Source organism: Aulonocara sp. 'chitande type north' Nkhata Bay, linkage group LG12, assembly GCF_057382095.1.
Source record: "Aulonocara sp. 'chitande type north' Nkhata Bay isolate Kocher_YH1m ecotype deep benthic linkage group LG12, A_spYH_male_GT1.1, whole genome shotgun sequence".
Taxonomy (NCBI): Eukaryota; Metazoa; Chordata; class Actinopteri; order Cichliformes; family Cichlidae; genus Aulonocara; species Aulonocara sp. 'chitande type north' Nkhata Bay.
Genome location: NC_141355.1, coordinates 16,625,720 through 16,769,898, shown reverse-complemented (window position 1 = coordinate 16,769,898; position 144,179 = coordinate 16,625,720). Strand labels below are relative to the sequence as shown.

At 41.3% G+C, this 144,179-nt stretch overlaps 5 protein-coding genes across 7 annotated transcripts; 3 read left to right on the top strand and 2 right to left on the bottom strand.

Annotated features, from left to right (window-relative positions):
• The first annotated feature begins 51,486 nt into the window (after positions 1-51,486).
• On the top strand, positions 51,487-62,881 carry adrb3a (adrenoceptor beta 3a). 2 transcript variants are annotated; one of them, XM_086313865.1, is made up of 2 exons: positions 51,487-53,359; positions 61,110-62,881. In XM_086313865.1, exons 1-2 carry the CDS (start codon positions 52,065-52,067, stop codon positions 61,135-61,137), a joined length of 1,323 nt encoding a protein of 440 aa, XP_086169991.1. In that variant the 5' UTR covers positions 51,487-52,064; the 3' UTR covers positions 61,138-62,881. The 2 variants fall into 2 exon arrangements, with proteins under 2 accessions (XP_086169991.1, XP_086169990.1); XM_086313864.1 differs by lacking the exon at positions 61,110-62,881 and adding an exon at positions 56,056-58,807.
• Positions 62,882-64,633: 1,752 nt separating this feature from the next.
• Positions 64,634-70,797, top strand: got1l1 (glutamic-oxaloacetic transaminase 1 like 1). 2 transcript variants are annotated; one of them, XM_086313867.1, is made up of 9 exons: positions 64,634-64,897; positions 66,283-66,464; positions 66,687-66,810; positions 67,929-67,973; positions 68,076-68,146; positions 68,262-68,412; positions 69,570-69,735; positions 69,917-70,059; positions 70,570-70,797. In XM_086313867.1, the coding sequence occupies exons 1-9, from the start codon at positions 64,723-64,725 to the stop codon at positions 70,707-70,709; spliced, it is 1,197 nt and encodes a 398-aa protein (XP_086169993.1). In that variant the 5' UTR covers positions 64,634-64,722; the 3' UTR covers positions 70,710-70,797. The 2 variants fall into 2 exon arrangements, with proteins under 2 accessions (XP_086169993.1, XP_086169992.1); XM_086313866.1 differs by having other exon boundaries at positions 64,640-64,897; positions 67,929-68,146.
• Positions 70,798-80,997: 10,200 nt separating this feature from the next.
• prlhr2a (prolactin releasing hormone receptor 2a) lies at positions 80,998-87,548 on the top strand. Its single transcript, XM_086313863.1, has 3 exons — positions 80,998-81,218; positions 82,768-83,248; positions 85,012-87,548. Exons 2-3 carry the CDS (start codon positions 82,788-82,790, stop codon positions 85,646-85,648), a joined length of 1,098 nt encoding a protein of 365 aa, XP_086169989.1. The 5' UTR covers positions 80,998-81,218; positions 82,768-82,787; the 3' UTR covers positions 85,649-87,548.
• Positions 87,549-87,690: 142 nt separating this feature from the next.
• On the bottom strand, positions 87,691-101,728 carry rab11fip1a (RAB11 family interacting protein 1 (class I) a). The gene is made up of 6 exons (XM_086313862.1): positions 100,991-101,728; positions 93,420-93,856; positions 92,409-93,309; positions 89,826-91,478; positions 89,347-89,443; positions 87,691-88,910 (listed from the first exon to the last, which is right to left on the bottom strand). The coding sequence occupies exons 1-6, from the start codon at positions 101,338-101,340 to the stop codon at positions 88,707-88,709; spliced, it is 3,642 nt and encodes a 1,213-aa protein (XP_086169988.1). The 5' UTR covers positions 101,341-101,728; the 3' UTR covers positions 87,691-88,706.
• A 618-nt stretch (positions 101,729-102,346) lies between these two features.
• Positions 102,347-142,815, bottom strand: adgra2 (adhesion G protein-coupled receptor A2). Its single transcript, XM_086313860.1, has 19 exons — positions 141,736-142,815; positions 123,781-123,852; positions 112,911-112,982; positions 111,896-111,967; positions 111,725-111,796; positions 110,914-111,077; positions 110,297-110,510; positions 109,960-110,124; positions 109,659-109,857; positions 109,405-109,554; positions 109,161-109,322; positions 108,705-108,905; positions 108,354-108,543; positions 107,490-107,698; positions 107,288-107,412; positions 107,081-107,204; positions 106,853-107,001; positions 105,491-105,580; positions 102,347-105,354 (listed from the first exon to the last, which is right to left on the bottom strand). The coding sequence occupies exons 1-19, from the start codon at positions 142,023-142,025 to the stop codon at positions 103,941-103,943; spliced, it is 4,134 nt and encodes a 1,377-aa protein (XP_086169986.1). The 5' UTR covers positions 142,026-142,815; the 3' UTR covers positions 102,347-103,940.
• Positions 142,816-144,179: the final 1,364 nt, after the last annotated feature.

Genomic DNA, 144,179 nt, shown 5'->3' with positions numbered 1-144,179 from the left:
TTAAGTCTAATATACCCTAGTAAGCTAGTACCTTTTCCTTTGGGAAGGTACGATCTGTGCAGTCTGCAATTTTGTTGAAGAAAGATGTTGAATCTATTTAATTATTCTTGAAAAATAATTGATTTCTGTGCATTTCTTTCACACTGCATCAAAGTTGATTATGTTAATTAAGCATCATGAGGTGGAGGGTGGGTGGTTCCCTATCTTTATTTTTATTTTTATTAATTTTTTTTGCTGGGAGTTTGCAACCCTATTAGTTAGGTTGCTTACTCTTTAAAATACCAGAATAGGGAGGATGGAGTAGGTTTAAGTTCATTAGATTGATCAGTATTGCTGAACTATGAAATATTTTAGGTGCAGTGTATTTTTTGCATACAGGGATAACAGAATAGCTTTAGTGTTTTTTGGTTTTTTTTTAACTTGAGTATGAACTTATACAAAAAGCAGCAAGATATTAAAAAAAACAGTTTTATTGATTAAAAAACACACTATATCGGATTCATATCGGTATCGGCAGATATCCAAATTTATGATATCGGTATTGGTATTGGACAAAAAAGTGGTATCGTGCCATCTCTAATAATAATAATGACATGGTTTGACCTTCAAGGTTCTTTATTTGTCACATGCATAGTTATACAAGTATAACACACAGTGAAATGTAGCCTGACACGCTCTTCGACATGTGCAAAAATTGGGGGGGGGGGGGGGGGGGGGGGGGGTGTAGAGGAAGAACATTATATATATATATATACAGACATATAGTATATACACTGGGTGAATGTGCAGTAGTAGCAGCAAGCAGGTGAATTCTGTACATTAATATGAATAGACATCTGACTATTTTACAGGATAGACAATATAAACATATTTAAAATTAAAGGAATTGAAATGTACATTGTGCCTTGGTTTAGAGTGTCTGGAAGAGAGTCCTGTCTCAGTCAATTATAGATGATGTGAGAGGGCGGGTGTGTGTGTTTAGGGCACGGATGGCTTGGGGATAGAAGCTCCTCTTGAGTCTCTCTGTCCTTGCCCGGAAGATGCGGAACCTTCTACCAGATTGCAGAAGTTGGAACAGTTTGTTGCCAGGATGGGACGGGTCCTTCAGTATCTGCGCTGCTCTAGTCCGGCATCTCCTGGTGTAGGTGTCCTGAAGCGGGGGGAGAGCAATCCTGCAGCAGCGTTCTGCTGTACGGATCACTCTCTGGAGAGCTTTTTGGTCCTTCACACAGCTGTTCCCAAACCACGATGTCATGTTCTGTGTGAGGATGCTCTCCACAGCGCCTGTATAGAAAATCCTGAGGATCTTTGGAGAGACCCTGAACTTCCTCAGTTGTCGTAGGTGATACAGGCGCTGCCTAGCCTTTTTGGTCTGGACCTGAATGTGGGCAGCCCATGTCAGGTCTGAGGAGATGTGGACACCAAGATACTTGAAGGACTGCACCCTCTCCACTGGCGCTCCATTGATGATGATGGGCTTGTAGTCTCTGTGCTGACCCCTTCTGAAGTCCACCACCAGCTCCTTGGTCTTGCTGACGTTCAGCTGGAGGTGGTTGTCCTGGCACCACGATGCCAGATTCTTCACTTCATCCATGTAGGCCGCCTCATCGTTGTTGGAGATGGCACCCAACACCACTGTGTCGTCAGCAAACTTCACAATGGTGTTGGAGCCATGGGTGGCCACACAGTCTGAAGTGTAGAGGGAGTAGAGCAGTGGCGAGAGGACACATCCCTGAGGGGCTCCTGTGTTGATGGTGATGCTGTTGGAGAAGCACCTGCCCACCCTCACCACATGAGTTCTGCCAGTGAGGAAGTCCAACACCCATGCACACAGACGGCTGTTAAGTCCCAGATCCCTCAGCTTTGTGAACAGTCTGCAGGGCACTATTGTGTTAAACGCTGAACTGTAATCAACAAACAGCATTCTCACATAGTTACCCTGTTTCTTGTCCACGTGGCTGAGAGTGGTGTGTAGGACGTGGGCGATGGCATCCTCTGTGGATCTGTTGGATCTGTAGGCGAACTGCAGCGGATCTGTGGTGTCTGGGATGGAGGAGGAGATGATGTTCTTCAGCAGCCTCTCAAACACCTTCATTACTACCGAGGTCAGTGCAACTGGCCGGTAATCGTTCAGGGATGAGGGTTTGCTGTTCTTGGGCACAGGGATGATGGTGGATCTTTTGAAGCATGTGGGGACCACAGACTTCGCCAGGGACTCGTTGAAGATGTAAGTGAACACACCTGCTAGCTGGTCAGCACAGCAGCGCAGCAGACGGCCGGTGATGCCGTCTGGCCCCGGCGCTTTCCTTGTGTTCACTCTCCTCAGTGCCGCTCGGACGTCATGCTCCGCGATGCTGGTCACCGGTCTCTCGCTGATGACGTCACTGTCCTCGGTAGTCAGGCGGTAGATAGCATTAGCCGCCTGGCTAACCTCGAAACGGGCGTAGAACCGATTCAGCTCGTTGGTGAATGCAGAGTCGGCGTTGATCGGCGCAGTGTCCCTGGCTTTGTAGTCCGTAATGGTGCGTAGTCCGTGCCACATACTCCGTGTGTCGCCCTGGTGGAAGCGGGACTCCACACGTTCCCGGTACCTGCGTTTGGCATCTCTCACCGCGCGCCGCACGCCGTATGAGGCCGCTTTGTAGGCGCTCATATCGCCAGTGGCGAGACCCGCGTTGTAGGAGGCGGTCCTGGCATTTACTGCAGTGCGGATCGATCTGTCCATCCACGGTTTCTGGTTTGGGAATGTGGTGACTCTCGCAGTGGGGATAATCTCCTCCGCTAGCATATTGACGAAGCATACTGCTACTTCCGTAAACTCGTTGATGTCGACTGCGCATGCTCTGAACATGTCCCAGTCTACGTCGTTGAGTGCGTCCTGCAGCGTAGCTTCTGATTGGGCAGTCCACCGTTTTACCTCCCTCTTGGTCACGTCTTCCCTCCGTATGCTTTGTTTATACTGGGGAATGAGGAAGATAGCGTTGTGGTCAGACTTCCCAAAAGCCGGGTGTGAGACAGCTTTGTAGCCCTGCTTGTATGGCGTGTAGCAGTGATCCAAAATCCGATCCCCTCTCGTTGGACACGAGACATGCTGGTAAAAGTTTGGCATGACTTGTCTGAGGTTCGCTTTGTTAAAGTCTCCTGCTACAATGAGGGCTGCTCCCGGGTCCTTGTTTTGAAGCGAGCTCAGCACATCATGTAATTCGGACAAAGCCATACCTGTGTCCGCTTGGGGTGGGATGTAGACCGCCGTGGCGATGACTGAGGTGAACTCACGGGGCAGATAGAAAGGGCGGCACTTAATGCTCAGGAACTCCAGATGTGGCGAGCAGCCGCTGGAGAGTAGAAATGCTCCTGGCATCACACCACTTTCTGTTTATCATGAAACACACTCCCCCACCTTTGGTTTTGTTCGACTCTGCCGTTCTGTCCGCGCGGAGCACAAAGAATGAATCCGACGGAGTTACGGCCTGGTCCGGCACGGTGGGGGTCAGCCATGTCTCCGTGAAGCACAGAATGTTGCAGTCCCTCATGTCACGTTGGAAGGTGACCCTTGCTCTTAGGTCATCGAGCTTGTTCTCCATGGATTGTACATTGGCCAGTAGGATACTGGGCAGTGGTGCACGATGCGCCTGCTGTCTCAGTCTGTTCCTAATACCAGCGCGTTTTCCCCGGCGCTTCTTTGTTCTGTGGATAGTCGGAGCGGAGCGGTCAGGAAGGCGTCTGGCGTCTGGACGTGGCCGCGCCATCTTGTTCACCTTTATCTTGCCTTCACTCCAGATGGCTGCTCTCAACAAGATGGCCTTTTTCAGTTCCAAATGACCTTTCAGTATCTTTGCATCGTTGTTATAGTAATATCATGAAGCATATAGTTCATTGTCGATTGTCTAACCATAACAACTACACACCACAGCTATCTGTTCAGTTTGTCAGTCAGTCTGAATCTTGAATGGTAACTTTAGTAGACACAAGCAACTAAGGCAATACATCTGCCGGCTTGTTTTGGCAATCAAGCCTGTTTTAAAAGTAGCCGATTATTAGACTTTTTGGAGCGAGTGAGTCGTACCTACATGTGAGAGGGAGCTGGAGTGCCCTCCTTCACTCAAGCAGCAGACACAATGAACATCTGGATCTCATCCCCCTGTAAGGGAAAGCTAATAATCACATACCTGAGCAATCACTCTTGACTTTTTTTTGGGTTCAGCAATGGCGAGCTCGGAGCTTTAATTATTGCCTCCATTTGTCAGCAGCGTAAAGCTTTCCATAGGTACGGTCCAAACTCTGACATTATATAATATATAATATCCTGGACTCTGGAAGCCAAGCAGGTACATTTCTGAAAGAAGTCTGGCTCTCTTTAAAAATTCTGACACTGTGCAGTTGAGTATCAAATGGAAATTTTTAGGGGAACATGTTGATCACTTCCTTTCTACTGTAGCTTGGTCCGGGTCATGGTTAATATCATAGCCCATTGCTTTTAAAAAAGCAAAACAAAAAACCCCACAGTCCCAACACTCTCTGCATTGCCCTCTAATCTTCACCAGAGCTGCACATTCACTTTAAATCCTTGCTGGTAGTGCAGGCACAGGAAGGAGAACTCTGTTTCCCTTTAAAATATTCCAGCCTCATGATTCATGGATCAGGCCTGTGTGCTTTTTTTTTCCTAACAGAATTTTCACAACTTCTCCTTCACTTGATTTGCCACCCATTTTCACCTGTACTGTTTAGGGAAAGGGAAACACACACAGTAAGTAATAGTGCAGAAAATTAAGGACAGACTTCCTTTTTGGATTTTAAGTTTGGCTGCTATGTGTAACGCCTCATCGCCAGCCAACACAAACTAATTTCATTTTCATTCCCGTTGAAGTGCTAATTCAATAGAAAGCATATTTTAAAGCCTCAAAGGATAGAGACATCTTTTCAGCTGTCAGTACCAAAATTTACAAAGTGCATGATCATAAAAAAAGGACCACTACGTTGGTTGTATTCAGAGTCTGAATGAGATGCTACCCTCAGAAATCCTGCAGCTGAATCTTTGCATTACAGATATACTGGGGCGAGGAGGCTATTATAAGTTGCCATAATGGTCTGATAAATTCACAATAATCACAGGCAAGTCTGCGGTATTAACTCCAGTATTTTTTTTAAATCCTGGCTACAGCCCTGCTTGAGCCACGGCAGTCAACAGGCAGAAAAACAGTATGTTAACACCAACACAGACAGATAATCACACTTTGTTTAACATCCACAACGACACGCGTGGATTTAGATTCAGAGGGCCAGGCGATGCACACACCTTGTCGTGAGGAAAACAGCACATACCCCTGAGCCACTGTGATGATGGCCGTGTTCTCCTGAATTACGGCACGTTTGTGTATCACCTGCTCTATCACAAACTGCTGAATGCACGTTTTATGTCTGTGGCACAGGGACGTGCGTCTCCTGACTGGACGCGATGACAGGCAGGTAATCTGTCACGCTCACACCGTGCAGCAGCAGCGGCTTTTGGATTAGTCTTCTGTTTGCAAAGGCGGCAGGTGCGCCGACGGAGAGTGGATGGTGCTGATGGCCGTGGTGACAAACAGCCAGTCTACCTGGAGCAGCCGTGCTATCTGATGGAACTCGTGGCAGCTGGTGCAACAGTGCAAGGGAAAGAGAGGCGAAAAAATCAAATCACATCTCTGACCCTTGGATAGAATTTGGATGTGTATTATGTGTGTGTGTGTTAGGTTTGAATTGGTCTGGTGACTTATTGTTCTGTTCTCAGTATAGTTGATAATGTAACTGTAGTGTTTTGAGTGATTATCTTGCAAGTTATGTGTGTGTGAAAAAAGTTTTGCACCATTAAATGGCTCAGGGACTCCTCTCTACTCATTAGCATCTCTTATCAGCCCACCCAGCCAACAGCAATCAGTACCGATCAGTTGAGGCAGGAAGAATCAGGGATGAAAGGAAGAGGCCACGGGTAAACTTCCTGTGGAATGCAGTCTTTTCTATAGCGAAGGGTGGAGTGCTTCTTACAGACAGGAGAGGGGAGCATTAACCCTTTTATTTAAAAAAAAAAATTGTGGTCACAGAACACTAAGCAAGAATACTTCCCTGTGTTAGTAAACAGAGACAGTCGTTTCAAAAGATAAGGCTTTTTTTCAGGGCTGAGGAAATGGTCGTGGTATGTCAAAGCCCTGAGTGAAACAGATAGCATTTAAGTCATTTGTAGCAGTCACGAGTTGGCTGTCAGGCCAGGTGATTTGTTTCAAATGACGTATTTCATCAAGTATTTAAAATAGTCTTCAGTCAGAGTGGGCTGAAGCAGCAGATCTGGGCATAGCTTAAGCTAAGCTTTAAATCCCAATTCTTCCACAAATGCTCACATTAAGATCCACGGCACTATACGTAGGAGTACGCTATTAATTTTGTGATACTTATAGAAGGGCTTCTTGTTTTCTTACTTCCTCTTCAAGATTTCCTGCTCTTTTGTGTGTGTTACTTTATCCAGTTATTACTGATACGTGACATGACCAGAGGCAGAAACACCCAAAAATCTATAAACTTCATATTATTGATTTAAGCAGGAAAAAAGATTGTGAATGTTTATTGTATGTCTTTAGCTGTTTCTCTGCTCAAAATACAATCAGGGACATTCTCTAGTCTTATATCAATTTTATATAATTGTTTTTTTTTATTATTTCCATTTATATTGTCTTATCATTGGGAATTACTGAAAACAGATACTCAGATTTAGAAGCTGCTGACCATCTCAGTGATAACAGATTCAGAGTATAAGGAGATGACCCTGAGATCAGCATCCCTGTGGGGGAAACAAAGTCTCTTCAATCTTAGCTGAGGCAACTTTCTCATATATTAATGTGTGCCTCTGTGTGTTTGTTAATGTTCATCCCAGAAGAATTCGTCTTTAAAAAAAGAAAAAGAGTCTGAAACTCATCACTGCTTAAAATCCAACAAGTCTTCTTTTTCTTTTTTTTATGATTGTAATTTAAAAAAAATATATTTTCAGGTCTAATATTATATATATTATATATATAGGTTTGAGGAAGTGTTTTTTTAACCCTTCTTATTCTTTCTCTTCATCACTTTATCCTTTATGTTGCCTTTGTCCCAGGCCCTGTTTTATGCACAGCACTGTAGTAGCATGGTATGTGATGTCATACGTCACCTTTCAGTCTTTCCTCACTACTCATAAGTTTGTCTTAATTCACCTTTATTGATATTATCATTGTTATTATTATAAGCTCAGCAACACTGAGTCATCAGTGGCTTTGGGGGAAAAAATGCATTTTTATTACCACTTTATCAATATTTGAAATGCTCCTGATTGAATTTCTTTGGCTTTATCATCAAAATATGCGAGCTATCTGCTTAAGTGAATTCCAGCTGCTGTTTAAATGCAAGCGTTGCTATTGTTTTTTATTCGATGACCAAAATAAGGAAAAACAAAAGCACCGAAACAAACCTTTAACGTCAGCAGTGCTGCTTATAACTGAAACCTTTGGCAGTGTGGAGCTCCGATGTAATTATTTTTTGTGTGGAAAGTTCACACTGGATTTAGACTCCACTTTCTGTAGTAGAAAATAAAGTTGCTCGTTCCCTAGAGGGAATGAATATGATATCCTCCCCACTTTTAAACTAACTCTGGCACAGCGGGCTGCATTCATCAGATGTACTACAAACCTCTGGTGGTTTGTAGTTTCACACTAATGAGGAGGTCAGCAGAGTCCTTGTGCCTGACCTCGGAGCCCCATGGGGGACACCGAGCGGGACTAACAACAGCGAAATGGATATGAAAGCACTGATACATGAGACAGCGGGGGTTTGGTTTGTGTCATTTCAAGCTGTGCATAAAAATACTGCTACATTTCTAAGTGCTGTTTAAGTTTTAGGTGATTTTTTTATATAGTTGCCTTACAACTGTACGCAATGCTTTCATGGTCCGATTTATCAACTGACAAAAAAGCTACTGCAAAATAGAGATCGTCAAGGCAATCAAAAAAGAATTCTGTTGAAAAAGTTACAAAATCTCCGCCTCTTTGGCTCTAATTTAATGTCCTATCTCGCCCAGTTTCCATACATGTATACGCTTGCACAAACTTGCTCATTTACTGAATCCCGTGGTAGGATCGTCTGATAAGCTAAATGGAAAAGTGTCCTAAAACAGCTCATGAGAACACGAGAGCCGCCTAAGTGGACTTCTAGTTGGGCTATGATGGCACTCGGTGATTAAAGTAATCTTAACACCAATCAGTTTGCTACTCAGGTTATCTATAACTGCAAGTTTCTAATACATGAAATTCACTGCAGGAGGAAGATTACATGTTTTTTTGGTTTTTAGGGATTTTTTTCTGTAGTTTCAAATCTCCTTTTGTGTAAACTTTTTTGCTGCTTGTAAAGAGTGGACAAAACCATTTGCAAAAGTAATGAAAAACAATCAAATGGAAATGAATAACCCGCAGGAGCAAGAGTAACAAAATGCGTCATCTCCAGGACTGAAACTGCCGTGAGGTCAGGAGGAACTGGCAAGTGTGTTGTTGTTTGTTGGTTTTGAGCTGAGAGGCAGCAATAGCCCACTTTCTTCTGACCAACTGACATGGACTTGCTATAATTACCTTATATTAATCTTTATATGCATCAATTATAACTGATGTGTACTACTCTATAAGCAATTATCACACTTCACTGCAAAACAAATAAATGTCTGACGGAGCCTATTTTTAATTTTTACTTTAACAATTGTTCATAAACCACCCGCACTAATGAAAAGCAATAATTATACCATCCAATTAGCAACCCGCTGCAATATCAGAGGAGTATATCATTAAATTAAGTAAAACACCTAAACCCATCAGAGAGCAGTATGTAACTGAATGTAACTGAATTGAGATTTACTCAGAGAAAATGTAAATCACTTCTACTTAACATTAAAGTTTCTCAAGCTGCCTGCTGATTGATTTACTAACCATCATTAGAGAGATAAATGCTATCATGAGGTAATCCGGGAGTTTATGCAGTAAATCTTTAAACAGCAAAGCTACAAGTACACAGTGTACAGATATGCTAATTTTACTTTGAGTCAGATTTCTTCTCTTCTGTTAAATGCTAGTAACTTCCCCAAAATCAAGTCATTTATTGTGTTGACTTGTACCTTCAGTCACAGGACCAACAAAATCCTGTTAAGACAGCAAACCAATTACCCTAACCTCTAACTAATTGCATAATAAATAACCAAATAAAGCATGATTGGGATTAATAAGTGCTTTCATAGCTTGTTAATGTTAAAAACTATATTAATGAAAGCCACCTGGTCCAACCATTTAATCCCATTAATTGCAAACACATTTTCCTCATTCAGTCTGTATTTGTTTAAGTGATCAAAATACACATGTGAAAGTTTCTCATCTTTGAAACGGCGCTGAGTCATGAACCGGGTTCAAGTCATCTCTCACCGGACACTCTTAGCGTACGTGCAGATCATAGTTCTCTCAAAAGGAGGCTCAGTCGAAGCCCACTTTATGCCTGGATGAAGGGAAAGGTTGACAAACATAAGACAAATGACCAGTCACTGTAAAATGAGATGGATGGTGTGAAATGAAGCAGGTATTGAGCGGGTTGTCATACGCATTAGCAATGTTTCCTGAGCCTGCCATCTCATCTCTGGCCTCCAAAATAACACACAGCTTTCTGGCAGGCGAAGCCGTCCAGACTGAAATAACAACTGAGAGCGAGTAGGAGGATAATGCTTTCTCCTGCTTAAAGTCTAGTTTTTTTTTTATCTGCGCTCCTGGACATTTTTCAAGGGAACCCAGAAATTGTAGATTAAAAAAAAGTAAAGATATATGATATATTTTTAGATTTTCCAAATCAAATAAAACCATACCAATACCACCATTAAAGTGAATACATTTATAATCAGACTTTTACTCACCAACGTCTTTGTGGGCAGTTTTAGAAATGCTCCTGTTGCTTACCCAGCTGGACTCCGTTCTACTTCTGCAATTCCAGACATCAAAAAATTAGTCAAAGTTGGAAGGTAAAGTATTTTCATAACCAACACGAGTGTTGGGCTTTAACTATTAAAATAGAACCGAGAGTTCTGCTGAATAAATTAATTATTACAGCTGTTACTTTGGGAAAACTGACAAAATAATATGAAAAAAACTGCTGCAATGATATATTACCTCATATGCCAATGAGATGATGATGATGTTTAATGTTATTCAAGACTGGCACTGTCAGTGCTGTTTAGATTACAGCATTAAGTCCTGAGTTTAGCCTGACGTTTCAGAGTTGCCTTGTTTTGTTACATTGCAGAAAGAAAATGAGAGCAGGAGAGCAATGCAAGGTTTCCTTTTGATTAGCCACGTCAGTAGTTCTGGGTCTTTACAATATACAGCAAAAGTTTTGAGCCACTTCTTGTTTCTTTATATTTTGTTAGGAAAATGACAAGTAGTTGTGCAAATACATACAAACATACATTCAAATACAGTATATAAGGCAAAAATGAGCTTGACAATCAATATTTGATATGGCCACCTTTCCATTTCAGCACAGCCTGCACTCTCATAGACAGCAGTAGTCTTCAGGAATAGTTCTCCAGGCTTCTTAATGACATTTAAAGCTCTTCTTCTTTGGATGTTGGCTGCCTTTTGTTTTGTTCTCTATAAAGATGATCTTGCACTGCTTCAGTAATGTTGAGGTCTGGGGAGGTCAGTTAAATGTGATGCTTTCCATATGGTATTGTAGGGTGGATTATAATTGGACAGTACTTTACTGTATTCGTTAAATGAATTCATTTTGACAAGATCTCCAAAACGATTGAATGAATGGCAGCATCAGCTGGTGAAGCTCGCTGTCGTACCTCTCTCCTGACCTCCTTTGTAAAAATTGATGCCAATTTGAACCAAAAATTTAAAATTCGTCACACCATTAAATCTATTTAAACTGATTTTCAATTCAGTTCGGTAATTTGGCATACTTCAATCCACCATCCACTCTCCGTTTAAGTCATTCAGCCCTGCAAACATACAGTTAGCCAAAACAGGACTTCCAAAGGAGCGATGCACACATAGCATGAGCACTCTTCAAAAGGAGATGACCTTATTGGGGAGATCTGTTGAATGTAAATTAGGCAGGTGTTCACTTTTTCTGGGTGGAATCAAGCAACTTTCTTACTGCACCTCATAGATTTTATTTGGACATCTTTTAGTAAGATTGATGACATTACTCTTAAACTGAACACATTAATAAAAGGAGGTCAGACAGAGCAGTCACAGGGTCACAGTAATATCATAAAACAACTTTAAGTGCGTGTCTACTGTCACTGGCATGGTAGTGCCAGCAAATGGAGGAAGTCCTAGGCAAGGAAGGATTATTTATAAACAATTTCCCCCCTGAATTGGTGACATTATGAGATCACCGAGGAGTACAATCATATCTGTCAGGTCACAAATCTAGCATATGTGCCTATAATACCGTCGGAACCATAATATCGTTATATGACATCATATTTTTGCCAAGCAATAGGGATGATGAGTGAACAGGGAGCAAGGCCCCAAAAAGGGACCAACTCTCATCCAAACAACCTTAAACTAAGTACTGCACTCAGTTTCCCATGAGTACAAGTGCCAAGTTTGACGTGAATAAGATTAACAGTTCCCAAGATAGGGAGGACAGACAGACAGACAGACAGACAGAGATTCCCTGATTTAACAGTGAAATCCATCCAGCTTGGACCTTCATTACTCAGCATAGAGATTGCGGCATTTTAAGAGAAATTTTTGTGCCTTCAGACAAAGTGGTTTAGATTATCTACCGAAACTGTCTAACAAACTGATTGTGTTTTTTTCTTCTAATTAAACCCCATTTTCAGATCTCCGCAACTGCTTTGCTGATGCGACCGATAGAAATGTTGGCCAACACAACCAAACAGGGCTAAAGTTTTAATAAACTGCTATTATACTTTGAGTTTCATCCACGAGGAACAAGTACCCATTAGTAAAGTTGTCATAATGTCTTGCAAGTGTCAAAGTTGATTAAATGCCGCCTTGTTCACTAAAGGCAGCACAGGGAGGTGGTGACCTGTGGTATTTACTGAGGTTGTATATCCAGTATAATCACTTACTAAACATAGGTAATCGACTATGTTTGAATAACAATAACTTGGCGTATGTTATTGTGGGTATTGTGGGAACCCGATTACCTCAACCCCTGGCACTGCTGTGTGAACCTGAGTCTCTGGAAGCCAGTGTTTGTCTCCATGTTTTAAACTCATTTTCATCAAGAGGACAGATAAGATTGATCCAGAGGAAATATGGAGGAATACTCTCTGGCTTTAAATAAAAGGATTCTGGAAACTTAAAGGATTTTGTTTCTCTCAGCTGACCCAGTTCAATAAATCATTGACTCCAGCTATTAACTACTGTATGAAAGAGGGATGTGTTTGTCTCCTTTAGAAGTCAACAGACGTTGTCAAAGTAAACCACATAGAAGCAATTTTCTCGTGTTTTTCCTGGGCTGTGGTGGATTATAAATCATAGTGCCAGAAGGCCGGGTAAAGTGGTGACAATTTGAAATAACCTCTGTTCCAATAGATCGCTGGTAGTAGCCAGCATCGGGCTGGGAAAGGATTAATGAAGTATGAGATTGGGCTCAGTGCCCTGCACGAAGTCGAGTCACCGCAAAAGTGGAAGCAAAAGAAAGTTCACTTCACCTCAAAGACATAATTTAGCCCACTGTATGTGCTGGCCTCTGACCTAAGGGAGAAAAGAACACCATCACTTCATTAATGTTATTTGCCAGCATAAAACCAAAAATGGTCAGCCTTTGGTTGCTGACAGCATTAAGTACACAGTCAGCATTACTTCTTCCAAAGCTTCTCTGCTATGACAATAGCTCCTATATAGGTCAATTAAATATCCTCAAAACACCATTTACAAATCTTTTTTTTTTTTTTTTTTTTTTTTTTTTAATAGCAAGTTTGCAAAGTAACCATACACTATATATATATATATATATATTTTTATATCTTCACTTCAATAGATAATAATAAAAATTTCATTATAAATATAGTCTATGTTGTGCTCCTAAGATGTAGGTTCAGAGAAAGGAAAAAATAAAGATAACACTGCACCTGTGATATACACTACCAGTGTAAGGTTTGGACACACCTTCTCATTTAATGGTTTTTCTTTAGTTTTATTACTTTCTACAATGTAGATACATACTAAAGATATCAAATGTTCAAGATGGCGCCGAGTATGGCAGCCTCGTCGCGAGCTCCCCCAAGCAACGGCTTTCTTCTGTGTTTAATTTTACTTTTCCTTTATTTTTTCACGAGCAGCACTTGTCTCCTTGTGTACGACCGACAAACCTTACTGGACATAAAAGACGGTCTTTCTTATAACTTTCCAGAGTTCAAGTTTTGCAACACGGACGCTCCGTTTGCAGACCCCCCATTCATCTCACCTGAGACGCCTTTGTTCTCTGGCCCTGGAGGCCGCAAACGCCGACGCAGAGGGAGAAGATCTGGCGTTCTGGTTCGACTGAGACGGCGCACTTACAGACCACCGTTACCCAGTTTATTACTGGGTAATATGCAGTCTCTGGAGAACAAGCTGTGCGAGCTTACCATTTACAAATCTAATCAGGAACATCTAATATGTCCTGTAATCCTTCCAATTATCATGACTGAGGAGACTCGGAGTGAGCTGCACTGTGGCTGTGTGCCACTATGTCACTGTCAATGTCATCACAGCCATTAGCGTGATGTAATCCCGAGGAGCTATCAGCTTCTCTCCAGAGATGTGATCATACTTAAATAAATAACCATAACAGACCCAAAGGTGCAAGGCACACTGTCTAAGGTATAATTTATTACTTTCGCACATGTTATACACACCTTTAACAGTAGATAGAAAGATAGAGAGATAGTTGAGACCCGTAACTGTCAGATGGAAGCGTTTGACTTAGCTGTAGTTTTAATCACAAACACAGCAGTCTTCAAATGTGTGTTATGGTTTGAGAGTCATAACCGATCTGGGGAAAGTGAAACACTGATTATCTGTGACAACACAGCTGCTTGCAGAGCTACACTTGTGCAAGAGTGTCATTAGTTCTCATAATATGACTCAGGCTGAAAGTACTTTTTTTAATGTTTGCTTTTCTTGAGCAAATTCTTTCAAATTAGGTAAGAGTATCATGATCTAAATGCATTTCTAGTAGGAATGGTTATATTTTTACATATTTACAAAACAAAATATACATATATACATTTGTTTTCAATTGCAATTTAAACATGCAGAAACCATACTACAATTACAGTCAGCTGAATGCATCAACTGACTGTAAAAGGTGAAGCTGGCAGGATAATTCCCTTGTTTAAAACAGTTGTCTGTTCAGTTCTTTCAAAGTTTGAGCTAAAATGTCAGCTGCAGACAGATCATTTGGCTTAAAGTCACTTCTGCTCAGTGCCGTTGTCCAATTCCAGCTTTCGTTTTGTGTGTAGACTCCCAAAAGAGGAGTCTACAAACAAAATGTGCATCTGATTAACTGTAATATTCGTTTTGCCTCATATACAATTCAGGCAAAATCACTGTCAGAGGTGGCGAAAGTTCAGACATTCTGTAATTAAGTAGAGGTAAAGATACTAGTGTTAAAAAAAATACTCCAGTAAAAGCTTAAGTACTGATTCAACTTCTTTACTCAAGTAAAAGTGAAAAGGTACAGGCTCTGAAATGTACTCAAAGTAAGAAAGTCGCTCTTTGGAGGTCTAAGAAGCTTGGAAAGAAAAGCCCCTGGATTTCTTTAAGTTCTTCTTTGGAGGTCGTTTCTACCAGCTAGTTTTATGCAAAGCTAACTGAAACTTGTTATGTTAATGTAATCATAAAATCATATTAGTTGATGGAAATAAAAACTTTATTTTAGTCTAAATTTGGGGAGAAAGTTAACAGAAGGAGAGAAAAATAGAAGAAAAGGGGGAGAGAGAGAGAGAGAAGGGGAGAGAGAGTACAAACAATGTGAATCTGCTTCAACACCTGCTGAGAGGAAAAAAACCAGCAGACAGACCACAGCAACAACTATCATATATATTAATAACAATGACAATACTACTGAACAGCGCACAGTACTAATAATACAAGATATTTTTAGAGGCAGCAGCTGCCCAAGATAGTGTGTGTCTGCGAGTACCTGTGTGCACACCTGTGTGTGCGTGAGCACGCTTGTGTAGGTTTCTCCATGTAAGTGTCTAATAGTGGGTGTGGGAGGCTACAGCCCCACAAGACCTGAAGCAGGCATGGAGGAGACCTGGGCCCCAGATTTTCCTAGGCCCCCCAGAGCATGAGAGCCCCAGGATTATCACTACAGGGACAACTGCAGCCTCCAGATAGAGAAGAGCAGAAGAGAGTCTTGGGGGAGGTCATCCAGCAGCCAGAGTGCAGAAGCCCCGGGGGGCTGTGGCGACCAGCCTGGAGGCTCTGCCAGCAGCTGGCTACACCAGAGCAGACTGAGGTCTGGGGCTAGAAACCCGAGACCCAGAAGCACCCCACCCCCAAGCAGGGGCCCGACAGAGGGTGGGGCATCAGTACCTGGGAGGGAGTGTGGCAATGGGAAATAGGCCCCCACACCTGGGGGAGCCTGAGATGTTCTAACAGAGAGGTGGAGTCTAAGACCTGACCTTACACACTAACATATACAAACACTCACACAAATACCCAAAAAGGAGACACACAGTAATGAATGTCGTCTAATAAATATTCTCAGCTTGAATCAGATAACCAGAACATGAGCAGAGAAAAAGAAGGAGAGTAAACAAAAAAGAGCTCAGTTTCCAGTTGCCTACATTGTAGAGGGTGACTTTGTCTCTAAACAGAAAACGAGTAGGGGTTCAGCACGTGGGGGATGCCTAAATGAAATGGCTCAGCATGGGGAGAAGAATCATAATGCACAATAATTTCCATTGAGAGCTTCAGTAGATTTTCTTAATGTACAGGCTGTGATCAGCTGATCTAAATCCATCATGGTACAGCATACTAACCCGTTTATTCTGCACTAACCTATAGAGTATTTTCATGCAATCTTTAAATAACTCAGTTACTCTACCTCAGTCTGTCTTTTGCAGAAGGTTTTGCAATATGAAAAAACATAATGTTACGTGGTAAATGGACTGATTCAGCGCTTTTCTACTCTCCCAGAGTACTCAAAGCACTGTATACAACATGTCACATTCACCCAATCACACCCATTCTCTCAAGCACTGACTCTAAACTGAAGGCTTTTCTAACAACATTCAAACACATTCATACTCCGATGGATGCATCGGAGAGCAACTTGGGGTTAGTATCTTGCCATGCAGACTGGAGGAGCCAGAGATCGAACCACCAACCTTCCGATCAGTATGCTCTACCTCCTGAGCTACAGCCACCCAGACATGTAGTCTGGGGGTGGCTATCTGAATTAAAAACACGAGGACTTACATGTAAACTTCAAATGTCCAGTTTATCAAATACCACTGAGAGTCCTTATATTTAAATCTGACTCCAGCTTGTTGGTCTGGTGAACAACTCGTCACCTGACTCAACTAGGCTCTCCTCCACACTGTTCTTATTTAGTGCTTTACAAACCTGAACATTACGACTAACAGGTGGATTTTCCCGTTTGAGTGCAGCTAGTGAAACAGTGAACAGAGACAGAGAAAGTGGACAGTATATCTTTGGTTCCTTAACATCAAACCCATTGTTGCCGCCAGGGACAGCCACAAGTGCTCCCCTTAAACGTATTTTTTGTTTTAGTGTCCTTATTTTCCTTTGAGTTCTCGATTCTGTCGCTAGTTAGCTAACTTCAACTAATCTAAGTCCATTACCCGCCACTCGCCAATCAAGCAGATGATGTCACCTTGTGTATTGACAGAAGATGGTACTTAATATGTTTTTAAAACTTTCCAAATCCAGCTTCACAAACAATGTTACAGCTATGTCAGTTTTTGAGAGCAGGGCTTCATGATTTAAATGAGCATTTATATATAACACATGTTCATGTTCCCTTTAAAGGCTTGCATTGATGTAAAATAATACCTCCCCTCTTAACCGTTAAGCCTAAAGTAGCGATCCTGTTTTGAAAATGTAAGGAGTAGAAATTACAGATATTTGTTTAAAAATCTAGGGAGCAAAATTTAAAAACTGTCAGAAAAAAAACTACTCAAGTAAATTACAGATACCTAAAAATGTATTCTTAAGTACAAAAACAAAGTATTTGTACTTTGTTTCTTCCCAGCTCTGGTCACTTTTACTATATGAATATCATAATAGCACTATTATTGAACTCACACAGATAATTTATACTTCTATGTTAAATCTAAACCACAGTACGGTATATCATAACTACAAATCCCTCTGAAACCCCATGAGATAATCTGCACTGTAACCCGCCATGCACCTGCCTGGAAATGTAGCTAAATTTTGATGTAGCCCACAGCTATTGTGATTAGCTTTTTCAGTGCCAGTTTCAGTAACATTTCTGGCTACATTTTCACAGTGTTTTTGTGAGTTATAAGTGTGAGAGTAATAATAGTTACCTCAATATAAGTAAGGAGTCATATATGTCAGCAAATTTCTGGCAGGAGATGGTTGAAACTACTGGAATGGATGTATGAATGAATGTGCAAAGAATTGGAAAAGTTAAAAAATATGCTTTCCTCAACAAAACCAAGGACCAATATTTTTGGATCAGCTGTTTTAGAATTGCAGAGTGCTAATCCTTGCACTGAAAATTGCAGTAAGTACACCCTTTTTCTTTTTTTCTTGACTAAAGTTGAACGCGAACTGTCGTTTAGCATTGCTAACATGGCAGCTAGCTTATTAAAATACCCCCTATACTCTGTTGTGTCTGTGTGAAAAATAAACACATGCAGCCAGCTATTGTCATGGTATTTGCCAAAAAATGTGGACTAACATGGTCAGGCCAAAGATAAAAGAACCTAATGACAGTCTGGCCAATAAACAAACCCAGAGTGGAAACCGAATGTGGCAGGATGAATGTTATCCCTCGGTCCAACCCACTTTCAGCCTGGCCCATTAGGGGGCGCTGGTATAAATAGTGGCCATTTGAGTGTCTCTGCATCACTTGCCTGTGATCTCCTTTTTGGTCACCTGACTTCCTCGGTGTGGTAGAGATCGTTTGTGGGTTACTCCTCTAAAGTCTCCATCGCGGCTGGTCGTAGCTATAGAAGCCTCCTCTGAGCTATTCTGCTTACATTCTATGACCCGGCTTACTTGGTATGTAATCAACTTTTGTTACGCTCTCTGCCTTCTATTGTTCTTTTATAGTAATTATTTATTATGTTTCGCAGGAAGTGTGGACCTTAGTTTTGCGCCAAGCTACGCGAACTGAAGTGCTGCTGTTTTGCCTTGCTGTGCTTTTACCGTCTGTTCCCGTTGTGAGAATTCTTTCCCTGCTGCTGTCAGCTTTTACAGTGGACGTCGGCGTGGACAACGGCCATATGCATGCCGGTTATCGGAGTCAGCTGGCGTGCATATTGATTGACTGTTAACTTGTCGTTGTGTGACGGCAAGTTGGAGCAGTATGGCGATTCCGTTTGCTCCAGATTTTAGAGTTTTATCCAGATTGTATGTTGTTTTATTGCTTTTGATTTGTAGTTTGGATTTTTGTTACACCACTGGTGGGAGGCCCTTTTTCTAGCTGTAGATCACCAGTGTGGTCCTGCAGTTGGGTTATCCCCCGGTGCTACACATTAGTTTGTTGTAATATATTAAAATTTTCTTTGTTTCTTTTTATTCAGATGCGGAGTGCCGGCGTGGAGGAGACTAGGGTGCCTTGGTGGTGGGATCCCTTGAGTGTACACACCTGCCTTGTTTAGTTTATTAGTGTGAGTGTGTGTGATAGTCTGTTGCACTTGTGTTTTGGGTGTGTTTTCTTTCTTTAGTTTGTGTGTGGCATCCCTGCCCCTCCACTGGTAAGCCTCAGCTCTGAATACCTTTTTAAGCATATTTGTACTTGAATATTTATGATTGTGCTTTTATATGGTGTTTTAAATAATTATTAATAAATTGTGAATTTGTTGATCATTGAACCTCGTCTCTGGATTGAGTATAGCGAACCTAAGTGCCTTTTTGGTGATTTAGTGTCATTTCCAGTATTCTCTGGGTGAAATTCCCAGGGTGGCGTTGTCGTTCTTTAAAACTGCAGAGTATTTACTTTATATCCCAACCTCGTCTCGCCACAAACTTGGTGTTGTCGACAGGATATACTCTTTAAAACAGAGACGTGTGTTCTTTTTTTTTGTTTGGTGTAACGTAAATTGTTTTTTTATATTATTTTGTACAGAATAAAGGCAAAGCAGCAGCTACTTTGGTGTGGGATTTCACAGCTGTGTTACAGAGATGGAGGAAGAGTTACAGGAACTCAGGGACTTGATCGCGCAGCTGAAAGCAGACAATGAGAGGCTGCGTCAGGAGAGGGCTGTTGGGTCAGGTACTAGTGCTACACCTTCTACTTCAACTGCATCATCTGTTAACCCCCCAACGGCTGGTGTCTCTGTAGCAGAGAGACTAGTTTTTGTGCCCCGTGACAGAAAGTGCCCTATGTTTAGAGGAAAATCAGGTATAGGGTTGAATGAATGGTTGGAGGAAATAGAAGGTTGTGCTAGAGCACGTCATTTGTCTTTGGCTGATAAAGCATTTTTCCTGTTTGACCACCTAGAAGGAGAAGCACGTGAGGAGATTAAATATCGCTCTAGTGCAGAGAGGACTGATCCTGCTAAGATAATTACTATATTGCAAGAACTTTATGGCTGTTCAGAATCCTATGTAGCATTGCAGGAAGCTTTCTTCTCTAGAAAACAGCAGGAAAGTGAGACACTGCAAGAGTTTTCCCTCGCTCTCTTGGGTCTTATGGAAAAAGTTAAATCGAGTGCCCCCAATGGCATGCCCAATGCTGACGTTTTATTAAGAGATCAATTTGTTGAACAGGTCTTAGATAGTACCTTGCGGCGGGAGTTAAAGCAGCTAGTAAGGAGGCAGCCAACACTGACCTTGCTGGAGATTAGAGGGGAAGCTATTAGGTGGGAACGTGAAGGGTTGCCTAGTGGCGTTAGGCATAGAAGCAGTTCTGTCCCTTCTGTTTATGGCATTCAGTATGGGGTCCATAGCGGTCCCTCAGGAATAGCTCAGTCTACCCATTTGTCTGAGATGAGCGAGATGAAGGAATTGTTAAAGCGCCAGCAGGAGCAACTTAATCAGCTCACTCAGAGCATTGCTCGATTGCAGGGCCCCCATCGAATGCCTCGCTCAGGACGGGGCGACTCCATTATATGCCGTCGTTGTCAGCAACCTGGACATTTTGCTCGGGAGTGTGATGGGGAACGCGTTCCTCGTTCCCGGCCTCCTTCGCAGGCCCCTCTGCATAATCGCAGGCACTCTCCTTTAAATACGGCTTCGGAAAACTAGCACCCTCCGTATTGCCGAGCCACAGTTCGGGTGGGGTGTCTATTGGCTCAAGGGTTGTTTCTAATGGTCCAGAGGCAGTCTCGAAATTAATTTCATCCTGTCCTCATATAGACGTGGACATGGGCGGTATAAAAGTACCTTGTTTGGTTGATACAGGGTCCATGGTCTCTACCATTACTGAAAGTTTTTTCCGCCAGCATTTTGAGTCCTGGGGTCAAGAGCGTCTCCAAGCTTGTCATTGGTTGCAGCTTAAAGCGGCTAATGGGTTGTCCATTCCTTACCTTGGCTATATCGAGCTAAGTGTAGAGCTCTGTGACAAGTTTCTTCCACAGTGTGGCGTGTTGGTCGTTAAAGATCCTCCAGGTGCAGGACCTTCCACGGTTCCGGGTGTATTGGGGATGAATGTCATTCGGAAGTGTTACCACGAGCTTTTTGGGCAACACGGTGAAGCATTGTTTAGTTTGGGCTTTGTCACAGAGGCCCCTAAACCCCTTGTGCAGGCGCTGCAAAAGTGCCATGACGTTAGTATAAGAGCCCCACTGGATTTGTCTGGCCATGTGAGAGTGAGGGGTAAGCGAGCATGTTGCATTCCGGGTGGTGTAATGAAAGTAGTGGCCGCCACCTGTTCTGAGCAATATTCAGGTGCCACTGTGTTATTTGAACCTACTGATGTTAACTTGCCTGCTGGACTTTTAGCGTCCCCTGCATTGGTTCGAGTGGTTAGAGGTACTGCATACATACCAGTTGTTAATGTAGGGACTACGGCGGTCTTGCTTTACCCTAGGACCGTTATAGGGACCCTGGAAGATGTTCATGTGGTCAGTTTGCCCGCTGGTGTGACAGAAGTACTCCCTAACGTAGCCACAATGGCATCTCACACCGCCACTCCTACTGTGCAGGATCAGATGGAAGGGATTGATTTGTCTAAACTGTCAGCAGAGGAACAGGGACAGGTGAGGTCTCTCCTTAAGAAATACAGCTCGGTCTTTTCTGCTCATGACACTGATTTGGGTTGCACTAACTTGATCTCCCATGACATTCCAGTCTTAGACGATATCCCCGTGCGGCAGCGTTATAGGCGCATCCCCCCTTCAGAGTACGAGGTTGTGAAAGAGCATATTAACCAGTTGTTAGGGGCCGAGGTGATTAGAGAGAGTAGCAGCCCCTATGCTTCTCCCATTGTGCTCGTTAAGAAGAAGGATGGCAGCCCGCGCATGTGTGTTGATTATCGGCAACTGAACAACAAGACAAGGAAAGATGCATTCCCCCTGCCGCGCATTGAAGAATCCTTAGATGCGCTGACTGGTGCCCGTTGGTTTGCCACCATGGATTTAGCAAGTGGCTATAATCAGGTCCCAGTTACGGAAGAGGATAGGCCCAAGACTGCCTTCTGTACTCCTTTCGGCCTATTTGAATGGAACCGAATGCCATTTGGGCTCTGTAATGCCCCTAGCACCTTCCAGAGACTAATGCAACGCCTTTTCGGTGATCAACAGTGCCAGTCTCTGCTTCTCTATCTTGATGACATTGTAATCTTTTCATCAACAGTATCGCAACATCTTGAGCGGCTGGATGTGGTGCTAGGTCGGCTTCAGCAGGAAGGTTTAAAAGCCAAGCTTGCCAAATGTGCCTTTTTCCAGCGGGAGGTTCGCTACCTAGGCCATGTCATCTCCGATCAAGGTGTCTCTACGGACCCTAGCAAGGTGGAAGTGGTGGCTAACTGGCAGCCTCCTAAGACTGTTTCGGAACTACGCTCCTTCCTTGGGTTTGCCAGCTATTATCGCCGTTTTGTGGAGGGTTTTGCCAAGTTGGCGGCACCTCTGCATAGACTGGTGGCAGAGTGGGGAGGCAGAAAATCAAAGAAGAGGTCAGAGCATGGTGTCGTGGAGAACTGGACTGCAGAGTGTGCTCAAAGTTTTGAGGCATTAAAGACTAAGCTGACGACAGCACCAGTGCTGGCTTATGCAGATTTCTCTTTGCCTTTTATTTTAGAAGTGGATGCCAGCCATGCCGGCCTAGGGGCAGTGCTTTCCCAGGAGCAGGGAGGTAAGGTGAGGCCAATAGCCTATGCCAGTCGGGGTTTGAGGCCCACTGAGCGCAATATGCTAAATTATAGCTCAATGAAGCTGGAGTTTTTGGCACTTAAGTGGGCCATGACTGAGAAATTTAGAGAGTACTTGTTGGGCCATAAGTGTATTGTTTACACCGACAACAATCCTCTTAGTCACTTGTCTTCTGCTAAACTTGGGGCTACTGAACAGCGCTGGGCAGCTCAGCTCGCTTCGTTCGACTTCGACTTAAAGTACAGGCCAGGAAGGAGTAATAAGAACGCAGACGCTTTATCTCGCCAGCATCCACCTGATCCTCAGGAGATTAAAGCCATGGTTCCTGGTACAGCCTTGCCTGGACCTCTTCAACAAGCCTTGCGGCTGGGACCAGCTGAGGTATCACAAGCTGCCATTACGGTTTTGCCCCATCTCACTACTCCTGATCTTCATGCCCTCCAACAGGTCGACCCAGTGATAAAGGAGATCTTGGTGTTCTGGAGACGGAAGCAGCGACCCAGCTTTGAGGAGCGGCAGCAGCTTGCTCCACTTGCTCTGGTGCTGCTACGACAATGGGATCGTCTGATTGAAAGGGAAGGAGTTCTGTATCGTCAGGTTCATCGCCCTGACGGTGCCGAGGTGGTACTTCAGCTTTTGCTGCCTAGTGCACTAATTGAGCAGGTGTTGACTCATGTTCATCAGGAGCACGGCCATCAAGGTGTGGAAAGGACCCTAGCGCTTCTCCGCTCACGGTGCTATTGGCCAGGTATGTCTGCTGAGGTAGCTCGTTGGTGTCAGAGATGCGAACGTTGCCAAGTTGCAAAAGACACCCAACCAGCAGCTCAAAGTTTCATGGGACATTTGTTGGCTTCTCGACCAAATGAAATCTTGGCCATTGATTACACCTTGCTCGAACCTTCCCGGAATGGGCTGGAGAACGTTTTGGTGATGACTGATGTTTTCAGCAAGTATACATTGGCTGTCCCCACTCGTGACCAATGTGCTGCTACAGTGGCCCAGGTTCTCGTGACTGAGTGGTTTTCGAAGTTTGGTGTACCAGCGCGTATCCATTCCGATCAGGGTCGTAACTTTGAAAGCTCCCTGATCCAGCAGCTCTGCAGGTTTTATGGTATCGAGAAGTCCCACACTACTCCTTATCATCCGGCTGGAAATGGTCAGTGTGAACGTTTTAATAGGACTTTGCACAATTTGTTGCGGACCCTGCCAGTGTCCAGAAAAAGAGACTGGAATGTATGTTTGCCCCAGTTACTCTACTGTTATAATACCACTCCCCATCAGGCTACTGGGGAAACTCCATTTTTATTGATGTTTGGGCAAGAACCCAGGTTGCCAGTGGACTTTCTGTTGGGCAGAGTACCGGACCCCATCAGTGGAGATGTGCACGAGTGGATTCAGGAGCATCAAGCCCGGCTACAGGTTGTACATGAAGGAGCCAAGGAACGATTGCAATTGGCTGCCGACCGCAGAAAGAGGCACCATGACAAAAAGGTGAAAGAGGCACCATTGAACGACGGCCAGTTGGTGTTCCTGCGCGATTTGAGTGGAAGAGGGAGATGTAAAATCCAAGATCGATGGAAACCAGCGGTATATAGAATCCTGAAGGCACCTAAAGGAGGTGGGGTAGTATATACCATCGCACCTGCAGATGATCCCAGCAGCGTGAAGCATGTTCATCGTACCTTGTTGAAGGCTGTGATAACGGCAGCCACACCATCAGAAGGGCCTGCTCCAAGCAGTAGCCCACGTGGCCCAGAAATATCCTCCCCAGAACCAGGACATGACTCATCAAGTGACAGTGACCTGTTATTCCTGAGCGTAGGAGCTCCTCAAGTAAATGTTTCACCATCTTACAGCCCAGTGGCAGTGATTCCAAGTAGCCCTGAGTTGTTGCTCCGGCCAGAAGACCGAACTTCCGATGTCCCAGCCACTTGTACAGTTACTCCGAGTGTAGCACCAGTTCCATCTAGCTTTCTGATACAAGAAATGTGGTGGTGCGAAAAACAACCCGGTCCACAGCTGGCCAGCATTCAAACATCCATCTCCCAAGACCAACAGGGGAGGTGGCACAAGGGGCTGCTAACTCTATTTCTGAGCCTAGGGTACATGCTGTCTCTGCATTTTTTAGGCCTTGGGACTAATCTGGGTGTCTTTGTAATTCATCGTCGGGGCGACGATGCAAGAAGGAGGGGTAGAATGTGGCAGGATGAATGTTATCCCTCGGTCCAACCCACTTTCAGCCTGGCCCATTAGGGGGCGCTGGTATAAATAGTGGCCATTTGAGTGTCTCTGCATCACTTGCCTGTGATCTCCTTTTTGGTCACCTGACTTCCTCGGTGTGGTAGAGATCGTTTGTGGGTTACTCCTCTAAAGTCTCCATCGCGGCTGGTCGTAGCTATAGAAGCCTCCTCTGAGCTATTCTGCTTACATTCTATGACCCGGCTTACTTGGTATGTAATCAACTTTTGTTACGCTCTCTGCCTTCTATTGTTCTTTTATAGTAATTATTTATTATGTTTCGCAGGAAGTGTGGACCTTAGTTTTGCGCCAAGCTACGCGAACTGAAGTGCTGCTGTTTTGCCTTGCTGTGCTTTTACCGTCTGTTCCCGTTGTGAGAATTCTTTCCCTGCTGCTGTCAGCTTTTACAGTGGACGTCGGCGTGGACAACGGCCATATGCATGCCGGTTATCGGAGTCAGCTGGCGTGCATATTGATTGACTGTTAACTTGTCGTTGTGTGACGGCAAGTTGGAGCAGTACGGCGATTCCGTTTGCTCCAGATTTTAGAGTTTTATCCAGATTGTATGTTGTTTTATTGCTTTTGATTTGTAGTTTGGATTTTTGTTACACCACTGGTGGGAGGCCCTTTTTCTAGCTGTAGATCACCAGTGTGGTCCTGCAGTTGGGTTATCCCCCGGTGCTACACATTAGTTTGTTGTAATATATTAAAATTTTCTTTGTTTCTTTTTATTCAGATGCGGAGTGCCGGCGTGGAGGAGACTAGGGTGCCTTGGTGGTGGGATCCCTTGAGTGTACACACCTGCCTTGTTTAGTTTATTAGTGTGAGTGTGTGTGATAGTCTGTTGCACTTGTGTTTTGGGTGTGTTTTCTTTCTTTAGTTTGTGTGTGGCATCCCTGCCCCTCCACTGGTAAGCCTCAGCTCTGAATACCTTTTTAAGCATATTTGTACTTGAATATTTATGATTGTGCTTTTATATGGTGTTTTAAATAATTATTAATAAATTGTGAATTTGTTGATCATTGAACCTCGTCTCTGGATTGAGTATAGCGAACCTAAGTGCCTTTTTGGTGATTTAGTGTCATTTCCAGTATTCTCTGGGTGAAATTCCCAGGGTGGCGTTGTCGTTCTTTAAAACTGCAGAGTATTTACTTTATATCCCAACCTCGTCTCGCCACACAAGCAATTAACTTGAATCTCTGTGACAAATGCTCAGACTTACTGGCAACTTTGGTATTTTCCACATTTATGCATGCTGTTGCTTGCAATAACAATGTAGGACAATGTTGAAATAAGACCACCCCAACTGGTCACCACTGACCATCCCCGAGCCTGCTTCTTCTTTCCTCTTAGAAGGGAGTTTTTCCTTCCCACAGACCCCAAGTGCTTTCTCACTTTGCAAGCTCCTTTGACTTTCTCACAGAGGGTTTCTCTGTATTATTGTAGGGTCTTTACCTTACAGTTTAAAGTACCTTGAAGTGGCTGTTGTTGGCGCTATATAAATACATTTTTAATTTAATTTAATGACTTGGTCCACAACAGCTAATTAGCCATAATGCTTTCTTCCATGAAGGGCTATTTCCACAGTTATTTAAAGATATATTTCCACTGCAGATGTTTTGACCAAGATGAAAATATGTTGGTGTTATTATAGTTTTCCTCAATTGCTTCGTCACACACCTCACAATATTTCCAAAAGATCTCAACTCAATTTTTCATGCGTCAAAATTAATTACATTTTAAAATAAATAATTGACACTAAAAGTACAAAGTCTTTTGGCATTGTCTAAACGCAGCTGTTCAAAATGTTTATCTATTTAGTCAGTATGACAGTGAAAATTATTGTGTTCCTCATCTTCCAATCACCTAAAAGTCTTGCTACACTTTTTCTTTCCACAGACACATATGATATGATTTTAAGAGCATGAGGTTTTCGATTCTAATTTGGATGATACGATAATATTTGTCCTCCGGTAAAGAAAATACAGCAAACTACACCAGCAGTAACAGAAAAACAGCCTTAAATTTCGCATCAGTACACCATGGAACAAAGAATGCATGCACAATATATTGTGTGCATCAATGCTGGAAATCACTGGACAACCTGTTGCTCCTGGTCCCTGTGACCATATATTCTCATCGATTTGAGCCTAATGCCTTGCCTTGCCTGTAACAGGAATAAACCGTTGCTACACTGCGTCCATCCTCTGCACTATCTTCTGTTGTCTTGCTGCACTGCCACGCATCCTTCCTTTCCTCCTCTTCCATTGGTAGCAGTAAAATGTCTATATCAGCAGGCTTGTCTGCATTCACAGACTACTGTAATTCTTTGGCTCTCTAGGTCTAAAATATATTTTTTAATACTCACACTCATGACTCACATACGGGCTCCAGAGATTTTGATAATTAGATAGGCAGTTCTATCATATTTTGGACAGTAAAACAATTCAGCTGGTACAGACATAATCTATTTTGATCACAAAGACATTGTTGTTCAACTGCAGATGGCTGTTCTGAGTCATTTGCCATAATGCCCTAAAACAGTTGCAAATGATAAGAAAGAATGAGAGATGTTCTGTCTGATATACAAAGTGAAACAAAAGATTTATATGTTAAATGTTCTTCTGAAAACTTTGAGAGACCATTCAAGAAATAAGCAAAGGCAGCTGAGAAAAACGATAAAAGAAACCAAACAAATATTATTTATAAATGTAATTTAGTGTAAAACAAAAAAATAACCCAGTGACTCTCTCTGTTTTGGTAACTGCATTGTAATAATTTAACTTAAATCAGTGAAAGCAAACGCCCACCAGCCCCACCCCAAACCATTCTCACCAGATTTTGAACTCAAACCTAAAGTAATATTTTGTGATTTTATGTATAGATCTCCTCAGTTCCAAATAAGATTACAAGTTTAGGACGTTTCAGTCCTCTCTCAGCCCTCGAGTAAAAAAAACTTGAACTGGATTCAGTTTATGGCTGCGCTGTGGCAGGGGGCTGACCCAGGGGATGGCCATGTGGAGACCAGCGTGAGGGCCTGAGAACAAGAACTGGAATGTCAATGTACCAATTCACAAGCAACTGTAAACTGCATTACTGGGTCTGGAACAAACCCCGGGGGTATATTAAATAAAGATATAGGTTTATGCAGCTATCTCTTTTTTTGCTATTAAGAACATATACCTTGTGTCTCAAGGGAGCAAGCCTTTGAAGAATGTAATTGAACTGAAGGTTCCTATTGGTCTCAGAAATGTTCCCACACACTCCCATTGGCCATGTGTGTGTGTGCATGTGTGTGTGTGCATGTGTGTGTGCGAGATTAATCATACTGGTGTAAAGAAACCCAGACATTTCCAAGTTCAAAATGGTCTCATATAGGCACACCCTTCAGTCCTCGGTTCTCTATCCGAGCCCTCCTTTCCCATTGTCTCCTCCAGTAAAAACACCCCGCGTTATCTCCTGGATAGCTGATAATGCTAGTCTTGTAAATGCAACACTGTTTGTTCAGCCATTATGGACTAAATGCACTAGAAAAAAAAGTGTCTGTACTTTGCAGCCACAATCGGAGTTAAAAACAGACCTGTTCTCCAAGACATCCATCTGGGCCAGCTAGGGTGAGGCTGCTCCTTGCGTGCTCAAACTAGACCTTCTTAATCATTAACATCAAAGTTTCATCATGTATTCCGTGTTGCATAATTTATGTACTGATAAGCAGTCAACGTGGTATGCTGTGATGTCTAAATGAGTTCACAACATCACTAGTTCTAATGTTTTTTTCCTCTTTTAAACAAACACATTGCAGACAGACGTCAGGTTCAGGGCACCAGGTAAAAGGTGAAATGCAGGTTTATCTGATCTGGAGTGGAAACTACAAGAGATCTGATCATCAGATGTAATATGTCTGGACTTACAAGTGGCGCCTATCTGAAGTGACATGCCATTCTGTGGCTCGTGGTCAGACCATATACTTAAACTTAGCTGTTTTTTTTTAAAGCAGGTACTGTGTCGCCTGATCAAAGACATGCTATTACAGGTCATTCAGATCTGAAGTTAAACTTAGCATTAATATCCCATCAGTGAGTCTGTAACCATCTAAGAAGCATTATCTAATCATCTAATCTAAAATGGATGTAAGGCTTTGAGTCACTCTTGTAAAAGCAATCCTCGTATAATGATAGTTGGAGGGCAGCTGCTGAACAGCTCGCCAACCTAATCACTCATCTGCCTCCTTATCTGCATGGCCAAGAAAAGCGCAACACAAAACAAATCAGTCTCTGCCCATTAATTTGGCTTTCATAGACAATGAAATGCTTTCTTATTTCCTGGATTTATGATGCTATGTGTGTGTGTTTCTTTGTTTTATTTTTTTAATCTTCAGGGTCAAAACACGGTCAGATGCAATACTGCCATCTGCGCTCTACCTGTTTTAGGAACCACAGATGGAGGTCGAGTTTACACAGCACACACAGCAAAGCCATTCATTCAACACACCGACATGCAGCACTGGAAATTTCCTTTGTACTGTGATCACATCAAGTGTTAAAAAAAGCTCAGTGAGGAAACTTGATTCACCGTGGTTATGGAAATTGTCAATGACATGCCAAAGAGTACACACCTGTTGTGAATTAACACATAGGTTTTACCCACTGTGTTTTCATGTATTAGTGTTACATTGATGTACTATAGTTACAATTCTGAAACTAGTTAATGGTGGTCAGACGTTTACAATCATTCCAGTGCAGTTTACTAGTTTACAATGTTTACAATCATTTTTTTTTATTCCACATATGATCACCACAATATACACACAGGCTCAGATACATACAAACACTCTTAAACTTGGTAACAAGTGGTGCTGGAAGTTCTACAATGTCATTTAACTTGACAAGACCAAGGCCAATTAACTTCTTGTTAGTAATCATAATTGACTACAACTGTTTGTCTTTGCCAGCATAAAAAAGATTTGTTTGACAGCACTCATTGTATTGACCAATACTCAAGACAATGGGACAGCCCAAGCAGTTCAGTGAAGGTCTAAGAAGCAGAATTTACACAAGTTGGAACGGTTGCTTTGATCCATTTCTAAACAACAGTATGTACAGTTCTTTGAACTGCATATATATAGTCAGTTCAAAGAACTGAACTACATGCAAGTTGTATCATCACTTTGCTGGGGTCTGGAAGAAGAACCAAACTGTCACACTCAGATGAGAGGAAATTCTTTAAGATGTTTGAGAACAAACCAGGAACCCCCAAGACTCAAGTCTGCCATGAAGTGGAAACTGCTAGAACAAAGTGTCACTGTCCAGTGAAGTGAGTTTTACATCCACGTGGACTGAAAGGCTCCGACCAAGTAAGAAAGCCTCTCCAAAACCGACACTTTCAAACTCAATTGAAATTTGCAGCTGCTCACATGGACAAGCTAAGTTTTATGATCAGAAGAGACAAAGGGGAGGCTTTCAAACCTAGGAACACTACACAAGTGCATGCATGGTGGTGGTGGTAGCATTGTGCTCTGCTTTGCTGCCAGTGGTACCAGTACATTTGACAAAGTGGATGGAATAATGATCAAGAAGGACTATGTCCAGAGTTTTCATCCTCACCTCAAATCAACAGCTGGGCGGTTGAAACTCTGAAAACAACTGGGTGTTCCAGCAGAACAATGGTGGTTTTGAAATGGATAAAACAGGCTAAAAAGTTAAAAAGCTCAGTCCGTGCCAGGAAATTATCTAATTTAAACAAACTCTATTGATTGTCTTGAGAAAATCCCGTCATAATTGTGCCAGAAGCTTGTTGATGGCTACCAAAACGACATTTGCGCCAATGATGAGTGGATGTAAAGTTCTGACCACAACTCTAATGTCATTTGACTCCCTTACAGACAACATTTAGGAAAGTTCATTGACTCGGTTTTTGTGCATTACGATATGCGATTAAAGGTCGAGGGAGTGAGTCATTGAGAGAAAGATAAAATTTGTCCCAAACTTGCTGAAGAATGTGAAAAATGTAGGTGTCATTAAGTAGTGAACTCCCCCATCATCGTCATCAGCTTAGGAAAGTATGAGGTCACCTGATTCCTGACACTCAGTAAATATAAGAGCTCAGCCTCAACCTGCACTACAGATAGACATCATATTGTTGCACAACTGATACACAAGCAGTCAAAATTATTAATTTTTAGCAGTGATATTAAGAAAACTGGAACGTGCTGGCATTGTTGTACAAGGTGACAGTAGGGATGGGTACTGGTATCCGGTGCCATTATGGCACCGGTTCTGACATAAACGGTAGTAACCAGACCGAAAAGCAGCGCACATTTCAGTGCTTTATTTCCCTGAGATGTCATACACTTTGGATTCCAGCCAATCATTTTACCTTTGCAAGCGTAGCAGGCGGGCCCAGGTGCGTACGTTTTTTTAGAGCAGAGCTACAGATTAAAATGCCCAAGGCGAAGCGGTCAAAAGTCTGGCTGTACTTCACAGCAAAAGATGCAAACTCAGCAGCCTGCAACAAGTGCTTTAAGCTGATACTGTGATACTGTCAAAGGAGGTAACACCTCAAATCTGATGAAACACCTGGCGACGCATAGCGGAGAAATGCACCGTATTTGATAGCTTGCTGCAGGACCTCACACCGAGCACATCTACTGCGGGTGTGGTGCCTGTTATCGGTCCTGGAGTTAGCAACATCCCCCAAGAACCCGAAGAGTAGAGTCTTGGCCCCTAGCCCTGCCAGTGTAGCAGAAATGATGACGGATGATGATGGCAGCAGCAGCCGTTCTTCTCTGCGTGAGTAGCTTCATGTTGTTCGTGTGTAATTTACGCTGAGTAGGCTAACCACATTATTACATTAACGCATGTAAGGTGAACTAGCAAACACCGTCGTAGTTACATGTGGCTGTCTTCTTGTTTGATGGCAGATGCTCCCTTCACCTTGGCCAAAAAGGCTAAAATGACCAAAGAAAAAGTGGGAAACAGCTAAACATGAGAGGTTTTTGGACAAGGTTGGTGGGTTTTTTCCCCCTCATTGATTAAGCACTGCTTCCAGCCAAGAGTGATGCCATAAATCCCCTATAGCTGCAGAAAAGGCTAACATTGTTATCTTTTTACAAAAAAGCAGCTAAACATGAGAGGTTTTTGGACAAAGTTTGTGTTATTCATTCTTTAAGCACCGGTTCGAGCACCGTTTAAGCACCGGCACCGTTTCAAAAGTACCGGTTTGGTACTGGTATCGGATAAAACCTAAACGATACCCATCCCTAGGTGACAGTCAGCCTACCTCTCAAGGAGCAAATAGTCTTTGGCCTAAGCTTGGTCCTGTCCCCGTGGCATCAGGGATCCATCACAGTGGAGGAGGACAGGGGAATGCTGGAGTCAACCAACCAGGCAGCAACCCAGGAAACTCTAACTCAAGAAGGAAGCATGATTTTACTGTCAGATAAATGAGGAATTCAATTAGAAGACATCTGTGAGGCATCAGAAAATAGTAAGGAAGAAAAAGACAGTAGAGAGAGAGACAGATGAAGAAAGACATGAAATACTGGAGATTTGCTATGTCAGCTCTACCTTTATATACAGTATAAAACTGTCAACACACACAAACTACTCTGACTACAATATGGCTATAAACTAACAGTTAAACTGCTGATTCAACAGTCGAAAATAGACCAACACTAATCCAATCCACTCCAATCCAGACACTGTGCTGCATCAAAGACCAACTGTCTTGGTTTCCCATGGCTCGCTGTAGGTAACAGCATTAACTCTTTCCATGCTACAGGAAAAGTAGGCGTTCGAAAAAACGCATGAGAAATCACTGAAGCATATTTAATTGACTTTTTATTTGTGGCGTTAACTCCAACTGAACTCATCTTTTCCAGTGCAGTCCTGTGAAAACAGTGCGCACAGACTTCATCATTCCTTCTATTAAGGCTAAGTGGGTCATGACAATAGACAGGATAATCAGATCACTTTATTTGATTTTAACCACTACATACTCTTGGCAGTATAGCACATCTCTCTCTTGGTGGGAAGGGCCTCTGTTTAAAATCACACACAATCTCAAGATTAGTCAGTGAGCTTAACCTCCTGTGTGTCCACATTTCTGGTTCCTCACTTGGAAAACTGGCCATCATTTCAACATAGCATGGAAAAATAGTCTATGAACAAATATTTGTTTTCACTTTAGCGGCTTGCATCCTTCATTTTGCTGCCCCCGCAGACATGTCTCACTTGGCACACTGTTGGGGTGGTGGTGGTGCGTGTGCGTTGGGATGTGGGGAGAGGCCAATCATTACAAAATGGTTTATGCAGTTGGCTTTTTGAACATTAGACACGTACACACACTTAGAGTTTGAGGCACACACACACACACACACACACACACACACACACACACACACACACACACACACACACACAGAGCGCATGAAGTAATGGACAAAACTTCTGTGCATGGATGCGGATGGAATCATGGTCCGCTGTTCAGCTTAATATTTGACCAGAAAGTGCCTGCTCAAGACTTAGAGTGAGGAAAAAAAAGAGCAAGAACAACAGTAAAACTGCCCATGTTAATTCATTATTATCACACCGAGTGTAACGCGTTACTGTAATCACATTACATAAAGCAATAATGCATAGCATTAATGTACTAAATTCAGTAGCACAATCACAGTTACAATTTTGTCATTACTTGTAAGGTTTAGTTATTTGCACAATGGGCAGATAGACGAGTTTTTGAAGTGCAGAGACTTTCTGTGCACTTGAGCAACAATCAGCTGATTTAAGTTCATGTGCAAAGAGGAGGAAAATGATGGAGCAGTCTATAACTTGTGAGGACTGGCTGTACAGATATTATTTTTATTTTTATTACACAAAAGAACAACAGTGCAATGGTGAAGCTCCAATACATCTTTGAAAGATTCTTCAGAGATGATTCAAATATGATACCACTAACAGACATCATACATGGGGTGGCTGTAGCTTATGTGCTGGGTCACCTACTCACCAGAAGTTGGTGGTTTGATCCTTCTCTGCTTCAGGCTACAAGCCAAATATCCTTCGACAAGATACTAACCCCATGTTGCTTTCTTGTGATTCTCGTGAATCACAAGAAAGCAAGAACATCTTTATTTACAAAACTGACACTCGGTTTTCCTCTCTTGCTTGAAAGTGCTTCAGCAGTGTGGACCAGTGCTGCATCTCCTCCAAGCTTACAACAGTAGAGTGGGCCAGGCCACAGAAGGGGGAGTAATTGCATTCATAACACATTTATAGATCTGTGCATACTAACAAAGGAAAAGTCATAACTAAAATGTATGTCACGAACGCAAAAGCTTAGAAAATGTGATTTTGCTGAACAGAATTTAATTTTCAAGTTGAAGTAAAGTTTATAAGAACACAGTTCTTCTAGAAAATCATGCTTTAATCTACCAGCCTGCTTTAGAAAGCAGAGTTACAGTCAGAGAAACACAACCACGAAGCCACTGAAGGCTGTGTTCACTATCATGTGTGTATGTAAACCAACATAAACTGACTTGGTTCTATGTTTCTGTCTATGCTAATTTTATCTTTTTGGTCCAAAACTGCCCCGCCTATCATAAAAGCACAGCTCATGAGACGAGAAAGGGACATTTTGTAGTGGTATTTATTTTTATTTAAAGTGACTGTAGGATAAGTTATTTGGTGCCAACTGAATCAGGGATGCAATAAAGAGTGAATCTGTGATTTAAATCCATTAGGCAGGAGGAAAATATGCTCCAGTGAAAGCTGATGTTGATATCTGACAATTCAGAGGGATCATATTTCTCTCTCTGGCCCGCCCAGTCTCATCAATTAATATCTGATCGGTTCCTAATGACCTACGTAGAAACACTGTGGGCAGAGTGGTAGTCCTTCCCACCTGATTGCATTCTCATTTATCTGTGGCTGACAAGCTGTAATTATAGGAGCAATAAAAGTCTCAGTATCATGTAATTCCATTAGAAATCTGTCTTGCTGCCGTAAACTGTTATCAGCACCGTGTAATTTTGGTTTTCTTTCCCACTTCTCTACCCTTTGGCTGACCTCACTGACACTGCTTGAAACCCATCTTGACAAACTGGAAATAAGATAAGAAAATGAGCTCCACAAACACTTATAAATCTTTGCAAGAGATTTATAAGAGAAGGTGGACAACAATATAGCCTGCCTGACATTCAATTCATGGTTTTATTGTGGTGTCTAATGCATCGTCTGCTGGTCCGTGTAGTTTAGAAAGCAAAGGTTGAGCATTTTATGCCTGTTTGTCTGTAAAAGGCAGCATTTGCTGCCTATTATTCTGGTTCGGCAGTAAGGAACTACCTCTAATGACTTCGGGATAACAAGGAATGTTTCTCAAACTATGTTGGTTTTTTTCCCCCCACATAATGAGGATAAGTTTCCCCTGAGCAATGAGATGTCCTGTTTGCATTTTTGGGCTGGTACTAAGCTGCCCTTGCCGCAAAGGAAGAACCAAACACAGGGGCTGGCTGTTCTATTTAAAAGTCAGAGGAACAGGTTTAAGCTTGTCGAGTGCCTACATATACCATTAGCTATTTGAGTAATGTTCCAAAGCAAAAGGAAGCTGGCTGAAGAGATGCTATCGCTGGGCACACAGTCATGTTTTCATGCCATTCATGTCCCTCAGCTGTCTCAATCTGAAGCCTTAAACCTCTCCTACCTATCTTCTACTTCATGCTTATCCCTCCTCCACCCACACATTCTGACATTCACATCTATCATTTTGCTCGCTCTCTGTCACTCTGTCTCCCCGATACAATTCAAGCGTAAACTGGCTGGTCGAGATTCTTGCAAATGTATGGGTAAACTGGCACTGTTGTTGCACCAGAAAGCAATGTTGAGGTGTGCCTTTCAAAATCTTAATCTAACTGGCAGTGAGGAGGTGAGCATGTCAAGGGATTTGCGTGCAGCACAGGAATTTCAGAACAAAGGAAGGCAGATGCCGCCTTCCCCTCCTGCTCGCTTGTCAGTTCATCTCTAAAGTCCCTTGGGATCACCACCAGAGCAATCAGAGAATGAAGCTTAGGTAACATCACAGTCTACTAGTTTATTTCGTGAAGCATAATTCAAAAAATAGACTTATAATGCTCTAGCACGTTGTACTTTTCAATGAGGGATCACTCAGTAGTAGATTACACAACCCAGTTCCCCTTCCTCTACATTTCCTTTTCTCAGCTTTATCTTCAATCAGCACGTTAAGCCTTATTACAATATGCTTTACATGGCGCCAGGGGCTGAGCCCTCTGACAAAGTCTCAAAGGTGCACTTATGCTGGGAACTAATGAATATTCACTTCACTTCTCATTACCTTAACATTTAAATGAAATATGCTGCAAAACCTGCAAAGTATTTTTCTTCCACTCTGTTCTGGCAGAGCTCATGTGAGTACCTTTAAATTTACAAAGCCAGTCACTGACGACGGTGACACAACGATACAACAGCCTCCTAAGAAAAAATGAAATGGCATAAGCATGATTGTTTTGCTCGCATCAGCAAACTATGAGAGGCTATATGCCAGATAGATACACAGAAATGGCTGTTACACATTATTTAACTTACAGGAATTTTTGTTTTTGGCCTCTTGTTGGAAGCTGAGACATTCTGTAAACACAACAGTGACAAATAATCGGCTTAATGGAGAAATATCCCGTATTTATCATACAAGCACATTATTAAGTGAGCTTATGGTGATTGTAATTACAGCATTAATCTTTTCTAACAACTTGTTAGAATATGATTCAGCAGCATCTACTGTGCTTGTCAGACATGAGCTGAAGTGCTGAGTGCAGAAGCACTAATGATGCATGCTAGAAAAAACAAATAATGAACTTAAAGACATTTCTCTGTTCTCTCTGGGTACATTACTACAACTTGTCCGGTTCACTGCCTCGTACAAAATGGGTTTGTTGTTTTCAGTGATATTTAAAAATAGCAAAGTGGACATAACCTGCTGTGGCCACCCTTTGAGTTACAGCATTAAAGGAGAAACAAGGGACCCTAATGCAAAGGGCAAGTCTCATCTAGGGCTTTTAAAACAGGTCAACCATTAATTATGTTTTTTTTCTATTTTGTGTTTTATAGAAGAACTTTGTGGTGGGAAAAGGCAAAATCTTATTTTAAAAAAATGAAGAATTTTACAATAAACAGGAAAGCGCAGCGTTCCCACTTTCAGCTTCCTTTGTCTCCTGCACAAAATACTCTTGGACCTGATTGTGCAAACATGCCAGTGGGTTCTCAGCGTTGCTGATAAATATCACGCTTTTGCAGTATTCTTATGTTGTTTGATGGGGTGGTGATAGGCATAGGGTAAGAGAGGTTAAGAGTTCAGTTAAGAGTTAAAGAAAAAAAATGCCTTAAAAGGAAATGTAGTTCTTTGTAATTATATTTAAAAAAGTGAAAGGCTAAACAAATTTATCGTATTGATTCATTTCTGTGAGAATACCAAAAGAAAAAAATAGAAAAGAAAAACAAATCCTGAATCTACATGTTATTACACTCTCCGTTTGCCACGAGTCAAATGACTGTAACTACTCTGTTGCCTGTGTATAATGTATAACTACTGTTTTCAAGGCTATCCACACTTTAGGTGGCACTGAATTGTGACCAGAACAGAAATTTTCAATGCTGATAAAATTGGAGTCCAACAGTCCTGAAAAATTAGCCGTTACATGATATGAGATAAGAGCCCTGAGAGCCACAGTCATTCCTGCAGGGACTCACAAAAATATGCTCACCAGCTTGGGCACAGTTGCACTCTGGGGCATTTTGGAGAGCTCGTACTTCATCACACCCTGTGTCGAGTGATACAGGACCAAAATGTAATAGGTTCTTCCTTTGCCAATGTTTCACAACTCCAGGAAGTTTCATGAAATTGGACTTTTCTTGCTCTATAATCCTGCTTACAAAATTGAATCCTCAAATTACAGTCTGAATAATAATGACAAATAGAGATAGACCAAAGGAGCAGGCCACTTACAAAATCTTCACTTCAACTCTTCCTGTGGTGTTGCAGTAAAAGTAAAACAGAAGCTGAGAGATAAGTGTTCAAAAGTACAGTGGAAATATGAGATTTACACTCTTAAAGTATCATCATACAGTGTAGTAATACACATGTGTGACATTTCTATTCAAACATATACATAACTACTGACAACTATGTAATAAGATGCTGTGTAAGTGATGCTGTGCATGCAACCTCTGCCTGAATATTAATTAAAATAAAACAATGCTATAATTGTAGAATTATAAAAAAGAAAAAAAGTCACATGTAAAAAAACTGTGTGCACGAAAAAGTGCAGGAATGTCAGCTTTGGTTTTATCCATGCTGTTGATGTGTGAACACTGAGTAAAACGCTTCCATCTCCACGCTGAGTGGTGGTGACTGCCTGATGAGTACACCGAATATGCCTTCACAGCGGCGAGGATGATGGCAGAAAAAGGAGAGTTTGTCAAAAGAAGGTTCTATTATTGTAGAGAAGCAACAGCAAAATAAAAATGATTAAATGATGTCCCAAAATATCCTCTCTTTGGACTTTTAGTAGTCAATGTCGTGACAAATGTCATTTAGCTACAAAAACGCAAACCAATGACTGGCTCACAGACACGTAACGGGTATGGCAGTCCATTCTCCCTGCAGCACGGACTACACTACCCATGAGGCTACATTCTTTAGGGCGATGCCTGTAACACTCTGCCTATTGCCTTCATATTAAATCATTTAAAAAAAATATTTCTTCACATCATTATGAGATGCGAGATCGAGACACAGGCATTTGAGGTCTTAATGCGTGTTTTGTTTGGGTTTCCACCGGCGTGGAATTACCAAAAATAGAGAGGGCATAGCCGAACATATGAAACAGGAAAATACAGCTGACCAATTCACTGAGTAACGTAATGGAATACGTTACAAAATACATTTTGGGGCATGTAATCTGTAATCTGTAGTTGAATACATTTTAAAAGTAACCTTCCCAACACTGAATGTGAATTAGCAGAGTCCTACTGCAAACTGTAGTTAAAGTACTCCCAAACAGCTCCCAAGCAGGTTTCATTTAGGAGAAGAATAAAAAATGTTTTCATGTGCTGGATTACATGAAGGACGCTCAGCTGTCTTGTGCAGAAACAGTTATTACAGCGAGCGCTGAGGAGAACAGAGAGCAGCAGCAGTACAGGTTAACACATGTAAATCCTACATCCACTCTGATAACAGTGTGTCCTGTGAATTCCTCCCCATACGTCACTCACCGCAAGCAAGACATTACGTACGGTATGTAGCAGGCCTTAAAAGAGGAAAAGGCATGTTAACTATGTAAGGTCTTTCTCTTGAAGGAGCAAAGAGAAACTCTGTAGGCCCTTCTTGTGTCTCAGGAAGACGCTGAGTCTTTACATTCTTAGACGATGCTACGATACGAAGCTAACAGTGAGCAGCTCTAGTAAGTGACCTCTAAGTGACCGCAGCTAAGGAAACACTTCACTGCATTGGACATGTATACCAGGCATTGGTATTACTGAATATTTTTTGGTATGCAAACACTTTTACTTTGATTTCTGTGCAGGTTTATGTTACCTAGCTATCAAAATAGTGACAACAATGTCTGACACTGCTTTTTGTAGGACCCACCAAGCAATTGCAGTGTGAATTTAAGCCCAGAACAGAGACTGGACTTTTTCCTACCACAAAAAAAAATCCATATTTGTTTATTCTTTTCTTACATTCATTCATCGTGAAACAGAAGGTGGAGAAAAAAATCCAAAATGAGAATAAAATCATAAAAGCTCAAAAGTCTCTCCTTTTAACCAAAAGAGAAAGCATGAAGTGTTCCCCCCAAACTCCCATAATCCTTTTCTCACAGCCCCTTACAAAACACAAATGAGCCATTCATCTACTATTCAATTTTTTTTTTTTTTACTACTTTCCAGCTTTTATTCTGCATGATAGCTCAGCTGGATCTATATAAGCAACACAATGTACCGAACATTTCAAAATGTTTTACAGAGACAGAGCAGGAGTGGAGAACATTTGTAAGCTTTTTCCATCTGTGTGCAGCATTGGAGCTGAATTTAACCTCACCCTGTTTGGACTGGACTCCAGCCTACTTATTCCCAAAGATCAAAGAGTTCTTTGGGGTTTATATTCTTTAAAGAGATTTCATATATGTTTTGGGCAGAAATTGTTGAGCCGTGCTTCGAAATTGATTCTGTACCAAGGAGCCAGTGAAGATGCTGGAAGACAGAACTAATTGAGTGTTCAGAAATAAAACACTGTTTTAAATTGTTTAAACAGACAAGAAGCATCAAGAAGCATCATCTTACAGGAACATTTTATTATTATGTTAATCATAACCAGGAGAAAGGTTGCACTTTAGTTTTTCCAGTAGTCAATGTTAAAATGATTCAAACCAGACTGACTGCAGAAACTTTCCCTGGAAAAATGTAATAACAATAAACACAAACAACACAGAAACATTTCCTAACAGTATGCACATTCACAGTTTGAAAGCTAGAAAAAAATGCTTAAACAATAAATACCTTCTTTCAAACAAAATGCCTGGTAGTTGATTTTTTTTTCTCTGAACAGAATTTGTTTGAAAATTACTCTAGATCTGAAATTGCAACATTTCAAGCTAAAAAGAATAATAAATTTTGATGATCTTCTAGTACCTGCACTGTGAATGATGCAATTAAAAGTGACTGTAATGTATTTTTATAGTTATTGCCTCAGACATCTGCATATAAACTTAAGGTAATAAGGTAAATAAATAAGGTAAAAGTAGAGAATGATTAAAGTAAATAACTTCTTTGGTAATCTTAATTCACATATGATGACAGCCTACAGTGAGAACGTTTGGGGCATCCTTGCCTTGGTTTCTAATTCATAAAAAAAAATCATATATGATAATCATTTCACAACAGAGGTTACATTTGCCAATAAAACCTTGTGCTAAGAGCAATTAGTTTTAATTTGAATTGATTGACATGTCTTGCATGTCTACAATATTTGGGACACAGGCGGCAGAAAATGTTCGTCAAAGTTTGCCGTGTTCTTCTTAGTTTTTCTGCTTGGGTTAAAAAAAAAGCCTTTGGCACAACTCTTATGACTTTATCTAGTAGCTATATTTGCAAAACAATCAGCATGGCACAGTGTTGTATGACTGCCAAAACCACTTCTGTTGGCTTGTTTTCTCAATCGCTATCTTGATTTTAAATATATATAAATATAATTTTTTTTTCTTATGTCAACGTAACTGATCACATTGTTGGTGAGTATGAAGACAAGGCTGGTAGTGTAGTTCAAACTGAACTCGGCACATTTACACTGGCATCAAGGCGAGTTGGCAGTAGCGTGCATACACTGCTCAGCTGAACCTGTCAAAATCTTTGCACAGCGTTGTTTGTTATACCCCAGTACGCTGTCACCTGTAAGCTGTTAAAAATGTGATGTGACGGCTCGCAGACTTCATATTTTTGGTTTACTCAGTTTTAATTATCCATTAACCTCCCAAGACCCGAACTCTTCCACGGCATGCATTTTTAATTTCTCTTTGATATTTGGTCACATTGGGGCCTGATGAAAGTAAAAACAAAGAATTACCTGATTTTTTTTAACCTTATTTTTGTTTTTAAGAAAAATGAGAGCCACATATGAGGATATTCGTTTAAAATTTTGATAGAACAGTAGCAGTATAATGTCCTCGTAAGTGGATATCAGGCCAAAACTGAGTATTTTGGTCTAAATAACCCAAAATGTGATGTCCACATATGTGGATGCCAGGTCCTAGGAGGTTAAAAGAGCACATCTAGGACTCTATTTACAAAACACCCTTTGACTGGAAGGAATATGATTTGCTCGAGCTTAGTGTTTTGGTCCTGAAAATGAAAGGACACTTTCTAAAATAGAGTCTCGATAAACCTTCAGGAACTGGGGCTGAATGAGCTGACCAACAACTCTCCTTTACTTGGACACTTTGCATTGTGAAATATCGTTTCACCTCCGCTCCCTTATCGCTGCTATTTGACTTTAGATTTATTGTTCCTATAGGCATAATGGAGTTAGATAAGACGTCGAGTTTCTCATTTGAACATTAGGAAGCTTGTCTCTAAAGCACTCGGCTTATAGCAAGTATGTTAGTGTATGTGTATGTATATGTTAGTGTTCATAATTATCAAAAAAATGACAACATGATCATTTTTCATTATGAACTTATGTGTAAGGTGTGGTGGTCATTTACGTATGTCTCTAAAAAACATGTGTTTAAGTGCTATTTTCATTCATTTGTTTAAACAGGAAAACGCACTTAGGACAAACTGTACTCACAATGACATGTAGACTGTATGTTAAAAAGAAAAATCTGATTGCTGAGATTTGAAACAGTAAATGGACTTCACTCTTCTTTTCAAAGTGCTTTCTTACTACAAGCCTCCTCCACACAAGTGCTTTGTTCTGTGCCTGGACACTTTGCCTAACATTGACACTCCAGTGGATGCATCAAGGGCAACTCGAGGTTCAGTATCTCGCACGAGGATGCTTTAATAAGTACTGGATGATTAATTTGTAATGATAGCAGGGTAATTATGATAAAAGACATTTTTAAATGTGACCTTATAAAAATAAAGTATTCATTAAAAGCATCACATATCTTCTGTTCAGTGGCAGTAAAACCGTAATTTAGCGACAGTATGTGATAATAATTTAGCTGTTTTCCACAGTCTTGCATCCATACACAGTTTTGCATTTACACCCAGATAAACAGAGACGCAGAAAGCCAGCAAATAATATGAAGACGAGTAATTTCCTGGATGTATTTAAATAAACAAGTAACTGCGATCAACAAATAAATGCCGACTGAGTGCACAAAGTAGGCTATTACTAATTTGCATTGGGTAAGTTCAACAGTAAAAGCTGGATTGTTCCTTCCTCCAGTGGCAGAAATTAATTCAGGTAGTAAAAAAAAAAAAAAAGCACCATTTTATTGAATTAAATCTGGAAAAGTCTTTCATTATGTCAGACTTATTCTCGTTCTGCATCATTTACATCCAAATGAATACATTTGTATTGTTGCACAGTGCATGACCTACATGTTTTCTGTAATCACGCGTCAGCTAGTGTCCACCTTTGAACCAAGCCTTTGTTTTGATGTCAAATACACACACGGACAGTTTTCTGACTGCATCCTCCATGGCTGTGATGCGGGCAGGCAGAAAGACACCTATCAGCTGGCTCTGACCTGACCCTTTGTTGTGGAGTAGGTGTCTACAGGTTTGAGTCACACAATGACAGCAAATACCTGGCAGTGATGAATTCATGTTTTATTTTTGTGCAAACTGTAGCTTGTTTCAGTCAGACACGTTTCACAGTGTGATGAGCTATCACAGTAAAACGCTGGATACATTTAAAGACCAAAATATTTCTGCAGGTTTGTCCTTAGTACCTGCTCTCTGCCCACACGCCGGACATTATCTTCTGCCATCTTTGTGTCGAGGTTTCTAAGATTCTCAGTCGCCCAGCACGCATGCTGGGAATGATGTTTACTCGATACATATAGCTTTTGTGTGGATGTACTAAAGTGCATGTTTGTGGGATTTTAAAAAATGGAGGAATGCAGCACATAGGGGTTTGTTCTGGAGCAAGTATTAAGTGCAGTCGGTTCATACTAAGGTTTCATAGACCGAGATTATAGGATGAATAGGAGTCAGTGTAATGTCCCCACAATTTTACCAGAACAAGGAAGTATGTGTAATATGGCAGCATGGGTGTGTTTGTTTCATCTTTTTTATCGGGTGACTCTATGTACAAACTGTAAACGAGAATGATCTGATTACAGCGCAAATGATTTGCGGTCTCACCAAGTGCACCACAGCAAGACTGCAAACAGCAGAAGAAGTGATGAGGGAGCTTTTTTTGACTCTCACAGTACAATAAACGACTTGGTCTGTATTAAGAACATTGCATGTGGGCGGTGTAGTGTAATTCAGCATACAATGACTCGCCTTGATCTGCTGCGGCTAGAGCACTTTTCTCGCATGTGTACATGACAAGTTGGTGGAAACATTTACTTTATTTGTATGTATTTACTGAAGTACCACTCCAGAGGATGCAGGCTGGTGAAAAAGGGGTTCTGTGGGCCCAAATAAGGACTGTTTATTTCTCTATTACCCCCCCAAAAAGGCTGATTGACGGGATCCTCATATCTTAAGCATTACACACTGGGCTTCATGCAGCCACAGAAAATGGGTGGTGCACCTTGTTTATAAGTAAGGCCCAAAGTGCTCACTCAGACTGGGCAGGGCTTTGACATTAGCTGTGGCTGTACCTATTGCACACTGGAGCAGGTCAAAACATCAGTGGAGTTGACATCTGCGATGTCTAATTTTTCATTAACGTGTAGAGAACTGGAGCCAGGCAGAGAGATACAAAAGCTTCGGCTGTAACTAAACACTAGACACGAATGTGCCATAAATAGAAGAAACGCAACTGAGCAAATCTAGGTTTACGAGGGGTGCAGCAACATGAAGTCTCTCGCCTCTCAAGATGATTTGGTGGATAAGGACGACTGACTGACAAGTCGATTCCAAGAACCACTCGTATCTTACAATCTTGAACACATTCATGAACTGCAATCTGTTGAAACCTGTCTCGTTTTTGTTGTTGTTTTTTGCAAACACGTCCCAAGTGATAAATAACAAAAAGAAGAGTTCTGTCGTCAAATCTCAAAGGTCACACACACACACACACACACTGTGATCGTGCCAATGTAGGACTTAAGTGAAGAAAATGAAGGCTCAATTCTATGTCTATGTTCTCATCTTATTATCTGTGTTGCTCAGCTTGCTCAGTTTACCTCGAATAAAGGTTTTGCTCAAATCTTCAAATCATCTTACTTAAATGAACGCATATCAAATTTACAAAAAATCGCTACACAATTACATGTAAGTCACATAATGCAGCCTGACATAATGCACTTTGTGTGTCCTCTGTATTCCTCATGTATGCTCCCACATATATCTGCACTTCTATTCTTGTGCCCCTATTTCACTTTTTTATGCTCAATTACCTGTCTGTTGTTTTGGCTCACATTCTTCTTTTGTACTGACAAGACTGTCATCGCACAAGACATCAAATTTCCAAAGTGGATAATCTGCATCTGACATATTTACCTAAAAGATTTCACCCAGCGGAGGATCTCACCTGGACCTCCATCACTAATCCAGTGAGATCACAGGCATGAATGGGATTTTATGGTGATTAATGTCAACTAAACTGAATCTCGGTGCACGGGGTTAACATGCTGCTGACACCGGCTGCAGTCGCTGATCCCCACAGGCCCAGATGATAGCTGAAACAGAGCTCTTCCCTTTCTGTGTCTGCGTGTCTTTATCTGTGGCGCCAGCACCCTGCACTCCTGCCTTCCCCACTCTGACACTGATTCAGATGATGATCAGAAGCAAACCACTCCTTTTATTAAGATGCAGAGCTGCTGTCAACCTTGGCCTCTAATTTATTGTTTGCCTTTCAGCAGTAATGGCAGACCTTGTAGCTGTATTTTTTTACAGCATGTTGTAATGGCCATCGTCAACAGTCTTTGCAGATTTACAACCTCGTATTGACCCGCTCCTGCTGACAAAGGTTTTGGCGGTTTGATCACAAGCAGCAGAACAAAGGAGGTCACATTTATTTTTGCTTCAGTGTTTACTAAATGGAAACACCGGCATGGTTTTTACTCATAATGTGTCGTGACAGTGCCTTGCTTTCAAAACTAGCCAAACAAGACACTCAATTATGCAGCCTGTTGTCTGCAGCCTGTATCCTGTTTTGTATTTCGAAGCGGTGTCCTGTATGGGTACTTTCAAAGAAAACAAGCAAAGCTTCCTCCATGTTAACGAACAAATGATAAAGTAGTGACAGGCTGCTTACAGGAGGATTTCTGTTGGTGGACGAGTGAGCGACAGCGAGTAATTAAGCTCCGCACACACGCAAGACAAAACCTATAAAACACAACAGAAAAACCAAAGGGTAAATTAACTAAGCAACCGCTGTGGCCAAGTAAAGTAAATAAACCACACATCAGCAAGATCACTTCTCTGGGATCCCCTACAGCCCTCAGCAGGAAGAGTGGTTTAAAAAACAAACAGATGGACATGCTTCATGGAGCCTGGATTGTGCCACTGGAAAAAAAAAACATACTCCACTTAAAAATAATTCTGGATTACAGACGCTTATGTGGGTTATGTTTCTTCTCACATTTCATGCTTGGAAGGCATTAACAATTGCAATCTAGATTTTGTGGTGTCTTTAAAATAAACAAGCAGGTTTCTTTTATTATGTTAATATATGTAAGCAGTGAGTCATAGCCAATCAGGGCTTTAATTAAACACAGGAAGCATTTAGAGTTAACCCAGTCGCTATGCAGGTTTGTAGTACAGGATCTAAAGAGTGAAAGAAACTGATAGGGCAATCGTACAAGCCTAAGACAGATACTGGGAGGTAGATCGTGCAATCATGTTTTTTTTGTTGTTGTATGAACATAAGCTTGAGATTGAAAGCATCTGTCTGCATCCGGGGGGGTGACCAGAACAAAAAAGCTGCACACTCAAAAAATAGCCTGACATTGTTCTTGGACATCCCAATGCTTTGTATGAGAGGACAGAGGTCTCAAGCCCTCAGTATTCCCTGTATGAATCCCCCAGAAAACCTCAGCATGTGGTTCCGCTCAGAATTTAATGAGCGTGATTTAAACATACCATGATAGTTACGGAAGGCTGTACAAGGCGGTCTCCAAACCGCTCTCCCTTCACCTCAACACATGGTTTCACACTATATATCTGCTGGCAGAGGAACTGCTCTGGGGCTTTGTACCCCACAGGATGCAAACACAAGGAACAAATGTTCCTGGTTACATATCTGTCATTCACTTGCCTGTAATTCCTGGTGTATGATATGTTTTATGGTCATTAATATAAACTACAGCACATCAGATTCTTTTTTGCTTTTTTTTTTTTTTTTTTAAAATCAAGATACAGCCGACCCATCATTAGTTCCCCGAGTTGTGTTTTGCTCTCGGAGCCACTCCTTCTAGCCTTGATTAGCTTCTCAAGCTAATGGAGAGTTTCCTGTGCTTCCACACACACATGCATGGACGCACACACACAGACACAAACCAAACAAACTCGCAGGAAGCCTTCAGCAATCTAAATATCTGATTTAAAGAAAAGTCACAACAATCCAAAGCACTGTGGAGCTGTGGTGTGAAAATAAAAAACTGAAACCATTATCCGATGCAAAACTCCTCATCGCAGTCCATGAATTTGTAGGATGACAAGTATGACAGGGATTAAAAATCAAATGAAAAGTGGAGGTAAATGTACCCTTTTGTGAACTCCCTCGTACTGCTGGCTCCTCTTCCCCTTTTGTTTGACAAGATGTAGCCATTACACTTCTCTCTTGTCTACTTATGGAAAAGCAATGGGCGACACTTCCAGCACATCCAAACAACTTGAAGAGTCACATCTCGTATTGAGCAAATGATCAACAAATGAGCCCTACTGAACGTGAGCGAGCTCTGACGTCGATAACTTTATATTTCCTGGGGATTGTGCTATTAAAAGTGAGCAGGAGAGCAACTGCACGGATGTTTCCAAGAATGGCAGCGTTGGCAAAGAGAAGATGGATGGTACCGCGGATTGAAATGTGAGTTTGTAAAGTCCAGGCGGCTGCCACAGATCAGGCCTGCTGTGCTACATGCTGCAAGCTTTAACAAAGCAGTGTTTTGAATGTAAGAGGACTGAAGCATATCGCTTTTGAGGTTTCCATGGTGAGGAGAGAAACATTCCCAGGATATAGTATATATGGGGTGTGAGTGTGTTATAAACAGGCTTCCTAAAGCTTTATGAGAGTTCTGATGATTTACACACTGCCACTGTGAGCTGAGCAAATCCTTGACTGCTACGCTCACTGTAAATTATTTTCTCTCTAGGAAGTGTGTTAGATTTAACTCCAGAGCAGACAACAGGTGAAAGTGTTACATTTTAGTGGCATATTTTTCCATGCTGTACAATGTCAAACCACTGCATGCATATCGCTGTCATCTCAGAATCCTCAACAAACTGTATTAACCTCGTCAGTTGTGTGACGTGAATGAAAATGCTATTTTTTTTGCTTGCAAGCGATTAATTATGCAGTATAAGTGACTGTGTGCAGAGCACCCTAATGCTTCAGCTACAGGCCTGTCTGTATACATGGTGAGAAAGCTGTCACGGCTGAATCCACTATCAACAACTGAGCTCGTGCCAGCCGCTGTGCTTGACTACACTAGGACCAGCTCCAGATCGACCAATGGCATCTTCTCACGCAAAGACAAATGAGCAGCTGTCAAGCTGTCAGCTCCACAGTGATGACCTTCATCTGCAGAAATGCTGTCAGATGGGGCCTCTTGGTCATCAAGTTTAGAAAGGCACCAGTGTTTTGCTTTTGCCCGCTGTTTCCTTTTGTGAATGCACTTGCAACTCCTTAGCTTCCTGTCAGATGAGTGACAAAGTGACCCAGCCTATCTAAACCTAAATTGGGCAGCAAAGCAGGCGTGTATATGACCGAATAACAAAGCACGCCCCTCTTATATCCCTCTTATAACAACTTGTTTTAAATGACACTGCTATATTTATAATAAACCCTTAAAGGAACAGTCTGACAATTTGGAAAATGTGTGGGGTTTTTTTTTTCTTTGTTTGCATTTTGCCAAAAGTGCTGCTGCAGAGACTTTATTATCACTGGCCATTTCCTTAGGTGCACTGCTTATTTAATACAATAGCACTAATCCAGTGCATTTAGGCATGTAGAAAAGGTCAAGATGACCTGCTGAAGTTCAAACCGAGCATCAAAATGGGGAAAAGAGGTGATTTAATTGATTTTGAAAGAGGCATGGTTGTTGGTGCCAGACAGGCTGGTCTGAGTACTACAGAAACTGCTGATCTACTGGGACTTTCCCACACAACCATCTCTAGAGTCTACAGAGAACAGCCCAAACAAAGAGAAAACATCCAGCGAGTGGCAGTCTTCTGTGAGAAAATGCATCGGAGGAGATTGGCCAGACTGCTTTGAACTAACACGAAGGCAACATAAACTCAAATAACCATTTGTTGCAATTAAGGTATGCAGAACAGCATCTCTGAACACGTTAAACCTTAAAGGATGGGGTACAGCAGCAGAAGATCACATTGGATGTCATTTCCTTTATTCTATTTATCTATTCAAACTTTTTTTAAGCAGGAAGTCTCTTGATATCTCTTTCTAAAATGCCCAAGAAGGTACAACAATACAGTGTTACGAGTCAAAAAATTAATAAAACATCAAAACACAAGGTCCATCTTATGAATAGCAGTTACATTCTTCAGTTGCGTAAGTCTCCATGTGAGTGCTGAGTTCTCCCAGAAGCATTTAACTTGCTCTGAAGAGTAGTCCATAAGAAAAAATCCTGAGGTCGCCAGTCATAGTAACTGTTTGCAGGTATTAAGAGTTTACGCAGCTAAAGATGGCTTTGCACATAAAAATATATCTGTGCGGTTGTCACCTTAAACTTATTGAAGGCCAAGAAATCACATTATGAAGTACACTCGGATGCGTGCTGGACAACAGATTTGATATGAAATGTAATGAGCTGTAATACACAGATTCTACACAAAAGTGTACACAGGACTCACCATATATAAAAATAATATTCTTGTCATGCCTTGGACTCCTTATTAGCAAATGAGCATTGTTTAAATGCCACACCCTAGCTGAGTACTGTTGCTGACTATTTCAAGTGTCTGAGGAATGTTTCCAGCACCTCACTGAATCTATGCCAAAAAAAATGTAAGTAGTTCAACCAGTAAACAGTGCCTAATAGTGGATAAAAAGTGTATGATGGTAACAAAAAAGTAGCCAGGTAAGGTGATCTGGCAAGCTTAAGTTTAAAATGTAGACTGGAAAGATGGGAACCAGCTTGCTTGGCTCTGTCATTAAGAAATAAAATTCAGTTTTAATATTATGCTCCATTTCTTTAATGTGCAGAAAATACAAAGTCAAACAAGCTTACAGCAATGAGAATAAACTAAAACAGGGAACTGTCGTGAGCTAGCTAAAAAACGAGCTTTTCAGTGTGCATTCAGTTTAATACAGCTGTTGTTAGAAAAATAATAATTATTAACATCTTCGGAGAAGGAACTGCAAAATATGAATGAATCAAAACTCTCTGGAATTACCAAAGTGCTAAAAAGTGTCAGTTTGAATGTGAGTACTTTCCTGTTTATCCTCATTAAGCAGAAGTAAAACACAAGGCGGGAATAATCAGAGAACAATCACAGTTGCACCCGAAGCGTCACTCAGACCAAAGAAGGAGCTGCTCGGCGACAAGACACTGCAGTAGAGCGCTGGATATCTGAAGTGAATCGCATGAAAGGCATTCGCCCGATTGTTCTTCTTCAGTGCACCGGCTTGAGCAACAGCGAGATAGCAATCTATTATTTTCTTTACTGCTCCGAGTCAAAGAGAGGGCACTTGTTTCCTGTTCTCTGCAGCTGGTAATGTCTCGTGCCTTGTGGTCTGAGAAGCTGACCACAAACTGCATTACAAATAAATCTTTGGAGCCCATTAGAGCCGTACTGTTAAAACTGAGATAATGAGGGGACGATCGTAATTAGAAAGCGGCTAAACTTGTGAGCTACATATATTTTGATGTTTAGTGCAAAGCTGGTGTTCGACTGCCCGGAGGTGTGTGTTTGACATTACCCAGCATGTGACAATCAGAACAGGAGCCAGCGGCAGCTGTTACGTTGTTGACACAGTCAGGTGACAGATATTAATGTGTTAACAAGCTTAGCATAGCTGTTACATTCAACACAACAAAAGTGGCATTAAAGAGCCATTCGTCATCGTTCACCTTTAACCCTACAATTTTGTAGTATTAACCTGATGTGTTGTTACACATTTTATCTGCTGTCACACAGGAGTACTTTGTTGCTCCGGCTTATACAGATGCATGACACATAAAAGGAAAACCTGAACCTTTGACTGCCTAAGTGAGAGGATCTGGTGGCTCTCTGAGTAGTTTGGTCCTACTCTCGTCTAGGTTACATTGACAAACCAAAAAAGTTGTTCAGAGTTGTTCTTTATGCTGTGATGAAACACTTCTATCCTCAAGTTAGTTATGTCATCTCTTTTAGCATGATGATCCCTCAATTCACAGGGCACCAAGGCTCACTGAGTAGCATAAACTAAAACTAAGTGAAAATTTGACAAGTTAGAAAGCTCTTTCCAAAACCTACCATCAAAATACCAAATGAGGGGAAATATCTTTATGTGAATGGAGTGCATCTCTCCAGCAGAGCTTCAGATATTTGGAAAATCGGTTCCAAGAAGTATTTAAGCTGCATGAGGTTCGCCTCAACACCTTAAGATGCTCTATGCTGGTTTTTCCTTTAATTTGTCACTCCCGTTTTTATGTCTGCGTGTGTGATTGTTCACATGTGTGTGGCTGTATCAGGGTACAGATCCCTGTATGGCTTTGACACACAGGCACACTTTTTAACTCCTCCCCTCTGCCTTCAGCCAGGGTGTGATTACAGCCAATACAATCTTGGGCAACCTGCACTGAGAGAGAGAGAGAGAGAGAGAGCGAGAGAGAGAGAGAGAGAGCAAAAGAAAGATCGGCCAGCTGCTCTGGTGCACTCTGGTGGTTCTTGTAACAGCGTCACTGTTTGCTTGATCTCCAAACAGTCCAAGTGTGGCACTGAGGCTCATGCATGATCCTGCGACAAAACTAATTCCAGTGGACGTATTTAAATGGAAAAGGCTGGCTTTTCTTCTCCCAAACTTTTTATTTTTTTACTTGATATTTTGATATTTTCCTTGGATTTATGAAAGGGCTGAAACTGTGTGAACCAGTATTGTTTTGGCTTCGCGGACAGTTTGGATTCATCTTTTCTCTGGAGAACGTGTTTTTGTTGCCTGCACAAACTTCCAGAAACAACAACATCTTCGGAGGTGATGACGAGCCACTGCTACTCCCTTCTGAGCACTGCCAAACAAGACTCGCAAGGTGTGAAATGTGATCACTAACTGCACAGAAAAGACACTGTCCAGTGAGACAAACTACCTCAGATTTTTGTAAAATCGTTTGTATGATGCTTGCATGAGGCTCCTACAGTCCCTCAGTTGTGCTGACTTTGATGTGAAAATCTAACACTTTCCACCTCTTGTGACTAAGTTCCCTGACTAAGCAAAGATGAACAATTTGAACACATCATCCTCACTGAACACGACAGGCGCCATATACGCACCCATGGGAAAAGAGATCATCGTTATTCTTGTCTTCATCATACTCATCATAGTGGTGGGAAACCTGCTGGTCATCATTGCAATAGCACGAACTCCGCAGCTTCAAACGACGACAAACATCTTCATTATGTCCCTAGCATGTGCGGACCTCATCATGGGGGTCCTCGTCGTGCCTCCTGGGGCCACTGTTGTGGTGACAGATAAGTGGCAACTTACTGAAACATTATGTGACCTTTGGACTTCTATCGATGTCCTCTGTGTGACGGCGAGCTGTGAGACACTTTGTGTCATAGCAGTGGATCGGTATATAGCCATTACCAGACCGCTACGGCATAAAGTTCTGCTCAGTAAGTGGCGTGCCAGAATAATAGTTTGTATAGTGTGGGTTGTGTCAGCCCTGATTTCCTTTGTACCAATAATGACTTTGTTATGGAGAGACGAAAATGATGTTTTGGCGAGAGAGTGCTATGAAGATCCCGCATGCTGTGACTTCGTGACCAACAAGACCTATGCTATAATATCCTCTATAATCTCTTTTTACATTCCACTGCTCATAATGATATTTGTTTACGCAAAAGTCTATTTAATAGCATCCCGGCAGGTCCAGAAAATAGATAAGAGTCGGATGCGCTTCCAAAATGAATATCCAACATCACAGACACAAGTTGGCCCCCAGCTCAACAATACGCCGTCATCGTCCAGCAACTGCAACAGTGCAGCGAGGAGCAAGAGTACCAAACGCAGGCCGTCACGGCTAATACTTGTCAAAGAGCACAAGGCCCTCAAGACTTTGGGCATTATCATGGGGGTCTTCACTGTTTGCTGGCTTCCTTTCTTTGTCGCCAATATCATTAATTCTTTTAACAAAGAAGTTCCTGATAAAAAACTCTTTCGACTATTAAACTGGCTTGGTTATATCAACTCTGGCCTCAATCCCATCATCTACTGCAGGACTCCAGAGTTTCGCACTGCGTTCAAGAACCTGATGGGCTGCCCATGGATGTCCACTCTGTGGATCAATTCTTTTTATAAAGAACTGCGGACTCGCTGCCCCTGCTTTCTATGGGAAGCTGAGTCAGGCACAGCAAGCCCTTTTCAGAAGACTTCAACCAGTAGGACTGAGGGTAGTGACAGCCTGGCCAGTACACAGGCAAGCAGCAGAAGTGAAGAGACTTCCCCTGGTCCTCCACAGTCCAACGGCTGCACACAGTACAGTGACTATTCGGAGCCAGAAACCACGTTGTAAGTTCATTTATCTTGTTATGACTTCACAAAGCAGTCATTTCTTAAAACAATGGTAAAAGCTCACATATGTGAACTTAAAGGCATATAGTTTACTACTAATACTTATATTATAATACTTAAATATAATACTAAGTAATAAGTATATACTAATACTTATAGAATTCCACCTCCTCAAGTCAGGGTTAAAGAACAATAACACCTAGCAATATTTAATGCTGTCATGTAGAGGGGCAATCACCTCAATATAGAATTAGGTTCTCTTATTCATAAAACTCCAGTTTAGTTTATGCGAGGACACTTATGGTTCTCTGTTTTTCTGCATTTAAAGGACAGTGAGGTAAACCAGAGATTCAATATATATTAATATATATATAAATTAATATATATTTGAAAATAAAAATCATACTAATTTGAATGAAAAGGCTAAATTTATCTCTAGCAATTGGGAACTGTGACAGTTACTTACATTAAAAACAGTGTTATAATTAATGAAATATGACATTTTAAAAATATACCTTAATGTTTGAAACACTCATCACTTGCTACCAAACTCCCCTTTAGGCTGTGTTTCATGACATTAATTACAATATTGTAATTAAAAATCATTTCTCGCTTTTTTTCTTTTTGTATTATGGTTGATACGCCCAGTTTAAAGCCATTTAAAATAATCCCAGGACCACAAACAAAATGCTTTTTGATTTTTTTTCTTTGCAGTTTGACAATGAAAGAAATGTAATAAAAGCAGAAATCCATATTTAGACATGTTCTACTACACCGTTGTGCTATAGTCCAGAAGTAAAATATATTGAGAATAACAGTGCAGAATAATAAACAATTTCAGAAGTATTGGCAGCTGTTAGGCTCTTAAAGTGTTACTGTAAGAGTTCAAACATTCAAGTGAAACTTTATATTTGTTTTTCATGCATGATTAAATAAACCTTTGAGGACTGTACCTGTATTGCTTATTGCGCCACGCTACCTATAATCAATCTTTCAACTCAGCTGATGTCAGTGTGGCAAAAATAACAAACAGATGTGCACAGCACAGTTCCTGGTAGTATGTGCATGTGGCTACTAGGTTTGTAGGTCATAGAGATTAAAAAACAATGCAATTATTGAATTAATTAAAATAGTATTTTCTAGAAAGTGTCATAATTGTAAATTTTTATTTGTAAAAAATGTCAACCCAAAATACTTTGGTTACGCCAAAAATGTGTGTAAAGAGGCTTTGGAAACTCAGTGGGCGTTGTGCAAAGGTCTGATTCGGAGAACTGCATGGTACATTTGAGAACATTTTAGTGTGTGTGCCTGTCAGTGGGCCTCAGTGTGCCCAGCCCAACAACCCCTGCAGCAGATAAATCTTTATCACTTATGCACAAGACTTCCCTCAAAACTCGAGAGACTGTTTACAAGAGTGACAGCCAATGAGAACGCTCTCCTTAACACACTCTAACTGTAGGCGGACAGCCCAATATTCAATTCATTACTACCCTAATGCACAACCCCGAGATGAAACCAGGTCTTTCACAGATAAAAATAGTAGGCGAAATTATAAGTTATGGCATCATCTATGTAGTGTTTATGTAAGAATTATACCTCTCACATAATTTAATTACATTTTTTAATGAATTTGAATTATGAAATAACTGATCAATTATCATTTTAACAAAAGAATTTAAAAAAACCCACTTGAATATTCAGAATATTTCTTAGTGAATTTACAGCTGAAATAAAGTTATTTTCAGAGCCGTACCGTCTTAAAGGCAGACAAGACAAAGGCCGTAACTCACTTACAATTACACCTGCACTACAATGATCGTTAAATATCTCATCGCTGTGTTTAGTTTCTGTCGCCAATATTTATGATTACTAAATTTTATTGCGAGCTCTTGCATGAATGGAATTAACTTTTGCATGTACATTTATTTTTTTATAAATGCAGTGTTTCAGGTTACAGTGCATTTATATGACTTCAAATTGGATCAAACAGTGAAAAAAAAAAGTCTTTATGTTGATACATTTTATTTAATAAGTTGCACAACTCTATGCCGCATATGAATTCCCATGACTGATCCACTTTTATGGAAGGGCCGTGCTTCTGATTTTAAATATTTACCCTGAACACTATAAATTATTTTTCTCTTCCCCTTTAATGGCATCCCCTCAGTGGAATTTTACAGACATAATCAATGGGGCTACAAAACAGGAGACATTTAGCAGCATATAAAAGCCATCCATAAAAGGAGCCTGGTGTGTTCTGTAGTAAATCACCCCAAGGGGAAGGCTCAGCAGACTCACTGCACGCTTTCAGCAGGATTACAAATGTAAGTGAGACCAGCCGTTCAAGAATGACTTCGACAGGTCCAAGGCTCAAAGACCGCCTTAATGAAGGAATATGACAAACCGTTTCAGATACAGTCTGTTCACTGCCGAATTTGTTGCTTCAGTCGCCATCATAAGCGACTGTGGACCTCCACACAGTAATCCCTGTCAGTTTCTCCACCTCTTTCAAAGAATACAAAAGAGCAGTAGAGCAGCATGTTTCCTTTTCACCCTGGGACAACAAAGTTAGTTAAGTCAGGAGCTGATGTAACCCAGAGTGGAAAAAAAGCAAAGCCCAACCACTGATACGAATGGTTACTAGGCTGTACTTCACAGAACAGAGATTATCAATAGTTACTTTGTTTTCATAGAAATACATGCTGGCATATCAGTGATGCCCTCATCAACATCCAGACCAACCATCAGCTTCTGTCACGTAATGCTGTGGCGTATGACGAGACCACTTCTGCAAGGATTCTCTTCAAAACATCTCTCCTTTAGTCATGTTTGCTACATGACTAAGGGTTAAGGGTTTAGTTTTTCCGTGTCTCCCTTTGTTTTTATCTGCCTTGTTTCTCTTAACATTAGCCCTAATATGCATACGAGAGGTGAGTCTTCGTGTATCTGAAAGGCAATGCTGTGTATTACAAGCAGAGCGAGTTTGTTAGCACAGTTTATCCATCACTGAGAACATTAAAATTAAGTTAACAGAGAGTGGAACATTTGATTTCAAAGAGCAGCAGCCAACTAGGTTGTGGACTAAAATACTTTACGTATGTGGAGCAGAAATTACGGCGTCTGTTAGATGACTGATAGACTGATTCAGAAACATAGAGCTCTGCTGTGCAGGTCTAATATACCTGAGGTTTACAAAAGCCACACAACCATGTGCTGCCATCTAAAAAAGTCCACGCTGCTCGGGCAACACAGATGAAGTTTCAAGAGATGTACAAAAGGAGGGATGTGGAACTCATTTTACACTGTGGGGCACTTTGACCTTAACTGGGCGGAACGAGTAAAAAAGTTTAACTACACATTGCATCATTAAGATGTCTTGGCATAAGAAAAAATCAAGTGTATTTAAACAGCATGATAAATACTGTCGTCGTCAATAGAAATAATCTGTCAGCATGACTCTTTGGGTTTAAGGTGTAAGAAATAAACGTGCAAAATTACAGAAAAGATTCTGCGGGCTCACTCTCGAGACTCTTCTGTGATAATAAAACAAATATTTTCCTCATTTTTTAAATCTTATTTATTTAGCTTTTTACTGCTTACCCACCAGAACATAAATAGTCATTTCTGTTGTAGATGGTAAAAAAAACCCCTGAAACTTTGTGTTATTTAAACGTTTATAAACACACCCTTTACTTTTTTTTAAAAAAAGTGTCCTGTGGGCTAGATTGGAGCATTTGGTGGGCCGATTCTGCCCCCCCAGGCCATATATTTGACACCACTTTATTAAAGTCTCAAATGTATTGGATTTAATAAAACTGCATCAGGTTAAATATGAAATAAAGTGATGCAAGAAAAGTAAAATTAATACACAAATTTCATAACATTAAAAATATAGTACACTTAAAATGTAGGAAACTGAAAGTGTTCAAACTCATTTCTGTAGGAACTTAATCACAAGTTAGGATAATATTACAAGTGTACAACACTTAAATCAAGTAGTACACCTGATGTAACACCTGATCTTATGTAAACAGATATGCCACATGAACTTTTTTAGTATAGCAGAGAAAGCTGATTGTATATAATTTCATTTTTTATCACATTTCAAAATCCATATTCTCCGCAGAGGTAGTGGAGTGTTGCTTTGATAGTAACTGCCCCTCAACATGAACGCCGAGCGGAAGTCATTAATCACTAAGAGTCTAGGTCACGACGGCCCATCTCCTAGCTAAAGCTTAACAATGTTCTGAGTGGGTATGCAAACATCAGAAACCACATCAAACATACACAGCAATCAAAGTCCTAACAGTCATAACACAGCTGAGTGATGTGAAATTAAAGATTAACAGTCCCACAAGCCTTTGCACTAAGCTGAGAGGAACTATCCGCAATCAGCAAACTCAAGTGCATATTAAACGAAACAAGCATGCAGGCAACATGGGGAGTAGAGCAAGTCAACTAAAAAGATGACTGCACTGAGTTTAATGGCAGTATTTAAGTACCGGCAGTGCTTACACCTATGCAGTGCATATTTGAATATATGCTCATATTTTTAACTTGTGAACCTTCAAAAGAACAACAATGACGAACATAGATGACGAATTCCATTTCCAGTACTAACGCCAGCTTACTGAAGTCCATACAAGAAGCTCCACAGGATCTTGTAAATATCTCTGACATATAAAAGTTAACAACTTAGAGTTTAGCAAATCTAAAAGGACATTTTGTATATACGTCTGACATTTCAGGTTCCTACTATAAGTGACTGAGTGTGTCTTACTAGAACAAACTGTATCGTTATGCCAGCTAAAAATGTACATATAATTACCCACACATGTATGCTGTATTCTCCAAGAGCGCCCGATTTTTATTAATGGACGTGTTGTTAGTGTAAAATATAGTACACGGTAATTGTAGACAATTTAAAAACTGTGTAAACACATATTTCGGCTGTGTTGTGTTTACTAGTTAAGCGTGTCGAAGCGTGAGGCTTAATGCAACATACTCTGCAGCCTGTTAGAAACAAGCTTTTTACCTCTCTGGGCAGCCAATGTGTGGTGACTCAAGTGTCATGTGACATTACAATGGCCTAAAAATGGTGTTGCACATTGACAGACTGCAGTGGAACGTGTTGAAGCCACTTAGAGTTTTGAAGGTGCTTCGGGAGCAACATGCACAAATGCTTGGTTTTGTTTTCAGTGCCGTGAACCCTGTAATGCAAAGGCCTCCCTGCACTTTGCTAATTGGGTCTGTTCCATAATATGCACTTAGATAGCTTAGAGTAAGCTCAGGCCTAAGAGAGCATGAAGCATGGAGTAGGGAAACACAAAACATGGTGGTACTGACCTGTGGGAAACCTCCAATACCCTGGCTGATATCACAAACAATAACACTGCAATATGATCTTTAAATGGAGGCATCTGGGATACTTGACAACATATATACACACACAAACATATACATACATATACATACATATACACATATATATATATATATATATATATATATGTGTGTGTGTGTGTGTGTGTGTGTGTGTGTGTGTGTGTGTGTATATGTATGTGTATATATATATATATATATATATATATATATATATACACACACATATATGGAGAGAGAGAGAGAGAGAGAGATATACTCTCCACTGTATATTTATTTCTGCTTATTGTGCCCAAGGTTAGTGAAACTGCTTGGCTGACATGTACTATAATGGCTGCACAGATAGATCTATATTTTAAATACATTATTGCGTCTTTAATGCGTGCTTGTGTATCTCTTTGTCAGAATGAATCCCAGTGTGACCAGTTGAAACTTGCGTTAGCTGTATTTAATTTTACTACATGATTCAGTCTTTGTATTTATCCATTTAAAACAAACAAACAAAAACCCAGGATAGATACATATATGATTAAAAAAAAAAAAAAAAAAGATAGTTACTGTAAATGTGATTTCTTGTGGGCAGCATGGTGGTTTGAATCCACCATCTGGCTGGGGCCTTTCTGTGTGGAGTTTGCATGTTCTCCCTGTGTTTGTGTGCCTCTCTCTGAGAACTCTGGTTTCCCCCCCACAGTCCGATGACGTGGAATTAGAGAGGTTAACTGGTGATTGCAAATCGCCCATAGGTGTGAATAGTTGTCTGTCTCTGTGTGTTTGCCCTGTGAAAGGCTGCCGACCTGTCCAGACTGTACCCCACCTCTTGCCCTATGATAGCTGGGATAGGCTCTGGTCCCCTGTGATCCTAAAAGTGGATAAGCAGGAGAGAATGGATGGAGGGATTTTCTTTTCTTTGCTTTGGCTGCTTTGAAAACTATTTTAACAAGACAAAATAGTCCGTAACAAAACTGTCATTGTTACATTTAGTAGAAACTGAAAGTCATAAACTGCACAACTAACTAAGGACTTTCTATTTGCATTTAACAGTGAATCGCATCCTGCTATATAAAGACAGCTTCAGATTCGGCAAACACACACGTCAGATATGATGAATGGATTTTTCCTAACTAATGATGAGCAGAGGCTACTTTAGCTTTAATGGAGGCTACACAATATCTGCACACATATCTGTGGTTTTGTAATTCAAAATAACTGACTTAAGTATAGCTCTTTGGCTCTATTATTCTTGGAGTTTCTTCCCATTAACTCCTTTTGACCCCAGAGTCCTGTGTACCAGGTTCCAGGTGGAAAGATGCATAAAGACGAAAAAAAAAAAAAAAGCTTAAAAACCATGAAGGTTTCTCAAGTTCAATCTGGACTGGTGATAAGGAAAAAGGAGACCTATTGCATTCAAAATTCTTCTAAGCGTCTCTTATCCATAAAGCGCAAGACTGCTTATCTTGGCTTTACGGTTTTGCAGCTGATGCCGACTACAGTGCAGATGTTTTTTAAATGTAGAAGTGTCAAATAATCAACTGAGGCTCAAGGGGTTAAACCATCCAAATACCGCACACTGAAGCCACAAGACACAAAGTAGACAACAGTGATGTCACTTTCCAGCAGTACATAATGTAAGAAAGGAGTTCTGATGAAACCACATTGTAAACTGTATGGTAGCTGTTTTCTTCCCTATAAGCATTCATATTTCTGTGCAGCTTCCAGTGGAAGGTAGATTATGTCTTCCTGTGGAGACATGTACAGCTGAAGTGATAGCATCAGAATTCCTGTCTTGTTTAAGGGAAAAGAAGTTTCACAAAGGACAGAATGATGAGGGCAACTATGCAGTAACTTTCTGTAATTAGGAAGAAAAAATAAATAAAAGGGAAGAGGTGCAGCGATGATATCAATGAACACGAAAACACCGAGATACTTACAAATAACCTGTAAGACAACAAACAGCGGCTGCTGTCTCCAAGTCCTTCTTTATCTGATCAAAACTAAAATGGTGTGCAGGGCGAGACCAACACAAACCAACAAGTCATACAGAAACACACAGAGAAAAGCTCAGTTTGCACGGTCACATAACACATGGCTGCACAAGTCAAAAATATGAGGCGATTCACGACACGATAGTAATCTGGTCTCGAATATCAGGTACTTTTCAATACAGATAAGGCTTCTATTTAAAGCAAACAAAATGAAAATCGAAAATATGCAAGTGACATAATCCCAGGTGCGGCATATTTAGACATTTTATTCTCATTACTAAGAGACAGCCTAAAACAACAAAATGCCATGCGATGCTATTTTACCAATAGGTATGGATTTTGTCACGGAAACGCTGGATGCTAATATATCCATCTGTTTTCAGATTCACGTTGCAGGAACAGGACAGATGAAGAGTGAAATGTCAACCTACTGAAGCGAACTGCGTTTCCAGCTGTTACTGTGATTTCTGCAAAGTCTGAGACCAAACAGCAAAGAAAAGCTACAGAAAAGTTCAATCCCAAACCCTGAAAAGCACAGCAGAATGAAGCTAGCCCCAAAGACATGACTGGATTGACTGTGGAGAAACAGATGATTCGGTCTGAATGGGAACACTGTGACTGTTTTTGTTGTTGTTGTTGTTGTTGTTGTTGTTTGTTTGTTGGCGTACAGCCGAGATTAGGTGGCATCACGGATGAACCTCCCAGAGTCCTCTACGTGTTGTTTGGAAAAAGGCTCTCTGCTCCAGACTGACAGTGTTTGACATCAACACTGAAATGCATTCCAGTACATGGACACAGTGTCACGTGGCTTGTGGTTTCAAAAATGTCAGTATAAACTAATTTTTGTACAGTATATTATCTGGTAAGTTATGTAATGACGATACACTGAATCTGTAGCAAACTCGACTAAGCGATCATTCTGGCAAGCCTGTCTCCACTGTAGGAACATTTTCTTTACAAAAACCTTTCAGTTTAATATCAGCTTAACCAAAGAACTATGAATAGAAATACTCCATTTTTGTCTCGGTTTAAAGTCTTAATGTTTCTATTTTGAGTCTGTATGCACACAACAGTGAAACTGGGATTTAAAAGCCCATGTCTATGTTAAGTTGTGCCATGGCTACGAATAATGGATGACAGAACCTTACGTCTGGATGCCTCAAACATCACGCTGTCTAGAATCTTTTTGTGGGTATGTCCTTGTACAAGGTACAGTATTACGAACTGCAGGTAAACACAGCAGCATATGCAACATGCCGTGCTGCTAGTTTATTTTCTTTGGCTTGTGGCCACAGTATAAGCCCAACATGTCCACACGCACAGAAAACCTTCTGCCCACATTATGTATTACTTCATTGTCATAAGGCACCTTGTGGTGTGATTTTACATAACATCATCTGTTGCATTGAAAAATAAAGTATTTTAAAACTGTGTAACATTGGTCATGCGTGCTGTGTGTGCAAACTCACCATTCTGGAAGCAAACAACAAATGACTGTAACAATATAATAATTATTATTATTAACTTTTGCTGTATGTAACCGTCACAGACAATGACTTAAGAGGGATTTAATTATTTTTGTCCTTCATAGGTGGCTTCATTTGAAGTGGGGTTTTTTGGGATGCTGTAGATGTGAAAGTGTAGTACTTTAAGTACTTTCACAAGAAAAAAAAGGAAAAAAAGTCAGAAAAAATAAACAGCTTTGTGAACAGGAATATTTGTTCCCCTTTTCCTAACCCTTTGATCTACTTATGGCCCCTCGGATTTATCTTGGGAGGCCCTGAGGGTCCCGACCTTCACTCCATGTTCCACAACACTGAGCAAGTAAAACTACCGTTGATGTGAGCTCAAGACACAAATCTAAACAATGCATTATTGAAATGTTATTTTAAGTAATCCTCCCACTATCTAAACCACTGTCATCTCTGGCTTTGGCTACTGTTTGAGCGGGCAATATCTCCGTGTTATGAGAGGAATTTACAAGATTTGGGACTTTAAAAATAAACCAAGAGCAGAATGTAAGACATTTGAAAATAAGCCAAAACTGACATTAGCCCTGCCAGACGGGCAGTGTGACTACCAAAAATATCATTCGGAGAGAGAAAAAAAAAGCCACACAACAACTCAGAATGGAAATAATGGCCCTGTCTGAAGCCACATTCCTATCAGCTGATTCCTGTTCCAATGTTTTCCATGAGTGGTATCAGACCGAAATCAATCCTAAAGTTTTCAAGGAAAAGCCACCACTTAAAGTACGACTGGGAGGGTTTGATAAGATACAAGTACAGGAAACAAAAAGACTATAAAAACAGAGGCGGAACATCTGATTAGGAAAATATTCTACATAAGAAAATGAATTCAATAAAATCCTCTTTTTTCTTCTGCTTTTACTATTAAATGTGACTGAGGCAGTCTTGGATCTGCTTGGAAGTTTAAATGACTTTCACTCTCAATTACACATGTAAGTCCACAGCCAGTGTCTGAGACGTGTAGCTCAGTTTTCTTCAGGATATTTTTAGAACCTGCTTCAGATAAATGAAAAAACAAAACAAAATAAAAAAGTAGATTTAAGAATCCAGATATTTTTCCCAGAGTTGGAGTCAACAGTGTTGTCGGGTTTTCTTTCTTTCTAAATGTCTTTCTCTGTCACATTTTCTTTCTTTTATCTGTGTGTTCGTTTTTGCTTCAGAGGCCAACTCGGCATTCAGAAACAATTTGACTTCACAGAAATATTCCAACTTCAACAATAACACCCGGAGGCTCAAATATCCAGCAAATGACAAAGTCAAAGGTAGAATTTTTGTTGTCATTCCCTGGGATAAAATGACTGTACCGATGTGTTTTGTGTGAGAACCACACAAAGATAAATGAGTTTTTTAAAAAACGGGGCAAGGATAAAAATATTTAACAGCCGTGTGAAAAGACCAGAATCCAATTCCCCACCTAAAGCTTACATTTTTGGAATCTTTTTCTATTTCTTTCCTGGAAAAAAAAGAAAGTTGTTGTCATGTAATCTATAAAAACCAGGACTGGACAGGCTGGACAAGAGCATCTTTAACTCCAAGTCAACCAGTTGACAAGAGTTGATGGCTGATTTGGCCATCTACTGCCATCTAGTGCAGTTATCTGTGATTTCCAGCTTCATAAAGTGAACTACAAAGCCAGGCTCACTTATCACCTCCATCAGATGTTTACTTTGATTCTGCAATTTCATTTAATGCAATATTCACTGCTACCTCTTTATCCCCTGGAAATGGCTTTCTTTCCTTAGTTCGCTGCCTGGAAGGAAACCACTATTTCCCAGCAGTATTATGCAGGAGCACAGTAATAGCCTGAAGAGATTTACACTGCACGCTGGATTTCAGTTGGTTTCCAAGGAGGAAAATTGCACATGGAACTTTAATTTCTCATGAATTCAGATTACACATGAACGCCACCATTAAGACTAGTCTGATCTGTGAAAATGATAGTGGGATAAATGTCATCAAATGAATGCATTTGAGTAAACATATAAGAAATGGATGAGTGGAAGCCATGGATGCAGGAAATAGCCTCATCTGCAGATATATATGACCGACACAGAACACTCTTGTACAATTAATGAGCAAGCCTCTTGCTTACTTCTTCGTTTTTGTTTGTTTTTTTGTTTTTTTTTGTGTATTGCAATAGGGCTAATTTATGGCGGCTACCGCCAAGCTCCCAAACAAGCCTTAATAAGGACACAAAGCTTTAGACTAGCGTGTTGTCGGTGTTAGAAGCTAAAGATGCATCTGGGTCTTCACTGATAATAGCTCATCCTTTCTTTTTCCAGTGGCTTTGATGGCTTACCGTCAGGGCAAAAGTAAACTCACCGGAGCCACACATTAGGGAGCGACAAAACTCATCCATCCCCGTTGCCTGGGCCACAGAATCCAAATATGTGCTGTAGCTTGGCAACAGTGCCCAAACAAAAGGTTCGCAGCTCCCGCCGGTCTGAGTTGTCTGACCGCCTCCGAGATGAGCCGACCCGGCAGCAGCCCTGATGAAAAAGGGGTCAGCCAAAATGGAGACCCAGGAGGTCAATGCCCACTGTTTACCAATACGCTCAACGCACCAGTGAGTCCCGAAACAAGGTTGTTATCCGCCTTCGCCAGAGATACCCAGGCCAGGAAAGTTGAGCTGGCAGGCAGAGGTGAGTCTTATCACGTTATATAGATAGATAGATAGATAGATAGATAGATAGATAGATAGATAGATAGATAGATAGATAGATAGATAGATAGATAGATAGATAATATAACTCAAACAGAAACAATGTTGTGCAACTTCAAATTTAATTTTAATGTAATTTTAAAAAATGCTTATGTCATCTCTATGTAGTTAGTAATCTCTCCTCCCCCCCCCCCCCCCCCCCCTAAAAAAAATACCGCAGGTTTTTTTAAACCACTATTCTAGTGGTAACTACATTAACTACAAACGTACACTTTACTCAAATGCACTGATGATCTCATGAGTCAGATCCAAACTTAGCAAACTTACATTAATATAGACAACAGCTATCGACAGATGTGAAGATCAAAGATGCAGACATTGTATGACATATTTACTTACTTATACTTACTTTTTAAATAAATAAACTTAGATATATAACTTTTATCCACAAAGTGCAGTTTGATTTTTAAATGTGAATTTAGTGAAGTACATCTGTTATAATTTAACACAGACAACATATGCTAATATAGGTGCTTTTATTATTATTATTTTTGTTGTTTTTGTTTTGTTTTTTGTTACAGGCTTGCTTTATTGCACATATAATGTAATGTGCCTCCACAGTTCTGCAATGTAGCTGGAAATACGTGAGCCGCATTATGGCAGGCAATATGTGAGCAGAAAGAAAAATACTGCTATATACACCGTGTAGCCTCCTCAGATTCTAATCTGAGCAGAGGACTGGTTCGCCGGTCACCAGTCAGTATCTTATTCAATGTAATAAGATACACCGAAGAAGATATTCAGTGCATCAGACACTGTATACTCATATCTTTATAGAAAGCCCGGTGAGCAGTACATTAAGATTTTCAGTAAAATCATTAATTGCCAGTCATGGCCTTTAACATTTATATTTTGTGTCAATGCTAAAAACAGGAAGCATTCATGAGATTGTACCAGTGGGTGTTTGAAGGGGCTTTTTAAAGCCTGGAGGTTGCATTTGCTCCCACTTTAATCAGCTACTTTGAGCCTAATAGAGAGCAGCTGAAGCTCTGCGTGAGCCTTCTTGAAATAGCTGCTAGAAACTCAGTTCTTGCCTTGCTTTGTACCTCATTTTCTCAGCCTTTGCTGACGCATACAGTGCAATAGCTGCTAAGGCCACAATTACGTGAGCATGTTGCAAGTAAATGATCTGTACCTTAAGATACTACTGCACTTGTTTAAACATTTTAACTCTTTGTTGCCACTTGTTAGAAGGCAACACAATTATTAAAGGGATTTTAATTTCAGTTTTTCGGCTCTGAGGGTGCGTTGTATTTTTGTGTCAGATTAAATATATTCTGTTCTTTGCAATACATGTTTTTGCAGAGTATTACAGCGAGGAGGGAAAACCCTTTGAATTGCGTCTGGTTGGAAAAATAAAGCAGCAGTTGAGCACTGATCCCACTCTTCATCCTGAGTATCCCTCTTCTCTTGGACTGAGAGAATTCACCAGGAAAGCCACAGAAGTTGCCCTTGGGAAGCATTCTAGGGCTATAGTGGAGAACCAGGTAATGTCAGCTACACACAGACAGCTCAACTCATTTGAACCTCGTTTTGCACAAAACAAAAACTAGGACTGATCATGCAGTCAGTCAGCACCGTCATTACTCGGAAAGACGTTATTTGCAGTTACTATAAGTAACTGCAGAATAAATCAATAGAAGATCAGCAAGCAAACATCATTTATATCAAAAAACTCTGCTGCTGGTATTTCCTGGCTTTCGCTGCAGGTGTTAGGTGTCCAAACTCCTGGTTTTACTGCTGCTGTTCGTCTTGGAGCTGAACTCTTGAGGTGCTGGTACGATCTCAGTGCTGACTGGTGTGGCCCGGTTTACCTCTCTTCCCCCTGTGATGGTAAATAAAAAACCGCTTCTACTGAACAACATTTAAAGTGGAACAATTATGCCCATTTCCAGTTACATAATTGTATTTTTGGACTCTTCTAAAGTTGCCTTGCATAATACACAGTTCAAAACAAATCTTATGTATCTTCTTCTGGGCCGGGGTGTAGGGCTTTATTTTATATATATATATATACACACACACACCAATAATTACAAAAGAGTATGTCTTGTAAACAATCAGCGCTGTTTCCATAGCAACACAAGATTTTGAAAATGAATACATAAAGGAGACAAAATGTCAAGGATTCCACATCATTAGATAAATATCTGTCATAGAAAAATGCCCGCATGGAGCTCTGTGACTTATATCTTTATTTAATTGTGAAAAATAAGAAAAATAGTGAATAATAATGGTGGTAACATAAAACCACAGTCATCTAAGATGATCCACAACACTTGCGACAATGTTCAATGGACAGATGAGCCAAAATATGCTGTCTTTGGAGGAACACTCCAACACCAAAACCTCATCCCAGCCGTTAAGCATAGACTCATAAAACACTTCTTCCCAAAATGCTGACTTTTAAGTTATTTGATTATTTTCCGTGTAATTTTGTCACAGAAGTAGAATTGAAAATGTAAGCTTTAATGGAAACTGGTCAAATTTTACAGGAGAATGATTGAAAGCAGATGCATAAATAAAGGACATAAAATTCATTCAACTTAATGGCTGTGTCATGGCCTGAAACCTTTTTGTAAGGATAATTGGTTCCAAATTCCTCTACAGCAATCCCCCGACTTTTGCTGCCATAAGTGAGTCCACGAGTTACTGAACCGAGCCTTACTTTTTTCAGTCTGAGCTGTGAGTGATTACTCATTGTGTTTAATAAAGATATGAAACTGCTTGCCTTGTATTACACTGGTTAAGTTAGGCTCCATCGGTCACTAGTTATTACTTAGATGATGATCAGACCACATTTTTTGAGTAATTAATTCATAAATCCTGGTTCACATACTTTTCTTGTGAGTGTACATGCTGCGGACAAAAGTGTCATTGATCTTTAGGGGTTGGTACTGCTTTTATATCTAATAAGCCAGTATAATGTTTTGTCTTGATCCTCCCTGCAGACTCATTGGCTGGTATCTTCCAGGCAGCAGGGATCCAAGAGATCCGTGAGTATTATTACTGGGATGACAAGCAGCGGGGCATTTGTTTGGAGAGGCTTCTGGAGGATTTGGAGAGTGCTCCTGAGCACAGTGTTGTTGTTCTGTCAGCGTCTGCCCACTACCCGACCGGAGCAGACCTCTCTCAGAGTCAATGGGCTGTGATTACACGGCTCATTACGGTAACTAACTTGTGCATTTATGCTCTCCAACAGAAGCTGAAATTATTTTTATCAGACAAGCAGCTTTTCACTCATACTTAATTTAATTTGCTCTCCTGGCACTGTTTTTCAACAGAGCCGTAGACTTTTCCCCTTCCTCTTGCTGCCTACACAGGCACTCTGCTGTGGAGACATGGAGCGTGATGCTTGGCCTGTGCAGCACTGTGCATCGCTGGGAATGGAGCTTCTCTGCGCTCAGTCATTTTCCCATTGCTTTGGACTATATGGTGAGAACGTATGTGCACTGAAGGGGCCACACCTATCAAAATGTGCTTATTGCACAAACGAACACTGCACTCTGCGGTGAGAAAACAACTGCGCTGCCTGGAGCTAATACAAGTCAGTTTGAACTCTTTCTTTTCTGAATGAACCGACTCAAGGTAATTGACAAGAGCACCTCTTTACTTATCTTTGAACCATAATCGTCATCAGAAAAAGGCAGACTTCAGTAGCCATAGAGAGGAAAAATATTTAAAGGCCAAGCTTTACTATGCTGAGTGCATGAGATCAAATTTATCCAGTGTGCTCCAGGGACTGTGGATTGTTGCTGCATTCCCTGACTTTTTCTTCACCTAACCTGTCAGAAGAGCACCCTCTCCGTGTTGTGTGAGTTGAAGAAGTGAGTAAGAATATAAATAAATAAGAAACAAAAAAGGGAAAAAATTGCTGTTGTTGGACTTGCAGCCTTCACACTTGGAGAGAGTTGGCGCTTGTTTGCAACATTAAACTTTATTTCTGGTTTTAATATAATTTGACTAAAACATAAAAATGCAGAGGTTAACGCATTTGCTTACATGTGAAGGAGGGAGGAGAAAAACAAAACAGCCGCAGGGGGTCACAAGCTAGTGTACTCCTTGTGCCGGTCCCACGCTCAGATAAATGGGAGGGTTGCATCCGGTTTCAAATCTGTGCTAAATCAAACTTGCAGATCCATCTGCTGCGGCGACCCCTTGGGAAATAAGGGAGCAGCTGAAAGTACCTGTGAAAAATAAAAATGCATATATCCTCATTAGAGTCTTTTGCAAATCATGTTTCCAGGGGAGTTCATGTTTTTAGAAAGGGCTCCTCTGATCTTCGTAATTGGCTCTGGGATGAAATGTCGAAAATGAAATGTGCTGTTTTTCTGCGCTCATCTTTTAAACACAAGTTAGAAAGAATCAAAAAAGTGGCAACTAAACCTGCTTCATGTGCATCCAAAAGCATCTTTGTAATCTTTCATTTGTGACCCAGTGAATATTTACCAGAAAAAATGGAAAAACCTGACAGGCTTGCGGTGTATACTGATGCAAAGCATTTCTTTTCAGCAGAGCATAACGTTACTTCACTGCTGCTGGGACATTCTGTAGATTTCTTCACGTTGAGCTCATATTGTTTCCTTCACCAGGTGAAGCTGTTGGACACCTCCTGTGCGTCTTAAAGCAGAACTCCGTCCTGCTGCCCGTGCGGTCTCAGGCTGACAAAATAGTGAGATCACTGTGGGCCAGGCCATCCGTAGGAGGAGCACATGTTGTCACCACAGTGCTCAGTAACTCAGCCCATCTTGTTGAGTGGTGAGACATGCTGCAAATGATCTGGCATTTGAAGAATTTGGCCCGGACATTAGCTGTTGCTGTTTTATCAGTACATGTGTTGTATGTCTCTTGATGTTATGCATACACGCCCCTTTCCACCCTCATTTTTCATAGTGCAGATATTGAATTATATATATATTTTTCTCACTGTGTTCCCCAGGCAGGGAGAGGTTAAGCACATTGTTGAAAGGTGTATGCTGATCAGAGCCATTTTAAGAGAGAAGCTGAGGCTTTTGGGAACTCCTGGTCGCTGGGACCATCTGACTCAACAAGGTGGACTCTTTTGCTGCACAGGGTTAAATGGTAAAAACTGAAAAGCACTGTTTCAGCCCTCCTCTCAATTTTTTTTTAGAATTATGTTTCTCACAATCTAGAAGGACAAATGATTCACTGCATCAGCCTCGAACAAGGACAACATAAATGCTGTCTGATGTTCATAATTAGTTTTCTCAGCTCTTGCTTTGCCGCGATTCTCTGGAAGATCCTTTGAAACAGCTAATTGGCATTTGCAACACAATTTTTTAATGTATTCATAAAGTTTATCAGTGTCTGATGCACTTATTCAATCGCACACATTATGCACACATATGGCTTATACGAAGGCCATAACCCTGATCAGTCTACATTGAATTGCTGTTTGTGATTTTAGTTTGGTTCAAAAAATATAACTTGAAAACTTAACTGCTGAAGATATATTTTATGTAGCATTCATGTTTTAAACAGAGCTTTTCTTCACATGACAATAACATAGGTTGATACACTGATGAGCTTTCATGATTTTGCTTTTTTGTGACTGTTTTTTGGCCTTTTTAGGTGAGCAAGTAGAATTTCTGTCAAACAGGAGACGGGTGTACCTGCTTCCCGGCGGATGTCTAAACGTGAGCGCAATCAACTGCCGCAACCTGGACTATATAGCCGAGTCCATCCATTTGGCTCTGACCTCTTCACTCTGACCACGCAGCTTTTATCAGCATCCAAATTCTGTGGGCTTCACAATGAGTTTGGACCTTTCAAGTGTTTCATTAAAATGTTCCTTTTTAAGTTAAGTGTAATTATGATGTTACTTAAAAAAGGGATGTTTATGTTTCCAGTGCTCTGTTGGGTCAGCCATATCAGGAGATCTGCTGGAAGCTGTGGAGTGATTTTCCTGTTCAGTCTGTTTACATTAAGAGTTGATTGAGGTGTATATTTATATATTCTCACTTTACATATACGGAATGTGAACAGAAGGTAGTGTAGAAAACAAATTACTTTTTTTCCTTTTTATGGAAGATGTTTGCAGAAATTGTTTCTACACCTCAGTAAAAAATAGATTCATAAACAAATAAAAAAGAGTTAGTCACCGAGAGCTGCTAGACAGACTTTGTGTGTTTTGGACTTCTAGGGTAGCTTTTTGCCTTTAGTTCAATCATAATTACTAGCTGACAGCTGGCAGCAGTTCATCTTTAATGAAAAAATATTAGATTTATAGCCTTCTCAACTGAACATGATTATGAAAGTGTCTGGATATGAAGTGTTTACCTAATGTTATTGATAAATACAATTTTTGTTAACCCTCAAAGTCAATGTACTGCTAACCTTGGACCCTAATGGTGCCCCATCATAATTTGTGATTTTTGGCTTTAAAAAATTGTTCTCACACATATTAGGAGCTCAAGCTCATACAATTTGGCTAATATTGCCTTACTTACTTACTTACTTACTTACTTACTTAACAGTTGCATGACAAAGGTAAATGTGAATACACTGGTGCACAGAACCAACATAGTTTTACAATTATCATAAGTCAGGTAATATGAAATATATCGATTTACTTTTGATAAAATGCACTCTTTGATAAATTAAGTCATTCAGAAACTCATCATCACCATTTGAGGCGTACATATCACATGTGGCCAAGAGGTAAAATTTACACAACCCCATTATACAGTGTAGGTATCGTTAGTTTGAGCAGGTTTTGTATGTTTCTGTGCTTGAATGGGTGAATCCACAGAATAGATCACACAAAATCTGGTGATCATTTTTGTCATCATTATGTTTTTTTTTTTGTTTAGTAGTGGCTCCATAGTGTAGCGTCAATGTCAGTGTCACTTTTATTTATGTACGTTTAAAAGGTTTTTACATGTACACTTAAAAACCTGCGTAGGTCTACAATGACGTAAAGGCAATAATAATAAAATGTTACAGAGAAATACAAATCAATGCTGACACACAGACCTGTGAGACGGTTGTCATTGACCTCAGATCAGCAGACAGCTCGTTCCAAAGAACAGGAACACAGCAACTTTAAGCATCCTCAGCACACTGAGATCTAATTCTGGGATAGTTAAAAGATGTGCATCTGATGACCTGAGAGGTCTAATTGGATTATAGACACTGAGCAAATTACAGATGTACTGTTTTAATCAGTTTTATTAGACCGAAAAGGATCCGAGCTGTTCTCCCCATCATGGTTTCCGTGCTAATGTACTAAAGAAATTGTTAGTTGTTGTTGGCCAAGGTGGTTAGCAAGAGCTAACGATGCTGAATCACTGAAGATGTTTTACTTGCTAATGCTAGCTGTGTTTCTGTATGAAGCGTAGATTGTAACTGATCCCAGAGCAGTCAAAGCAGACTGGCAGCAGCTTGCCTCACATGCTGATCTCCCATTAGTTTACATTCATATACCTGCAGTTTAGGCACACTCCCCCCCCCGTGTTTAGATGTTATGCCGTCACCTGACGTGATTTAGACACTTTGGGGGTTGTTAAGTTGTTTACATATCAATTATATTTTCACCAGTTGTTTTTGCTGTTGAGAATTTTAATTATAACTTTTGTATTATGGTTTCTCAACAGTACTTGTTTGTTTTAATTAGTTTACTGGGGTTTTTTTAAAAAGATTTTTCTAAAAAATAAATAAATAAAAAATAGATAACTGTAAACCACCACGGCAGACCCGATGGCATTTTCATGCATCGCAGCATCATTTATTCTTACAATAGTCACACAGTTGCTGTAACACCACATTCAACGGCTGCAGCTCTCCCGCTGCCAGCCATAGTAATAATAATGCTAATATTGAAAAAGGAAACATCACAAAAACACTTAAGGTCATGAAAATTAATTGAGATTTAGCAGTTCAATGACGCATCCAGCTTGTTTATTGAAAAGTATCGGTATCAGCGACACTGACTCGTATTTACTTGGCATCGGATCGATACCAAAATATGCAGTATCCCACACCACTAGTTAACAGCACATGGCCACGCCCTCAAAATAGCTGCAGTTTTCTGTGAGATTGAAACAAGCACAGCTTTCAGCGACAGCATGGCCACAAGATGGCAATAATGTGAAGGATGGATACATATATTCATTGCAGATGAGAAGCTGTGCTGTCTAAGGACAGGATTACTTTGCTTGTTGACTTTATTAATTTGTCAAACAAAATGCCAGGTTTCCTGCCTTATCCACTGTTTTCAGATGAAGGAATAGTAAGTATGAACAAATTTACTTTTGCAGACTTTTTGGACTATGTCCTTGTCTCTGTCCAGTTCTAAAAGGCTTCTAGATATCCAGCAGTCAATCAATGCTGCTTATTAATTTGTGAACAGGGGTTTTGATCATCAGAGGAAAATATTACTGCGTATCATCTGCATAAAAAGGTAGGATATTTTACAAATATTTATCATACTGCAACATGGGAGCTGGAGCTAGGGTTTAAAAATCAAAAATCATAAAGTGAAAGATCTCCAGTTGAAGCCTTGGGTGACACATAATTCCCTTCAGGTCTGTGTCAGGAAGATCATCTGATATAAAGTAAATCTGCCAAATCAAACACGCAGCAACATACAACAACCTGCAGGCTTGACCCCTTGTGAATAATTAAGTCAGCTTGAAACTTTCCTGACACCCCCCTCCCTGTTTTACCAACTTTGTTTTCTCCTTCTTCCTTTTTTCTTCTCCCCCAGGGCATTTTTTATTTACAAATAACTGGAGATTGTACTTTTATCTGTCCAGGATCCCAAATTCCAATGTAGACTTAGTCCCTAGACAATAAATTCTAGATGGTCTGGCAACATTCGCTACATTATAGTTGTCAGTATCAACAGTGGTACTAAACATAATGGTAATTATGAATATTTATCTATTTATGAACTTCAAGCATGTGTAGTGGTGCGAGTCTATATCCCACTAAATCCCCGAACTGTCATAATGTCACATCCTTAGACCTAATTTTTCAAGATGGGCATTCATTATGTTATCATATCCTTAAAAATGAAATTATTATTGTGTTAGCACAGAAGTGTTTTCCCCATAACATTAAAGTGCCTCTATAATTCTAATCAATTAAGTAATTCTTATGCTGTAAGACCATCATTTTGGTATCATATGTGACTTACAGTTGAATTGTTGTAGCACTTTTTTTCACCCAAACATACATTTTTGGTTACTTTTTTTTTTAATAAAGGACAATTAAGATCTCTTTTAAGGTCTTTTAACTTATCTATAAACTCTAGTTTTTATAACATACATGGTACAATGTTTTACTGTGGCTTAATTTATGCTGTAAGTAACAACACTATGTTCTATAATATGATCACCAGTCACTCAGCAGGGCTTAATTGAGAGCTTGTGGATTAACGGTTAACCTTTCATATTTACTGAAAGCACTCCTGCTTCGTGAATTCACTGCAGCTACTGTGAACATCATTCAGACAAAATACTCTGAATTGTGCTGATAAACATGCTGTAGACTCAGCAGATTTCAGCTGCCTTTATTATTCACCAAGGCTGAACAACCCTGACTGCTGTGACAAGCATCTGCACTTCACTCAATAGGTTCTGATGTACCATTGTGCACCACAAACAACCTTGAAGGTTGTTTGGCCACTGCTCTCAGGACACGACTGCGCGATTAAGAACTGAATTGATATCCGACTGCTAACAAGAAAGATAAGATTAGACAAATGAGGAGCTTTTATCCAACTAACATCGTGTTCTGAGAAGCGCTGTTGTCATTTGTGAAATTGAAATGTAAAATATCAACTACTTTTCTCAATGCTACAGGTAAGAGAATTTTTCTGTATTGTGTCTGTGTTTATGTTGGATCATTCGGGTCCTCTACCTGAAATGAGTGGTATTTTCTTCTTTGGTTATGAAAAACATGTCTTTTTTTCTTTCTTTCTTTTCTCTTTTTTAAGGAAAACACATGGCTTTTATCCAACTAACTTTATATCCTCAGGGGCCCTATTTTCATTTGTGAGATATGCCATTATTGTGCGTGTTGTTCAGTTCTGAGTAACAGGTTACAACAAGGTATTTAATGGAGGCAGTGTGCTAGCCCTTTTCATTTCGGTGACCCTGAGAGAACAGCGAGGATAATCAACATGCACCACCATCACAGAGTCTGAGCCATTAAATCCTATCTAGACCTCTTTGAGTTGTATCTGACCATTTTTGCATGTACACAGTGTTGCAGATATTTACTCCTATCAGGGGTTTCAGGTTTTTGTTAGTAATAGGTTACAGGCATCGTTATAGTATGCTTGCAGTTATCCAGACAATCCTGAATAAAGAGCATTACTGTAAATCTGACAGTTGCACAGAGTAAACAGAAGAAGGTATTTTTTCCTTCCATCTAATTTTTAATAGAAATCACTCAGGTTTTTAACAGGTGGAACTTCAGGATTTATTAATTGTTTGTTCTGGACAGCCCTGCCTTTTGTCTAAGAGAGTAAAAAACATTAATTGGTGCTTCTTTATAGAAAGACAACCTTTATGAAAGGTTTGCAAAGTGATTTATGAATGCAGATTCATCCAACCATCCATCTTTTCCTTATCCAATTCAGAGTCACAGTGGAGATTTATATATAAAAATTCATCTGTAAATCCCTCTTACACTGTTTGTGCTTTGTTTTATAGACACGTGCAGTTCATTTGTATTACAAAAGGAACTCATTATGGGCCTGATATGTATTATCAAACAATATTGTTGCACCAGGATAAGCCTGATTACTGAGCTGGCACATTACACTGATTATTATCCTTGTGGGTTTCTCTGGGTGAGACATAAAATAGAGAAAATTGCCATTATCTAGTGAAGATAATCATGTCAAATAGAAAAGTCTTGGACTTTTGTATTAGTAGTAACTTTAAGTCATCACTGAGCAGACCCAGGAGAGTCTTTCATGACCTCCAGGTTAAATAATTTCAGCTGACCTGGTCTTCAGGTCCACTTGAATGTGTACGTATGGATGATCACTGATCAGTTATGACCCATGAACACTGAACAAATATGAACAAAATCAAACAAAACCAGAGCAAAACACAATTGAAACATAAATGCCTGACAGTTACTGTCAAACTGTCAAGCAGTAATAATAATAATTTCAAGTGGAGAATGAATCACACAGAAATTATCTGAAATGTGTGATTGTCCCTGACAGTAAAAATTGTGAATACAGCCATGAACTGCAGATTGTGAGCATTTAAAATCTTGGCATTAGTTGACATCATTTTTTAAAGGTAACGATGGGGGTATGGCCTGTTTAAAGACAGGTGACTCCAAAGAGTCAAAAAAGTTGGTGATAAAAACAAAGATCAGTCTCCTGATTTTGCAGAGGAGTTGTTTGAAACTCAATTGCTGTGCATACTAATGCATATCAGTGCGTAACTACTAATACAGCCTCATTGTTTATCTGAAAAAGCATTTGTTAACACCTCCAGTGTCCAAATTATAGAATTTAACCGAGGACTTTGGTCATGGTCCTGTTGTTTTGCTCGTTTTGTTGTGTTCTTAGTGCTTTCAGCATCTTGATTTTCTTGTGCCTTCTGTGCTCGTGTTCCTCTGTCTCTGCTTTCATGTACGGTAGTTTGCTACTTTGTTGTTGTGCTTTTTAAAGTTTAGTTTTGTCATGCATCTTGTTCTAGTTTTCCTTCCTGCTCTTTTTGCTTCTTTTCAATTTTGGTATTCTTCAGTTCATTATATATTTATTATTATCTAATTTGGGTGCTTTTTAAAATCAGGAAATGTCAGACGATGATATTTGTAAAGGTGAACTGGAGGTTTTTAGCATGTTATCAGAAATATTTTAACAGTGTCGCTCTAAAACATTCAATGGGCTGCAGTAAATTAAAAAACATCATCACTGAGCACCGACTCATGTGTTACTGTTTAGTTGTGACCTGATCTGTAAAAGCCTCATTGTGTCTGCATCAGTGAGTCTATCAGTAAAAAACACTCATCATGCAGCCTGCTTGCATAAGACAACTGAAACTCATTGAGGTCAGATCACCTTAATTCACAGACAAAAACCACTGCCTATGAACTAGATTCATCTAAGATGAAAGCTGCCAGGTGCCAGATGCTATCATTTTCTTTCAAAGTTTATTATTAATTAAGTTTCAAGCTGGTATTTGTGAAATTGTATTGTTTAATATAAGCCTTTAAGCATAGTCCACAAATTCTCAAAAGGGTTGAGCTATTCCAGAAACGTTATTTTTGTGCGTGCTTTATCTCACTTCACTGTGGACAGTGACATCGGTGTTCCAGCAGTTTCCGGTTAGTGGCTGGCTTGCGCCTTGGTGGTTCCCGGGTGTTCCTGAACATCCTAACCAATTTCTTCTTATTTCAGGGTGACAATTTGTTTTGTGTTTTCCAAACTTTGGCCAAATGATGTCAAATCTGAATAAACTGCAGTTAAGTGCAATTGTTTAAACCGAGGATCTGGGAAGCTGTTTATAAAACCCATTAAGACAATTTAGTGTCTGGAATTGCCTCTCCAAAGCCCCAACCTCGACTCTACTGAAGATTTGTGGACTATACTTAAAAGCCAGGTGTGTGCCAGGAAACCAGCCAGTTTACATGGACTCTATTAATTCTGCCAACAAGCCAGAATTATACTAGAATTTTGTTGACTTCCAAAAATGCCTGGGCGAGGTGCAACTTGCCAAAAGACATTTAACTACGTTAGTGGGGATGTCTGTATAAATTTGAGCCTGTATGTAAACTTTTGACCCGCACAGGGTCAAAAGTAAAAATCCAAAATAAATTCATTAAAGATGTCTACTGAACAATCATTCCAACCTGGAAAATGAACAGAAATCCGTAAAAGCCCCAAATTACCATCACATTCGTGCCCATGATGAGTGCATGCAAACTGCAATTGCATTTCAAATGTCCTAGCAATAGTTCAAAGAACTTGAAGGTTGAAGTATTTGATAATTCTGCAGGTAGGTGAAACACCACAGTGACTCATCATACCTTCTTCTTATTCATTGCTCAGGGTCTGAAGTTTTGATTTCTTCACACCGGCAGTGGCCGTGGAGACAAGTAGTCTAAAAATTACACAGTCCCCATGAAGCTCAGAACACAGTGACAGATTCTAATGCTGTTCATTCCTGCTAGTGCAAAAAAGGTCACATGGTTGTCACTCATCAGCAAGTTTTAGTATATGACAGAAAAAAAATTAAAGAAAGAAAAGAAATTCATGCATGTTAAGTTGTTCTTCTCTCACAAGAAACAATCTTCTGGGATGGTGCACTCTATAGCGCTTGACTAAACAGCATCTGTTCATTATTGATTCAATGAAAAGACACAGTAAAGCCTTTTAATAAATCCAGGCAAGTGTTAGAATCTGACATGATCAAACTAAAGCAGTGTTCAGTCTGAACAGCTCTGAAAGTCTCCGTTATTGTTAAACGATAGCAAAGATGGCTGCAATATTCTCCTTTAGCTTATAGTATTTTCCTATCCCGAACCAAAAAAAAGGCTGCCCTATAGTTTCCTAAAGAGGTAGGAGAGACCGGGGATAGTTGTAACGTGGGTCAGTTGTAACACTTCCAATTTCTCCAATCAGGGCTAAGTTTCAAATGATGTGATTCATCCTGTACATGCCCAATTCAGTTCTGCTATCACATGTGAAAAATTAGCACATTTTGTCAAACACAGACAATTTAACATGAAAAAAAAGTAATTTGTATGCCAAAAAGTAAGTATTTCTACTTTATTTCAATTTCTAATAGCATTATCTGCTTTGCAGTTAAACTCATCAAACTTAAATTATGTTGGGGATATATTCTGTGTAGGTCTTTAGTGCTAATGTTTTAGCCGTTGGCTGTAATGTTGGCTAGTTCATGGATAGGAGTCTGGGTCAGTTGTAACAGCAACAGTCTGGGTTAGTTGTAACAATAACACAGATGTTACAACTAACCACACTATTACTTTAACTTATATTAAACAAGTTGGGGCAACGACATCAGCAGAGAGAGGTTCACTGGTCGCATTTGTATATGCGGTTAATGCCATTGGCAACACAATTCCTCCACTGTTTGTGTTCCAACACATACATTATGCAGACCACTGTGTCAGAGATGGACCAGTAGGAAGTACTGGTAGTGGAAATAAATCAGGATGGGTGCACGAAACAGATTTCCTCATCTTTCTGAAGCACTTTGCAAACCACACCAAGGTAAGCCATGATAAAAAGTAATGGAATTGCGGTGCTGGTGCACAACTACATTTTTTCAGCTTCATTGTTATGTTCAAAGTTGGTGCAAGAGTTGTAGGTTATAATGCCCACTGAGCCAATGAGGCCAAACTCAAGGAAGACCAACCAAAATTAATGAAATATTCAGTTGCAGAAAATTCCATAATTTGTCTTTTTTTGGGGGGTTGGAATATGTTCAAAACCTTGATTTCTGCATTCTGTCACTCACACACACACACACACACACACACACACACACACACACACACACACACACACACACACACACACACACACACACACAGCTTTCATTGTGTTACATTTTACCCCAGGATATGTTACAACTAACCCAGACTGTGGGGTTAATTGTAACATTTCACTCTTTGTGTTTGAGACCATACCATGCAAAGGGTAATTGTGCTGCAGAGAAAATAGCTGCACTATTTAATAGCGACGACATGTAAATACTTTGCATTACATTTTGAATCCACTACCTTAAAATAGCTCTAATTTACAGACAGAAATGTCAAAAATGTTACAACTATCCCCGGTCCCCCCTATTTAGTTTTAAAGGCCAAAAAACAGCTTGTTATTTTCCTGCAGTGGTACTTTGCCAGTTAATGACTTCAACAACAGTTCAGGCTGCTGCTTTCTTGGCACACTTTGGGCCCCTTTTGTAGCAAATGAGGATTGTTTAAATGTCACAGCCTGTCTGAGTGCTGATGCTGACTATTTCAAATCTGTGAAGAATGTTTCCAGCATCTTGTTAAATCCATGCCACCAAGAATTGAAGATGATTCCACTTTAGTTCCACAATTCCTCTGATACCGGTGCTCAGTGCTGTGTTTTGACTACTTTGAGGACCCTCAAGGATAAATCCTAGCTTAACGCTGACTTTGCAGATACTACTCACTGGTGGCTGAGTGGGAACTGCATGGTGATTTTTCCATGCAGAATGAAAAGTGAGGAGAGTTAACCTGAATTGATCGCACTCACTCGAAACTCTCTAGCTTTAAATGGACGGTTTGAAACCCCAGACACACTGAGCACAGCATCTGCCGTGGACGTCACACCAGGATCCCCCTGATCAGCTGGCTTCAGGTTGTTGATTCTCAATCAATTTGCTAATGACAACAAAAAAGCTCGGATCGTTTCGCCTCTGCCCCCGAGAGTTAGTTTGCACAAATCAAACATCGTGCTTGCAGAACCTCCACCTCTGACTGTTCTCCACACAAGGGCCACGAAAAACTGAGACATCACATTACGCCACCTCTTTATCAGTCTGCCCCTCTGTTCCTTTTACAAATATTTATAACAAAGGAGGATAGTTCAAGCAAGCGCCATAATAGCAGTAACCTTCTCTTATTCCACAGAATATTGAGCCGTCTTGGCGTGGGCATAAATCATTCTTGACTTAATGCAACAGATTGTATGGAAATAAAACCGTTATTCATTTTTTAAATTATCCATTAATAGAAATGATCAACAAATACCGTGGAGAATGTTTGCTATAGAATCTGCCACAGCAACTTGAAACTACAGGAGCAGGAGAACATGCAGGAATGGAGCTGCAAAGTCTCTTTAACCACCTGCTCTGTCCTTGCTTTTGAAATCAGGTGTACAGTCTGCAGGGTTTTATTCGGGCTTTTCAGGCCACACCATCTTCCAAGGAGACGCGTCGGAAACGCCGTCCAGTCATCACAGCTGTCACTCAAGTTTGGGGCAGATATATAAGCGAGACTTCCTCCCCCAGTCAGCCGGACTGCACCTGCTGATCACCACACACACCCACACTCACACACACACTTGATTAATTAAAACAACTGAAGTTGTTACAGTGCACGTTAATGAAGGATTCGGAATGCATGGCTGTGCTTGGTGTCCGTAAACCTATAAGCGTGGATTTGTGTGAGAAGCGCGCATCTCTCCACAGACGCACAGAAGCTCCGAGCTGGATATTCCGTGCGCTGGAACACTGAGACATCTGTAGACGGTAGGTGTGCTGCTTTGGCTTGTAATGTTGTGCAAATTTAAATTGACAAAGTCTAACTGCATCTAAAGTCAGCACGTCGAGTGTGAGAAGAGCGGAAATGATGCAGGCACGATGCAACGTGCTTTTTCTCCTTGGAGACATTTGAAAGTTATTTAGAGGATTTTTAATTACTTGCGTTTTGTCATCGGTATGTCCGACAGTTTTATAGCTGTCAGTCCACTCGCTTTATCTGCGTCGAGGTATTCCAGAGCTGACCCTGAAACTGTAAATATTTCCAATGCTTTTAAATGGTGATATGTTCTTTAAAATGTATGAGATCACGCTACTGGTACCAGCGTGCGTTATTATTATTTTCTCTCCTTTTTTTCTTGGCATAAGGAATACGGGAGTGTTAAAACAAACTAATAAAAAAGAAATATCGGGTCTTTTTGGCGCAGGAAACGAGCTTTGTGCCAAAAATCTCTGACCTATTTTTCCTGTAACATTTTTCCTGTGGACAAACGTGTTACATTCATTTACTCTCACTCTCGTCCATTGATGAACAGCGACTCATATGTGAGTTTTCTCTGTCCACTGTTCACAGTGTGGCGTAACTTCAGGACATAAATTGCTGCAATCTACGGTGTTCAGATATATAAACAATTAACTAAGGATCACAAAAGCAAGCACAGAGGCAAAAATATCGGGCAAATTCTCTAAAATCGAGAAAGACCAACCCAAATTTTTAATCTTTCTTAGAGACACAACAGTGTGGGGTTGTGTACTGGTTACTTGAGATATTGTGATGGACTGCCGTCCTTACACTGCACCTTCTGGCCATTTTTCCCCCTGTAATATTTCCTGGCAGTTCAAATATTCAGCCTCCACTGCTGGTTTTTTCTTCATCAACATAAATTTCTTACACAGTCTTGGCCAAATGTGTCCTTGCTGGGTGAGTTTATTATAGTGCTTATATTATCCTGCGTTTTTTTTTTTTTTGTTTTTTTTTTTTTGGCATGAATCATTTAAATTCCCTCACTTGAGTATATATGCTGAACTGATTTAACAGGGACCAACACCTCTTGTGCTGACCACATAAACACTGCACATACATGGTGCATGGGGAGATAATGGCGTGAGTCATCCAGCAGCATTTGCTTTGATATTGAGTGTTTGCATGGAAGTTTTGTGGAACTGACTGGGAAATGACTAGGCCCTACTCGTCTGAGTTACACTGAAGTAATAACCCCAGTTCATTTTGGTTTCTGCATGTAGTTAGTCAGTAAATTGTCACCGTAGTCTAATAAAAGGAATTTGCTTTCAGCATAGTGGGTTTCTTGTTTTTTGTAGCTACACAGGAGGAAAAAAATCATTTACTTCAAGGACAAGAAAAATAATTGGACAAAGGCTCATGAAGCTGCTCAGCCTGTCTGCAGGCCTGTAATAAAAGGAAAAGCGTTCTCAATCACTTTGCCTGTTCTTGTTTGCACATGTCTCCCTTGGCCAAATTTGACATTTCACTGTGCATGTTGAACTGTACTTGACTCTGTTTATGATGTCATCTCTGTAGGCTCACACCATCCTTTCAGGATGGAGGTTTCGGGCAGTGGGTGGGCAGCTGAGCTCACCCCTCCGTGTGTGACACAAGCTGCAAATGGAAACGACTCTGGTCAGGTGTTTGAGGTGGCGCTGCAGAACAGCTCCTCCAAGCGCAGCCCCCAGTTTGCGGGCGTGGAGCTGCTGCAGTCCTTCAAGCTGCTTATCATTCCCTGCTACACCCTCGTGGCTCTGGTGGGCGTCTTTGGCAACTACCTGCTCCTCTATGTCATCTGCCGCACTCGCAAGATGCACAACGTCACCAACTTTTTCATTGGAAACCTGGCTTTCTCTGACATGCTGATGTGTGCTACGTGTGTCCCCTTCACGCTGGCCTACGCCTTCAACCCACACGGTTGGGTGTTTGGTCGCTTCATGTGCTACCTGGTGTACCTCATACAGCCGGTGACGGTGTACGTGTCAGTGTTCACCCTCACTGCCATTGGTGTAGACAGGTAAGTCACAATGAGTCAGAATGCAGTGGGAAAAACTGTAAGTAAACCTCCAGCATCTCGCTGGCATGCAGCATGCTGTGTCTGTGAGAAACAATGTACAAACAAGGACAAAAAACTTTTCATCATGAAGCGTTTGTAAACCAGCTCTAGTTATCCCTCAAAAACAAAGCTAAATATAGCATTCATTTTGCACACAACACCTAACAATGACTGTTGTCTCAAAGAAAATAGACACTTTCAGCAGCCGCTGTTTTGACATGCAGTGGCAGGATAAACGGTAATTGTAATTACTATTTTGATGGTTCAGGACCCCCTGCTACTTGCTTGTAAATAATTTCCCCCAGGGATCAATAAAGTATTCTGATTCTGATTCTGATTGTTTGCTTGAATGACTGTGAAACACTAAATAGCATGGCACCCTAACTGATTGTTATCAATAACACCTGTGTCTACCTTGCCATGCTACACCACGCATCAGTCTAGCTGCTGTGTGAAGGACCTAGTGAACAAGTTTCCGGCTTCAGATGCAAATTCACCTTGATGTGGTGAGTTTTTATGTCATCTGTAAAACCAACAAAGATTGTTTTTTTTCTTAAGTGCAAACATGACATGAATGTGCATAATGGCTCAAAAGACAGAGGACCAGAAACACCAGAGAAGGGTGAAAGTCCAAAACCTGAGACTTTAAATCAAGCAGGTGGTCACTGCGACAAAAAGGCAGACCCTCAAATCTAAAACAGGTGAAGGTCATTCATGACAAGAACTTACAAAGAACACAGTGGTATCTCCCTAAATGCAATACAGTATTAAATTATTTGGTTTTAGCTAAAGTGCGCATCACCTACTATTGATGTACAACTTCACTGCTTTGTAAAGTAGACCTATCATGCTCTTAAGCAGCTCTGCATGATTCACAGTTCAAAATAATCCTTAATTACCCTATACCACACCTTGTTTCAACCTGTATTCGTTTTGAGTCATCTGCCCTCAAAACTGGGTCGTATTCACAATCAAGGAGAAAAACAATCTTTATTGATTTTACAGCTAACACAAAAAACGACTACATTGAGGTGCAACTGTGGAACTTCTGATCTGGCTCTTAAACACCAGATTTGAAAGGCAGGTGGGCGGGGCTTCTGCGCTCACAGACAGAGCTGTCTGCCTACGATGACTGTACTTTCACTAATGTCTTACAGAGCAAGAGTAGAAAAACTGAATATAACTCTGTGTAAAACTGAGGGATCCAAGCTTGAGCTTTGAGCTTGTTTATTTATTGTCAACATCTGCTGTTGTTGCACATATGACAGAAAATAAGGAAAGACATTTGAAGCTACTCTACTAGTCTAAATATTCTGCACTAATTCAATCAGTTTAGTGCTACCTAAATGTAAGTCTGTCTGAATGAGGACATTATTGTTAAGTGAAGCTCTGTCGGACTCGTGTGTCTGTTTCAGTAACCCAGCACACATCTAGGCTTATCCATTCACCTTGGTTGCAGTGACAGAGCTGAATTTGATTTATTATTTGTGAAGCTTAAAACATGTTACTTTCCTGGTAACAGACAATTTAGTATTGATGTTGTGCTGCTGCCATTTTTCAGCCTGTATTATCCGCTGTCCTTAACAGCATATGGTAATTTGTGCGCTGATTACTGTCGCTCATATTGACTGGTAAATGTTGTTTGTCTTTGCCCCTGCCAATTACTGATTCCATCATTTTCTATCCACATTTCCTTTGCTCCTTTTTACTCATGGACTCCGCAGATACTATGCCACGGTGCACCCTTTGAAAAAGCGGATCTCGGTCTTGGCGTGCACCTACCTCCTGTCTGGGATCTGGCTGTTGTCCTGTTGTCTGGTGGCCCCGGCTGTGGCTCACACCTACCACGTGGAATTTAAAAATGAAGGCTTCACCATCTGTGAGGAGTTCTGGATGGGCCAGGAGAGGCAGCGGTTGGCCTACGCCTACAGCACTCTCTTCATCACCTATGTCCTGCCTCTGTCGGCCCTCTGCATCTCTTACCTGTGCATCTCCGTCAAACTGCGGAACTGCGTCATACCCGGCCACCACACAGAGAGCCAGGCAGAGGCTCAGCGCGTTCGCAAACGCAAGACCTTCCGTCTGGTGTCCCTGGTGGTGGCGGCATTTGGCATCTGCTGGATGCCCATCAGCGTGTTCAATGTCCTGCGTGACATTGACATCGATCTGATCGACAAGCAGTACTTTCTACTCATTCAGCTGCTTTGCCATCTGTGCGCAATGAGCTCATCCTGCTGTAACCCTTTCCTCTACGCCTGGCTGCACGACCGCTTTCGAGCTGAGCTTCGCAAAATGTTCACGTGCCGCCGTCGCATTGGCATCTCAGCCAACAACTGCGCCACAGCCAGTGTGGTATTGTGAAGCTTTTGTGTTTTAAGCTGAAACTGGGTACCCACACTCATCTCATTTTGGTAAAGCAGTGATAATATTTAAAACAGTCAGAATTAGAGCAGCCTAGGCATAGATGGGATAGGGTAGGAGTCTAATGTATGATGATCCAGCTCTTAGCCGGCATCCATATGATATACAAACTAAATTAGTAGGATACTGTCAAACATGTCCCTGTGTTGTTGATCAGACAGAGATATAGCATTACAATCCAGAGATATGCTCCATCACTCCTCTTTTCAAACTCTCCAGGATTGTTTAACACAATACGATGCTTTAGGAACAGGAAATAAGTTTACTGGTACTGATTTTCAAGAACAAGGGTGATGTGCAGAGCTGTAGAGGAATAAAACTCATGAGCCACACCATGAAGAGATGGGAAAGACTGGTTGAGGCTAGGCTGAGAAAAAAAGGTGATGATAAGTGAGCAGCAACATGACTTCATGTAGAGAAAGAGCACTACAGATGTGATGTTTGCTTTGTGTTGTCCCTGGTTCGTGACAGAAGGATAACAGCAAGAGTGAAAAGGAAAGTTTGCAAGATGGCAGTGAGACCTGCTATGATGTGTGGTTTGAAGACGTGCTGGTGACAAAAAGACAGGAGGCTGAGCTGGTGGTAGAATTGAAGATGCTAAGAAAAGAATTACCAGGAGGGACAGGATTAGAAATGAGCAGACAGAGTTAGAGAGAGACAAGCTCGAGAGGGCTTGAGAGGGTTTGACATGTGCAAAAAAGAGATGGTGGATATATTGGACAAAGGATATTAAAGATGGAGCTGTAAGACAGGAGGAAAGAGACAAGATCAGATCAACCGTGACAGAGGATGCTGGGGATGAGATGGAGGGAGATCTGCTGTGGCGACCCCTAAAGGGAGCATCCAAAAGAAGAAGAGTAAGATTTACTTTTGGCATCTTTTTAAAATCTAGGATTTTATGAAAACATGTCCTCTTCACAAAAATACAGTAAAATGCAAATATTATAGATATGAATTTTAAGGAGCTCAGTCCCAACTCATTTATTTATCATTCATGCAAGAGAAGAGGCTGTAAACATAAGATTATTGTTGTTCAGCATCATATGTAAATAAAATGGAAAGTATGAAACGTAAAGTTACTAGACTTGGTACTGGGTGAGGAACATCTAAAGTCTTTAATGAAATAATGTCAAATAGATCACGTTTCCAATAAGTTATGAAGGATTTGAAACATATTTAAGAGCGCTTAATGCTTAATAAGAGTGCTTCACCTCTAGAGGGCGCCACGTATGTGAAAAGTTCAATTGGCTGCAGTTCGTGTGATCTAGGGTCATAACAGTCAGTTCCTTAAAAGTGAGTATGATTGCTTGCAATGGCGTGCAAATACATTTGAAGATATTTCATATAAATATATATATATATTCTCCAGTTTTGCGCGTGATGGCTTTGCCCTCAGCTTTCGTGGCATCCCAGCTTTCTCCACCGTCTGTTTTGAATCCCCACGTGCCCAACTCTTACTTGGCATATTCACAGCAATTCGTACGTGTTCAAGTGCTTATTATTTATCAACAGCTGCTGATTGTTTGAGTGCTACCATATGCCTGAACTCTGATCGCTACAGCTTGAGGTGATTTTCTGCCATTTAAACTGTAAAGGCTCGAAATATATGTACACTTCCTACCCATTTACATTTACAATGCTGTAACTGCCGAGAACAACGCAAAAGACTGAGAATATTGTGAAAAAGTAAACACGCTCAAATGCAATGTTATTGTTCTGGATAAAAGTCAGGCAGCGTGTACAATAAAACATGCTATGTATGTTACCATGGCTACATTGCTTTTTCATCCTCGTAGGTATGGAGATAAGAAGCATAAAAATAAACCTGCCAGAAATTGGAAGACACCGAACATCTGGAATTGTTAGTGCAATTAGAACCTTCGCTGAGAGCTAAATAATTATGTAAATATTTCATTTAGTTGTGTTGTATATTACTTGCAAACACACAATGGTGGTAAACAACCACATGCACAGTCCAGAGGCATAATTAGTGTCTTTATTTGAAAATAAACACAGCGTTTTCAGGCATTTACATCAGCTGTAATATTACAAACACTGGATAGATCAGACTGTACATGCAGTGAGCTCTCACTCCAGAAAAACAACAGATCATACATGAAAAGAAGGTCTGGAAGGCACAAGTCTGGACAGACATACTGATTAATATTGCTATCATTACTGCCATGCTATCATCAAACAGTTTTAGTTTGTAAAGGCATCATTAGTGAAGATCAAACAGAGACAAGGCGACTTACTAAAACAAGTCTTTTACTCTGATCTTGATTTTTAAATTACTTCACAAAAGACAACAAAACACATCATAGTGCTCAAAGTTTCTAATTAATTTAAGGAGAACAGGAAACTGTAGTATAACTTGCATAATATTTGAACTATGAGCACAATGGAGACAAAATTGCTTAACTCTGTATACGATTCAAAATCTGCTGAGAACATAGCAGCTGCTCTATTTTAGTCGATGCTGGTTTTCTATGTAAGACCTCTCTGAAGCAACAATAGGCACAGTGTCTTTAAGGACTGGATATCCAGGTGACATTCATATGTGGTGAGTACAATATAATGACTGCTGTTAAGTGGTTAAAAGAATACATGCTTTCAAAAAGATGAGGCAAAGAAAATAAAAATAAAGACTTTAGTGGAGGAAGACAACATACATGAATGATTTCAGTGATTATTCACTACACAGCAAAACTTAGAGACTGCCCAGTGTAGACTTAAAAAAAACTACTTTATTAAATAAAAGTTGAATCCAGTTTTCATTATTTATAATGATTAGTATATTTTGCAATAAGTTGCAGTACCTTAGTGTCGGGACAACATTTTTTTTTTCTTATTTTTAATATAAAGATTTTCTGCTTGCTTTTTACACTCCAGCATCTATTTGTTTGAAAGTTAAAAAAGTGCATATGCTCTAAGACACTGTCTTATAATACAGTACAAACACAAACAGGAAGCAGAATTAAGTCCTGTTTACATTCCTTTACACTGGCTTGGCAGCATTGAGGGCATACAGGATACTCGGCTTCTCCTCAATGACACGGACCAACAGGTTGTCTATGTATTCCTCAAGCTCAACGATCTTGGCGTCCTTCTTGGTAAGGTCAGCCTGCTGCTTCACCACCATTGTGATCAGCTCCTCCTGAGTCAGCTGAGTGTACGGTCCACTTTCCACAGAGTCCATCATCTGAATGAAAAAAAAGATAATTTGGTGAATGCTTTTTAAATTAGGACATATTGAGGAATTCATTTAAGCACACAAAGAAAAACAAATCAAAGAAATTGGAATATAAAAGTTCCATTACTTTTCTGACAAAATAATTAATATCATCACCATCTGCCAAGTTAAAGAAAAGAGAGACAAGAAGAACTTTTGAGAAAGTTTCTAAAAGCACTTTGAGAGCAGACTGCCAGACAATCTTAGATGTGTAAAATCCAATCGTCTCATAGCACCACCTGGCATTTTTTTCCATGCTACTCCTTGTAAATAAGAGCACAGTGCAGACCATGTTGCACAGTGGAAAAGAGATTTTAGGTTATCCAGGCACGAATTGTTCCTGCAGCAAAAGCCGGTCAGGTTAACGGTGTTTACGTGCCAGTACATTATACCAGTATGACAGTACCTTTATCTTCGCTGGTGTGCTGTCCCGGACCTTTATCTCTTTCATAGCGTGGACGCTCTGGCTCTCTGATGTGCTCATAGGCTTCACGGGATGAGGCCTGTAAATAAAGGCATTACGTTACTGTAAGGCCTGATAGTTTACTAAGTAAATAGAAGAAGAGGTACAGAAACCCCACAGAAAATGATTAAGAAATATTTTGTGTAGGAGAAAAACAATTAAATGATGTGTTTTATCATCTTCCATAATCATTTCTATCGTATTCAAAGTGCATTTGAAGTGCAATATTCAACATTCAGATTGAAATCAAGTGTGAGGAAAGTTTCCAAGAAATCACAGCCTGGAAAACAGCCACACCACAAGATAAATCCCAGCGACTTATTCGCCTCCCAGTATAACAGCACCACGTGTGATCCACCATAACTGAATCAAGCTCAACCCTCATCAAAGGCTAACTCTGAAAATAGCCTGGTCAATCTCACCTGCGTGAATTTATCGCTAGCCCGCTTCCATTGCTATTCTGAGTACTGACAGGCTGAACCTCAGATGGTGACACCATCGCTCGCAAAGTTTCCTTCCCCCCAGACAAGATTTCTGGTTCCTCCATAACTACTTGAAGGGGCTCTGAAGCTTGAAAAAAAGATCGGTCTCCAAAAAGATCCTCTCCTTCACTGAAACTGCTCTGTGTTTTCCCATCATTGGGAAGCAGCAGTGGGATATCTCTGAAACCTTGAGTGGCAGTGGGTATTATCTGCTGTGTGGGAGTTGTGGATGGAAGGCTCTTCTTTCCTTTTTGTGAATTCTTTCTTTGGAAAGCAGGACTGTCTAGTTTTGACTCATCATCCGTTTTCCTGTATTCACTCTGTTTCTTCAGATCACTGCCATTAAAACTGGTGAAAGGATCTGGTGTTTTTTCTTGACCAAAAACTTTATCAAAGTCACTTGCTGTCATTCCCCAATCTCGAGGTGTCGCCTCCTTCCTACTAGCATCGCCAGTAAAAAGTGAATCACCGTTTTCCTTCTGCAGCGTCCATGGGTCTCTGGAAAGAAGCTGAGTACTGGGGAATGGGTCCTCCTCTGCAAAGCCGTCTTTTAACTTTTTGTCCGTGCTGCTCATACTTGAATTAGATACTTTTGGGATGTTACCGTTCACAGCAGATTGTGGTTCCTTTGTTAGCTCGTTGACACTGACCCTTTGTCTGGGTTTAGCTGTGGGTGCTTCTTTGTTCATGGTGGCCTGTTCTTTGCTTTGATCACTTGAAGGTGGTGTATTCAAGTCCATCTGGCTTGGTGTTCTGGGTGAAGGTGTGGGTGAAGGTTGCAGCACCTTTCTTGCACCATCTCCTGACGTAACTCTGCTTGAAGTGTCCGATATTACTGATGCTGGGGATGCAGGTTGACTACGTGTCACTGAAGACTGTTGAGAAACACTCGGGCTTTGTTTCTGACTGGAATCTGCTGCTGATCGTGGAAGTGGAGATGTCACTGGTTTAGGAGGAGTCGGGGCTGGTGCTTTTTTTGTTGACACAGGTTTGGTCTCCTGAGGTTTAGCTTGGGAAAGCCTCATGTTAGGAGTCTCCAGTGAAACAGAAGACCTAGGACTTGGTGTATGCTCCAATGGACCGTCCACACTCATCTCAGGACCCAAGAGTGCAGGTGCACTCTTGTGTTTCTGATTGACCTCAGCAATTATATTATCCCATCGAGGCTGCCCTTTCACCCCGTGTCTCCTCTGAGGGAAGAGGGTTTCATAATCTGGAAGTGGTACAGAGTTTTTGCCTGGTTGCGGTTCTTCTGGCTCTTCATAAGCCGGGTTTTGAATCTCTCTGACAGGAGTAAGATTTCCTCTGGTTTGGTTCCTGTAAGTGGGTGGTAGGAGGGCCCTTCTGTTCTGATCTGCCATGGTGGGTGAAGACCCCTCAGATCCAGATGACAAATTCTCTGTGTTGCCACGGGGAGAACTAGGTGGGCTTTGATTGCTATTTCTTGGAGCTAAAGATGAGTGGAGGCTGGAGAAAGTATCAGGGGACCCAGATGGGACTCTGGACAGGATGGACTCAGAGTTGGCTGGGGAAGGAGACAGCTGACTGGGGGTTTGGAAGTCAGCAGGTTCAGGCTCCAAAGATTGAGCCAATCTGCCAAGGAGTGAAAACAAAGGCCTACAGGTCATTACTGGCACCCACACTTTCACCAGTGTATAAACCGTCACCAATAACAAGCAGATAACATCTCAACAAGCAGGTAACTACATTCCCCATGTACTGGCTCATATAATGTAGCTGTTGTTTAACACTAATCAATAAACTCTTCACTTTGATTTATCGACTGTTCCACCTTTGTACTGAAACAAGCTGCTAGTATAACAAAATATTTTCCCATAAAATGGTCCACTATTCAATGAGAGGAAGCTGCTGATATTTACACATTTTACGGTCGCTCTTTTATCCTAATGACTGTACACAACAATAACATCATCCTACTTCGATCACTCCATGCAGGCCTAACACTGCAACATAATTTAAAGGCCATCTTTCATGGCCTAAATCTCTAAAACATTTTGGAAATCAAAGATTACTGCAACAACAGCAGCAATAAAAAGGTCATTCACCTACCATTATGATCCAGATCTAAGAATTCCAGTCCGATCCAGAACACAAACAATGATATTAAAAAAAGATCTTAAAAACAATATAAAAGAAAAGAAAATCGAACCAGCCACGACATTCACGCAGAAAGCAGCACTATGGCTCAGTCGCTCCTTATGAACTTTGTTCAGCCTACAACTTGTTCCACAACATCTTTACAGATTTAAACCCCACCTTCATTGTCATCGGTACAAACCAAACCGGTTTCACAGGTTCGTCAGCCATCGGAGGATGGAGTTAAGAGTAACTCATGACAAAAGCAAGATCAGATAAGAAGGTTGTGTAAATTCCAGGGTTCAGTGTTGAAAGGCATAATATACAGCAAAACTGACCAATCAGAAGCACGTGACATCATGACATATTTAGTGCAGACTGTATGGTTAAGTGTGCTTTGTGCAATGTAGTGAGAAAAAGGCCTACCTGGGTTTGACTGCAGACACTTTTGCGGTGCGGTTAAGGAAGACCATGGCAGAGGGGGTTTGTGCCTTGCTGCTGGATTTCTGATGATCGGTTGGGCTGACGTTGCTGCTTAGAGAAACATCTGAGCTGAGGGTGATGTCCTCAAATGGGTTGGTGGAATGACGGGAGACAGGCTGATTGGGATCTTGCGCATCCAAAGTACGGGCTGGGGTGGGCAGCTGTACCTCCTCCTTTTTCTCCTCCTTCTTCTTGATCATCCCGAACAAGGACGACAGTCTGTCACTCATGGACGCCTCCTCCTGACGTTTCTGCTCCTCTGCTCGACGACGCTCCTCCTCAAGCCGCTGATTTTCTGCTGCTTCCATCATCTTGCGTTGCTCTTCTTGCTTTCGCCTCTCGTCCTCCTCCATCTGTTTCTTCCTCCTGGCCTCATCCTCCAGGAAGCGTCTCTTCCTCTCCTGTTCCTCTTGCAGTCTACGCTCCTCTTCCTCCTGCAGCCTCTTGAGCTGTGCCCTGTGTTTCTCCTCTTCCTCAATCCTCTTTGCTTCTGCTATGCGCCTTTCTTCTGCTTGCCTTCTTTCCTCCTCCTCTTGATGGTGCTGTTGTTCTTGTGATGCTCTGTCTGTTGATGGGACAGATACACTCCTGAAAGCATCTGCAGAGAGATCAGAAGTGTGTTTGCGGACATCTTCCACAGAGCCTCGACCAGAGCTGTTTAGACTGAGAGTAGATCCACTCTTGGGTTCTGTCTCCTCTGTGTACACATGGCTGCCGTTAATGCACAGGTTGTTCAGGTCACTGTTGCTCTGCTTGGAGCGGCCCAGCAGGGAGAAAGGACCCAAAGACACCTTGCTGTCAGAGCTGCCGGCTCGTTTGTGTCCCAATTTGAATTTCTTCTTAACTGCGGGGAGAGAGACAGTGAGGCATGATGTCATTGTTGACATGCAAAACAACTTACGCAACTTGCGCTGGCAACAGCAAACAATAAACAGAGAACAGAGGTTAAATTACCATCAGGAGAGTTGACATTGAGACCAGATGAGCGGCTGCCACTCAGAGATGAATTCTTCTCAGGCAGCGTCCCCAGTGTGGACATGGACTGTGAGATGTTACGCTGCAAGTTTGATTTGGGGGCAAAGAGCTTTTTGAGCTTAGATTTCTTTTTCTCATCTGGAGATTGGTTAAGTGACTGCGCGTCAGCCTCGCCCTCACTGTCTGTGAGGACCTGGCTGACAGAGGGCACAATCGCTGAGGCCGAGTCGGAGAAACCATCCTTTTTCTTCCCTCGCACTTTGTCCTTTATCTTGGAAATGCGAGAGCGTGGTTTGTCCTGCATGGAAAGGTCAAACATGCTGGCTGACATATTGTTTCTCATAAACTGGATATCTAGCAGCACTTCTCCTCGTGCCTTGTCCTCTTTTCCCGTTTTGTCCACCAGCTTGAACCATCTGCAAATGTCAGAAATAATGAATCATGTGTTAAAACTGAGTTATCGGAAGATAACAGGATTTGACTTTTGTTTCAGAACTATTTATATGATTTATCTTTATATAGGATGCACAGATTCACACAAACACAAAAACCTGAACCTTAAAAAAAAATAAAAAATTGAGATAGGGCTGTGCGATATGACCAAAATCTCATATCCTGATATAAGAATTCTATCGTCCGATAACGATATAAATCACAAAAATGTAACATTTTCTGTAAATTCTGCGACTCTCGGGCAGCTCGTCTTGCGGGAAGTGTTTCCAGCTGCGCGTCATGTAGCTGGAGTCGAATGTTTTAACCGATGCATGAAACTACACATTTTTAGACATAAGTTGTAACAGCCGCTGTTTTCTTTGTGAGTATTTATTACACAGCGTGCTGTGGGGAAAAGCCTGTTCTAACGTTTGAGTCTAAGGTTTATTTTTTAGCACCTGGTGGCTCTTTTTTAATTCTCATCCGTAAATAATCTGCTCTTTCATGTGATTCAGTTTACTTTGAAAAGTCTCAACAGGATCTTGAGCTTTATTGTGAAAGATTTATTTGGAATATAAACACGCGGACACGCGATGTTGTTATCGTCGTTGTTGCTAAACACAATGCATAAAAACAGGCGCTTGTCCTTCCGTAGTGTGGTTACATAAAATATAAGAGAAAGAGAGAACTTTAAGAAATTAATATAGCCACTACAGTCACCATCAAAACGATGAGAAAATATTGCCATAAACAGTTTATTTTGCGACACCACGAAACAAACGATAGCGTAAAATGAAACGATAGACGTTTTTATATCGTCATCCGATATATATCATTATGTCGAACAGCCCTAAATTGAGACATGTAAACAATAAATCTTAAATCCCCCAAACTCTGTAACACAGGTTGATTTACTATTGCAACTTTATTCTCAGGATTTCTACTTTAGATTTTTTAATGCTGCCTCCACAGTCACCACTCTTATTCTTAAACACTGCTACAAAGTGCAAATTGAGTTAACTATATTTGTTTTATGTAATTACTATCAATCTTTTTCTCACAATAAAAAAATGTGATGAAATTATACTGAAAATTATTATATACAAATAGATTTTTAAACATATAGAAAACACTCTAGTTGTTACAGGCCTCATTAATCCATCACGTCAAAATTCCCAGATACAATGCATTAGACATGAAAAATGTTAATGGTTTCAACAATTTGACAATTGTTATTGTGATTATAACGTGAGCTAAATCTGAAAATGTTTTTTGATTTTGGCTTATCAAATGTCCTGCAGTTTTTCAGTGTAATTTTGGAGTGTGCATTGCTTTTCAAAAACCTGCTTTTGGTCATGACATTACTCTTTTATACAATAATTTGAATGCAGGGCTTAAATGACGTTTTATGTATGAAAGACATTGAAGAATAAATATCTGACTGAAAAAAAAAAAAAAAACTGAACCAAAATGAGCAGATTCCTAACACTTGTGACGTCTAATACATCAGCCCTGCTGGCATTTGTCTGCCGATTGTTAACCTGAGACTGACAGGTGTCTATACTGTACAGCTTGTTGTAGTTCCTGTTAGGAGTACCATGCCAACGGCAGCTTTGTTCAGGCTCCCCCATCATGTCCTCTCTGTTGCACAGGATCAGCTTTTATTTTCTGTAAGGGAAAGGTAAGAGTGTTCTGGAGAGGCCCGTTTAAAAGCAAGCCAAAACACGCAGTTAGTGCCACTGCATACTGTTGCTCTCCATTTGTATAATTTAAAACAAAGACATTATAAGGGCTCTAAAGGTTTTTCTCAAAACCATGCTATTATTAGATGTACTAATAGTTCAGCAGTCGCGCCCATTTTGTCAAGCCTTTCCCCTTTTTAACCTTTTTGTTTCACAGTACATTCCTCTGACCGTTTCACATGAGGTAAAGGTCACAGTTTGATTTCATTCGTGCAACATGTTGTGAATCTTATTAAAGTTCCGTCTGTCCTTGCATGACTTAAACTGAGGTCTCTGAAGCTATCTATTTCCGCCCAAAACGTTGTGTAGTCCTAATCTGACACCAAACTGCAATTTAAAGGAAGTTCACAGCCAGCACATTTATTTGTCATGCAGCAGATATGCAGATAGTCTGCTGTAGGGAAAAACAGCTAGGAAACAAGCATGGGAGTGAAACAGCATTCCTCACGGCACCTCCCTGTGTGTGTGAAGTGTGTTATAATTAAATTTAAGCTGACTCTAATTCAAACATTCTTCATCTCCCACTCTAAACCAAGAATGCCAAAGCAAACAATCGCTAGCCGAGTCGAGGCACAAGGGTACGGAGATAACATTTTCACAAGTCAGTCAAGAAACAGCTTTGTCCTCTTGTCTTCAATAACAACAGGGCGTGCACCAAGAGGACTACGAAAACAATATGAATTAACACGAGTACTAACAAGCTGTCAGGCTGTTCCAACTTTTGTATTGTTTGCACATGCATATAAAGCCTCCTCCCTGACGCATGAGCTCACTGGTCTTGCTGGACAGGTTCCCTCTGTTAACTGTCAATAGCTTCCCTTTCATGTGTAATGATTAACAAACATCCTTATCTTGTGAACCAACACCAGCCAGTACGGATGATTCAGCCAATAAAAAACAAAGAAGTATAAAAACAATCTCATACAGATAGGCTACAATTGGCTGTTACTGTTCCACATACAGCCATGTTAAAAATGATCTTTAGGAAAGTTTAGTCTGATGTCAGCATTAGGTAAGTCTGATGTTACTGGGCGTCATATTTCACATGGATGGGAAATTCTCCTGTACGCTTTGTTTGCAAAATACTGTGACTCATATGTCTGAACACATGAGTCCTACTCTGGGAACTGCCTCTGCATTAGGGCTGCACAATACGAGGAAAATTGATAACGGCTGATAAAATTGTTCAATACTGCCACGATCACACGACATGCAAATAATACACAAATACTGAAGTATGCATATTAGTCATACAGTTCAGATCAGCACATCTGATATTTTGTGGGCGTACTCTCTTCTTCTTCCCTGTATAGTTAGCAAAAAATGATGGGTATGTATATAATAAAATGATTTTTTTTTTCATTAATATCCTTACTGGTACTAAAACAGAAGTAGAAAAGTCACTGGTTTATTTCATGTCAAATCACTGTGAGCCTTCTGCTTGAGTATCTCAAAAACTATTAAAGATAAAAGCCTGAAATGTTCCACTTGGTTTTTCTTTACAAATTACAAATGGATCAGGATTCGTAACTTGGAACAGAGACTTAAAAAAAATAGACCATATTCTCTAGTTTAAATATGAATAAATATACAAATGGAAAATTAAAGCTGTCCTGTAAAGTCATAACTACAGTAGTGAAACAATCATTTTGTTACATTTCACAGTAAAGCAAAATGAAAAGTGTAAAATGCTTTTAAAAAAATGAGACCACTCTATTTTCACTCAACTTTCGTGCTGGACTTAGTGAATGCGACAAGCTGTACCACAAAAATTGCCTCCAAATAATGTACAAACACCGCAGCAGGACTCCTTACATGTCCCAGCAAGCAAGCTCACATTACCACTATATTATACTCTTTACACTGGCTCCCAGTTGATTGAAGAATTTGTTTTCAAATTCTCATGACTGCATACAGAGCACTACAGCGACTAGCTCCAGACCATTTATCTCAATTTCTTCTCAAGCATACTTTTTAGTGTCTGTTTTACCATGTTTTTATCAAGGTTATTGCTTTTACTTATATTTTTATTTTCTTTTTAGATTAAAATGTTAATTTTAGCACTTTGTTCATTTATGTATGTTCTAAACAACTCATATTAGCCCAATAAGTGTGCTGTGGTTCTGCATAGCAGTGGTAGATGGGAGCTCCTGAAAAGGTTAGAAGACTCTTATTATTTGTTTCTTTTTGTTTGCAACAGTTTTGATTGCAATCACACCAACAAGCACAGTTATCAAGAACTCTAAAAACAGAGTACCCACTTCAGCTGGGCACAGCGTGCACCACCTCCTCACTGCCCACTGAGTCTTTATAAGAGACGAGAGACTTCAGCTCCAGGCAACAAAACACAGAACAGTCGATACCACTTTTTAATGTCTCAGGCACCGGGAAGGTAGAAGACAAAAACAAAAGCGGTACCACCACAAATATGTTGTAGATCAGCGGTCCCCAACCTTTTTTGCGCCACGGACCAGTTTATGCCCGACAATATTTTCACGGACCGGCCTTTAAGGTGTCGCGGATAAATACAACAAAATAAAACTAGTACTGGTACTGAAAAAAGAAGATTTATTCATAACACACGTGAAAAGTCCCAGGAAAACAGAGTTAACGATAAAAACGATAACAAAATAACACTGAAAACCGATAAAAACCCTGAAAACCATACATTTCACAGGGGGTTGGGGACCGCTGTTGTAGATTACTCTAATGTATCCAGGACCCCAAGCTGAGAGGAGGCATTTGTAAATACAATGATTTTTCTGTTTGAGTTTGTGATTTGTTTATCTTGAGTGTTCGCCCTGTCATGCTCTCCATGTTGAAGTATATCTATCCAAGATCTTGTCCTTACTGCCTCTGCAGAGACAAATTAATGGACTGTTTGACGTTTTTAAAATTTAAAACCTACATAAATAACATCTAAAGGCGAAACGGATTACCTGGAAACTGGACAATAAATTAAATGAATCATTTCAGTGAGTGTTTCAGCAGAACTTTCAACCACCTGCAAGTTTAAGCTTTCAAATGGCTGGAATTTCCTGCTTTGTCCTTTGAGACAATAAACACTGGGTTTAGGACAATACGGTGCAAAAATAACTATTACTTGTAGATCATTCATAATGCAGTATAGCTCAATATCCTACTTGTGAAAAACTGAGTTTAGAGGAATCTTTGAAAAAAAAAACCAAAACATTTAAAACAATCTGGTATATTAAGATAGTAAAACTTGCATTCATAGAAAAAAATGCACTCCAATGGAGCTGCAAAGATGAGTAAGTCCAAGTAAATTGTTAAACTGATATCTATCTATCTGATGTCTGGCCTTAAAACCTAATTTCATCTCGCTAAACTGTTTTGTATTAGAGGAAAAGTGTCAGGTTCCCTTTCAACTGGAAAACAAAGCCTTCGGTGTCACACCCTGTATCACCACAACAGGGGAGCAGCGCAGTAATCTAACACCAGATACTTCAAGGGAAAACCAGCAACATCCAATACCCCTGCACGCATACTGCATCTTACAGAACAGGAGGAGCAGGACAAGGCAGGAGAACGAAGGAGCTCAGTTATGAAATGGAAATAGCAGGGAATGAACTTTGGCATGAACATGGAAAAAGAACCTGAGCAAGCAAAAGATAACATTTCAAATATGGTGGTACAATAACAAAGAGCATGAGGTCATTCCAGCACCATAATCTAGGCTGCCCCCGGGGTGAGTGATTACTAAGAAGTAGCAAGCGCTACCTCACTCATTCATTACCAAAGGTCACTTCAAAGTTACTGGGAAAGTTTTACCAGTGTAGCCTAAAATAAACCACCTTTATTTTTAACATTTCTTTTACATAAGAGGGTGTCCAACCCAATTTGACAATTCTAAAGCAAAGCTCTGTTTGGATTCACGTTACACCCACGTTACACCCATGTCAGCGCCATTCATGTAATGCGTCTGGGTGTGAACAGACATATTTTAAGCTAGTCTTGAGGAATTCTCAGGATTAACAAAAGCTAAGTGATTTTAAGGCATGCCTCCACCATCAAGCATTAGTGATTGTCATTGTCTTAAAATAATTTGTGAAGTAAAAGTGAACCCACAAGCATGCAGGGTTGGACCAATGACGACAGACAAGCAAAGGAAAGAATGATCTCAGACCATTTTCCAAGCAAGTCAGTGGATAGTTTTAAAACCCAAACACAAAAAAAAAAGGAAGAGGAAGAGGACAGAGGCTCCACCCACGTTCATGTTTATCTTTAACAGCAAACCAAAAGAAATATATGACATCAGAACACTGAATTATTCAAGTGGGTGTCTAGAAACTCAACTTGTCTAGATAAGCCCTGCAATTGCAAAGTCAGTAAACCAATAAACTCAATGACTATGACATTATTCACTGCTGTGTTTCACAGTGGACACATACAAAGTCAAAAGATGCTCCAGAGTATTTCACATAATGTAATTCTCAGTGACTATAAGCCGTGCTGCCGCTTTATAACAAACATTGACATAAATTCTTCTGGAATTCCTTTTAATTGAATAAAAAGCTAATCTGGTGGTAAATGGTAGGTAAATTGTTAGACTTACTTTGGGAAAAGCAAATGCTGGTAAACTAGATCATCAGACAGGCACTTATAAAGCCCAATAGGTATGCTAATACCTCCTCAGAATAGCTGAAGCAAAGTTCAAGTCTGCAGCTGAGAGGTAAAAATCTAATCCAACTACCCAGTGATTCTGAAAGTTAATATACAGCCCTGGAATTACACTGTGACACATGATAAGCCAGTCACAGTAAAACTGGTGGCACTTTGGCTGTAACATTTATTAAGATTACTGCTTCTTCAAAGTCTGTTCCCTTCAGTGGGAAACGTTTTTTTTTAGCAGAATATAGATACCAGCTAGAGAACTGTGTGGAAACAAACTCGATATCAGCTTACTTACCTCTTCCTAGAAACAATGCATTTAACCTAGCCTTATGGTCTAGACTACATTACATTTGCAACTAGTTTGCTCTCCACTGTGTGCCTTTCTCTTATTTTTGTATACTTCTCTCTTGTTTTGTACATACATTTCTCCTGTGTCCCATTTATTCCTACTGTCGACTATTTATAGTTTATTCCGGCACGGTTTGTGTGGAGCACCTAGAATTTCATTGTACATGTACAATGACAATAAAGGGCCCTATTCTCTTCTCTTCTATATGAAGCTCTGAAACGAAAGTTATTTGGATAGTCATTTTTCATTGTGCAGTGCTCTAAGGCTGCTGCTGCACTAAAACCCAGACTCATTATAAATGTAAAAGAAGACTTAAACATACTTAGTCAGAACTAATGGGGGGAATCTGTGAGACCCCAAACCCCTCCCAAAACTGCTTAGCTGACACTTACTCTGTCTTTTTGCGAGCCTTATTGTCATAAAGCTGCAGCAGGTTTATCACAGTTTGGCCCAGGAACTTGTCCAGCCCTACTTGGGCACGGTGCATTACTATGATATATAGCATACAGCGCTCAGCGTTTCCCGGGTGGAAGAGCGGCAGGTCGAACGAAGCCTCTTCTTTCCACACCGGATCGACAGACTTCTCAGCCACGGAGGTAGAAAACTTGTCTTTGGCCACTTGGATGATGGCGTAGGAGTCGTTGGTGCCATTCTTTCCCTTGGTACGCAGGTTCCGAGCCTGGTGCACCGTTACCTGGACACTCGTAGGATACGACTGCTGGCTCTGGTCGGCCAGAGACATCGCTAAAGTCCGTCAAGCCTTCCTAAAAGTTATTCAGAACTGTCTCGAAAAATACCTCAATAAAACGGAAGACTGGTTAACCTTTTCTTGAACTCTGTTGTTCACCTTCGGCGTCCTCTGCGGTTCTAGGTGTGGGTTACCTAGCTTGACGTCAGTTCGGGAAGCTCAGTATGATGTCGTAATACTTCTCCCTCCTCTTTGGAAGGCTGTGCCTCAGCCTCTGATAACATTTGAGTTCAGTTCACACTTACTTTACATTTACATTACATTTGCATGGTAATATTAGCCTAGGTAACCCAACCAGGGCACTGTAGCGCAACTAAATCCTTCAAGAGGCTTTTATAAACACAGTTCTTTCCGCCAAGTTGAATAGTTTACTTCCCTGATGTAAGGAGTTCCCGCCCATACTCTACATATCGCTCTCTGATTGGCCAATTCTTCAGTCGTTTGTAAAAAGTGAGTTAGCGATTGGATCGCAGAGGAGGAGGGCTTTAATAACTCACAGACCGTTAACCGTGGCTGAAAAGCACTGACCAGGAATCAGTTTAGCCTGGGAAACGCAATGCAAGACTGAAAGAGGTCAGCAGTTACCACCGAACTGAGTCCAGTGCTGGTAATTGCGTGCTTGTAAGGGACAGAAAATGGCCATTTTTAAAAACGTAAAAACATTTTTACAACACATTTTTACAAATGTTTTTTTTTATTTGTTAAGTCTAAAACGAATGTTTTTTAATAATTTAATTAAATTACTATTATTATTAAGCAAAAAATAATTACAAAAAATATTGTGTTTTTACGTCATTAATTTAAAAACTACCAGTAATGTAATGTACTTTTGTCTTACTTTGTTTTTTACATTGTTCTTTGCCTGCGGGAGCACAGGGAACAGTGTGTTACAGGTAAGACTTATGAAATTACGTCACAGCAACATAAATCTAAGGGCATCTAAAATCCTATCATACAGTAACTATGAATTCATTTATCTACCAGGCCCTTTTCAACAAAGTTTAAGCCATTGCAAATTATTTTCAGGCAATGTCCCTTTAATGAAATGAACATCATATTAAGAACACAATATTTCATATGACCACAATAATACTGGGTTTTTGTAGGCTTGTGTAATTGCAAAATAGAGTACACTCCACTGGATATTTCAGTAAATGAAGACGATTGGGTTATTTACAAAATGCAACATTCAGTTATAAATAATTAAAGATCTGAATTATTGAAATCAAGCAACAAGCAGCTGTGGCTCCATTCTTCAGCAACATAAAGGTTTTTCTTTGGCACAAAGAAAAATACATCAGAAATTAAACAGAATATTTTAGTGCCCTGATTATTTTTCCTTTTAAATAAAGACATTGTCTTGCATGCAACTTGCAAATTGGAAATTGTTAACAAAAGCATAGTTACTGATAGAGAGGCAACATTAAGATTATATGTATACCTATCGCCCATGATATTAAATGAACCAGACAAGTCTATCTTTCAATCAACAAAATCATACCACTCCTATATAATAAAATATGACAAAGAAAGAGCATATTATGACACAGCAACAAGTGTAACAACACAGGGTGTGGTGCCCAGAGAACAATGGAGAAACGTGGCAATGAGGTGCGTAGCAGAAATACTATTTCCTGTTAATGTAATTTCCTGAATTGCAAGTGCATTAAAAAGCTCACAAAACAGAAGTATGGCTTTGGATTTGTGAGTCAACTCAAGGCAATACTACGGTGGCCCCTAAATTACAAACAGCTCGACCTCCACAATCAAAAACCTGCTAAATACAGCTTAAAGGAAATCTCAATCCAGGTTCCTCTGCTATCCAGGAGGGGGCAGTCATTCAGGTATTAGATCAGACAAGGTCTGAGTGGGTATATTGTGAATTTATCACACAAGAGAAGCTCCAGCAGTGCTGATAGGAGTACATAGAAATGAAAAGGAAACATTTTTTTATATTTAAAAGTTTCGCATAGCCTTTTTATTTCACTCTGAGATTCTGTACAGCCACACTCACGCAAATCCTCTTCTGTTGAGTGAGCGCGCACACACACAACCACACACACACACACACACACGCACACACACACTGAAGCATAAACTTGCAGACAACATAGAAGTGCATACATGAGTAACACAACCAGTTATTCGAAGCGCACATAAGGGTGAAAGTTTTTCCACGGATTAAATGCATATAGCTTGACTTTGGAAATGGCCCATCTCATAAACCATTTCATGCTATAGTTGATATGCATAGAAAAATCACAATTAAAATATTAAAGCTTTCATTAGACATCTAAAATCAACATCATATGCCAATTTTAGAAATGACTTGTACATTTTTTTTATAAGATAAATGTGTATCTTATTTTTGAAAATGACAATAAAAACACCTGCCTTAGTATTTTTTTATTTTTTAAATCATTTCACAGCAAACTCTCTCAACGCTACTGAGGCAAAAGTACCAGTTTAGGGTCCTGGATGCCTTCATGATATTATATCTTAAATTAGATAATTATTAAGAGACCGTTGAAACATAACCCAGTCATTCAAGAGTTCATTAAGGACATGCATAGTTGTTCACATGTAAGCATAATTTACACCGTGGTTTCACTTTTCCACAAACCACTCTTCATTCCAACAGAGCTCTGTGATTGGTCTGTGCCACTCATGTCCTGCTCTAGTTCCAGCACAGAGTTTTTCAGGTTGCCATTTTGGCCAGCAGCCCCCGGCACAGTGGCGGTGTCGCCGTTCAGAGGGTAGGAGCAGCGCTTTGTTTCCGCAGAAGCTGCGACTTTTAAATTGTCTCTGCTGGCACATCGCCTCTGAGCGTTTTGCATGGCCACTCGGCTGGCCATCGATGGCAGCAGGGGGAATGGTTTGCGACTCCCGCTGCTGCCTCCATCGCTTCCCTCCGAGGGGCTCGTAGCTACTGATTCTCCCACTCGCTTCCCGTTTGTCAGCACGCTGGCCTGGTTCTCTGACAGACTGTGGTGAATGCTGCCATTCTCACTTGTGGCTTGTTTGTAAACAGCATGCGATGAACTGAGGTGGTCTAAACCTATGGGCCCTAAAGCTCCAAGACTGCCCCCACCTCCAGCAGCCCTTAGAGCTTTGAGACGATAGTGACCTCTGCCCTCGCCCCGATGATAGTATTGACTACTGCCTTGTTTAGTTCTGCTGCTCGCTTTCCTTCTCTGGGGCTGTCCTGGGGCTGCAGAGTTAATGGTGGGCAGAACATTGTTTGTAGGCTTGGTGATGTTGTCAGTACTGGTGCTAGTGTTGTTGCCCGTAGGAGCACGTGAAGTGCCGTTTGAATTGTCTTGTGTCGCCTGCAGCAGGTTGGTGAGCTTGCAAGGCCCTGGGCCCACGCTGCTGAGCCCACTTGGTGTGGATGACGACCTAGCTGATGAGGAATTATGAGAGTCACCAGGTGGATGGCAGTTGATAAAAAGCTGGGATCCCTGTTCAGAGGTCTGGACCCCACTCCCAGTAGTGCAGGTATGGGTGTAGGTAGACATGGGATGAGGGCGTTGATAGCCTGGGCAACAAGCCAGCCAAGAGGTCTGGACATCTTGTCGCCGGAAGCAGTGGTGCACCACCAGAAAACCCCCCAAAACTGTTGCGACTATCCCATAGAGACAGCTAAACAACAAGCTAGTGTGACCTGTAAGCCACACTGCCATGGCTGCACAACACCACAGAGCCACAAACAGGAAGTGGGTGGCCACCAGCACAGAGAACTGTGTCTTGAGCGAATACTGATCCTCTGGAGACATAACAGGGTGTACAGGTCCAGTCACTGAGTCTGTGGAGAGCAGGCTGGTACTTCCTGCGAGCGCAGGATGGCTCTCGGTCACAGGAGAAGACAGAGTGGTTCCTGTGCATTCTTTGGCCCCACGGCGCCTCAAGCGAAAAACAGTGCACAGGAAATAGATCCAGGTCACCAACACCACCAGGCCAGCGGGGACAAAGAAAGACCCCATGCTGGAGCGCCGGACCAGCCAGCAGCTGCAAGAGGCAGAAAAGATTGCAGGAGAGTCAGCACAAAACAAGGACATCTTTGTGTGTCATTCGCTTCAGCAGCAATCCAAACAACACAAAGTGAAGGGCCAAATGGCTCAAGGATAAAAAGAGAGGCACTTACTAAGGGCTGTTGTCTCCATAGTCGTTAACATTGACAGCTGCTGTGATCCCACAAATGATGAGAGGAACACCATCAGCTATCAAATAGAACCTTGAATAACAGAGAGACACATATCAAATCAAATCAAATCAAATCACTTTTTATTGTCACATCACATGTGCAGGCACACTGGCACAGCACATGCGAGTGAAATTCTTGTGTGCGAGCCCCACAAGCAACAGAGATGTGCAAACACAACAACACAAACGAGCAAAATACAAGAATGGCCAACCTGAAACTAATAAATATATGTACAATATATAATAGTGTATGCATTTCTGGATGTGTATACTAAATATTTTCCTACGTGTGTGTGTGTGTGTGTGTGTGTGTGTGTGTGTGTGTGTGTGTGTGTGTGTGTGTGTGTGTGTGTGTGTGTACACATTTTTACAAATTAAATAGTAAAAAAATAAAATAAAATAATAATAATAATAATAAAATATATAAAATATACAGAGTTGAATATGTGCAAAACAAGTGGCATTTATATACAGTGTGGAGTGCATAATGTTGAAGTTCCAGTAGTGAAGCTGAGGTGTCTATGACGTGTTCAGCAGTCTGATGGCCTGATGGAAGAAGCTGTCTCTCAGTCTGCTGGTACGGGACCGGATGCTGCAGAACCTCCTTCCTGATGGAAGCAGTCTGAACAGTTTATGGCTGGGGTGACTGGAGTCCTTGATGATCCTCCCCGCTTTCCTCAGGCACCGCTTCCTGTAGATGTCTTGGAGGGAGGGAAGCTCACCTCCAATTATCCGTTCAGAGCACATATCAAACTCATGCGATAAAAAGCGATTCTTGTGCATGTTTGACCTTCGGCTGCCATGATCTTTTTTCTTTTCCTTTTGGTGTTTTAATGTATTCCTGGCTCTCTATCATGTGCAGGGCTTTATGATCTTTGGCTGTCTTAGTAGGCACAGTGTTACATGGGTCAGCACAGACACCAGAATCTATGTTCTCATCTAATGTGGCTGAATAGGCAACAAATGGTGGCTGGAGGTCAGAGGCACAGTGTAGTATGAGCACAACCTCTAGATCACAGGAACAGAAAAGCAGGAAGAGAAGAAAATCGGGAATACTGGATATGATAGATATGCTCAGATTCATGACAACTCCCACTCATTCTCTTATGGTGGTCTCATGCCCCTTTCCCCCCTCCCCCTCCCCTTAGCCATTGGGCACAATAACCACCTTTGATCGTGCACACTTTGGGTGGTCACACACAAGAATTACAGCATCTGCCCAAAATATAAACCTTATTGACAACAAACAATAATCTCACAGTAAAGTAAGTGGGCGAAGGTGAGTTGAATCTTGTTCACTGACCTGAGCATAGGTCGTTGCGTAGGCGGAACAGGAGATTCTCCATCTGGTTGCCGGGGCATTCTCCACACAGCCTCTTTGTAAATCACCCTGGCGCTGACTCCAATCCACAGCAGGGTTGACAGCGAGGAGTAATGCAAGGCAATGCCAACCTGTCATGTAATGTTGTCAGATCAGACATCAATCTTAAATTCCTCTAAAAAAATGCAATACTTGAAATTCAAAACTTACTGCTTGGCAAACGACTGGATAGCTTGTTAAGCTTATGCCGCCTGCGTATATCGCTGTTGTCATTGCAATGTGGAAGCAGGTATTCAGCAATGTGTGCCAACTTTTTCTTGATATGCATATTGAACTATGGGAGAAGAGTAAGCTAATTAGATAATGAAGCAAAAAATAAATAAATAGTAGCGAGAAATTGCAAATACACTACAGTACCTGTGGTGCAGTATGTGTGTAATGATGATAGTAAAGAGGCAAAGGAGCAGAACTGCAGTGCAGGCATAGACCACTGGATGGAGCACCCTCACAGTCAGTGGGGAGCTAGGGAAGTCAGGTACCTCCTAGAAACCACAGAAGTCAAGTTAACTCTCATTTAGCCACGGTGATCTTGGATGAATCATTACATTTTTGAGCCTACCTGCAGAACGGCATAGTTGCTAAGCAGAGAGCAGCGCATGGTGGAGGTGTTGCTGTCACTGCGGACCAACTGGCAGCCCTCCTGACTCCAGCTTCCCTGCTTCTCCGGTCCCTTAAGGCTCCAATGGGCTGCCACGGCATCGGTACCAGGAGACAAGTGGCGGAGTGACACCCAGATGGGGTCTGAATTGTTCTGCATGCTGCAACCATCTGTCACAGAATGAAATTAATAAATAACTAAAAACCTACTGTTTACTGAATAGAATACCCAATGCATTCTACTTTCCACCTGGTTGTTTTTGTAAAAACAATTACATAAACTGGGGTATAAGTGCAAAAAAATGGATTGAAGGCTTTGTTTATATTTCATGATTGGTCGCTACAATTTGCAAAATGACTCTTGGCAAAGAGAGAGAAAAACCTGCCAAGGCAAAAACAAGCAACGAACAAAGAACAGTCCCAAGGTTTTTCTGGTGCAGTGGTTCAGACAAAGAAGCCTTTCATTATACTGAGTTTCACACAGTATCGGATCTGTAAAAATTATACCCGGGTTACGTTTGGTGAAGAAAGCAACTGTCCCATTTGACTGCAAGGGATTTTTCATATTTAATTAATTCAAATAAGCGCAAAGTGGTTCGTTCTTTGTTCATCCTGAAGCATAATTATGATGTTTGTAGCTGTCACAGAGCAGAAGAATTACACTAATGTGTTTTATTATGATGCCTAAGCATACAGAGCATCCAAACACCCATGATTTTAACTTTAAAACATTAACTTTAAATATGCATAAATAAATAAATAAATAAATAAATAAATAAATAAATAAATAAAAGGAGTCTCTTTAATATACTAAAGGTTTCCTTACCTAGGCCTACAAAGACTACAGGGCTGTTGACAGTGCGTCTGCGGGAGTGTTCAGTAGTGGTGCTCGAGTTCCCAGTCAAAGGAAAAAAGCTGCCTGTTCGAAAGGCTACAAACTGCAGTTTACAGTCTGCTGCAGCATCCGAAGCAAACAGATTAGCTGGAAGAGTCACCGAGGCCAAGGCTACAGAATTCTGGAGAATTAAAAAAGGTGTAAGTCACACAAGAAGCCAAACTGCAAATGTTGATTGTATCAAAATCCTTCATTAAACCTAAACTGTCCGTGTCTATATGATGTGGTTATTAATGAAGTAGACAGAACAGGCGGATGCAAGAAGGCATACATAAGCCTCACCTTTAGGAAAAAATTGTTGAGAGAGGTGTTATGGGCACCAGTGCTACAGTGGACGCGAAGCTGCTGTTCATGGCCAGACTCTGACGTTTCCATTCCCAGGTTGCCCACTGACACCTCACGCTGCTGATGCGCAGTACAAGTTATCCCAGTGAAGTGGGCAGGTTGAATTAGATGGGCTTCCATCACAATGTTCTTAGACATCTGTAAACATGAAGTCACCCAGGCAAGGTAAACACCCTGACACTTTCATTTAAACATTACTATGGGTTTTGTTGCATTACACAGACAATTTCACACAGAAATATGATTAAAGACATGCACCGCTCTTCTAAATCACACACACATGCATTTCCTACTGCATGAATGAACTATAGAAAGATTTCACAGGTTTCACAGCAAGCATGCTCTGTTGAAAATCACATGATAAATATATAAAAAACAGTTAATAGTTCCCACCATGGAAAATTCTTTAGCATTACTGTGTAGCTGAGACCAAGCCAATGTCTCAAGGGAGTTGACTATAGAACTACAGGCTCTCTTCTCTCTCTGGGCCAGAGCGAGAATCTGTTCATCCACCTGCATCAGGTTACTGCCCATCTCCACCATCACCGCCAACAACTGGAGCACAGGGAAATTTAAAAGGAGATTTAATAAGGAACTCTAGAGAATATATTACTACATTTACTTAAAGTGCCCTCACCTCTTTTATCTGTGTCACATATTCCATAAACTTCTCCATAATTTGCGCCATGTACAGTACATCGACCGAGTCAGTAAAACCAGCAGCCTCCAGGGTGTATGTGCGAACTTGATGTGCCACTGTGACAACATTGGATGCATTGATGGGCCTCTGAAAAGCAAGAGCGGAAATATGGTGAGGACATAAGGAGTCACGTCATGCTGCGAATGTTTATTGAACCAACATACTACGGCGGTGACAGCGCTGCGACTGACCAGGATGAAGGTATGCAAGACACGTGTGATGCCGTTGGTGTAGTGACAGTTTGAGTAGTCGCCATCCTCCCATTTTCCAGTACGGTCACAATAGCGAGAGGCTTTTTTCTGCTCCATGCCCCCCTCAACAGAAAGGGAAGGGTAACGCAGCTGCAGGCAGTACTGGTGGGAGGTAATTCCTGCCAGAGTTCTTGGCCACCTGTGGATAAATGCCAGAGAATAATGGCAACGCTGAATCTTTTTTTTAATATCGTATGTTCCATATTATAATATACAGGATATATTTAAAGCTTTAACTGACCTGAACTCCCCACGGTTGTTGACAACTTTATCTTCTGGACAGAAGGAGGCACTGTTCTCCAGTACCACTATCTCAACGGTGAGAGACTTGTTGCCCCTCCCAGTAGAAACCACACACTCCCACTCTCCACTGGCCTCCACATGCACATCGTATAGAATAAGCTCACTGGATAAAGATGATAGCGACAGCTCATTATAACACATCGTTAACACATAGTATTGTAACTAATAAAGCCTCTCCCTTTTTCTTTTTTTTACACAGGACTGTCTTTGCACTAAAACGAAAACAACTCATCTGATCTACTACTACTCTGTCTGCGTTGCTCTATTTACCACACCTGGTGATAAAGGTGCAGTCATGCACGACACTGCTCTCCAGCTGGACACCCATTTCTGGATCAGTGGTCACCGGCTGACCATTGTGACGCCAGTGTAAAGTGGTCATCTTGTCCACCAAGGCAGCAGCGCAGTGGAAGGGCAGCCGATCGCCTTTGAAGACCACCTGACGCTGAGACGGCAGCAGTGACATGGTGTGCAGCTCCAGAGGACCATCTGAGCAACACGGTGGGAAAAGATGCAGATGTGAAGGTTACACATCGCTCGGAACTGCTTGTGCTGCTCTCTCATTACCAAGCCTCAGCTACATTTTTCCACAGAAGCTATTATGAGTCTGCCGTTCTAGAGCAGACTGGATGCAGACTGCAGCAATTGGTAAATTCAACCCACAGGATTAGCTGTCAACACAACTCACTGAGCCTTTTGGAAATATGTCCCCCGCAGAGCAGCGGGGATTGATTTTGTTCAACCCTTTTTTGGTCGGTTAATCCTTGAAATAGCTGAGATGAGCTTGAACTTCATAATGAGTGAACTGTTGCTATCATTCACAGTGCAACATTCTCTGAAATAAAGTGGTGAACCGCCTCATTCATATGCCTCACTGCTGCCAGGCTCTTACCACAGCTCAGATGGCCTTCCCTTAGTCCACGCAGGGGCTTTCCCCTCAGGCTCATGGGGTAGGCACACAGGGTTTCTTCCCCTAGCCGTGCTGGACTGCCGCGAAAGAAGTTCGGGACCCATTGCAGCTCGCAGTCACATGTTAGGTAGTCTGAGTTGAAGTTCCTGAAGAGAGAACCAATGTATTGTAAATAGTACTAACAGACCATCAAAGAACTTTGTGCTCCAATTTTGATGAGTTAAATTCTAACATTATTCTAATACTATTTAATTTGAATGTTAGCACTAATTAGCACGTATCCATATCTGTGTTTTGCACTTTGCTTGCTAAGCTAGCAAGTTCACTCTCTTCTCCTAATATGGTCCATTTTGACTCCACAAACACAAGATGACAAAATAACAAACACACGGGTTAAAAACAGCCACTTCACAAATATCTCATGCCCATGTCCATCTTTTATATACAGTCTGTGGTTCAGTTTTGAAATGTTTGTATATAAACTTCAATGTTTCTTTACGGTAGCATAAATGATATGCTTTCAGTTTTTTTTTAAAAAAAAAGCATGCACAGTATAGACAAAAATATCCAAATTAAAATAAATACATGTCAAATAAATCCTCTTTGATTATTTGAGCTTTGACACAGGCTTCACTGTGAAACACGGTTGGCATACACACGGGAAAATAAATATTAATTGAAAATAAATGTTATCTTTGTCTAGGATGTCCAAAAATATTTTGTTAAACTATGGACTGGTATGCCGTGAGGGTAACCTCGGGGGAACGAAAGGCCGACAGAGTTTAATACTCACACTAGCTTGAGGGACGGCAACTCTTCAAACACCCCTGGATTCATGGTTGATATGATGTTGCCAGAGAGGTTCCTAACAGAACACAAATTAGATATGAACAGTGTAACTTCATAGCTTTGCTGTAACTCATAGAGGACTTTTTTTAATCGAATCAATTCATCTGCCTCTTACAGTTTAGTAAGATTGGTCAGCCCCTGGAACATGTCTGCAGTCAGGCAGCCAATGCGGTTGTTGGAAAGGTCACTAAAAGTGTAAAAGACAAAAGAATGTGGTCAGTTATTTTCAAATTAAGAGGCCTTTTCTCAATCACTCAGCACCAGATTGTGGTGTCTTGACTCTTTCAGTGGCCGCATTGCTTTACTGATGTGAAATGTCATTTGTCTAAGAAACATATGCAATAACTTGTATAGGATCTCCTTTCATGTCTTTAAAAATTAAGTAGCTGTATTCAACTGTAGTCAGAACATTATATATTTTAATATTTGGGAAGTTAAAGAAGGGTTCCAACAGTTCTGGCTACTTCTCCTTATCAGGACACAAAGGGACCCAAGTACGAGTTTATCATCATTGGGGTAAAAGCAGGGCCCCAGTTCTGCTGTCCACCTCTGAGTGTGATGTATATCTGCAGTCAGAGAGGGATCTGCTCTGTTGTACCTCTGACACTACCCAGCAGAGAGCTGTCCAGAGCATGTGTTTATCTCTATCTGTTTGTTTTGAGAAGCCCCAGACCTTGCAGGGAAAACACAAGAAGGGGGAGGAGGGAAAGGGAGTCATGCGGCGCTGCGCCGAGGAGCCTCTTTGGACCCACGCTGCAACCAGACCTCGGTGTCCAAAAACACAATGAGTGAGCAGCAAGCGGCCTCAAACAGCCGCCTTGTCACATTCAATTGCGTGTGAGGAGCCCTGAGGTTTGAAGCGGGGCTCACAGATGACATCCCAGTGTCCCCTCTGCAGAAACATTTAGGAAAGGAAGCTTTTATGGTGACAATAACACCATGAACCTGATATGACATATGACATCTGTGAGCTTCCAAAAAAATATATATGTGGGTTTTCTCCTGACTACTGCCAATCTGGGCAACAAACTAACCTCCGTCCATCTTATGCTAAACCTTAGGATTAAACTCTCTGCGTTTATTGAGTTGTGAACCCGAGTGAAATGTGGGTCATCTTAATATCTACTTACAGTTTCCGAAGCTCAGAGAGGCTTTGGAAGGCTCCAGGCATGATGGTGCTGATTAAGTTGTGCTTGAGGTCCCTGGGGGAAAGAGAAAATGTTAGGTGCACGCAAGGACTATACTGACACATTAACAAGAGGACTGCAAACTTTCATTTTTGTATTCTCACTGAGAGTTGCAATGTTTAGATTGGTACTGCAATCATATATTTGTAATCAATATGTAGCTGGAGCTAATTCACTGAGCTTAGCATAAACTTGGATCAAGGGAAGCAGCTAACCCGGTATGTCATTGTAATAAAATGAGTCCTCAAGGGGCACAAAGTTGTAAGGCTCTAGCTTGATTAATTAACCCTTTCAGAGAAGAAAGTTTAAAAATAACAGCAGCATTTTAAGGGATTTTGTGTAGTAATAGTCACAAGCATGGTATCACCATTTACCATTGAAAGAAGACGCTGTTAGGTTTAAATGAATGGGAGCAGGGACACACATCCTAAACCTGGCTCGTCCAGCGAGCCACAGCAGGATATTTGTGCAAACAAATAGGAAATATTATCCGAACTGCCTCCTGGGCTTGAGACTAGCGAGATATTCAACCACATAAAACACTTGTGGAATCTGAAACTATTAACACTAAGTTCTGTTATTTATTTATTTATTTATTCTTTTTTTTCCAAAACTGTCCTTCCCGCAATAAGCTTTACCCAATTCAAACCATAAATAATAATTTTCTTTGAAGATTTAATTTCATACTATCCGCTGCACTTCTCCACCCTGTTCCACTTCTACACCCACACTCCAGTCTTAAAGACTTTAGCTAGATACTCCCATCTACATCAGCTGCTGTAGATTAGATTTTGAACCTTTTTTTTTGGCCAGGTGAGAATAGCAAGGCTAAATGAGGTCGGGAGACGGATGGTTATGAACAGCACATGTTATCCACGTTCCTATAGCATGAAATAGTTCTGCTCTCATCAGAGCAGTCGCAGAGTCAGATTTCCTTACAGGAGCATCAGTGCAGCAGCTGCGTTTTTCTCGATTTCTCTTTTTAACAAAGACTTCGATGTTATGTTAGACCTCAGAGGACCTTTTGGTCCTTTTTGTTTTCCACAAAACATTATCTTCCACGGCGGTTGTCAACCACGCTGCTTCACATCACCTCAGGCGTCTCTTAACCACTGTTTTGTCTGCTTTCCAAGAGATGAACTTTTCTGGGTAAGCTACGGCGGGAAAATTGTTGTAGAAAATGCTTCGAGCAAAGAAATTACACTGCGGTGTGGCTGAGACATGCTCAAAAAGATCAGGGGGTTTTGCTATTGGTCCTTCTAAGCCATCACTCATATTTAGATTCGAAACAGGAGACTGGTTGAAACGATGGAGCAAAAAAAAAAAAAAACTGGCCCCAGACCAACAGGCTAAAGTTTGCTCGGTTCAGATCTTTGAGTTTGTGCCAGCTTGTCAGTCAGAACATTTGCAACAATTTCACAGCTTTTTAAAAATCGGAGATATTTCCACCTCTGTGATTCTAAATAAGCAGTAAAAAAAAGCATATCACCAATCAAATCAAAGAGCAATCTGGGTGTTTGACAGAGAACAGCTACACTTTTCAGTATCTGTGTGTGTGTTTGTGTGTGTCTCCGGACTATATTGTGAGTCTGTCACAATATAAAATAGCAATCTTTGTGGTACTGCGTCTCACTCTGAATATACATGTGTTTCTGGGGGACATTAGCTTTATAGAATTTGTTGACCCAGGCAGGGGAAGAACAATACTGCTGTTTCCAGTCTGTGTGTCACGGGGCTCATTAGTGCAGCGATGAAAGACGCGGCACTGCCCACTACTTCCTCTCCCTGAGATCTGTCTCGCTCCCTCCCTGTCTGTCCCTTTGACACACACATGCTCCACGTGCGCACAGCCACACACTTTGCTGTGTTACCAAACGTGCTCTTACAGCTGGATTAAAATGCTAACACAAAAGTGCCACAGAGTCGCTGTAAGCTGGGATTCAGTTGCTAGATAGAAGTGTCAGTTTCAAGGCTTGTCTTTAAATGCTTGTTTTTGTCACCTCCTTCTTGCAGATGGAGGTAATGTTTACTATAACACTGCTCATATGATCTACACAACACATTTATTATTAAGACAGTGCATTATTTCTTTTCCTTTATATTGTAAAAATCTCCTGCTTAAATCTCCTCAGATCAGCAAACTAAAGATCTCGAGAAAAATATAATGGCTAATTTTAATTAGCTTCTTAATAAATGTAATGTACTGCACAGAACAACTAAATTAACTCATTTCTTCTGGTGTGTTATCTTCTGTTATATTGTCTGGTGGAAAAAAACACCTAAAAAAAATCAAAAATCAACAGATGATACTAGAAAGACACAAACATGACATAAATCCAAATAGACTTACACAAGTACACAAACATGTTAGCCGTGCTGTTCTCACAGGACATTAGACTGAGTTCAAATTTGTGCCTGGATACCAAACCAAACCAAAGAAGTGTTTGTTGATTTTTGGAGGAGGCCACTTCCTTCTGTCCCTGCAACATGTGCTATTAAAGGTGAGCCGGTCGCTGCAGTGCACTGATATGTAAATATTTGGGTGCTGTTTTTGATAGGTAGTTAAATTTCGATTCAAACACAGATGCTATATGTGGGAAAGTTATGAAATTGACCCTTGTGAAAATAATTTAGTTCTCCTTTATCAAGTCAGTACTTTTATTTTCTCTGATTTGCTGGTTTGGAAGTCTTAAATCTTAAACACAGGAGCAAAATGTATCATTCAAGCGAATGAATGAAGCCAGAACTATATAGTGACTGTGCCAATGTGGATTTCATGTTTCTCAAGAGGAATCTTATCCCAACTGCATCAAGCCAATGTGCATTTCCTGTCTGGCTCAAGGCTCTGACCTGATTATTAACACACCGCTGCCTCTGATCCCTTCTCTTATCACCAGGCTGGTAAACGTGAAGGAAAACAGGAACTGAAGCACTGTCCAAGCACTTCGCCGGCACAATCCCAGCTGAATGTCTGGAGCCGCCTCTTACCACTGGCTCACAGTGTCCGATTTGTTTCCAGCGCTATTTAAAACCTTCAGTACAGTAGATTGAAAATAGAGTAGCAGGCTTCACACTCAGGCGATGACTTGTGTGCGTGCCCTCTGGAGTAGCCAGCGCCCCATCTTACAGCAGCTTCACAGCTCAGTGACCTCGACACTGATGAAAACAGCTGTCACCAAGGAAGAGGATAACAGCAGAGACAATGAATGCTTCAAAGCCTCATGCTTGCAGACCATGAAAATATCAACAATTTTAACGTCTAAAGTTTAAATTGTAGCTATTATTTTAGTTTTTCAACATCCTCCTCAGGAGCAGCATCTATTTCTTCCAAAAGCTCGATGAGCTGATTGATGGCAACACATTGTTACAGTCACTACGACCTTTCTTTTTGAGTTATGCTTTGTAACCTTCTGAGTGCAGTGCTTCATCCCCTACGCTACATGTGGCGCGTATGATTAGACGGTGACAAACTCAAGCTCGCTCCCAAATCCAAAAGGGGCCATTGTCTGCCGCCGCTGGGCCTAACACCAGAGGCAGCCATTAAGAATGCCCCCCCCCCCAAAACTCCTCCTGATCAATGGGACTGGTCCTCTGCCATTCTGAAGAGTCATTGCTCTGTTGGATACAGGGGATGAGCGCCTGGGCCCCATGCAGACTGGAGAGGAGCGACGTGCTTGTAGGGCAGCGAGAGGGTAATAATGAAGACATGGTCTGTAAAGCGCTCCAGACATGGAGTGCTCCATTATCAGGAGCACAGCAGCAGCAACTGGAGTGCTGACATTGTTTAGGCTCCAGCCCTGGAGGGAGCTGGGAAAATGACGGAAGCCGGGGGAATGGCCACTCATTATCACCAGACTGGAATTAAGAATTTCCTGTTGCTGGAGTTTTTTTTAAAAGTTTTTTTTTAATGGAAAGTCAGTGGGTTGCGGCGTGATTTCTATACTTTAATTGCAGTTTTCTCTGTATACGACTCAATAAAGGAAAAAAGACAGAAACAAACATGTCTGAAGGTATGATGGAAAAAAAGCGAGGGGGTGTTAACTGCCACCTTGGTTCCTGAAAGAGGTCAGCGGAGACCATTTTTGTGCCGCGTGTCATTTCCTGTCTGGTTGGCGGGTCTAGCAGAGGCCTTTGCTCGTTTATTTTTACAGTTTCCTTTCTCTCTCTCTCTCTTTTTTTTTAACTAGGTAGTTTTCCTTTGTCGGGAGGGGCAGGTGGGTTAAAGGATTCAGTAATAAGAAGAAAAATACGGCCCTGCGTATGGTCCCTGTACACCCCACCCCCCTACTCCACAACACACTTGCTCACAATGGGGCTCTGTAACTACCGACCCCAACGTGCTCTTGCTTTCCCCCTAAAACAGGAAACCAGGATCTGCTGAGCTCTTGTTTTTCTACTAATTTCCTGCTTTGCTGCCCCGTCCCTAGATTATTTATTTAATTTTTTTCTGGTTCCTCTCAGATTGGATATACCTGATCAGCTATTTGCCATCTGGAAAGCATTTATTCTAGCACAGCCAAGAAACCTTACACACATAATACACATTTTCTATGATTTTCTGTCAGTAGCGCTGCTGCAGGACACATGTTTAAAATATTTCCTTGCAATTTCGGACAACAAGCATCAGGACCGTACTATGGTTCAAAAACACGAGGCCCGCAGCTCTGCCCATGACTGACCATAACATAAACCGTGGGTCCAACTGCACTGTTGTTAGTGGGATGTGCAGAAATAGCAACACACTTTTATTTGAAGTGTAAAATTTCCTAGCTTGGTTATATGTTCCTATAATCTGCAGCAAGAAGAGATGAAGATTATTCTGCCAAGGAAAACTCTGAAACCACGGATCGTGATTGACTCCAGGTCTGGCTTTAGGAGCGGCATAGAGAAGAGTGCCGTGCCCATTTTTGGCAGATTTTCACGAGACCTACCAGAATGCAAATAATCAAAAACAATAAAAGTCAGATCAGATCAGATAGATTTGAACATACAGTGAAAAAAAAATGCTAAGAACATTTTATTTTCATTTCATCTGGGTCATTCAGTCTTTATTAGAAAGTTAAGTAAAAATATAGTTGTAACAATTTGCAGCTGAGAAATCAGCAGGGACAAGTGCCTTTTGTTCAGGTTGTCAATGAAAAGAGTGGCTCGTGTCCGCGAGTGAATTTTCAGCCAGTAGGTGGACTGCAGCATGCAGAGAGTGTAAAAGGTGAGGAACAGCAAGAGCCCGAGTGGGCTCGGAGAAGGGAGATGCAAAAATAAAGCAGAAAAGGAAGCTGGGGGGGGAAGAAGGTCTAGAGAAAGCTCAAGTTCCTCCTGAGGAAAATGCCCTTGAAACCATATCGAGTTTGCCGAAAGAGTGTGTGAGAGTGAGTTACTGGCATATAAAGCATATGATTTGGTAATGGGCTTATGAGGGGGTTTACTCGCTGTTTCAATAAACTCCCAGAGCCATGACTGGGCTAAGCTTGCAATACAAACACACCCGTTCCTCCAGTTTATCTGAAAGACACATCTGGAGTCTATCAACTCCTGCAGCACCCCCTTTGTGTTTCCACTCTCCACCACGCTTAACCCCTTCCTCACCCACTCCACCCCTTAATGGGTCATGCACTCTCATTAGGTGACTGTTGCCTAACCGGGAGCCACCCATTTTTCCCGGCATGTGCGGGAAAAATGCACCAAAACAAATGTTCATTTTTCTGTGAAGGGGGAAACAAGACTCCCCTGTGCAATCACAGCAGCTGTCCTTAGCGCTCTCCAGAGTGGGCTGGTACAATCTGAGCCTTTCTTTTAGTCAGGCCAGTCTAGACAGAGGGGCTCCTTGCCATCTCGCCATGCCTACACGTTGGCCACTGTTTTTAAGTGTTACAGTGTGGCACACCTCTTCTTTGTTCCCACTCATCAAGGTAATTTGCTCAGCTTGTGTGGAAATCTCCTGCTAAGGAAAACGGCCTCAGATTTATACAAGACAAACTGCAGGAGTGTGCTTTCTTTCTCACCCTCGCTCCCTCCCTCTCCCTTCTTCATCTACCCTTTCCCTCTCTCTCACCACCATACCATCTTTAGCCATCTTGGCTCTGCGTCCCTCATGTCAGATGGTAAAGTTGTTTAAGTTGGACTCCGTCCTAACCCCTACCGCTCAGAATGGCAGAGGCGATTTCAAGGTTGGTTTCGGAGAGATTTCAGGCAAAGAGTGAATGAATGGTCTGCCTCTGCTTTTGCGGAACAGATACTATCAAGCCAAACATATATGAATTGGCCTAGGCCTGCACATAATCATAACACTATAACTGTGCATGTTTTCTCATGCAGACATTTTTAAGAAACAGTGTTCCAGCCCAAGGTTTAATTTCAGGCTTCCCTTAATTTTGTTGCATTATCAGCATAAATCTCAAGCACCTCCTTATTTTCTACACTTAAACTAAGTTGAGTCTACAAGAAGTGTTTGGTTGTCTTATGTGATGTTTTATGTGCTTACTCCAATGAGTCCAAAGAAGCGCAGTGTTTAAAAGATTCCCACTGTAGAGATCATCTCAGCCTCTCTTGTTGACAAAAACGGTCACGCTGCCAACACCTAGAGCCTCCTAACCACAAGCCTCACTCCTGCCTTTCAGACCTGTCCACTACAAACACCCTGCTGCTCCCTCATCCATCATCATCGTTGCCCTCTGCTCTCCCTCCCTGCTCCCTCTCTCGCTGTAGGGTAACAAGCCTTAGTAATGAGGGCCCCTTGTGCCCTGCCTGCCTGTCCTGTGTCCCATGGTGCAGTGGGGCCCATTTGGAAAGGAGCCAGACTGCCTCGGCCCTCGTTGCTCATTATTCTCATTACATTGCCTCAAATCAGTGCAGGACAGGCTGCTGGGATCTGTCCACAACTCATAAAGGTCCCGGCTCATTAGTGGGGTTGCCAGTGAAAACTTCCATCAGAAAGGGTGTGCATAGCGGTAGAGGTACTCAAAAGGTGCGCAAGTACACGAGCAGAGGTCTGACGGTGTGTATGAAAGTGACTTATTTTGCGCATAGCAACCACCGCCACAGAGGCGAGGCATGATTTAACCAGTGTGTTCATCCAAAGAGCTGGAAAGAAATGAAGTATTCCAAGATCCAAATGTAGCCATTGGATGGCAAGCCTGTTTAAAAGACCTACAAAAACACAGTAGTCTAGTAAGAGGGCAAAAAACAAACAATCCTAAATTGCTCCTCTGCACTTGGGTGGCTTGGCAGGTTATGAAGGCAATAGTGGCTTTGAGGAGGTTTGTCCCAATGAAAGGGCTAACTGTGTAGATTGCTGCACGGCCTTGTCCAGGCCTGGAGGAGGGTGTTCTACTCTGGAGCTGAATTCTCCGTTTAATAACAGCAGATCAGACTGCATTCAGCTCTGAATAGAAGTATGCTGTGAGCGTGTGGAAGTGAGTGTGTGTCTGCTGAGACCTGTTAGACTGGGCCAGAAGAGAGGGTGCCCATACTAGGAAGCACACTCAAGGGTTACTGTATACACTGAAGTCACAGCAGCGATGAGCCAAGAGTGAGAGTGTGTGCGCGAGTGTGTGTGTACCTGTTTAGACATCTTTGTGGGGACCAAAAATTGGAATGTTACTATACTTGTGGGGACCAACAGTCACTTATGAGGACAAAAGCGGCTGTCCTTGCGAGACTGAAGACTTTTTGAGACTTAAAATGTGGATTTAGTGTCAGGGTTACAATTAGATTATGGTTAGGTTTAGGCTATGGCTTAGGGTTAGGTATTCATTTTGATTAGTTAGGGTTAGGGTAAGCGGCTAGGGCAGAGGTTTCCAACTCTGGGCCTTAAGGGCCGGTGTCCTGCAAGTTTTAGATGTGTCCTTGATCCAACACAGCCGATTTAAATGTCTAAAGTACCTCCTCAACATGTCCTCCTCAACAGTTCTCAAGCTTGGTAATGAACTAATTATTTGATTCAGCTGTGTTGATCCAGGGTGATATCTAAAACCTCTGGGCTAGTGAAAGCACTATCAATTTGATGTCCTCACTAAGATATCAAAACGAGAATGTGTGTGTGTGTGTGTCCCTGTGTGTGTATGTTTCACAACAACATGTGTCCCAATGTGTGTGTGTGTGTGTGTGTGTGTGCGTGCAGTTAGGGGGCGCAGACTGTGTTTATCCTTGTCACGTAGGGGAAGAGATGCAGTGTAATTCCCTGATGTGTGTTTACTCAGCCCCAGTGGGCTGGCCTTTGATTACACCGCTGGTCACATAATATGAGTAACTGCTCACTACTGCTCCAAATGACAAGCACATGTTGACGCCATACTGGAAACAATGAGAAGACCCGAAGAGCCGTGGTGGACCGAGGAGACAAAACAAAACCAAAATCTCACAAGCGCAGACAAAACTCACACTCTAAGCTCATATCTGAATTCATCCCTGCAAACCCTTCCATCAGTGTGGCATTTTTCACAACAGACAGCAAATTTCCCATGAGCTCAGATGTGATTATAAGCTGCCCGAGGCTCAATTAAAGGTTGAAGATGTCAGAGTGAGTGAGTGGACCTCCACCACTGTGTGTCAGCAAGCCAGCAGAGGTGGAGGCGGAGGAGTGAAATGAGGCCTGTGTGATTTACATTTCGTGCTCAGCCAGACGCCTGCATCTCCCACTGTGGAGCACAGCCAGGGGTTTATCTGCCTGTTTTTTGTCTTTCTCCCAACCTCTTTTAGTTAAACCTCCACTCTGCTGCCTCCTGCTAGTTTTTTATCACTGCTCCAGGTACATGGGAGAGCTCAGATTACCCGACCCACCGACCCTATGGCGCTACAGGAAGGCTTTTCCACACTAACAAAAATATGCAACATCAGCTCATTCTGAGCCACAGATCAGGCTTTAATTTACTATACATTACTGCCCAAGTAGCATTAGCCTCAGGATCTTCCTGTCAACAGCTTTATCAGCGTCCTCGGTGCAAGACTGCTGAGGTGAGAACTGACAACTTGGCCTTGAAACTATTCACCAATGGTGTTCTCGTGTCAGACTTTAGAAAAAAAAACATAAATTTGAGCAAATATAGCTTTTGTTCTCGACTGGCACATCTGCTCTGAACTTCAGTGGTAGGTACTAACAAGCTAACAACTGCAACAAATTACCATATTTTTCTTTCTTTCAACATTTTTGAGAAACTCGTTAGCTTCATGGGTGGCAGCTCGAAGTGCCATGTGGAACTAATATCTCTGCAACATACCCACCAGCCCCCTCGCCAACAATATAAGCCTGTCTGCCAGACTACAGCATCCAAGTTTGCGAAGTGAAGCTGCAACATATGTGTTGTTGCCATAAAGCTTTACTGGGATGCCCTGTGAAACAGCACACTGTAAAAAAAACCCCCAAAATGAATCTGTTGTGAAACGTACACTAGATTCAAGGACAGTGTGAGAATATCAGAGTATTCAGGGAGATTGGCATAGTAGAGTGTAGGTGCTAATTAATTTAACACCCATCCTGTTTGTATTTCATTCATTGGGCAACATGATTTATAAGATTTATTTTTTGTATAAGAACCAGAAACACTGTCAACGTCTGTAGACCCAAGCTCATTCAAACTCTGCCCTGTGGTATGAAAAGTCAAAATTTGGAAATTTGAAGAAGGAAAGCCAGCATGTGTGAAAGCATGGCTGTTGTGCATTAGTGTGCACAGCCTGGATAACTTGCTCTGAATGATGCATGCAGGTTTTGATCAATTTATATTCCCACCTAAATATGACAGAGAGTGTTACAACAACATGGCTGTGTAGGACAAGTCTCAGGGCTTTAACTGGCCCGCCTGCAGTCCAGGCCCGTCAACCTCTGGAAACATTTGGTACACTGTGAAATGAAACATACAGCTAAGGAGGCCCTGCATGTCAAGCAAGTATGGGAAAACATTTAGCTTCTTAATGTACAACAGTTGGCCTCCTCAGTTTCACGATAAAACACGATTAAAAGAAGATTCAAGCCAGCACAGCTGTAAACATACCGATGGCCAAACTTTTTCTTTCTTTTTGTTTTTCCAAATATGTTACTGGCAACAAGTTTGAAATGAATATATACATTTTTTCCAAAAAGCAAAAAACACATTATATGTTTGGCCTTTGTACTTTTATCAATTGAATATGTCATTTCAATTATTTGAAATGATTACAGTCTGTTTTTATTTACAATACACAAAGCAACCCAGCTCTTTTGAAAACAGGGTTGTATTTGTTTTCGTAATATCGTGGTCTGGACCAAGGTGGTGGATCGTCTTACAGGCCGTGCAATTATAGCCATGTGTCACCACTGGCAGTTCCAACTATAGTTCCTTTCCCGTTTGTCACCAGTGGCGCTGTGCATCGCCTCAAATTCGTAAGAAAATATTTCATCTCTCACTTGTCTCACACCCCATTCATAGAGAGATTACGATGCCGCTAAGGAGGGCCAGACTGTCTGCAAGCCACAGGCAAAGCTGCCAACATGCAGCTCCTGCCAGAGATCTCCCTTATCTTGTCATGTGGAGTGGGGCTTTACTGATAATGGAGGAGTGAAGTGTAATTATGTGAAGTTTTCAACATAAGTCTGTGATAGCCAGTCTGAGTGTATCATCCTCCCTTCTGGAATGAAGCCCGTGATCGGATAGATGGGCCATAGCTGCTCAGATCTGCTCAGATCTCTCTGATACCTTGTCTGTATGTCTCCACAAGGCCCGGGCCAGAGACAAGCCAGAAATCAGCTCACACATAAATCCAGTGGAAACAATACACATGACATTAGACCACCCGCAGAAGCACAGTATTTAATAAAGGACGATGAGAAAAGGATACTCACAATTTATCCAAGACATAAAGTCCAAGGAAGGATCCGTTTCTCAGAACTCGGATTTTGTTGTGGCTCAGTATCCTGTAAATAAAAAAAATGGAAACAAATCAAATCACACGGTTGTTAAAAATAGGTTGAAAAAAAAAACATGAGGAATAGAAATAGAATAGAAACATAAATTAGGAGGAGGAAAAAAGCCAAAGAAAATGTCCATTCAGTGCTGCAGTCACATGAGAGATTAGCATTAGCATTACCTAAAGATGTTTCAAATAAATGATAAGACAGAAGGGCATCAAGACAGAGGTTGCAATCTTGATAATCATTTATAAGTTATTGTTTTTTAAGATCAAAGGGATGTCTTTCCATATCAAACAAATGGCGGCACATGCCACGGTAATTAGCTCTTTCCCCGCTGGCAAATCACTTGGCCTTTGGAGTTCTTATCAGTGCACAGAGCAAAATGCTAGAGGGCAGAGTGGAAGTGAGGCTGAGATCTCTCGGTTTGACAGGGAAATGCAAAAATATAAGGCAATAGGCCAAGGCTGCTTTAGAAGTTGCATAGACTTATACTCTGCCCCTAGTTTCAGTGACAATATACTTGTGAGAGTTAAGTAAATAGGACACTACATGCAGAAGCCTGTTGGCTTAGCTTATTCACAACAGTAGAAGCATGATAGGGAAAATTTCTAGTCTGAGGCATGGATCATGGAAAGTGCAGCAAATTAATTGTCTTCTTTATAGAGAAAAAAAAGCTACAACAAAATAGTTACTTTTTAATAAAAACAACTTTATTTGTATGACATTTGTCAAAACACAGAGTCCTTCACAGTTTGAATAAAAGCCACACATTAAAGATAATGTCTGAAGATACAGACACATAATCAACTATACGATCATTCATCACACACATACATGCAAATAGTTGCAAACTATGTCCAAAAATAAAGAGGACAATTAATAAAGAGGCGATTAAGGAAAAGCTAACCTGTATAAATGAGTGTTAGCCAGAGAAAGGAAGAGAAACGCATCATGAGAATTTATTAACTTAAAACACCATGAAAGTTTTGTAGCAGATAAGGGTTGAAACAAATCTGCTACTGTATTGAATTACAGTCACAGCGCCATTTTTTCCAATTCAGGAAGAATGACATTTTTATAGTGCACAAAAAGTTCAAGAGGAGGTCTGGGTGGAGAACTGGTGCACAAAAACACCAGTGGTCAAGATTGATAGCACTTTATTCTCCATACGCAGCACATTACCGTCACCATAATCACAATTATGATGGAGCTACACCATCCATCTATCCATCTATCCTCTTCTGCTTATCCTTATCAGGATCGCCGGGGGGGGGTCTATCCCGGCTAACCAAGGTTGTTATAGTTAACTAAAAATTAACTAAAAAGTAGAATTTTGAAAATAAAATTAAGACTAACTAAAATTAGAGAAATCTAGAGAACATATTGTTTGTTTAAGTATCTGTTAGTAAAAAATGTATTACAGCTAATGAGGCTTTAATGGACTACCTGTACTGATTTTCCTGAATACTGCCTCTGATATAGGCCCTCCGTATAACAACTATAATTAAAAAGACGACAATAAACACTGAAACTAATGAAATCATAACACTTTCAAACAATAGAAACTAAACTTAAACAAGAAAATACACAACCATAATCACTCGGATTCAGACACCTGTCTATATCCTTCTCAGCGTGGGCTCAGGGTACAGCCAGGACCCTGCCCTGGAGACAGGCTGCCATCATTAACACACCCTTTAGTCTCACGTCATTATTGCCCCTGCCACACAGCTTTTAATGGGCTGTTTGTGACATTAAGTGTGTTCTTAATTGAGAGAGTGAAGTTGTGTGTGTGCGGCTTTAAGAGAGGGAGCTCACTGTGAAGCGTCCGTTAGATTTACAGCAGCAGTGCACAGCCCCCCGTTTCCTGCCACATCAATAAAAACACTGCCTTCAGCTCCGCGCCTTCCAGCCCGCTTAATGAGCGGATTTAATCGTCCAATCTCAGTATACAAGCATGAGCTGGCCCGACTCACTTCTTCCCTCCTGTAACAGTTAAAAGTGTCGAAAGCCAGCATTGCAAAATGGAAACGTAGGGAGTAAATCATCTTTTGCTACAGCTACATCGTGGACTCTTCAGCCAATATCTTGCGACAATTATCAGCAAAATTTCAAAAGCAAAGAAAACACATTTTCAAGCTGTGCTGCAATCAAGACACTAAAAATGATAACGACTGGAATACTGAAAGTAAAGCCTCTCCCACCATTTTTGACGTCATCCCAAATCTGAGCTCCCCCCCCCCCCCCCCCCCCCCCAACCCTTTCCAAGATTTGGAAAAAATGCAAACATGTCATGTTCACAAATTCCCACTGAACTCCTCAAAATAAATCATTATTATTAAGGCAGAGAGAGGATGTTAGACGAGAGCAATCCTCTTGTGGTGTAGCCTGGATTTGAACCCGTGACTCCTGGGCCTTGAGGTCTCTTGCTCGACTTTTGGGCACAAAATCTCTCCTATAAATGGATGCAGGCCCAGGATGAAAGTTACAGAAGATCCGGAACTGCCTGAATAATTCAGTGCAGATAGGAGAGGAGAAAGTCACATCTGGCAAAGAAACAAGCCATTTAATTCAACACAGACAGCTGAGATACAGATAGTTCCTTTTGGACTTTGCTTATTAAGCAGAAAACTATTAGTCAGGGAATAATGCACATTTGTTTCTGGTGTGCTCCGAAGGCCCACATGTGCACATCGCTGCAAGCCTACAGGAACAAAACACCTCCTTTCATATAATCACACACTGAGTTAATATGCATTCTCCAAACCTGCACAGATTTATTTATTTGTGTGTTGCATTCAGGTCTAAACCCAGCACACATTCCACACACGGTATTTCAATTATCTCGCTAAAACTTGAAAGCTGACTTTCGCAAATAAACAGCGCACACAAAATGAGCTAACCGAATTCCTCCCATAAGCAACAAAAGGCGCAGATTTCCAGGAACGCAGGGGAGTTGTGTGGCCTAGACACTGCTGTATAATCCCTAAAGCCTGATGTTTGGAGCACAGTTGTAGTGGAGGGCATTGTTCTTTTATAAACAATACAAAGAGTACAACTCTGAGAAAGAGAGAGAAGCAGAACTCTGTAAACAGACAGAAATAGTCAGCGCTCCCATCAGGCTAAACAGGAAACCCAGCCAATTAGCTGTTTATTCAGAACCCGGTTTGAGAGGTCAGGGGTTGCAGAGAGAGCACTTCCTGGAAAGTCATCAGACAGATGGAGCAGGGTCCGGACACAGGTGACAGCTGAGGCAAACGAGGGTCCATCGCTTCATCACTGTAGGTTAACAGAGCTTTACAAACAAAGAAGATAAGCAGCTTCTACTAGGAGGCCTAATGTCTGCTCAGCACACAGTATTGCTACTGAGGCTTAACTGCACATTTCTGCCAGATCTGTCTGTAAGTGACAGATCAGATGGCAGATTGATTTAATCTTCTTCTGTTTTCAAGACCTATTCGCATGGCACGTCAGTGCGCTAACTCAGTCCAGACTACGGTATAGTATCTTTCATTCACTTAACCCTTTCAGAGCACAGAGGCCTAAATTAGATGGGCTAATTGAATCCATCTAATTCATGCAACCAAAGGAAAAAGAGAAAGAGAGGGAAAGCAGGGCCACATGTCAGGCCCCAGGGATCTTGTTTAACCATTTCGCATAATTCATTTACATTAGGATCAAAAAGAAAGAGGTCATATGAAAAGCACCAGGTCAAACCGAGTTACCAGCTTCTCTTCTAGCAGTTCTCACTCAGCAGAAGGGTTAAACACCACATGTATAGCAACAACTTGACGTCACGGTTTTCTTTAATATAAAACATAAAAACACATATGGATGTATTCTTGGTTTTTCACAAACTTATCCCCAAAGAGATCAAGTAAACTAATATTCTTAAGAAAAAAAACCTTTTAATAAGTGAGCTCGAGTCTCAAGTAAATTTCTGTAAACATTACATCTTTAAAAATGCCAAATTATGTATTATTTAAATCTTTGACATCATGCAAAAACAAAAAATCCCCTACCTGCAAAAACCTTCTCTCCAGAAGTTCAGTGGCAAAAAATGTGTAAATTTACGCATCGAATCACACTTGACTTTTTAGCTTCCATTGCCACAGCTCCGTGTTAGATCAGGCTTCTTATGCTGCATGATGGTGTGTAAAAAAAGTAGAACTATACAAAGCATCTTGTCTAGCAGACCACAGCAGCTCCTCCCTGCATCATGCCACTCACTTTGTTGGTTTGCTCAATTTGCTTACTAAACCCACAAAGCCTTTGAGGGCCACACGGGAGCAATGACAGCACGTCACAAATCGTATTTGATTTACTTCCACTCCCCACCCCCCAACTCTTAACTACATAGCTGTCTCATTGGTAACACGCTGCCCTGAGCCTGGAGGATAAGGCCTGATCTGTGCGGGTGCTTACGCACCTTTGTCTTCTGTATTCTGTATACTTTCTAAAGCTGATTTTGGGCCGTCGTTTGGTTGAACACAGGCGATAAAAAAAAGATACATCCCTCTATTATCTGTCCTAACCACAGCAAGAATGCTGTAAACTCAAACACAACAGGATGTCCTGTTTGCTTTTTGGTGTCAGTATCATCCCACCTTCATCCTCTCATCCTGCTTCTTTGCCAAATGCACTTTAAACTTTTTCTTTATTTTTTTGGGTGGGGAAGGATACACAGGAAATGCTCTAGCCTGGTTTGGCATGTAGTCCCGAACATAAATGAGCAGTACTTAAGTAAAAAGCCCCGATTTCAATTGGCTCCTAAATATTTAGGCATGCTGGACTCAGACAGTGAGCTCTGTGTAGCTGCAGGCTTCTACAGCAAACCACAAGCAGAAAAAGAGTCTTAAGCAAGGATTTATATTTAATAAGAATTCATCTCCAGGCTAAGCTCCTAGAGCTCATTATGTATGTAGTACACTTCACGTTCTGTGAATAATAGTATGGTTTTCTTTCATACTGACTACAGATTCATTCTTCTTCAGCAGATCCAGTCTTTACAACACCTGAAGCTGCAGCAGTCTCACCAATGATGAAACAACGGGAGCGCTTGAAAGATGCGATCGATCTAGCACTCCGAGGCCAAAAGAGACGGAGGTGCTCAGGTTCAGCGTAATAAAGAGTAAAAACAACCCAAAGCACCACTGTGTAAACATCAATTAACTTTGGATTGGTCTCTTACGCTCGAGGACCACACGCGGGGTGAGAGACAAGAACCCTTGAAAGAGATTGGTAACGTGGCAAAACTCCGGTCGTAATTCAGAGACCAATGGGAGCCAGATAATGAGACTAACTGTAAATGAGAGTCTCAGAGCATCATTACTGAATTAAGTCTGGTTTAATTAGCCGATTTGATAATGCACATGCTGGTCTGTTTCACATAAATAAAATTTAATAAGAATTTAACCGTGAGGGAGCTGAACTCTGCTGAAAGTGGTGCAATTACCCACTTTTAGATTACAAGAGGCCAGCTTTGTGTGAGCTCTTTCATTTGTGTCTTATAGCTGAGCTGCAAAACCAGTGCTGATTTATTTTACTGCATTTTCCCCTTTAGCTTTCCATTTGAGCAGCTTTTTCTAGCCAAAGGTGCATTTCAAGAATATGTGCCATTCACAGAGGAGAACTAAGTGGACATGGCAGCACTTCTCTTCATATATACATCACACACATATCCCTCAGAGTAATGCAGACAGATGGGGTGGATCAACAAAATACTGCGGTTACACCAAAAGATGGATTAGAAAGTGCATTACCTAATTTAGCTTCCCAATCCCACTTACTCCATCCAAACACGGGCTCTAATGAATCAGACGCCATTACCCATCTACATTACACTGCTACTATGACGGGCTGGCAACTTGTGGAAGTTGTACCCCACCTCTCGCCCGCTGTCAGCTGGGATATGCTCCAGCACCCTCACAACCCTGAACCAAATAAGTGGTTTAAAAAAATGATGGAAGCATGCAGTGGATTACACTGCAATTTAAGCTCCCAAACCAGGAGAATCAAAATGATCCCTTCAGCTGCGGGCACGCCAGCGAGAAAGGATAACATCATCGGATGTGTCATAAGAGATGAGCTGTAAACTTTTAGAAAATGTTTCAGTGACAGACTGTGATGACTGTGATACTTTTACACCCACAGAAAAACATACACAACTTGCTAAGCTGAGATTCCTGTCTGGACAAACTTAGAGCCGTAATTAAAGCGGGCTGCCATTTATACATTCAGCGCTGTGATATGTGAGAAAGCCAATCTGGAAAACTTTTACTAACAGCAGCAATTAATCTTCCAGTCTTGCATGCAGAATGCAAGAGTGCGTCTATAAAAAAGCTATTTGCTAAATGAATGAATTGCCATGAAGTACTGCTGATGTTTGTTTAAGTGGAACACAATGTAGGCAATACAATTAAAAACAGCAGTCATTATTAATTATTTGAATTGATTTTTAAAATAAATAAACCTGCAGTGACAGACAATAATAAGCATTTATACACCTGTACATATACACATAAGCTGTGAAGACATTCATTAGCAGCTGAGAATTGTGGGTAATGACATTTCGTGAGGTGTGTTAACAGCGAGGAATTATATAAGTATTAAGTATTAAAGTAAATGTAGATTATTTGTTTAGTGTCAGTTTAAGGAGATGTAAATGTTAATTCAGGGGATATTGAAATGCATCAGTATGTGTGAACTGCATTATTTTTTTCTGAGGGAATTATTTATTCTATGCTGTGAAAATATTCACATTTTCATTTGTAGGACTGCTGACAGTATGTGTGGTTATGGTTCACAGCCTGCATCAGAACTCTAACTTTAAGAAAAATCCTGTAAATTTTACAGTAAAATACTGGCAGCAGGGTTGGCAGCACTTTATTGTAAAATTTAAAGTGACCATACTGTAATTCTTTTTACATTTTTTTTACTGTATTTTTGAAATACAGCCTGCTTACTCTAAAATTGTGTATTTTTTTTTACAGCAATCCATTGCAGTCCAGCTCTCTCCTCTAAGTCTCTTCCTTACTAACAGACACATTTTGTAGAAAGCAGAGGAGGAAAGTGGAGGGAGGAGGAATAAGAGCAGAGAGATCTCTCAGAGTGGGAGGCCAGTTGTGTCATCCTTGTTACAATAAGTGCTTTAAAAGAGGCTTCCAGATCGCACCGACTATTCAGCACATGGGTTATTCCTAATAGCTTAACCCTTTCAGACAGAGAGTCACCTAAGCCAGCAGTCCTGGGAGCCCCTTGCACCCTGAGCCTGTCCTAGGCAAGTCGCGGCACCAGATATAACAGAAAGACTAAATGCCCCTGAGCCCAACAGGCACTTAAACAGCAAATGCATGTCAAGATGTGAATGTGCCCATTGTGCCTGACCCACCAGTGGGCTCGCAGCAGCCATCAGGGAACGCTGCCAAGCTACAAGCCCCATTTACCGCCTGTCATGGAAAGGCACTTGCATGTAATTGCATGAAAAATATTTTTTATGAAATCATTTTGCAGACCCACATTGAGTAATTTAGTCATCAAACAGGGAGAAGAGGGTGAGAGCAGCCACATGAAGGAGTGGTACAGATTCCTGTCATTCGTGTATATGACAAAATAGATGAATTTAATGATTTATGCCAATAATTTTCTTGCATTACTCAGTTTTGTTATCATATTTATGTCCCTCAAGGCCTAGCGTGGGGAGTGTGCTCCTGCATCTGATATGCTGAACCGCTTATTATAGAGTGTACTGCATTGTGCTTGGGTTAACATGCAGGGCCAAGCAGTTAGGCTTTGTGGTTTGTGGTGTGTGTGTGTGTGTGTCTGTGTGCGTGCGCGCAGATTTATATGTACTAGTGTGTGACCTATAAGATTTATTTATATGGAAAGTGTGTATGTTTAACTCGATGGGTATGTGTGTGTGTGCGCGCGCATAAGTGGTCCAAAAACTACTAGTCTAAAATTAAAATCTGGGTTTTTTAAATGTCTCTAATTAGAGAGGGGAGGACTGGAGCCTATTTTGAGAGATGTGGCCATGCACGCCCTTCCCATATGTGTGCGCACAGGCTGACACACACACACACACACACACACACACACACACACACACACACACACACAATACACGATTTGGAGAGGAAGGTCTCCACTTCAAGTTGGTCTTATTAGACAATTCATCGAGTTCTGCTATCAGGAACTGTCTACCAAGAGCGCTTCAATATACAATTTATTAAAGCTGAGAAACCAGTGAACTCCAAAGACATAAACAAGTAGCTGCCACAAATATTAACAATCAGGGAACACAAGCTAAAATAAAACCGCCTTACTGTGAGGCTGCAATAAATTAGTGCAATATTTATAGTCAAAGACTCGTCAAGACAAACCAAACTGGAAAGTTTATGGCTGGAGTGCAGGAACACAATAGTCAGTTTAATCACTGTCTAAAGTGTTTTTACACTTTTAATGAGGCAATTTAGTGAATTTAGCCATTTGAGACAGTGAGTGGAATGTGGTGTATGCCTGTTAACATTGTCTCATTGTTCTGTTTCATAACCAGCCTCTGTTTTCTGATTCCCAGCAAAGACTGCTGGGAAATCAGGCCGCGTTTACAAAGGCTTGGCTAAAATCTTTTTGCCCCAGATACTGAGTGCCTTTAGAGGAATCTGTGAGAAGGTTGTTTTTCTTTTTTCATTTCTGTGCAGCAGTAATGCTTTCTCGAATGACAGTCAGGGCTCAATTCAGATTTACCAGCGTTTCAACACCAGAGGATACCACAGTGTATTAAATAATCAAAAGGCATCTGTAATAAAAACTGGTAGACCACCATTCTTTCCGAAGGAACACACATTCATACTGTATCTTTAAACAGCGGTTAAGCCATCAAGAAGATTTTAATCAAGGGTTATTGCTTCATGTCACAACTTGTTCAGTCACTTTAAATGTAGCTCTAAACCAGATCGTATTCATAGACAGTGTAAGGATAAAACAATCCAAGCAACAGATGTTTAGTTTGTTGTGGCTCCGTGTAACAGCTTACTCAATAATACAATGGTTTTGAGTAACGATGAAGATGAGCTGCTGGTTGGTTTTATATACTTGAGTACCGTTGATAAAGATACAAAAACACACTATCAGTATCTCTTTTTTATTTAACAATTTGTTTCTTAGGAAAAAAAAATGTGGTCACATGACGTTACCTCGGGGACAAAGCTGGGGTTGTTATTTCCCACTACTTGCAGTATTTATCTTTCCATCTAAAGCCCCTTCCACATATAAAGCAATTTATTTGTTTTCCATCCCTGTGCTGCTGATAGGGGAGTGCAAGTGAACAATATAAGCTCTGGTTGCATCGGTAATCATAGTTTGTGCGTGCAACACCCTCAACTTCTGGGTGATCCACTTCTACCACATGGCGATTGCACAGGTCGCCCAGTGGAAGGCAAGCTGTCTCCCAACAATTGCCATACAACTCAGATCGACTGCAATCACTCTAGGACAGATTGGCAAAGGTTTACACCTATACTTGCCATGTAATTTATAAATTTACAATCTGTCATCTATCATCATACAGTCTGGTGAACTCCAACATCTGTCGACAGCAGTCTTTACTCTGCTATGGAGAGCTGCTGCAAGCTAATGAGAGCCTCCAACCTGATGAACTTTGAAATTCAGTTTAATTCAATTTCATTGTATTTATATGGCACCAAATCACAACAACAGGCGCTTATAAAAGACCCCTACAATTATCCAGAGGAAGGATTACCATATGCAGTTCATTCACAGTAAGAGAGCGGTGGATAAGCTGCTGATTGAACTGCTTATTTGTTTGTGACAATGTGGCATTTAAAAACATTTTCAGAGGAGCAACCTATCTGCATGTGTTTCCATTCAAGCACACTGACATGACTGACAAAAGGAAACCCAAAAGCTTTCCTTGACTTTAAATTCTGCCATATGTTCATTTAGTGTTAGTACACAGACTAATGCAGACTTTTAGCTCTTAATTGTTGTGCTTAAATCCAGATTGGTGATAAAATGGCACTAGCCATGTCCAAAGCCATGAAGCACTAAGTTCAGCCTCTTTGCTCGACACGTTACTGTTCTTGCACATTCGATACTTTCTGTAGTTGCTGTATAATTGTCCTGGTCAACCCACCCTCTAAAACTGAAAGTGTAAGCACATTATTCATACTGATGGATACAGTTACTTAGTATACTCTAAGTAATATAAAAGTATATGAAATTCAGAAGATGATTGCACTGCATTGCCATAGATTAGTTCAAAGACACACACATGCATGCACACACACACATACACTCACGCAAGCCACAGGCATTCCCACTACAGACACCCATTATCTCCGTCCCATGTGTTGTCGACCCGGAGCAGGAACTTTGGGGGCCGCTGTGGTCAGACACAGGGAGCGGGAAGTTAGCGCTGGCAAAGAAAAGCCAAAGTCAGGCATTTTTGGAGTAAGATAAGAAGAGAGCAGCGAGAAAGGAAAAACTAAAATAACAAAAAGCCACTTGGGGGTATGAGATTACTATGACAACACACCGCTGTTTTTGCCAAGTTTTGGAACACCGGGGCCATTTAATCAACAAACACAACAAGGTGATAAGTGAAATGCACATTCATCAAGCAAACGGGCGGGCAGCTGCAGTACACACAGTATGACGGCGAAGACTCCCTCTCTGCTTATGTTACCTTGAACTGCAAGGACTTAATAAAATACAAGGCTTGTGTGGCACTGGCAGGTGCTGCAGCTGCAGTAGAAAACTCGGAGTATCCAGTGTCAGGCCGTTGTTTGCTTTTTTGATTTATTGCTGACCACGGCCACACCTAACATGTGTGGAGGGGAGTCTGCTCCCCCTCGTCTCAACACCTTTCCCCACATAAATAAACTCTTCAGGAATGCCCAGCCAGCACGCTCTCTCTTTCCCTCTCTCTCTCTCTCTCCGTGAACTTTCCCTGATGATAAGATGTCATTCGGGATGTCTCGTAGTCACGCTCCTATCTGACAAACACTGACTCACAGAGCAATCATAAACCACCGACACATCTGCTGGCCCTTGGGTATCCAGCCTCCCATTTGCCACAAGTGAGAGGCTGATGATGTGACTCAGAAGATAGCACAGCGATTAAAGGCACACAGATTAATACTGTAGGCAGCCAATTATACTACTGAGGTGAGCTGGCTTTGAAAAAATAGACACTCAGAGGGCGTAGCAGATGTAGCAAATGATATCGGGCTTCATGATGGGCAGATAAACAGAGCCAAAAATGAAAAGACTCAAACCAGATGAATGTGGGGTTAACAAAAAGGCTTCTCCATCACTCCTTTTTAGAGGCAGACTGCTTAGATGCTGGTGTAGCATATTCTTGTAGGTGTAGATTATGCAGGATTAGTTCAGCCACTGCTAACACTAGTAATATTAGAGAAAGAATTTTAATATATAAATCCTGTAAAATTCTAATAATTATGCTGGTTCAAATGGAGAAGGAGCAACCACAACAGTGTAACAGGGCGTGTGCCGTACATTTTGCTAGCAGCTGTGAACAAACTAAGAGACTGCTCATGAGGACATTTGATAGAGAAACTATACGTAAGTTAGTTAAACAAACATGGTGAAAAGAACACACAGACAGCAGTGTTTTGTACTACAAGTGGATGTTTTTTTAATAATAATAATCAGCACACACTTGGAGCCAATTCAGTATTCAAACTGTAAATCTGAATAAATTGAATTAATAATCTCTTTGAGTCATTAAGCTTTAGAAAGCTGTAATCGGGTACTGTGTTTCTCAACATGACAGAGTCATGATCAGCATCAAATAACTACCTTTTAGACATTTTCTCTTTTTTTCTCATGAATAATTTAAAAAACAAATGAATAAGCTGAGTTGGTCATGTCGATGGTGTGTTTGCTGGCAGTGCCACTCAAGCACACCATCTACATGAGATGAAGACAAAATGTGGTTGTAGGAGTAGCTCGAAAATCAAGCTTTTATCTGCTTTCTTGCTAAGAGTTGAACTGGTAAAAGTTGGAAGGGAGAGCCAACTGTTTTATGCTGATGTGTTGTCTGTTAGCTGTGCAAGAATGACCTAACGTAAGTTTGTGCAGGACACTGGACAAAAATAATGTCAAAGTGACCTAGGTCACACAAAAAAATGTGACACTAAAGAGCAAAAACTAGTTTATCTCTGTATATGTGAACATAAAGTTTGCATCTCAAGTGATGCTGGTTTTAATGCAAAAATCATGCAAAAACATACTGTCTGAAGGAAGTAAATGGGCAGACATTCACTTCCATGATCCTCACTGATAAAAAATATTGTTGCCGTGGCTGAAATACTTTCATCTGAAACCCTTGACTGCCATTTAGCCACACTGACATACTGGGCTCAAGTTCAAGCACGCAGAGAGAGCAACTGCAGCTGTCTTGGATGGGGAGGGAGGGGGGACGATCACGCCAAGGATGGGCATGCTGCTGACCCTCACTCTGAGTATCTGAGCCCACTCGCTCAGGCTGGCATCCACTGAGCCACAGCCATCAGTCACTGACAATGATGACAAGAAAATACGCCAAAGGAGGAGCACAGCTTTGACTTGGGTACAAACCACAAGTTATGAAGCACCAGCACATTTGCACATGAGCTGCCACTGTACGTTCTCTTCATTTGTCTGTTATTCATTAAAACGCTAAAACAAAGACAGCTGCCCCCACGCTGCACTCTTTTTTCTTTGGGTGTTCCAGGGCTATAGCATGAATCTGTAGGATACGTATACCAGTTAGCTAATGATACATATATATTGCTTGCTTCAACACAGATACCCCAAACTGGCATATTTGCATATGTCTGCCAGCTGGTTGTCTGTGAAACATCCTTTTTCAGATGAAAGATTGAATGAACTCTTCCTTCTGCTAAGTTGTGCTTCACAGCCTCCCACATTTTCATTATTATTAAAGCCATTTTTGTCCTGTTCCCTAATGCAGTAGTAGAGCCTACAGTATGAAATCTTCTGAAACAGCCTTCACTTCATACAACAAGAATTCTGTGATCAGTTTACGAAGAAAGTCTGAAGATGCTGAAAACACTGAAATAGCCGATACCGAAAGATTACAGCTTCTTTAGTCAGCAGAGCTAAACTTTCAACATAATAAACAACATTTGGCTTTGGGACACAGGGGTTGATGAAATTATGCGTATGTGGATATTCCATTAAAATTATAATAACTTGTTAGTAATGAGCCCATCAATCATTGTGATTAATGGGCTCATTTTGCAACAGTTGGCATCCACACTTTTCAGATCAAATTACATTATTATTGGAATAACAACCTGGATGGATTTTTTTGGAGGGGGGGTTAACAAAAATGCCAGATTTGTTATTCCAATCGCATACATAAACAGTTAGCTAACTGGAATTTCGAACTCTACAGCTGGACCAATTTATCAACGGGCCAAAATTTTAGGCCACTATTAAATATTTTCTGATCTATTGATATTGCCATTTATAACAGCAAATGACAGAAAATGAAACAAGTAAAGAAGAGACAACAGAAACACCCTTCAGCCAGGAAGTTGCATAGTTTGCCCACCAGGGGGCACTCTGCAACATCCCTTTTGCCAACAAGTGTTTGGAACTACAAACAAAACAGAGTCAGGCAGAATCACTAAATACCTACACATAACAAATGGAAGTTTTTTTGCGTTTCAGGTGTCTGAAAGAAAAAAAATATCGGCCGATATATTGGATTTTTAAATCATCAAATATCGACATTAGTCTTAAAAAACATACTATAGCTGTCAGGCTGAAGTCTGACAGAAACAGTTCTGTTTAGTCCCTGGTATTGACAGGTATGTAAGAAAAGTGTGTTTACACTCCAAACCAGTTGAGAGAATGGAAACTATGAACTTTTGCTATAGAGGCATAAGAGACAGCTTCTGTTAGAGATGTAAGCCGTTTAGAGTAGGTACAGATGTTCCTCCCTCTGTCAATAGCCTCAGTATAGTCTTCTTAGCTTTACTGGGAGCGTCCTGTGTCACTGAGCCTTTCTCCTGCCAATTCACTCATTTTCTTTTAGGCTATTTGGGATGCATAAAACTGGGGATATACCAACATTGGTGCCCATGTTGTCCCTACGTCTTTCTATGAATTACTGTCGGGGTCGTTAGGCTGGAACAGACATGTGAACAATGTCACCTTGTTCAATGTGGCATCCCCAGCAGATGTTTGAATGACTCAGTCCTGCCCTATTAATTCAAACATGTCCAATAATGACTGATGACTGGTACTTGAATAGGTTCAGACCTGGCATTAACACTCTCACTGGGTCTAGCGCTACCCTAATGTATTCCACTCCTCACTTTTATGCATCACCTTTAAATCCATTTTCCAAACAGCTTTTCTGACTTTTACCAGTACTAGTAAGGCCTGTACCATTCTGACTGGCCAGGTGTGAAGCACAACTAAATAACCTAAGCTTGGGGCATGGAGAAGACTGTGTAGAGAAGCTGGTGCCTTCAGTGTCTAAGCTGTAGAGATCTGCAGTCTTTTTTGACACAGATGAGTTCTCTCAGTTCATCCAGCTGAATTATTATGACAGAAACATCCAATCTGCTCTTGATAAAAAACAATATGCCAGTTGCATTAGAAAATGTCTCAGATTTGAACCTCCCTTGGCATTATCACAGACGAGAATTATTTCTTTTAAGTAACCAAAAGTTATTCGATTTTGCAGCAAATGAAGAAAGACTATTTGCACTTCGTCAAAACAAAGTCCCGCGTCCATGTATGTCCTTGAACGCGTTGCCAAGATATGACCTAACTTCCTTTTCAACAGCTTCATTGCCATGATGAATAAAAGCTTTTGAAAATGAGAAATCCATATAATATCTTGGTATGAAGATGATCTGGTCCAGTTCTGATGAAGATCGGAAACAACGGAGCCTGTGAAATTTTAGCAAACTTAAAACACAAACCAAAAAAATTGATATCATATGGATTTATCATAGATCTTATGAATATTGGGCATATTGTTTAAAAATTAACTCCAGCTCCAACCAGCTGCTTCAGCGGCAGTGGTGTTACCCAAAATTGTAGTTTTGCATAATTCCGCTAACAGGCAAAGACAAATGTAACATCCAAAATATTAGAGACACGAAGTAATGTATTAAAAGTGAAGCTATGTTGATGCATTTAGGAGCCCTGCCTCCTCCTCTTGTGTCTCAACTTGGAGCTAAAGATCTGTTAGTCAGGGGATGGGGAGTTTTCAGTCTCCAGGGGCACATCCCTCTGAACTGCCTGCCAAACTTCTCCTCTCTCCATCATTTTTCTTGCTCAGCTTTCTTTCTTTCCCCTTTGATTTCCTCGTCCCACTTCTTCTACTCCTCGTATTCGACCTTCTTCCCTCGCTCCGGCCTCTTTTTAACCTACACCGTCTTTTCCCACTTTCTCCTCAACCGAACTTTTCACTTTCACACCCTTATCTGTTTTACCCTCTCTTCCCTTTTCACTCCTCTTCCTCTCTCAGCGATCCACCTCCTCTGCAGCCGTGCATAATTAGGCCTAAACACAAGCCTGCTCAAGCTCACATCTGGAAGAAGTTTGGACATGGCAGTTTCCTACCAAGACGACTAAATATTTAGGTTGAGAGTTACTGCATGTGGATGAACTCATGATAGAGAGCGGGGGGAGGGGGGATGGAGATAAAGAGAAACGAATGAAAGTGGGACAAACGACTGGAGCTCGATGGAGAAGGCTGAGAATAAATTTATACACCATTAAACTACTGATAAGCATAAGTTTAAAGAAACGGCGATGTGTAAACGTGACACACACTGCAGTGTAAACAAACTCCAAACAGAGATACTGACGAGCCATAGGAGGAGGTGATAATATTGGGGGGGTCAGGGGGGTGGACTGTTTGCTGCTCCTTTATGGATGGCAGGAGCAACAAACAGCCAGCTAATAGTTTTAATAAACAAATCGCCGTCGGGTTTTCCCATGAGGCTCAGGGGCCTCAGCTGGAATGTTCACAGGGGCCAGCTGTTGTGAATTACACGTAGCAGCCAGCCCCGGAAGCCCAAGGCCTGGTGTCCTCCAGCCTTTGCCTGCTCAGCATGGAGGAGAGCATTCCTCCAGGCTGCCCCAGAGAGAGGGCAGCAGGGCCTGGCTCTCAAGCCCTCCGATTCTGGAGAGGAGGAAAAGTGATGTAGGGCATGGAAAAAGCTCCTATGCCGCACCTGGGATACTGTCTGCAGTTTCAGAGCGTCTGTGGAATGTCAGGAATAACACGAATACCCACACAACTTCTCGCATTCCACATCTGGAGCTAATGTCACGAGCAACAGTGGGAACGCAGGCGCTTGAAAAGACTCACCGAATCCTCAGGAAAACAAACTTTCTAGACACCGTCGTTCCCGGGATATAGAGAAAATGGTGGATTGCAAGCGGAATTGTTTTCGCCTGGCAGAGAGCTTAATCAAAAAAGTGTCACAGAATGCAAAGCGCATGCACAAAACATCTTAACCAAAGTTAGGTGTGGGTATAGGAGATTATCTTAAGTCACCTCAACCACTGCCACCCGAGCCATTTCACCTCCTCCAGCTTTTCAGCAATGTGTTCCCCAGATGTTTATCCTGCCTTTAATAAGCAAGAAACATAAAGCCCTATAAATGGACTGCTGGCTGGCTTTAGCTCTCCTGGGCATAAATCCCCTCACTTTACCTCATATGCTTTCTCCAGTGGGGCAGTTGAACATGTTTTTCCCCCTGTGACGATGTGCACTTAGCATTTCTCCCGCTGGGTCAGAGTACAGAGACACTAACACACTGTGGGAATGAGCAATGTCTTCAAAAGACTGAGCAGCTGTGAAGAAAGTGGTGTGTTACTGTCCAAAGAAATGTGTCACTAATAGATCGGTAGGCCATCAGTCATGGGCAATAGTGTACTTTGGCCAGTGATGGTAGTGCTTTCAAGTTTGGTCCAAAACAGACCACACAAATAACTGCTTTATAATTACAAATATGCAACTATTCTGGGTCAGGATTAGTGCTGTCCAGCTCTCGCCAGATGTTTTTTTTCTTCCTCCCTTTTCAACGGAAGGAGATAGTGAGGCAGGGTGTTGCGGCATTTAAGGAGCCGCCCACCAGTAAAGCAAAGACTCAGACATAAAATACTTATAATTTGTTTCTGTTTATTCTAGTTCTGCGAGGCCAAGTCAGCTGGGCCATGTGCACGAGCGGCGGCGGCGGTGGAAGAAGAAGGAGCGAGCTGAAGACAGGGCGTCTAGCTGAGTCTAATTTAAAGCGACAGAGTTGTGTCAGAGAGGCAGGGCCAGATGATGGCTACAGTCAGCCCTATGCCCTCTCAACGCTTGTTTTAATGGTTTGCAGCATGGCAGCGTTCAGCCCAGCAGTTAAAGTAAATCAAGATGTAAGCGCCTAACCTGACAAGTCTTATTAACTCAGAAAGCCATTAATGTAGGTAAAACTAAGGTCAAGGGGTCATCGGTGTGTGGCTCCCAGAATACTTAAGCCTTAGATGATAATCACATTGGGAGTACTTTTTAAGAATGAACAACTAAAGGTGACTTCCCTAATCCCATAACATGGACATCCTGTGACTTCAACTTAATTTAACTATGGAAACAAGTTGTTTAAAAAGATTGGATAATATTTCCCCTCCAAAATGTTTAGGGGACATTCAGAAATACTATTATGAAAGCTGAGTGACACCAGAGAACAGAAATGAGGCCTAATTGTACCAGTGACACCAGTATGTCAGGCCCAGCCTTCAAAAATCCAGCCTTATGATAATAATACACTGTTAATTCGTCAGTTTGAATGTTACAGTGATGCTCAAAGTGTTCCAACTCACAGAGTGACGGTTCTGTTGGGCAGCAAGCCGGGATCCGGAAGTTCAGTCAGCTCCCCCTTGCTGCAGCTGACCCTGATCCCCACAGCCTGGACGCTGTGCAGTTTGGGGCGCTCTTCCGCGCAGCTGCAGCCACTGGTGGAGGCGAGCAGCCCCGGGCAAGCCTGGTAGAGCCTCGGCAACAGGAGCAGCATCAGTACCAGACGCCCCGGCAGCAGAGGGATGCCAACGCCGGGCGCAAACATTGTCCTTCGGCTGGATCTCACCTCAGCTGCACCCCAGCCTCCAATCATCCCATATCTGCAGCATGGAGCTTTCAGTGGGTGTAATGTGGGCGAGAAGAAAGTTGTAATAACAACAACAATAATAAAATCAGCTTTCAGGCCTTGAATGAATGGCAAGGTTAAAGGATCCGCTCAACAATGGACACTCGTCATCCGGTCATTCCAGAAATATTCAGCGCCGTTGATTTTTTCCCCAAGTGTCCCGTTATGTCATGGCAGCCCGGGCGCACAACTCCCTCTGGTCCAAACGCTTTTAATAAATCCAAGAGATGTGTCACCCTCCAAACGTCCACAACAGTTAGAAAAAAAGCGATCCAATATGTCTCTAAAAAGTTGATGGCTGTGTTAATTACCTTTAGAGAAGTGGGAGTGTCCAGATTACCGTTATCTCGCCTTCTGCGAACTTAATCCAGGGGTTGGTGAGATTGACGGCTGAGCAGTCACATCCACAGCCACGCTGTCGTTTATATGAACAAAAATTAATTCTCTTTTTCACTTGCTCGCATCTCTTGAAAGTTTCCCTCAGTGTTTTCCTCCAATCCCTAAGCTCACCGTTGCTTACTCTCATGCGCAACTTGAATTCAGTTTGAACTTGTTGGAAAAAAGAAACAAACAAAAAACAGCAACTTTTAGTTCGTTTAGAAGTGAGCTCGGAGCTGCGGTGTAATTCCCAGAATCTAGCGGTTTTGCTTGCTTGCCTCTGTCACACTCAAAAATCACTTGGTTACTACCCCAAGTGCGCCCATTCCGTCTTCGTCTGCGCCCTGGTCCCCGCGGTCCTAGCGCATCCGGATCTGCACAGAGCGAGACAGAGAGGAGGTTCCACATGTGACCGGGGAGGGGGTCAGGGCAACGACGACTCACGTTACACGCCTTCACAAAAAAAAAAAGAAAAGAAAAAAAAAACATACGGCCCATTAGGTTTAATATTAATCAGAATCAGAATCAGAATACTTTATTGATCCCTGGGGGAAATTATTTTTTGTTACAGTGGATGGATATGAGTTTGCCTAAAACCCACAAATATTTCACCTATAAGCAAAACTGAAATAATTATCGAAATAATTAGGCCTAGTTATTAACTCAACTTTTGGCTTTTATCCCATTACAACAATAATACGTTCAATGATAAATTCATCAGAAAGGGAAACTGCTTTTGAAAATGTTGATCGGCCTGGGTGTAAAAGTCTGAAAGGTCTTGATTTCAGTGCCTGCCTGCACCGGGAGCCTAAAACTAAAATTATGAATGAATGTGGAAAGCCTTCATTGTATTGTGCCTTTGGAGCAGATCAAAGAGTTTTCATTCAATCGACGGGAAGCAGAGGAAGCAAAGACTTTTACAGATACGCTACGGCAAATGTGATATTGTTGCTGCAGAAAGAGTTATGATTAGAGTTATTGATCTTTAAAATGTAGACGTAGAGAATGGGGTGTCATATTGTAGATGATAACTTCTAGATTAATGGCATGTTTTCTTTTGTTTCCGTGGCTTCTCATAAATGCTGAAACTGGAGTGGCTGGCACAAAGAAGCTGTCAGGGCTCCAATACAGATAAGCTTTTTTCAGTCCTATTCTATCAAATTTTCACTGAATGTTCTTCCTCAATTATTCTGAGATAATAAAAAACATTAAATATTTTGTTGAAAGAACTATATATATATAGAAATATATATATATTTATTTATTTTACAGAAACATTACATTTCTCCCCTAAAAGTAAAAGAATCCTTCCTCTGGCTCTGCTGCTCTTTTTTTCTCCCTGCGTGTATGGAAACTTCCCAAAATACAATATTTCAGTTTTAAAAATACCTTTTGATATACGAGAAGCTCAGTAGGATGGAAACCGTGGCGATTCAAATCTGGAGAGCATTTCAAAATATGAGAAGGTGAAGCAGGAAAGCTTTTGAAACGGGATTTTATGCAATTGGGCTTGACAACTATTCACCGACATATCCAAACTGCAGGCACCTCAGTCATGCAAGCAGCCTGGCAGTATAAAAGCGCACTGTGCTCTGAACCACACAGTGGACCCCTGGTTTGTTATTCCTGTATATGATACTTTACGTCGGGAATGGGCTGAAAAAGCCGGTGCAATTATTGAAAGAAAGCACAAGGAGTAGATGGGCGCCTGTTCAGCAATGAAACAGAGGGCTGTTTATCCAA

Excerpts from the sequence above, each read along its gene's own strand:
- got1l1 (XM_086313866.1), top strand. The coding sequence starts at position 64,723 with ATGAGCCGACCCGGCAGCAGCCCTGATGAAAAAGGGGTCAGCCAAAAT. Across the intron at positions 66,811-67,928 it reads CCTCTCTTCCCCCTGTGATG|ACTCATTGGCTGGTATCTTC; the intron begins GTAAATAAAAAA and ends TCCTCCCTGCAG. Across the intron at positions 70,060-70,569 it reads TTGCTGCACAGGGTTAAATG|GTGAGCAAGTAGAATTTCTG; the intron begins GTAAAAACTGAA and ends TGGCCTTTTTAG.
- rab11fip1a (XM_086313862.1), bottom strand. The coding sequence starts at position 101,340 with ATGTCTCTGGCCGACCAGAGCCAGCAGTCGTATCCTACGAGTGTCCAG. Across the intron at positions 91,479-92,408 it reads GTGTCTGCAGTCAAACCCAG|ATTGGCTCAATCTTTGGAGC; the intron begins GTAGGCCTTTTT and ends ACTCCTTGGCAG. Across the intron at positions 88,911-89,346 it reads GCACACCAGCGAAGATAAAG|ATGATGGACTCTGTGGAAAG; the intron begins GTACTGTCATAC and ends TTTTTCATTCAG.
- adgra2 (XM_086313860.1), bottom strand. The coding sequence starts at position 142,025 with ATGATTGGAGGCTGGGGTGCAGCTGAGGTGAGATCCAGCCGAAGGACA. Across the intron at positions 111,797-111,895 it reads CTGACCAATCTTACTAAACT|GAACCTCTCTGGCAACATCA; the intron begins GTAAGAGGCAGA and ends GTGTTCTGTTAG. Across the intron at positions 110,125-110,296 it reads GACTGCACCTTTATCACCAG|TGAGCTTATTCTATACGATG; the intron begins GTGTGGTAAATA and ends ATCTTTATCCAG.
- prlhr2a (XM_086313863.1), top strand. The coding sequence starts at position 82,788 with ATGGAGGTTTCGGGCAGTGGGTGGGCAGCTGAGCTCACCCCTCCGTGT. Across the intron at positions 83,249-85,011 it reads ACTGCCATTGGTGTAGACAG|ATACTATGCCACGGTGCACC; the intron begins GTAAGTCACAAT and ends TGGACTCCGCAG.
- adrb3a (XM_086313864.1), top strand. The coding sequence starts at position 52,065 with ATGAACAATTTGAACACATCATCCTCACTGAACACGACAGGCGCCATA. Across the intron at positions 53,360-56,055 it reads TCGGAGCCAGAAACCACGTT|AAATACATGCTGGCATATCA; the intron begins GTAAGTTCATTT and ends TTGTTTTCATAG.